At 39.8% G+C, this 114,966-nt stretch overlaps 3 protein-coding genes, 1 long non-coding RNA gene and 7 gene segments (V, D, J or C); 7 read left to right on the top strand and 4 right to left on the bottom strand.

Moving 5' to 3' along the window:
* Positions 1 to 19,879: 19,879 nt before the first annotated feature.
* On the bottom strand, positions 19,880 to 24,159 carry LOC118562042 (zinc transporter SLC39A7-like). Its single transcript, XM_036134338.1, has 7 exons — positions 24,129 to 24,159; positions 23,387 to 23,524; positions 23,001 to 23,078; positions 22,788 to 22,910; positions 22,236 to 22,349; positions 20,508 to 20,704; positions 19,880 to 20,137 (listed from the first exon to the last, which is right to left on the bottom strand). The coding sequence occupies exons 1-7, from the start codon at positions 24,157 to 24,159 to the stop codon at positions 19,895 to 19,897; spliced, it is 924 nt and encodes a 307-aa protein (XP_035990231.1). The 3' UTR covers positions 19,880 to 19,894.
* A 6,328-nt stretch (positions 24,160 to 30,487) lies between these two features.
* On the top strand, positions 30,488 to 34,838 carry LOC105922146 (major histocompatibility complex class I-related gene protein). Its single transcript, XM_036134363.1, has 6 exons — positions 30,488 to 30,763; positions 31,668 to 31,946; positions 32,032 to 32,334; positions 33,782 to 33,889; positions 33,998 to 34,015; positions 34,115 to 34,838. Exons 2-6 carry the CDS (start codon positions 31,688 to 31,690, stop codon positions 34,123 to 34,125), a joined length of 699 nt encoding a protein of 232 aa, XP_035990256.1. The 5' UTR covers positions 30,488 to 30,763; positions 31,668 to 31,687; the 3' UTR covers positions 34,126 to 34,838.
* Positions 34,839 to 45,619: 10,781 nt separating this feature from the next.
* On the top strand, positions 45,620 to 46,212 carry LOC118562081. Its single transcript, XR_004930457.1, has 3 exons — positions 45,620 to 45,661; positions 45,743 to 45,831; positions 46,007 to 46,212. It is a non-coding gene; the product is annotated as an uncharacterized LOC118562081 (long non-coding RNA).
* A 22,662-nt stretch (positions 46,213 to 68,874) lies between these two features.
* Positions 68,875 to 73,901, top strand: LOC105922905 (major histocompatibility complex class I-related gene protein-like). Its single transcript, XM_036134362.1, has 7 exons — positions 68,875 to 68,987; positions 71,091 to 71,357; positions 72,094 to 72,372; positions 72,458 to 72,760; positions 73,310 to 73,408; positions 73,513 to 73,530; positions 73,621 to 73,901. The coding sequence occupies exons 1-7, from the start codon at positions 68,936 to 68,938 to the stop codon at positions 73,629 to 73,631; spliced, it is 1,029 nt and encodes a 342-aa protein (XP_035990255.1). The 5' UTR covers positions 68,875 to 68,935; the 3' UTR covers positions 73,632 to 73,901.
* Positions 73,902 to 87,011: 13,110 nt separating this feature from the next.
* LOC118562069 lies at positions 87,012 to 88,507 on the top strand. The segment is given in 2 exon segments: positions 87,012 to 87,070; positions 88,042 to 88,507. A coding segment is annotated over 1 exon segment (255 nt).
* A 1,552-nt stretch (positions 88,508 to 90,059) lies between these two features.
* Positions 90,060 to 94,673, bottom strand: LOC118562041. The segment is given in 4 exon segments: positions 90,060 to 90,379; positions 90,487 to 90,523; positions 94,254 to 94,402; positions 94,554 to 94,673. Coding segments are annotated over 4 exon segments (558 nt in total).
* On the top strand, positions 92,577 to 93,958 carry LOC118562070. The segment is given in 2 exon segments: positions 92,577 to 92,612; positions 93,499 to 93,958. A coding segment is annotated over 1 exon segment (255 nt).
* A 3,534-nt stretch (positions 94,674 to 98,207) lies between the features above and the next one.
* LOC105922797 lies at positions 98,208 to 98,698 on the bottom strand. The segment is given in 2 exon segments: positions 98,208 to 98,539; positions 98,647 to 98,698. Coding segments are annotated over 2 exon segments (384 nt in total).
* Positions 98,699 to 100,191: 1,493 nt separating this feature from the next.
* Positions 100,192 to 101,500, top strand: LOC118562076 (the record flags this gene model as incomplete). The annotated part of the segment is given in 2 exon segments: positions 100,192 to 100,225; positions 101,096 to 101,500. Coding segments are annotated over 2 exon segments (360 nt in total), but the record flags the coding sequence as incomplete, so codon positions are not given.
* Positions 101,501 to 105,339: 3,839 nt separating this feature from the next.
* On the bottom strand, positions 105,340 to 105,830 carry LOC118562040. The segment is given in 2 exon segments: positions 105,340 to 105,671; positions 105,779 to 105,830. Coding segments are annotated over 2 exon segments (384 nt in total).
* Positions 105,831 to 110,778: 4,948 nt separating this feature from the next.
* Positions 110,779 to 111,941, top strand: LOC118562064. The segment is given in 2 exon segments: positions 110,779 to 110,805; positions 111,551 to 111,941. A coding segment is annotated over 1 exon segment (297 nt).
* The last annotated feature ends 3,025 nt before the right edge of the window (positions 111,942 to 114,966 follow it).

The raw sequence follows: 114,966 nt of genomic DNA, 5'->3' as shown, positions 1-114,966 counted from the left end.
AAAACGATGACAGGAACAAATAAACAATACTATCACAGCCAGGGGAAGCCAGGTACAAAGGCAGGACGAAGCATCGGCGTATGGCGTGCATCTTACAGGCTGCCAATGCAAACCAGTGGCAGAGTGCTGAGGAGATCAGCTGGACCCCAATGATGATGGCTACAATTCTTGTTTCCTGGCTTGGAATAGAGGTCACAACATCCCAGTCCATTTTGGCCAGAGGGACGTAGACACCAAGCACACAGGCGGTCACCACAATCCTCAGTAAGCTGGAGAGGATGTGTAGCATGTTCTGACACTTTGTCAAGTCTTCAAACAGATTTTGAGGAAGTTGGACTTGCTTCTCACACAGATTACCCTAAAGTAGTTCTCCCACCAGTTGAAAGACACCAAGAAGGATCCAAAGACAGCAAGACCCACCCAGGTGGCTGTCTTCACGTTTGTAGGGTCTTTAAGAACATACAGGATAAGGAAAAGACTGTAACCAACAAAAATAACCAGAAGGCAATGATGGAAGGTAGCAGGAAGACATTTAGCTTTTTGGCAGCACACTGAGAAACCGCTTGTAGGAATGCAGAGAGGACAGCTACACTATTCAGGATTGTCAGGTTGGTCACAATGTCCAAGTGAGGCATTGCAACAATGGTGTGAGAACTGCCAACCCCCCAGAAACTATGAACTCGAAGAAAAAAACCTGAAAAACAAAGATAAAACAACATTAACAAAATATCACAGATACAAAGAAATATATGTCATAATTTAAGATTTAAACATAAGTAAGAGATAAGAAACTATGGAAAAATATTAGCTTGTGTCTTACCAGGGCTGCAGATGCTTTTTTTGGCTGCTTGGATGATTTATAACATGCTTTCCAGATGCTTTTGAACAGAAGAAGGACACTTGGTGCAATAAGTGAGCAGCCAATACACAGCAGTGTGACGGGTTTCTGCTCTGCTCGGAGGGTCTTTGTACCTTCATGAGACAAGGTGATGAGGAGAAGGAACGAAGCCTGGAAAACAAAACATGATCTGCCCCGTTTTAGCCACTATATACCATACCATGCCATCTTTATTTATAAAGCGCTTAAAAACAGCCAACAGCTGAAACAAAGTGCTGTACATTGCAACAAGCTAAAACACATCCATTAAAAGATAAATAAATAAAATAGAATGAAAAGAATAAAAAGATTATGCCTGGAAGTATTTAAAAGAAACAATAAAACCATTTAAAATGGATGATTCCTTAGTTACATTTATTGTATCGACAATGGAATCAAGTAGTGTAGGATAATAATATCAGAAAGTCATGAATGAAAGTTATAAAAAGGAGCTAACCTTGCTGCATATTGCCAATCCAAACACAATGATAGCTACAACAAACAAAGCTATGATCTTCAAAAGCTTTAGCAGCTTCCACGTGTGTGCTCGTCTTCAATGACAGGAACCTCCCGGCAGGTGTCCCACGGCCTCCCTGGTAGATACAAGATGTTACATTTTGATAAAGGATACCAGCTAAACAACTTTTTGTATCTAAAACTCAAATATGCTGATGATATCAGTTGTGAACAACAGTTACCCCCCCCCCCCCTTCCAATGGCTCTATTGACACAAAAATGTGTTTTCTGTTTTGTTAAAGATTCATCACAAAAAAACAAATGACAGAATTAAAACTATTTTTCAGACTGGCGGGAGGGGAAATCTCTCCAAGTAACATAAAAACGGTAAAGACAGTTATCATAAATAATTGATTGCCAGTTGTTGCGGCCAAGGGTTCGCACGGCCGTTGTTAAATAGGTTTAGGGGAAAATAACTTGTTTAAAGGGCTAGTTTGGTATTGCATAGTATTTTCCCTTTAGTAAAATAATTTATTTGAAATGAGAAAACCAATTTGTATTTATGCAGTTTATCTTTGTTTGTCTCACATCTAAAAATTTAAGTGTGACAAAAAAGACAAAAATAATCTGTTAAAAGGGCAAATATTGTTTCACGGCACGATAGACAAAAAAATGAAAGACAAGTTTTTATGAGTTACTTACTTGATATCTTCACTTCTCTCCGCGTTCTCCATCGTAGCCACCGCTGAGGGATGCTCTCTGTTTGCTCTTCTGTCTTCTCCTTCATCCATCAACCCTTTATCAGCACATGTATGACTCATGAGTTTGTTTAAGCTCCACCTGCAATAAATACCTCAGAGAATTGGTCACAGGTTTAACAAGTTCTGCTGAGGTGAATTCACAACAATAAACGCTTATTTTTTGAATACTTCTCTTTTGTTCTTCTGTTTTTACTCAGAACCTTGCAACACTTTCTTGCTCAAATGTACATTCTGAATGTGCAGTTTAACAACAGACTGCCTAAGTCAAAGTCTAAATCAAATTAGCAACCTCTCTCACACACAAAAATGGCTGTTTTAAATAAACGTAATAGTGATTTTATAATAATTTGGTCAGTAAACATTATATTATATTGCAGATAATTATGCTATATCCTTATTTTTTTATGAAGAAAAGTGTATTCTGGAATTTTACATTAACATAACACAAAAAGATTATACTCTTGACGATGATTGTTGAAACTAGTAATGCTGTATTTTTCACAAACTTTGTGACAACTAAATATTTTTTTGTAGATAAGATCCCTGCTATTATAGACTCCAATTTGATTTAATAGTTGCTTCTTCCATGAACTCAGCTTATTCTGTTTCTTTTGAGATGTTTGAACCTTTTTCTCTCGGTTGATCTATCTGATGTTATTTATAAGTTAATATCCTCTAATTGCCCATTTACTTGGCTTTACCATATTTGCTTAAATATACTTTGGTGTGATTGGGCCTTATTTATTAGGAATTGTAAATTTCCTTGTTGTCCACAGGATGTGTCCCAGGCTTTTCTTGAACATGCTGCTGTCCAGCCATTGCTTAAAAAAGGCAAACCTTGATCCTGAAATCTCGACAAATTATAGGCCAATCTCTAAATTGCCTTTTTGTCTGGACCTGCTGAAAAAGTTCGTTTTTGAGCAATTTCAAATTCATTTGGAATATAAGCTGGAAACAGACAAATTTCAATTTGGTTTTAAACAAGTCACAGCAGTGCTGAAACGGCACTTTGAAGAATTTTTTAATAATCTTCTGTTTAACCGTTGACTCTGGCGGCTCCTTTGTATTAGTGCTTTTAGATTCAACAGCGGCATTGACCACTGTAAATCATAAAACCTTGCTTTCACACCTTGAGAACCATATTGCATCAAAGGTACTGCCTTACAGTGGTTAGTAAATCAATATCCGGAAGGCCGCTCCTTTTCTGTGCACTTCTTGGTCCCTACTCCTCTGATGTTGCCTCACTCAGTTGTGAAGTGCATGCAGGGTTCTATCTTGGGGCCCTTTACTATTTTCTTTTGTATTTGCTGCCACTTGAGTCAATATTTAGAAAGCATAACATCTACATTTATTATTTGCAGATGATCTGCAAATTTATTTGCCTGTAAATCAGGAAATTTGCAAAATCTGTTTGAATGTCTTACGGAAGTGAAGGACTGGAAGTCACACAATTGTCTCTGGTGCTAAATGACTTAAAACTGAAAGAGTTGTGTTTGGAAATCCATTTGATGTCCACTACCTTGAGCAAGTTGAGTAGCTACTGAAACAAGTCTGCCAGAAACCTGGTCTGGTCTTGACAGCTCTTTTAAATTTGATAAACAAATAAGCGAAGTTGTATATCTAGCTTTTTCCAGTTGCGTTTAGTAAAGTGCAGCCTTATCTACCTCATGCTGCTCTATATGTCGTTTGGACTAGGGCAACTATTTGTATTGTTGGCTCAATCAGGCCTCCATTCATCACCTTCAGGGTGTTCAGAACGCTGCAGCTCAATTTACTTACAAGCACGAAAAAGCGAAAGCATATAACTCTTGTATTGGCTTCACAGCACTGGTTTCCAGTCAGCTATAGGATTCGTTTTAACATTTTGTTATTGATTTGTAAATGTTTGAATGGGTTAGATCCCCCTCAATATTCCCAAGCTTTTGTCGGTCATGTTCCAACTCGTTTCAACAGATCAGGAAATCAAACTGACTTTGTTTGTTGCCAAGATCACGGCTGAAAACTACAGGGGACCGAGCATTTGCTGTGGCTGCGCAGAGGACTCAAACTGTCTTCTTTAAGTATTAGAACAGCCGAGTCGCTTTTTTCATGTTTAAGTCTTTGTTAGAAACGGCCTGTTTGCACTGGCTTTTAACTTAAGATTAGCAGATTACTTTATCATTCTTTTATATATATATTTTTAATTTCTTTTAGTATTTAGTAAAGTTTTTAGTATTTAGTAAAGTTTTTAGTATTTTCAATATTTGAACTTTTAACCATAACTTATTATGGTTAACTGTTCTCATTTTGTGTTGTGTATTTTTTATTTTGTATGTATATACAGTACATATTTATATGTTTTGTTGTCGCTGTGTGCAGCACTTTGGACAGAGGTATCTGTATTAAATATGCTATATAAATAAAGTTGACCTTGACATTGACATTATTGTGAGTTTTTTTATGTTTTTTCTAGGTGGGTCATATATAGTCCTAAAATTCAAATGTATAGGATATTCACTTTCTCTGTTATTAGAGATTATTAATGTACAAAGCATTTTGAGAAAGACAAGATCTGCAAAAGGAGTTGACTCCTTGTGGGATAGTATTTTTTGATGACAGCATTCTGAGAAAAATACCGGTCGTCTGCTCACTATCTTTGAGTTTCAAAGTCTTTCTCTTTGTAGAACAGCGACGTGCTGGCTGCCACGAAACAATCGCAAACAGCCGTGGGTCAGTCTGCAGACTTTCTTATTGTTAGTTCTACAGAAAAGTGTGTTCTCTAGTGCCAATCCTTATTGTAACAAAGATGAACAATTGCAAAAGTGATTTTTCTTGTTCTCGTGACACAACAGACTAAAAGCTTTCTTAGAAACAAACCAGAAACCTTGCATGACGTGGAGCTCTGTTAATTACTGTACATTAACCCATCATCGAGACAGTGGCTCATAAATGTTGTTTTCTGACTGCCATATCCGCAGGGTTTTGTGTGTGTGTGTGTGTGTGTGTGTGTGTGTGTGTGCATTACTACCCTTGATTGAAGGGTGCGGCTGCCAGGTGAGTACGCACAGCTGCAGCTCATTTGGCCACATAGGAGAAGCATTAAGAGGCGTTGGTTTCCTCAGGGCAGATGCCAGATAGTTCTCTCTCATAACGCGGTAACCAGGTCACAGTTTTGCTTGTATAATAGTTGCTGTCAGGTTCCTTTTGCTGACCTCCTTTGTTCTCCTTCAGGCAGGAGCTATCCTCCAGTCCATAGTCCTCCCTCTGGTTCATACTTTCTTTGCCTCCTCGCTCTCTGAACCCCACTGATGAACTACCTCTGAAGAATCTCCGTATTGCTCCTCTGGTCACTCCTCCCTAGACCCGCTGCCTGGTCCTCTCCACACACTAGACCATCCTTCATCGACCTGCCTGTTCACCCTCCAATGATCCACCTCTTTATCATCGTTCTTCGAAGTAGGTGTTATGGTCACCGACCTCTAGGCGTTCTCTTCCTGAGAGAGCTCTCTCTCTGGGTTTCAGTTCTGCCTGGCTGCCACAGGTGCAATGTGTTGGAGCTCATCAGCCACTCCATAAAGCGCTTCACACCAGGGATTGCCAGATCCCTTTTCTTTTTTCTCTGGGCCTTGATCTGAAGTGATCTTGTCTGTGAGCTGACTGTTTGTAAGGAACCTTAAATGGTTTCGCTGTGAGCATTTTGTAAACAATCAAATATCTAACTAAAGTTGTGTTTCTTTTCACAGTGGAAGCTGGTAGGGGTTCTCTGCCTCTTGTTTGGTAACTGTTTTCTCCTGTTTTGTGGATAGCCAGGGAGTTTAGGTTGTGTGCTTTCTTTTCAATTATCCCATAGCAAGTGTTTTCTTTTTATTTTATAATTAGAAGAGGGGGTTGTTTGTTGTTTTGGCCATGGAGACCCTGAAGCTTAAAGCTTCCCTGTGTTTGCTGTCCTGTGACTGAAGTTTTATCTGAACTCTCAATAAACTATATTTTACTACTGACACCAACTGTTTAGTACTACTGCTTTTCTTTTTGTTACACCTGGTGCCAGAATTTCTCCTTTGTGGTCTTGGGAAGGGGTCGTAACATAAATGGGGGTTCGTCCGGGAGACATTTTTTTACATGGCACAGTTTAATTTGGTGGAGTTTTTGGGTAATCCTACTGTACAACAATTTGATGTGTGTAGAAAAGATGAGTTATATGAAATTGCTTTATATTTTGGTATCCATGTGTCTAAGTCTTTGCTTAAAAGTGAACTGAAATCTCTTGTCTTTAGTAGCTTGTGTGGGAGATTATTTAACTATTAAACCTTAAGAAAGACGACTCGAGAGAAACCGTTCCTTTGTCATTGTCAACGAGAATTCCCTTTTATTACAACTTGGACGTACTAATGGGTACAAGCAGAGAATTCTAAGGTAGAATACCATGAACAGGCCTTTTATGGCCCAAAAAATGTGTGTGTGTTGTAACAACAGTCTGTGTGTCTCCATTATTGTGTATTACAATATACTGACGTCCAGCCTCTTGGCAGGCTGGACTAAACTTCTGGGAAGTGTTTATCTCAAAAAGTACAAAAACAGGTCTATTAATTCTGCTATTTTACATCTCGGAACATTACATTTAAACAAAGTAACTGCCTCTTTCCAGATGTTTCCTCTCTTGCTGAGAGCCAGGTCAGAATGATCTTAATGATGTTTATCAAACTTCTACACATCCTCCCTTGGCACGTTAAAACGTAACACATCCAAGAGACCTCTACATTAAAATCTGACTCCACACTGACCAAGTCTAGCTGTAATAATAACAAACATGTAAACAATGTAATTGCTTACACAACCAATGGATAACATACTAATGTAATCAAGGTGTCTACACAAGTGCTGATTTTAATGACATATAAGTGCAGATTACAAACAGTAGCATATTTCCAATAATATATATAGAGAGAGACTGAAAGAGGGAGAGAGAAACACAGAGAGAGAGAGAGAGAAAAGGACTAAGAGAGACAGAGAGAGAGAGAAAGTATGCAAAACAGTCATTGCTTTCACATTAACATCAAGCCAATGAATATGGAAGCAAAAACCCCCCGATATTTGGCACTTATTTATGTGTTTTCCTCAGGGAAAAATTCTTCCATGGACCTCTATTCCCTCCGAGCATCCGCCTTTCACGGTCACCTGACTGACGGCATCAATTGGAAATCAGCCATGCTACTCGCAATTACATTCAGCACTTGTCATTCAAAAAGAGTACATAAGCATAATACAATAACATAACATCATAAAATGTAACGTATACAAACAACATATCAATACATGGATTATATATATATGCAGATTATCTTGCTAACAATACTAATACGCACGGTTAAAAAAAAACAAATGTTAGAATATAATGTTATGAAAATCTAAATAACCGGCCGCCTGTGCTACCTTATCTATTAAAGCTTCACCGTATTGTATTTTATTTATTTATTCTTTGATTGAGTAACTTAAACAAGGTTAGTAGGGTTAGTCATCTTCAGTTTGTGTGCTTGGTTCGAATGATGCCTTTGACACGTAGCAAAACAAAAAGAGTCTCCTCCTTTCCATTTGGCATGACTCTGTAGCATACGCATGAGTCCATGGACATGTCCAGGTGGCTGGGGATCAGCCCTTCGGATGGCTGCTGTCTGATGTCATCCATCTGTACATCGTACAACACAACACACAAACAAAAAGACTACAGTTGGCGTTATCACCAAAATTATTCCTGTTTTCGCAGCAAATGCTCCCCATTCCCCTAAAATTTCTTCCAGACTTTTCCACGACCAATTGTTTCTACCAGCATTCTCTTTTACTTCTTCTCTAAGTTTCATACATTTAACCATTGCTGCCCTAAACAAACCTTTAGGAGCTGTATTAATGGGAATATATGTACAGCATTGATTACCAAACATGTGACAAACACCTCCCTTACTTGCTAAAAGCTAATCTAAGGCTTGTCTGTTTTGCATTACCATTCTACTTGTTTCATGTAATTGATCTCCCAGTGCCATGAATCCTTCTACCTTCTACTGGCTCCACATGTATCCTAATTTGATCCTTAAACATTTGAACTATAGCAGTTAAGTCCTTGTTTCTTATTCGTTCTAAATCACCATTTCCTGATACTACATTGGGGTGTTCTAAATTCTTCATTGTTAAGTCATATTTGTAATTGTCCTTGGGATCCCTGTGGGATTCTAATTTTATTTCTACCTCAAAACCATCATCCTTTATGTACAGAATAAGTGAGCACTGGTTTATCCCATACTCTATATTCCTGTTTGACACTTTTTCCACACAATTTTCGATCATTGTAATAAATGTTCACCTCAAACTCTGTATCTAATTATGTACGAAAATTACGGTTACCGTTGCTTTCCATTTGAATTCAGCATGGCTGCACTGGCTTTATCATGTCAACACGATCTATCGTGTTGACATGATGAGGGACCGGATTGTGACCAATCGGTGATTTTATGCCTTTACGAACATTGTTTTCTGCACATATTTCACATTGGCTCAAGATTTCATCCACCATTGCTTGCATGTAAGGTGACCAATAACCTTGCCTTTTCAACTTCTCCATCACTTTACCTCTACCACAGTGATCCAACCCATGGGCTTCTGAGATCAACATTGTCAACAATGCTACTGGTCCAACTAAATGTCCACTTTGTGATCTCCACAAACCACTTTCACTCATTGTCGCACCTCTCTGCGCCCAGAGAGCGTGCTCAGTTGCATGTGCCTCCTGCTGCATCAGAATGATGTCTTCTGGTGTCACCATTGGTTCCAAGGTGACCACTGGTGCCAAGATAGCCACCTGGCACTTAGATGCAAGTTTTGCTGCTGCATCTGCGGCATTGTTCCCCATAATGATTAAATCATTACCTTTACGATGGGCGTTGCATTTAATTATTGCCAGCCTTGATGGCAGCATCATTGATGTAATCAGTTCTTTCAACTGTTCTTGATGTAGTACTGGACTGCTGTCTGCTCTTTTGAAACCTCTTTGTTTCCAAACAGCAGCAAACAGATAACACACACCATGAGCATAAGCCGAGTCTGTGCATATGTTTGCTACTTTTCCTTTTGCTAGTTTGCACGCTTCTGTCAATGCTTTTAGTTCTGCCTTTTGAGCTGAGCACGGTTGCTCACATTTTTCTGCTTTGACTGTTACAAAATTGTCTCCTACTTGTTCTACCACGGCATAACCTGCGTGATTTCCAAGATGATCTCTGAAACATGACCCGTCAACAAAATGAGTGACATTCATTATCGGAGTCTAAATCGGGTCTTAGTCTTGTGTATTTCATTGTTTCTGCAAGACACTCATGTGGTTCTCCTTCACAGTCCAGAGGTACCATGTCAGCAGGGTTGTTCGTTGTACACCTTTGCACAGTTACGTCTGGATATGTTAAAAGTGGCATGTACTGTAAACATCTTGCCTGAGTCATTACAAACTTCCCTTGATTTATCAGTTCTGTGATTTTGTGGTGGGTCCGTATTATTACTGGGTAACCCATTGTTAAGGTTGATGCTTTTTCATAAGCGTAGTAGACTGCTGCTAGACCTTGGTAACACGGTGGCCAGCCTTGGGCCACATTGTCTAGTTTAGTGCTGTAATAAGCAATTGCTTGCTTTCGTTGTCCTACACAGGTTTCTTGCATTAGTACAGCTGACACGTACATGTTTTTCCTGTTGGCTACATAAAGGTAAAATTATTTGTCGTAGTCTGGCAATGCCAAAGTTGGTGCCACTTGCATTTAATGTTTTAGTGTTTCAAAAGCTATTTTAGCTTCAGTTGTCCATTTTAGCACTGCTTTCAACGACTGGTTTCCTGTTTCTTAAATGAGTTCTCTAAGCGGTGCTGTTTTTTCCGCATAGTTTTCAATCCAGTCTGCATTGAAACCTGTCATTCCCAAAAATGTCATAATTTCACCGACTGTCCATGGACTTGGAGCTTTGCTGACACCTTCCAGTTGAGAAGGTGAAATGCCAACTATTCCTAGTAATATTTGTCTTCCTATGTACCTGTGGCTGACAATACTGCAGTTTTTGTTTGGAGACCTTGTGTCCTCCCTCTGCTAATCTTTGTAGAGCTTTGATTGAGTCTTGATGACAGTCATTTAGTGTGTTTCCACAGATTAACAAATCATCCACATACTGTAACACAGTTCCGGTTAAATCGAGTTCTTCCAAATAATTTTTTAACACCTGATTAAATATGCGCGGGCTGAGTTTAAACCCTTTGGCAATCGGGTATAACTGAGTTTTTTTACCTCTGTAGGTAAATGTGAATAAATGTTGTGACTCTTCCGCTAGCGGAATGCTGAAAAATGCTAAACAGAGATCAATCACGGTGAAAAAACGAGCTTCAGTTGGTATTGACTTTAAAAGAGTGTTTGGATTTGGCACGTACAATTCTGCTTTTACTATTATCTTGTTTATTTTTCTTCAGTCATGAACAGTATTTGTTTTTGTCTGCTTTCAGAACTGGAAAAATTGGAGTGTCACATTGACCTCTCTACTTCCACCAGCACGCCTGCTTGCATCAATCCGTCAGTGGTTTTCTGAATGCCTTGTTCTGCTTCCGGTTTTAATGGGTATTGCTGGCGAAAAGGAAACCGTGCATTTGGTTTTATTTGAACTGAGACTGGCTCTGCAGATTTTACTAAGCCTACATCTGTGTCATGTTTAGACCATAAGTGCTCAGAGACATGTTTTAGCATGTTCTGCATTAATGGTTGATCTTCAGAGGAACCATCTTCCTCAGACTGATCTTTAAGATCAACAGGCACTGTCACAACTTGTGGTTTCGCTGTCATTGTCACTTCACATAGGATCTTGATCATTGTTCCATTACATGATTGTGAAATTAATGGGTTATCTGTTTCTTCCCATGTTGTTTCAGTTGCAAGTTTCATCATTGGTCCCAGATCTTTTGCATGAAATCCTTTATTTACAAAGAATGTAATGTGTGGTGCTGATTCTGGAACATTGTACCACTCTGAAATGAAATCATTTTGTTTCACATTTAAAGCTGCACCTTGGTTTCCAATAACAATGCATTGTGTTTCAAGATTAACAGTTCTGTTTTTTGTAGAACTGTCCCATTTTTCTTCAGACTCCATGCTCTTTGAATTGTCATAGAACATGGTGCAGTGGTAATCTAGAAAAGGTTTCCGGGCTTCTGGAATTTCAGCTTTAATGTACCGGCCCCAGTTAGTGACTACATCTTCAACTGGGCCTGAAATGTCTCCTAGCCAATAAACATTAGCTTCATGTGTTTGCATGTACATTTGAAGATCCAGACCTGTTTTATCAACATACAAACCCTGAGGAGAACACCAAATTTTTTATTTCATCCTGCACAATGCATCTCTTTCCAACAGGTTAATTGGTGTTTGGTCAGAGACAAGAATTGGTATTTTTATCTCATCATTATCAGTTGCCATACAGTTGTCGTACAGGAGCTGTCATTTGTATTAACTGTCTTATTCCCGAGAACCCTACTGTTGAAATGAATTTATCAGACATGGGGAGGTGCTTTGCATAATTTGGACTTACACACGTGAAAGCTGCTCCTGTATCGACCAGCATCGGTGTTTTTTTTTCTTCAATTAGAATTTTTAATATAGGTTAATTTTCAGTTCCGTCGCTTACGATCGGGCACTGGTTCTCCCCTGTAAGGTTCTCTGGGCCCCCCTAGTAACCAAAATTTGGTGGGTTTAAAGGACGTCTTGTCGGACCTGGACGGAACCGGCCACGTGATTGCCTTCGGTAGGTGCTGTTGCCTCTTGGGCAATGCTCGGCACGATGTCCAAGTTCATTGCATTTCCAACCTGCTCCCATTATTCCAGGTGCGCCGGGCCTGCCTCTGTTAGTCCAGGCGGGACCTCTTTGCTGTCGTCCACGAGGCCCATATGGCTGTGATTTAAATGCTTGAGGATAAACATTCACCATGAATTGTTGCAGCTGGGTTGGTTGAGGAGCCAGAAAACTACTTTGTGGGTGATTTGTTACATCAGGTACAGGTTCTGAAAAACCTTGGGGTGGTGACACATGTTCTGTCGCTTTAATCATTGTGGATTGAGTCTTGGCTTTGTTTTTTCCTGACAGTTCTCCAAGCTGCATTTGTGCCAGTTTTCTTTGAATGTTTTTATCTTGTTCTGCAATCTTCATCTCCTCCCTTCTATGTTTTTCAACTGCATGTATCCCATGATCACGGAACTCTCTGTGAGGCATTGACGTCAGAGCCACCACATCCTCGAGCCTGCTTCTCACTGGACCAGGCATTGCTTCAACAATGGAGTTCTGGAACAGAGTTCACAGGGCTCTTATCAATTCCCTCTTCAGTTTCCTGCTTCCATCTTTTCATCTGGCTTGCAAGTGGCTGGGTTTTCTGTGGCATCAATGGGATTCACCTTCAAGGCTTTCATGTCAATTTTCGTTGGAAATTCCTTTCGCAGCGCTTCCCACAGTGCTGTGCAAAATAAATTTAATCCGATTCCATCCGCTCTCTGTTGGAGCATCCACGCAAAGCGTTCCTTTAAGACGTTTTCCATAGTATGTGTTCCCATGCACTGTGCAAAAACAGCCCTTAGATCACCAAATGCCAACATTTTCCCCACATTTAACTCTTCAAACACCTTTATCCACTTGCTGGCACCCTCGTTAATGTCTGGCAATTTTGCGACCATTCCAACCAAGTCTTGGCTTGTCCATGGAACGTAGTTCACTAAATTCCCTTTTACGAGTATTGGTATTTGTTTATTATCTGTGTATCGATCAGGTGAATGTATGTTCGGTCTGTATCTTAAATTAAAATCACTTCTCCTTTCAGTAGTGGCTTGTGTTCCTGCTCCAGGGTTTTTTACTGCCTGTTGTTCTGCTATAAGTGGATTTTCTACTAAGAGCTTGCTGGGATTTCCTGGTGCAATATTTTGTCTCATGGCTTCCTCTTCGATTTCCTGTTCCAACTCTTTAATTATGGTAGGGTCAATTTCTCTTTTCAAATCTATCCCTTCGTGATCTAGGTTTACCCAAAATGAATCACTCTTTTGCTTCCCAGTGTAGTCGGCATAACACTCAATTCCACCCATAGATTTCAAAGTCAACGACTTTCAAAACCAAACCAAAAACAGCAAGCCTCCCTCTCCCATCAGTCCTCACAATTTACCAAGCCATGCTTCCTGTAATAACTATTTAGATCTCCTCCTTAAGGTCATCTACTCATGAGCCAAGAAGAAAAATCCAACTTTATTGCTGTATAATTAAATATTTCATAAGTTAGTTCTTCAGTTGTTTGTTGTGGTTGCTTGGCTATACAGTAGATTTTATTAACAAACACCAAGACATTGAACGAGATATTAAATTGTTCTTTTTATGACAATGGAGTAATCATTCAAACTACAACTGCACAGACTTTTAAACATATGTGTTTTTGTGGATTTTTCTCTTGCTTACCCAAGGGGAACATTCTGTGCATAAACTGAAACAATGGATATAATAATGGAAATCTCTTTTAAAAAGAAAACAAAGCGGGAAAAGTGAGTTTTTCTTTATATACAGTTCAATAAATCAGAATATTAGTCAGAAGTTAATTTGTTTCAGTAACTCAACTCCTTAAGTGAAACACATTATATAGATTAAAACAGATTGATGATGTTTTAAAGCCTTTATTTTGGTTAGCTATGGTTGTTTTCACCTCCAGCTAATCAAAACATAGCATTTAATATTAGTATATTGCATCAGAGCTAGAAAAAAATCAAAATCTTTCAGGCAGAAATATGTTTAAAGCTCTTTTTTTCAAAAAGGTTATTTTAATCTGAGAAACGAGCCTCTTAGAAATGCATATTCTAATTTATTGAATATGACTAACATCACATTTATTTAACACAATACAACTGCAAGCCCTGCTGACGTCCATAGATGCACAGTACATAACTGCAGCGGCTATTATCAAAGAAGGGGAGCAGCAGGTATAGCCAGTTGTTGCCTCAATTCTGTACAACCCCTGAGGCGCAAACTGTGTCTACATGTAACATGGGAATGACAATAAAGACGACTTGTGAAGATTCACAAAAACAAAAGACAAACATGTTCTCCTCCACTGGACTTTAGGGGTGGAGCGCACAGGCCAGAAAAACAAAGACACCTAAAAAACGAGGGAGAACCCAGTGTGTGAATTGTATGTGTTATTAAAGCTGTGATCATTCCACACTGACTATGACAAAATTTCAAAGTGGAAAAACATGAAAGGTTCCCCTAATTTTCATGTCTTCATTTCATTGCAAACAACTACTTAACAGCCGGATCTGCATAATACATACATTTGTAATTGAAATTATGTAATGAACGGAACTGAACGGGAGGACTCAGTATTCAGGCTAACAAGCAGAGGCTTCAGGTTCAGATGCTTTATTGCTCTCAGACAAGCAAGACAGGGACAAGCAGGCTCTATGGTCAAAATGGCAGTCCAAAAACCGGTACACAAAAAGCAGTCCAAAACAGGCAGAGGTACAGACAGGGCTAAAGCAAGCTCGGATAACCCTGGGACAGAATCAGGTCGGTAAAACGGTAAATCAATCAGACAGGGCAGGAAAAACAGGTTCAGGGATCAGGCAGGCTCAGAATCAAAAGGCACTTGGGTTTGCATCTACAGGTCAATCAGAAAAGGAACGCTGGAACAAAACTCACCGTGGGCTCGTAAATGATCTGGCGGAGAACTAAAGACTGAGGCAGAACATATAGTGGAGTGCACAGGTGAAATGGAGTGAAAACTAATTACAGGAAAACAGCTGGAACTAATCAGAGGCAGGGAAGTGACTGACAGAGAACTGAACTGAAAGCTTGCAGAACCCTGACAGATAATATAAAACAAAGAACAAAATCAAACCACAACAAAACTCAAACTATTCCATAATCCAAAACTAAGACGAACCTAAAATCATGACAAATTATCCATCATCACTGAGTTAAGATTTAAATATTGTGTTTAAAATGTTATGGACTTATCTCTCAAATTTGTCATTATGAACATGTTTTGCATTAAAAGATAATCTATGCTTTTCTTTTAACTTTTGCAATCCTTTGTGTGTCTTATACTTAGAAAATGAACTATTGTGCTGCAAATCGGCATGTCATACATTTGATAACATTATTGTGGATCTGACAAATTATTTTGTTTAAAATAAGACAAAAAATCTTTTTATTTTACATGATACAGCAAGAAAATCCCTTATGAGTAGTGCAGCCTATTGGGCTCCATTCACTGAGTGCTCTTAATCATTTTACTTTCAGTTTAAAAAGGCAACAGATGAATGTGAACCTGCACAGAAAAATGAGTCGAGGCAATGGCACACATCTTTTAAACACTGACTCATCATACAGCATCTCAGAAAGTGGTCAATTGCACTCAGGACCGTCACTGTTTACTGATTTGTAGTCAATCATCTCTTTTTTTAAAATATTTTTAACATCGTATATATATTTTTTTAGGTAAATTCTTTACTTTTTTCAGTAACATATTAATATCAGGATTCAGAAACCCAAGACCGCTTTAAATACTTAAGCAGTTTAAATCGTACATCTCTAAACTGAAGGTGGTTGTGCACCAACTACAGAGACCATCAGATGACACACGGGACAGGGATTCCTTACTGTTCAGATTCTTCAAAGGAAGTCATAACTTCAGGATTCTCAACTTCCCTCTCAGATCTATGATTTGAAACTTAGATCATGGAACATTGACAGGTCTGATGCTTAAGTAAACACGTTTTAACTACCTGGATACAATTACATGATTACATTAGTCCAGTCTTCCATCTCCTGTTTCTGCCTCCTCGATCATCAGTGTGTTCACAAAAATGGCCCCAGGTGCCTTAAAGAACGGCTTGTTTAAAACCCAGCACAGCATGTTCAACAGCTTCATGACGACTGCTAATCCCAGGGATCAAAGTAACTTCAGAGAGACGGAGCCTTCTGCACAGCCGCACCCCGCCTGTGGCACGCTCTCCCAGCACACCTCAGGGCGCCTTTGAATAAAAGGACTAGACCGCAGTGCTTAGAAATATTTTTAAATGAACTATTGTAATCAATATTGATTTATTAATCTATTTTAATTCGTTTTAATAACAATTGCAGCACTTTTACATGGGTAAACTGATTTAAAGCACACCATGAATAAAATGAATTACTGTTTGTTATGATATTTGTCTAGCATGAACCCGGACACAGCACGCACACACAGAGCTAGTTCCTAGGAGTGAGTTTTATTGAATGGTGTGGAAGATGGATGATGATGAACCCAGAGTCTTTCAACAGACGGAGGTGTAGGGTGCAGAAGCTGGCCGGCAGGAGGCGTGTGGGGAGACTGACCGGGAGGAACTCTGGAGCCGAAGACTTGAGACCAGAACGGAGCATCTGAGCTGAAGACTTGGAGACCAGAACATCAGAGCCGTGGACTTGAGAGTAGAACATCTGAGCCGTGGACTTGAGACCAGAACATCTGAGCCGTAGACTTGAGACCAGAACTTCTGAGCCATGGACTGGAGGCCGGAACAGCTCACCAGGAGATGGGAACAGGAGTGGGAACAGAGCTGAGCTGGATCTAGGCTGAGACTGGAACAAAACAAAGTTGACGGAAAGTCTATAGGCTGACTGTAACAAAAAACAAAGTTGAAGGAAGTCTTCAGGCTGACTGTAACAAAAAACTGAGCTGACAAGGATTCTGTCAGAGACTGAGCGGGAGTGAACGCTATGGACCGGCGACGAGAACTTCTTCTTCTTCTTCTTCTTCTTTTCTATTATGGAGGATCACAAGAAACTTTAAGGTGCATACCGCCACCTACTGTACATGAGTGTGTAGTAGCGTTACTTCACATCTATTAGATTCTATTTTTTAATTTTGTATTCTTAAGATAAATAAACAATGCTTTCCTTAATTTATGAATATCTGGTATGTTTCCTTCATTTCCTAATATACCTTTAAGATTCCATTCATGCCCTATACTTCTAACTATTCTCTTTAATTCTTCCCTTTCAAGTTTATATGACTTACAGTTCATCAGTATGTGTTCTACATTTTCTTTTTCTCCACATCTCTCACATTTATCACTATTTTTCCTTCCTATTAAATAAAGCATGTCATTTAAGTAGGTATGACCTATTCTTAATCTACTAATTATTATTTCTTCTCTTCTGTTTCTTTCATTAATGCTTCGAATTTGAACTGACTTTTGCACTTCATATAATCTTCTTCCTTTCTTATCTTCATTCCATATTTTTTGCCATTCCTCCATTTCTTTACTTTTAATAAGTGATTTCCCTTCCCCTTTCCCAAAAGGAATTGAAATTGTTATTTCCCCCTCCAAAGCCCTTTTAGCTAATGTATCTGCCTTTTCATTGCCTTTTACACCTTCATGTGCTGGTACCCAACAAAACCAAACATCTATGCCACCCCTATATAATCTAAATAAAATATTATGAATTTCTAATATCAAATCTTTTCTATTATTTCCTTCTCCCTTAATACTTTCCACTACTGCTTTAGAATCTGTGCACACCACCACCCTGATTGGTCGAATCTCCTCCACCCATGGCAAGCTTAATATAACTGCCACCATTTCTGCTGTAAAAACCGACAATTGATCTGATATTGTTTTATAAATAAATTTTTTAAACTCTGGAACATATATTCCTATTCCCACATATCCTTTTAAATTCTTAGAACCATCTGTATATATTTTAAGGTAATTATTATATGTAGTTCTTAAATAAATATCAGTTTTTATCCCTATTTCATTTAAATTCCAATCATTTTTCATTGTATTAATTTGCAAATCTACATTAACCTCTGGTATTAGCCATGGAGGAATAACGCTAATTGGGTTAAATTGAGCTATTTCCTTGTCTTCTAATCCATACTTTTTAATCCATTTCCTAACCATCCATCCAAATCCATTACTTTGGAACTTCACATATTCCCAACAATTTTGTATAATAGTTGAATTCACATGATTATCTATATTACTTTTAATTTTCATCCAATATGCTAAAGCTAATTTAATTCTTCTCATTTCCAGTGAAGTTTCCCCATTTTCAATTAGGAGAGCATTAATAGGTGTTTTTATTGCTCCTGTACATATACGTAAAGCTCTACACTGTATTCTTTCTATTTTTTGTAATGATGTTTTAGCTGCTGCTCCATATATAATACTGCCATAATCTATTATTGCTCTCATGAGAGCCCTGTATATGCTTAATAATGACTGTTTATCTGCCCCCCAATTATTTCCAGCCACAGCCTTTAACAGATTAATAACTTTTTTACACTTGGTTTCTAAGTTATCTATATGTGTTTTCCATGAGTAAGAACTGTCCAACCATAAACCGGCGACGAGAACAGAATGAGGTGAGTCTTATAAAGAGGTGAACACAGGTGGCAACAGATCAGGGGTAATTGCTGCCTGACAGGTGACGGGAATGAAAACTAATTAGTGTCCAGAGGAGTGACTAAAGCTGAGCAAGGGAGAGCTAAGTGAACTACAAAATAACAAAGAAGTAGTGATGGTGAGATGAAGCCTCATGAGGCATTGAACCACTTGAGCCAACTGGTTCGAGAAAGGGTTCATTTCTTGATGCTTCATGTGCACACGGAACCACCTACTGGCGAGGTGTATAATCACAGCCAGCTGTATCTTAACATGTGTGATGCATTGGTTTTTTGTCTATTATGGCTCTTGGGAATGACTTCACAAAAGGTGTAGGACAAAATCATTTGTCTACATAAATTATGTATACACATATGTGTATAATAAAATATTGTTTGAATGTATTCTCTGTGTGTAATTATTCCCAAAATAGTAGTGTCATGTGATATAGCATGTTGTGTAATAATGTTTTTCCGTGACTCTAGAAAAATGGCATGGGCTTTATCAGGCAGAGGACAGTGAAAGTGCTTGTGGAACAAGGGAGGGGGTAGTGAATAGGCTAATGCTTGTGTAACTTGGATGATTTCATGCATTATTATTGAGAAACAACAATTTCTCCACAGTTTTTGGTTTCAAACGATTTCTCTTTTTTGACACTACTTCTCCAGCCTTTGGGCTTAGGCGTCGGTGAAGTCACTTCTCGCTTCAAAGTATCCATGTATTTTTGCCTGTTTTTTCCCTGTCATTCCCTATATGTACGCGAGAAAGCAACAATAAAAAACCGCGTGTTAACATCAAATAAACATGCGTAGCATATCAAGTTATTTATTTTTTTATTTATTTTTTTGGAATGTTGCCGAGGCGGTAGCGTGAGTTTGGCGAGGCGGCTGCCGAAAACACTGCTGTGGGGTTTCTAAAGCTGTCAAACCCACTGAGCTATATCTCAGTGGTCAAACCCCGCACCGAAATCTGAACCACTTCCCGAAGCAGTCAGGTGGTACAGCCGGGCAGCGAGGCTTCGGACGTCATCGTTTTCGGCTCCTCCCCTAAATGAAGCAAGCTTCGATACGTGCTTTACGGAAACGCCCCCTCCATTACTCGACACACGCCTCGAAGCCTCGGCACATAACGTAACATCACTACAAAGAAGCCAGACAAAACTTAAACCATGACACTGTTATGACAGAAATTCTGCTAAACATTATGCATTTGATTTTTGCATTTATTGAGGAGCAGATAAGACAAAACGATGGACCTTTATTTGGGGACATCCAGCCAAGTTCATCTCAGGAGAACAAGTTACTGAAAAATATTTATTTCAGCACAAAGCACAGTGTGACCACATCAACATAAGCAACATTTCATTTTTGTGTGGAATGTAAAACTCCGAACAGCAGCGCCAGGATCTCCATGAGGGATTGGCCGAAACTGGAGCGGCCGGCCAGCAGCTCAGGGAGCACCGTCACGGTGGCGATGTAAACGAACCCACCAGCTGTGAAGGGGAGGATCCAGGCGGTGGCCGTGGCGCCCACGCCTTCGGCCATCAGGGAGCACGCCGTCCCGGCCAGAGCTCCCACTGCGGTCAGCAGCTGTAGACACATGGCCTGGTGCACAGAGGGGAACAGCGGCAACTCAGTCTCATTATTGCCTTCATTTCTGTTTTTCTCGTTTAAAGGGAACATTCTAATTATTATAGGCCATTAATCAATTATTAGAAAAAAGCAACTTTGTGATTTTAGAAAACAACTTTTCTACTGCTGGTTCTACGAAAGCAGAAACATCTGCTGTATTAATGCAAAATCTAATTGTGGACAAGACAGATTCAATGGATTTTTGAATAATTTCCACTACTTTTATAGTGATTACAATGTGTCCATAATCTCCCATTTTAGTGCCCATTTTAAGACAAATGGATTTAATGATGCTTGAGGTCACTGTTTTGTATCATAAACATCAATATAAAAATATTTGTACCTTCTTTTTAGTGCAGCCAGACTGAACAAGGATGGCAAAGTCCCCGATCTCATGTGGAACCTCGTGGAGCAGGATTGTCAGGGTGGTGACGGCGCCCACGGCTGGGCTGACGAGGAATGAGGCACCGATTGCCAGGCCATCGGTGAAATTATGCGTGAAGTCAGCCGCTAGGTTCAGATAACCGGACACCTTGATTTCTGCTTCCATGGAGACAAATAAATGGTTATCACAGAGAAGTAAGAATATTATTTAGTGAGGTCTTTTTGCTACATACATGTGCTAAAAAGTGAAGTGTAGGGTATGGATTGTGGGGTCAGGTCACAAATCTGTCATAAATGAGCGCGCTACACGAGGAAAATAAAAGTTTAGGAAAACCACAAAGCTATCCAATAATACAATTATAGTCTAGATAAAACTTCCTCCTTTCATGCTTTTAGACTAATTCATTTGCAGCGCTCAAACACTGGCTGTCTTCTTCGGTAGCTGAGCACATACCATCACATGACCGCCACAATTATCATGATTATTATTATCAATCATGTCCTGACAGGTTCTGTCAAGTGAACTGTTACAGTCACACCTCCAGAGAACACGTGCAATAATTTTTTACTTTCTATAAGACTAAGCAACAGTTGGCCTACATTTTGTTAGAAAACTATATCTCAACAGAATCAATATTTTTAATATACATATAATAAATATATGAATTAGAGCTTTGTCTTACCAAACATGGTCCATATTGTTATCACAAATAGCTAAAACGACTATTTTGCTGATAAGTTCTAGTTTATGAAGATAAGCCAAAAAGGCTCAGGATGAACTAAAGCTAGAATATCTGTTCAGGACATTTAAAGCTGGATTTAGAGACATCGCCGACTTTTCCTTCCCACTTTCTATTCCAAACAGAACAATTTACAAGCAAACTTTTAAATAAGAGCCTTTTAAGTATATTTGCAGGCATTGTCTGTCCCAAGTGTTAACGTTTCTCTATCATCTGTTCTTGTGAAATAGCCTGAAAATGCTGCACACAAGCTTCTAAATAGTGGCGCTCAGTGGACCAACTCTCCTAATGCAAAGGAGTTCAGACCAGTTTGCATCCATGAGGTGAGCTGCTAGCATTATCGTTGCTAGCAGAAGTCCAATGACCGCATGTGAGAGTAACATGTGGCGCTTTCTATAGTAGGCTTTGCTTCGTTGCTTTCTGGTTTGTCTTTTAACGTCTCTATTTTGGACACTACTTCTTAGCTTTCAGGTAAATAATTAGCGGAGTCTTCTCCCCCAATCACTAGCTGGACTGAGCAAATGGTTGTATACCGTAATACAGAAATTAACCGTTGCTATAACTTATTTTATTGTGTCAAAGTGAAGAAATAACAGCAATATTTAACAAGATAATTTTAACAGCCTTGTATATAACAATTCATTTCTTTTCATTCAAAATCATCTTACCAATTATTAGGTAATTGCTAAATGTAATCTTTAAACAGCTTTACTGTAATCAAAGAGATGGATGAGGCTGTTTTAGCTTCGACACCTTAGCAGTTTTTGCTCAAATTATTTTTGTTTTTTTCTTAACTATAAACTTAATTTGTACCTCAGGGGTGCAAACAAATAATCTAAGTAGAACTTTTTAAGTGATTCCTGAACCAGCAGGGAGCCTGGCAGGCAAAGTGGCAGTGATAGGGATAAACCAAGGAAATTTAGGGATTTACCCAAAAGGTTACTCACCTGTGCCCTTCTTCTCTTCCGTCATTCGCACCTTTGCATCTTTGTTCTTTTTCTTCTCTTTTGTCTTCTTTTCCTCTTCCCCCTCTCCATCACTGTCCTTTTCTTTAGGAGCAGCTAAAAGTGTGACATCGAGAAAAAAATCAATTTAGCTCACAAAGGTGATCCTAAAAATCAATTGTCCTAAATGATGTAATCAGCTGCAGTCTGGCATCTTCTGCTCAAATTGCATTTTGGAAGCAGATCTAAACACACTTTGCAACACTGCTGCTTCATGTGTATAAAGCAAATCTGAAAGTGGCTACGAGTAGAGAGCATTTATTTATTTCTTCCTCTCCACAGTTACTCATGGCTTGTACTTGTATAGCACTTTAACTAGTCTTGACGATCTCCAAAGCGCTTCACACTACAGTTCAGTCATACGCAAACTACTACAGAAAAGAAGAAAATGGTGTAGAAACCATCAGTAGCAGAGGAATATTAGAAGGTAATCCTAAATATTCATCAAAAGAACCCATCTGTAAACTGTTCTGTTCAGAAAAATGTCCCTCCTACCGTGAGAGTGGCTGTGGGAATGCCCTCCCTTCAGCAGACGCACAAATTTTTCAACAACCAGGAAGGCGATGATCCCCCCGAGAACCCACAGACCAACGGACATCATGTGACCGTGGGCGGCTCCTGTGCAAGTTCGAGATCACAAGTGGCAGATATCAGCTTATCGCTGAATTTATTGTCGAACGATTTGGTAAAAAGAGATCCTAGGGTTACCATGGGAGTGGCCGTGGTCATGTGACTCTTCACTTGCAGAGTGTCCATCATCTCCATCTTCATGATGGGAATGAGGCTCTATGCAGAACACAACGATATAAAGACACAGGCATTAAAAAATGAGAAATTCAAACGGCGGATTCAGCAGCTGTACTCAGTAAAATACAGGATTTTTTTAAACCAAACAGTTTGTAAAACAAGCTCCTTTTATATTGAGCTAAACAGCAAAAACATTTCAACTCATTGCTTGTGCTAGTGTGTTGAGAAAAATAACCTAAAATGTTGCGCATTATCCGTCTTTCTGGATATGTGAACTATGTAAATGAAACTGCAGTTGTGGAATCTATAACAATTAATTTAAATGAAGCAAAAAAATAACAACCTACCGAGAGCGTGCGGTATGAGGTGCAGGAAGGCATCACCCAGCAGTCCACCAGACGCGAAACTCAGCAGCACCTTGAGCAGGTTCTGGTGCTGGTCGCTGTTGGACTGGACTGGGATCAGGAAAAGGATGAGGAATGGAGCTGCAGGGAAGAAAACAATGTCAGTAAGACGATCCTCAGAAAGGCGACATGAGGAGGAGGTGGTTGGGTTTGTAAAGTGGAACTGATCGGGGTCAAAGATATTGACCCACACTGATACAGGAGCTTATAGAGCCTTTAGTTCCAAAATCTGTGCAAATATTTGGATTTCATGTTGTTTCCTGTCAAGTAATCCGTACTGTGAAGATCTCTTGATCTCGTCTGTGTGGGGATGACCTGGTTTTTCAGCAGGACAACGCTACATATGCCCGACTGACCAAGACTCTCCAGCAGAAAAAAAAAAAAAAAAAAGAAAAAAAAAGGGAATCCTTTCTTTCGATCAAAACTCAAAGGAAGGAAAAGTGGTGAAGGCCATGGCTCGTCAGCCCGTCAGGAGCTTAAGGCAGCCTGTGTGGTCCATGTGGCTTGGTCCACAGGGAGAGCTGCTGCAGCTCAAACAGCAGAAGACGTTCAAGCTGCTTCTGGGTGAAAAGTGACCAACAGCTCTGTGCATATAGAGCTGCATGGTGTGGTATCTCAACTACAACATAAACACTTTGAAGTTATGTTAATTACACTTGAGTGGTGAGATGGGCTCAGCGTTTACTGGTTGTTGCGGCTTCCCTCTGGGAGTTCATGTACTAGTATTCAGCCACCATCATAACTCATTTTAACTATCTTTAAAACAACGTAACTGGTTCTCTGGATTCAAAGAAACCCCACCCACTCGTTAAGAATCTCTGCATATTTTTCTCACGTCCCCAAAACGTAGAATACCTTCCAACTCAGCTGAAGGAATAAACGTCAGGGTGTCCACATGAAAGAATACACCGAAAAAAGCACAAGATTTTAGTTCAGCACCTGAAACAGAGGCACTCTGTGGAGCTAAAGGCAGCTAACCCTAACCCACCCTAACCTCACTACGCTGGTTCCCACCTCACGGAAACCAGCGTAGGGCTGGGCCAAAATCTCAGATTTAATTACACCAAATCTGATTGATCCCCCCCCACCCCCCACCCCTCATTTTCATTTCCCAAAAATAAATTCTAGAAATGATTTTAAATACTTGCTTTTATGTCAAGCATTTGGTCTGAAATTTGACCTGAATTCAAAGTGAAATTACATACAAGCTGTGAAAATATGCTTGTAAAACAAAATGGACGCCAGGCTGTTGTAAACAATGAAAATAAAACAAAATGTTTACAGTTAGGGGCATTACACAAAGAGGTAAGAACAGGCTTCACTTTGATAGTGTAACTTCAAACTAGCTTAAAAAAAAACATAAGCAAATGAGTAAATTAAAGTGCCTTGTATTATGGTTTAAAAAAAAAAAAAAAAAAAAAAAGCTCGGCTGCTGCAGTGTGCAATAGACCTTTGGAACATTTGAACACTAAAGAAATAGCATTTTGGCTAGCCGCTAAAACATGTGGGGATATAAATGTATCAATTGTTTATCATGGATAAAAAGGTCAAAAAACATTTTGACAATATATTTTCCTAAACATATATTCAGCATTGCAAGCTCTTCTCGCCATGGAAGCCCAATGAGTGCATTGGGAAAATAAAATCCAGAATTTTCAAAGATTAACCAACAATAAACCAAGAAGTTAATTAAGAATAAAAGTTAAGTTTATTTTGGCCTTATGTTAGAAACAGGGCAGTGTGGTCCAACTACTCTGTCCTCCAGACAGAGACGGATAGAGAGCTGTGGACGTGGAGGGGTATTACACACTTTGGAAGAATATTTAATGCGCCTTATAATTGGACATAACAGCAATATTAATATCAGAAATCGATATGGGCCCAAATTTTCATATTGGTGCATCCCTATTTTCAACTCTATAAATTCCAATGATATTTGCCCTCTGCACCTAACCCATCTCTCAGGGGCCAGTGGGCTGCCACTGTGGAGTGGCCAGGGAGCCTCCTGGGGCTGAAAGTCTCGCTCAGGGACCCATAGTGACAGAGTGGGGAACTCGAACTTAGAAACTTGCAGCTTTCACAGGATGGAAACACCCTGATCAAACCAATCACCACCACTCCCCCTGTTGTTGATGCTGTGGCATGTTAAAACAAAATGTACACTTTCAAGTTATGCTAATTACAGTTCTTAAGGGTTATTGCACCTTTGTTCTAGACGTTCATATATTAGCAACATTCAGCCACCATCAAAGCACATTTTAACAATCTTTAAGAAACGTAACTGGTTCTCTGGAGTCATAGAAACCCCACCCAATCGTTAAAAAGCTCTGCATATTTTTCACGCATCCCCAAAAAAGGGAACGCACTCAAACTCAGCTGAAGGAGTAAACATCAGGGTGATGCATAAAAAAAAGAGAATAGCAGTCACTTTAGTGAGAGGGATATAGGTTGCATAAAGTTACGACCATATCCCTCGATTAATGTTTTGGAATTGGAAAATATTGACCAATGTAAGGGTTTAAAACACGTTGACAAAGCAAAACTGTGATGGCTGAAAAACTGAGTCAGGGAATCTTCCAGAAGAAGAATGGCAATAGAAATTCAAGCTGGTTCTGGGAAAAAAGTGAATCTCCACAGATTATCCCATAATGTTTGGGACCTGCTACAAGGTAGAAAGGCTTCAGGAATAGGCCTGTCACGATAACAATAATAATAAAAAAGGACGATTCAAAAAAATGAATGCCATAAATCATGACCTTCTTCAAATAATATGATAATGGCATAATAAAGCAAGCATATCCTCTCAAAATGCAGGTTCAAATAGATCAAGAGGTTGGCTGCAGTCCTTTGGCTTAAATGCAAAAAACCTCACACACTGTAGAGTTTGTCTTCAGCTTTGACACCAATTTAATTTTCCTCTGGCTCTCCCTCACGAGTCTCTCGTCTTATCTTTGAGCATGTGACTACCTGGCAAGATTTAACGGAAACGAGAAGGAAGGGGTGAGTAGACAGCAATGCACCGAAACCTATATTATCCAGTCTCAGAGAGAGAAGAGGGAAACACAAGGAAGGGGGGGGAGGGGGGGGGGGGGAAACAGGCACGCATACATACCCAAATTAACAAGCTTATTTAAACTAATAATGATTTATTATTTATGCCTATTCAGGAATGGTTTGAGGAGCACATCCGACTACTGGGTGTTGACTCTGCCTACAAATCCCTCCTGATCTCGATTCAGTCGAGCAAATGTGACATATGTTGAATAAACAAGTCAAATCCACAGGTGTCCAGCTTCTAATCCTGCAGAAATCTAAATATTCCCTGCAGTCTTGGTGCCACGTTCTGATATAGACCTCCATGTATGGATAGCACAGTTTGCTTAGCAGGAAAAAGGTGAATATAATGCACGTGTTCATAATGTTATGCCTAATTGGTGTACAGGGAATATGACCATTATGGCGATTTTATGTTTAAGCTTTAAAACGGTCATGACTGCAGTATTCAGAGATCTTTAACAAGACTTTTCTTAGTAGTATAATAACGGCACAGTGGTTTTATATAGGCGTATGCAAAAATCCCTTTGCATTAACTGTTTACGTTGAACAACGATATCTTGAACCCGGTGTAGCAAGCTCTGTGCTGAGATTGTTTATTTGCTGTGGGACTAAAACGGATAATCTCTTTGATTCCCTAAGAGGAGAAACAACTTTCATCTCAGAGTAAACAGTAAAATCCGACCATCAAACAACAACGACCACCGGTTTCTACGAGCTGTTTACTCGAGCTAGCTAGCCAGCTAATAGGGCTTGGGCGTTGTGACGTATTACTTTCCGTGGCCCCCATATTGAATGCCTCCGCCCCCGCTACTCAGACTACTGCCTATGACTACCGCGTACTGTACTCCCTCTCTCAGCCGTGTTTTAATTTGATTAATTTTACCTTAACTTGATTTCAACCATGGTAAACCGTTGCTGTATTGTGGGCTGTAACAGCGCAACACATGATCGGCATGGGAAAAACATAGAAAATGGGTTAACTTTACGCCGCTTTCCTGCCTGGAGGCGCAACCACGGAGAACAAGTGTCAGCGATAAAAAGAGTCGTCGGCTCGCTTGGATCGCGGCTTTAAGACTACCGATCATAACTTTCCACAGTATCCCGATGTCAATGAGAGTGTGTTCCCTGCATTTTCATTCTGGTAAGTTAAAGATGCACGGTTTTATTTTATAGCCTACATTGTTTCTTTCCTTCAACCGCGACACCACATACATGCACATAAATACTAAAACGGCAGCGGGAAAAGGCTCAAATACGTGAGAAACCCGGAGGGTTTAGGGAGGGTTGGCAGTTAACGTTACTAACTAAACCTTTGAAACACATAGCAGCTAGTTAAAAGTACATTACATGCGTGAGTGGTTGTTAGCACTAACGGTTAGCATGTGCCAGAGCCCGTCTGAGCACAGCTTACCTTTGTACGAATTACTGTGTTCCCACTGTTTGCTGGCTTTATGATCTGCAGCTCCTGAACCCATCCATTCGTAAACTGCACATGAGACTCCAAGGACTTGTAACTTTGGAACTGTTCTGAAGTATAGGCGCTCACACCACAAACAAGGTAGCCGAAGACGTCTGATATGCACAACAGTGGCAACAAGTCGTTGTCGGCGCTCCATAATAATGCTGATTTTGTCAACATACCGGTCCCTGGTTTCTCTATTTAATGTGTCCCGGTAAATTTCAGATCCTTTTCGGGATTTTAACATATTTTTTCTATCTATTCTTTCTCAACTCTACTTCTACGTCTCTTCGTTCAACAACGTTATGTCAGAGGTATTTTAACGTTGCGTTGCCATCAACATGGCCGCCACGTCCCACAATGCAACGCGGATCCCAAGCCTTATACCCAGTGAATGTGCTAGCTCCATGCAGCAACTTAGCATCGTTACAAAATGCAAAATGCAATTAAAAAAAAAAACAGTCGGTTCAATCTTACCGAGTGGTTTCTGATATGCCGTCTTGTTTTGCCACTAGATAACGCAGAGTCCTGAGAAGGAAAAGTGCTGATAATCACGTCTGCGGTGATGCTGCTTGTCAGACGTGGCATTTGCTCAACCAAACTCGTCGAAATCTCGCGAGTACACGTCCTACTCGGAGTATTTCAAGTTTTGGTTTATGCTCATTCCGCACCAGGTAATAAATATATGTCTGACGAGAAAACCGCTTTACAACAATTTATTTAACAACACCTCTGATTACGGTTTTCCGTCTAAATATGCAACACTTTACCTGAAGCACACAAAGGAAAGACGAGGACTCAAAAGAAATATCGCGAGATAAAAAAAAGGGTTCCGCTCAGGAGCATCCTGGAGGAGGTTGGAGTTACGTCCGGCTGCTGCACACGCAATAAACCTTTGCGACAACATTTGAGCACGCAAAGAAATAGCATTTAGACTATGCGCTAAAACATGTGGGGATATAAATGTATGAATTTTTTTAGTGTATATAAAAAAGGTCAAACGTCGTATTAGTCCAGTTGCAGATAAATTTCAGTATTGTCTTTGTAGTGGTTATGGGTGCTACCTAGGCAAGATAGCATACAAGTCGCTGGTAAAAACGCAGAATTTGTTTTTTGTGTGAATTCTGTATCGTAACAACTCTAAGCACTTAGATGAAAAACATCAACCAGGTGGATTTTGAAGACGGAGGGGTGTGTTATATATTAAAGCTGTGAATTGATTAAGTCATACAATTAATTGGGGTGAAGGGTGGTCATTGTGCAGGGTCAAATTTGTTGAGATTTGTGTCTCATCTCCTTTAACCCTAAAATTGAGGTTTGTAACTCACGTCATTAACTCATAGTGTGATTAGGTAGAACATTTTGTATCTTCCATAAGTGTCAATTCCAAGATAGGGGCATGCAGATTTTGGCATTGCAATGTAGGGCCAAAATATGGCTCCACCATCCAGGGATGGTTTCCTTAGATAGGAAAGTTTTTGACCAATCTGTCTGTATGATTTGATTAAATTTGACTTAATGTGCCTTGAGATGACATGTGTTGTGATTTCACCCATTCGTTTTTTTTTTTTTTTTTCGTTTTTAATGAAAAAACTGACCCAGGTATTGGAACACAATTAAGTTATTGGGTAGGCTATATACCCTAATCAGCTTAAAAACTGCTAAACGATAGGATAATACGAAACAATGAGGGGAATAGGTTTATATGTGAGAAGGATTTAAAGATTGAGTCCTGATCTAAAGCCAAGATTTTGAAAACAGTTATAAAAACGTTAAAGCTCCACATAAAATATATGTAAATAAAATAAATAAATACATTTTAGGAGTAGTAGCGTATGCAAAATCAACCTTAAGTGTCCTACCCAGTGTAAAGAGTTACTGAACCCCGTTTTATTACTCTTAAGGGCTAACATTAATTTCTCCATTTGATGAGACTACATTGATTAGTGTCATGCTGTCTGTGGATGTGCTTCAGCCTTGCAGCTTAAGCTGTGCATCAATTCTGGCAACAGGACGTGCTACAGCAGATTTTTAGACACTTTGAGGCACATGTTTCTAAAATCATATTTTAATTTTTATCACGTTAAACAATATGTTTAATTTCTAATTCTACAAAAAGTAGTGACACATTAATGGTTAACAGTGATATTTTTTTTGTAACAATGAAGTACCCGTGTTCCTAAACAAGTAAATGCAAAATCTTTTTAGTAGATATAAAGTGTTTTACTACTTAATGCATTTTAGCTACTTAATGCAGTATAGCTGACCCTGAATAAGAACCTGCATTTACATCTTGTGCTTCCAAAGGTGTCATTTATTCCTCTCAGCCAATGATATAAATATAATGTGAACTGTGTTTGATGTATGTAATAACAGACCATTACTTGCTATAACGACACACACACAAAAAAAAAACAAGCCAGAATATTGCACCATGTGAAGAATCATTTTTTGTGGATCAGTAGAGTGTAAAAATGCATTCCTCATTGTGAATGAGGTTACGGCATCACCTTTTCTGTGATATTCTTTCCTTTTAGTGAAACATTCCCTGAGATATTTCCTTACTGCTACCTATGGAGTCCCAGACTTTCCAGAGTTCATCGGCGCTGCTACAGTGGATGAAGTTCAGGTGGGCTACTGTGACAGCAACATCAAGACGGCCAAGACCAGACAAGACTGGATAAGGAGACTGATGGAAAAGGATCCCTAACACCTGAAGTGGTATTCCCAGAAGTGTCTTGGAAGTCAGCATATCTTCAGAGCAAACATTGATAACTTTAAGCAACGCTTAAACCTGACTCAAGGTAATGTGTGTTATAATTGTCACCTCCTTTGGGTCCTCTTCTGCTGTATCTAGGAGTCATCATGAATTTAGATTTGTCACATTAAATTTAATTTTTACGGTAGGAAAAGTCTGCAGACTCTATATAAATATTACTTTTAGTTAATCTTATTAAACTTAGTAAATATTACTCTTAGTCGTGTGACTGTTGTGATAGCCTCTATCTCTCAAGCTTCGTTAGGATGATGGAAAATGTAGAAAAGTTACACCTCACAGTTTCCATTAACTTAGCTAAAAATGTGAAACCTTTTATAACATTAATATAAACTGAGGAGTAATAGAAATTGCATAGAAGTACAGTAAGATATAGATGACAAAGAGTATTCCTAAGTTATCATTATCCTTTATTAATCTTTTTTCCATTGGATTTAAGCTGGAATTATTATCTACATTTGATAATTTCATTTAAAAATAGTTATAGGTTTAACTTGTATTTTTCCAACACATGATACCTAAATGGCTTTTGGAGGCCAAGCTTCAAATTGAAAATAAAACAGTATCTTTTGACTTTCGGTTATTGCTTTGAGATATTTATGACTGTCTCAATAGAAGACATAATTTATCTACATAATACTTCTTGTTCTTTGATTTTACACAATCAATTCTTGCACATTTTTGCTATTGTTTTTTAAAGCAATATGTTTTTATTGTAATTTTAATGTTCCTTTCTTGAAAAAGTTCAGTCTGATTTTCTCAATTTAATTTCACTTTAAAATGACAGTTTCATTTATGTGACACACTGAAGCTATCTTGAGTCTCACACGTTTTTGTCTCAAATGCACATTTGTCTTATTTAGACATAACATGCAGCTGTATGGATAAAAACTGTGTTTCTATTTTTTTTTTCAATTGTTCTTGTATTTTAGGTCCCTACATTTTACAGAGAATGAATGGCTGTGAGTGGGATGATGAGACTGGGGAAATTAAAGGGTTTAATCAGTATGGGTTTAATGGTGAGGACTTCTTAGCCGTGGACCTGAACACACTGACATGGACTGCTCCTAAATCGCAAGCTGTCATCACAAAACGTATGTGGGATGCCGAGAAAGCTAGATTAGAACATAATAAAAACTACTACATCTACAAATGTCCCGACTGGTTAAAAAAATATGTCCATCATGGGAGGAGCTATCTGCAGAGGACAGGTATTTGACACTATATTTATTACCTCTAAAACCTGAATCAGCAGGAATGGTACAGATCATATTTAAGAGTATTTTCTCTCTGCAGAAAGCCCGTCTGTATCTCTGCTCCAGAAGACTCCCTCCTCTGTGGTTATCTGCCACGCTACAGGTTTCTACCCTGACAGAGCTGAAATATTCTGGAGGAAAGACGGAGAGGAGATTCACGAGGGTGTGGAAAAAGGAGAGATCCTCATGAACAATGATGGGACCTTCCAGATGAGTGCTGAACTCAACATTTCATCCATCCAGCCTGCAGACTGGAGGAGATATGACTGTGTGTTTCATCTTTCTGATGCTGAAGATGACATAATAGTCACACTGGATAAATCTGTGATCCGTACAAACTGGGGTAAGATGCACCTCTGTGATGGCTCCACTAATTTAGGAGAGCAAACTGAAATTATTAAGCCACATATGTTCCCTTAAAGAGCACATTACTTCTTGGTAAATTTGTGCATATTTGAACAAGGCATTTTAAAACAACTTTTAGCACATACACTGCAGAGGAAGAAAAGGGACCCCATGTCCAGGCGTAAGTTACATGTCCCCCATCAACGGGCTCTTTTAGAGCATTGCAACCAAAGACATATTACAAACTCAACGTCAGTAAATAAGAAATATATTAAGAATGTTGTCTCTTTTCTACAGAGCCCTAGAGGGGTCATCGCAAAATGTTTTGCATGTTGAGAGAATGTGTGCTCGTTTTACTACATTGTGCGGTCGTTTTACTAAATTGTGCGCTCGTTTTACTAAGTTGTGCTCTCGTTTAACTATATTGTGCACTCGTTTTACTAAATTGTGTGCACAATTTACTATATAGTGCACTCGTTTTACTAAATTGTGTGCACAATTTACTATATTGTGCTCTCTCGTTTTACTATAGTGTGAGCTCATTTTACTAAATTGAGCTCTCATTTTAAGCATAGTAAAATGAGGGCACAATTTATTAAACGAGTGCACTATTTACTCAAAGGAGCACACGATTTCCTAAAACGAGGGCACAATTTAGTGAACATGGTTATAGAACATTGTGTGCACGATCTACTTAAACGTGGCCACAATATGTAAAACGTGCACTCAATATTGTCTTGACACATGTAAACATGAGCACGTTTTAGTATATTCGAGATCTCTATCTACCAAAACGCACCCACGAATAGTTAAAACGTGTGCTCGAATAAATTGTGTGCACAAAAAGGCTATAGTCAACAATCCAGGAGATAGTGGAAACTGGTCGAATAGCTTAGATTTCCATTTCGTAGCCTTTGAGATGGATGGTCAGGATATACCATGGTTTGGGCATGGCGTATAAGGAAATATTGAGAACTCTAGCCACCTAGCATGGGATAATTATGAGTTTAAGCACATTAAAAAGGATGCTGAGGGCGAACTGTCTCCGCCGTCGTGTGTATGATGATTTAGGTCATATTAAGGAAAACGTGCTCACGTTTTATTAATTCGAGGACTCAATTAAAAGAAAACGTGCTCACGTTTTATTAATTTGAGGGCTCAATTGAAGGAAACGTGCTCACAAATTATCACGACCTGAAAAAAAATATCACTTAAAGTGCGCTCCCCGGGCTCTGTACTTTTCTGCCAATATAGTAAATTTACAGGTAGATGTTAGTGTGAGGTTTGCCTTTTTTTTTTTTTTAAAGTCCTTCATCACATGACATTTTAAGGCAGTAAGATCTTTTTTACTCTATGTTTTCAAACAAGATTACGCCTTCTTGAATTTATTGAACAAAACAGCTTAATTTCCTAACTGTTTGGCCCATGTTATTGGACCTTCTCAGCGTCTTCTCCAAAGATTCCTGTTGCTGTTGTTGCCGGAGGTGTTGCAGCATTTCTTCTTCTGGGAGTTGCCGTAATTGTTGGCGTCTTCTGGTTGAGGAAATATAATGGTGAGGAAACAATGTATTTTCTAAATGCCATAATTTGAAATGAATGTTAGAGATTTATTAGCTGATAGTTCACTATTTCATTTATGGTGTTTATTCTTTACATTCCAGGATTCCAGCAAGTTGATGGTAATTATTCCCCTTTTAAGTCGTTTTCTGGTAATAGGGGTTTGGTATTATATTTACAGTAACAGGCAAAAGTTCACATTTTGCTGTTTGTCTTGACAGGAGAAGAATAAAAGACAATATTTGACTGGGTGGAGAGTCAATAAATTCACACTTCAAACTTCCAATGGACACAGATCCATAGAGGGCTAATGCTGCATGAAGGATTGTTGTTGTACCATTAAGTTGTGTCCAGCAGTAAAAATTAACAAAATACGGCAAACAGACTAGACTATATGTAAGCTTTACTTGGTGCAACCTTTTTTGTTAGATCACTCTTAATGAGAGGAGCTCTGAATAGACATTTGCTGAAGCCTCCAGGATCAGCTGGTTTATTGATCTTAGGGCTGGACTTATTATAAATTTCCAGTGACTTCGTTGTAGAGTGAAATTTATCTTTATAAGATTTACTTACGTACACAATGTGTTATATCAAATACATTCATTTTTATTATAAGATGTTAATACTTTTTTGGTTTTCACCTTTTCTTCTGTCTTTTTTTTCTGTAAATCTGTTGTGTAGTAAACAGTAGAAAGACGTTTTCTACCTATGAAACAAAGAGGAAGAAGTCACAATAAGTTGTAACAGTTGAACTGATTAACTTGACAGTGGAAAGAAACAACTGTAATTGTCTTTTTTAAGTACATGAAAAAATTGATATTATTTTATTATTATTGAATAAAAAAAGTTGTTGATAATTACAAAGATTTGTTTGAATTTTGGCATCTTTGAGGATAAAGGCGAAAACAACTGTCATGTAAGCAGCAATAACAAAACTAATAAAACTTGAGAATATTTGCAATCAGCGTAATGGTAACTAACCTCTGTGTACCTTTTTAAAAGATTTTAAAATGACCTCAATTTAAATAAAACTCTTATATTGATGATTCTTTGCATTTTAACTAACAAGCATGACACGAAACATCAAATAAAAAACACTTGCTTGTGTTGCAATTCCAAGTTCTATTAATCTGAAGATATCATTACATTTTGACATATTTCTATAATTGTCATTTATAAGCAGCTTTAGCTGCTTCTATTTTTACACATTTGACACATTTCTTTTAATCTAATTAAAATGTTTAATTGAGAAGATAAATCCAAAAGCTACTAAGGAGCTAGTACACAATGAATATTTTAAAATGATTACTAATATGCTGCATTTGCAGCCTCTAAAAGAAAGTATTTGATTTTTACTTTTCTTGCTTTCAAATGTACGTTTCAGCAACTGTCCACTAGAGGGAAACAGAAACCATACATTATATTACCTGTTTGGTTCTTTTGCCATTGCTCACGTTCAAAAATTACTAAAACGTTTTTGAACTTTTAGGTCAACTTGAAGCTATGTGAAGCAAAGAAAGAGTTTTGCATTGCTCCAACAGCTACACGATTTAAACAATGTGTAGCTGTTATCTGATTGAAGATTTGTTTATTTCCGCCAACAAAATCCACACCAAAGCAGTTTTGAACATTTGCTGTTTTTCACGTGTATTTGCAAACGCATACCATTTTCTCCCAGGGTAAGTATGAAAGGGTTGTTTATAGTTAATTCCCGTCATGTTACATCTGCACCAACACAGAGAGCCTAAAACCTGCAGCCAGCGAGTCTGTTGATGCAATAGTCATAAATCCAGATGAAAGAAATATTAGGCTTTCACTATTAAATCAAACTCCACTGTCCCGCTTTCACTTTCTCTCAGTCCCCGCCTTCTAACCGTGTGATTAAAACATGCGCTCCTATTGGTCAAATGACCACCCGGTCATGACGCTCTCGTTTCTCCAGGAGTATGGCACCCAGTTTAACATAAATTCGGTTTCGTCAGACTATCCGTAATTACATTCCAGATATCTTAAAATGCATTTTGACTGGACAAAACTACAATTTGACTATCCAGAATGGTAATTTAAGATATCTTTATTTACATTCTGACTAGGAAGAATAATAATTCAAGATATCTTCAATTACATTTTGACTAGTCAAAATTCCTTTCAAGATATCTCACATTACGTCACCTGATTCGTCACTGAACAACATTCAAAAAATAAATAAATAAATAAAATAAAAATAATAATAATAAATAACTTGATATGCTTGCATGTTTATTTGACGTTAACATGTGGTTCTTTGTTGTTGCTTTCGCGCGCGCATATAGTGAATGGCAGGGCAAAAACACATGAAGTTCTCGCCGTAAAGCAAGACCGACTCTCGCGGTCTTGCACGAGACTTCTGAGCCTGTGGGTGCGGGCCGAGGGCTCTTGCAATTGCAAGTACGGTATTTCCCCCACAGACCACCAGGGCGGCCGAGAAAACCTTTGTTCGACCTGAAATGACTCATTTAATCTTCCAAAACGGTATGGAACACATTAATTAACTGAAAAATGTTGCATAGTATGCCTTTAAGATATCTGAAATAAGACATTGCATGTAAGCCCCTGTCCAAATAATTGCCTGAACATTCAATGGCGCTGGCAGTTTTCGACAAAACTTTAAGAAATTGCCACAATATAGAAAGAGCTTTTTCAGTATGGGATATGCGGAGAGCGCGAAAATAGTATACTTGAAAAATGCTTAAGAAATTTGCAAAGAGTTTCTGATTTACTTGCTGCCGACACACACAATGCACTGAAAAACGGCTTAGGGAAGCTGAAAGCGCTACTATCGACTCATGTCCAAGCTGGAAATAAGGAATATTCCTCAGTTCAGTTAATAACCAGATGCAGTTTTTATACTGTGGTAAAGCTATCTGCCTCTTCGGAAATTATGGTAAAGCCAGCTAGCTCTTGATTTTGACATGCTAGACGGCACAAGGCATTACAGCACCCACTATGGCAAGCCATTTTAACATAAATTCGGTTGTCCCGCCCTTACATTCGAGATATCTCAAATTGTTTTATGACTAGACGTTTTAGCGATTTAAGATATCTCTAATTGAATTTTGACTAGTCAAAATACCTATTCGAGATATCTCTAATTACATTCTGACTAGTCGAAAAGACATCAGATTTACCATCATTCCCGACAAAATAGGCTAATTTAAATAATAATAATAATATAATAAAAATAAATAATTTAGGACATATATGTATATGCGTGTGTGTATATATATATATATATATATATATATATATATATATATATATATATATAGATAGATAGATAGATAGATAGATAAGTGTGTGTGTACATGTATATATTTGTGTATAAATGTGTTTGTGTTTATAGTAATAAAAAATTATAACAATGTATGAGTGTTTTGCAACAGACATCCTATCAGAATATTCTATTACTTTTAACCCCACTAAGAATATTTAAATGCACCAAACCATTTGTTAAAACAGCTATAGTTTTAAAGTTTTCAGCAAAAGAAACAAACAAAAAAACAACAACATGGAAATTAGTTCAATATTCAGCGAGTGGGTCAGGTGTCCACAGGGGTGCATGATTTTATTTGAATAAAATATTAACAGCTACGATATTTTCACTTGCAGGCAATAAAGAACGTTTAATATAATGAAATTACTCTCGTCTTTAGCTGGGAAGTGACAGGTAAATCAGAAATTGATATAACATATTGCATCTCAAACTGCCCCGCCATCTCTCCTTTTCTGTCGTGTGGTTCACGTCATCATCTGGAACAACTTGTTAAAAAACAGCCAGGACAGTTGTCTCCTCTAATGGCAGCTTTGCTGTGTAGAGACACATACTGTAACTAAGTATCATATCACATATGATACCATATCATATCACATTCCCCTTCTGGGACAAAGGCGCTGAAACTGGGCCTTCAGCATCCCAATGATCTTCTCAACCGTGGCTCGTGCTCTGCTCTAATAATGGTGCTGCTGCCCAGGCTCAGGCTCAGGGGTCAGGAGATATGACTAGCAGGATACAGTTTACATTTCATCTGCAATAGGGGAGCAGAGATTTCTGTTGTAGCATATATATTTTTTTTTTCAGTTCTTGATCGACGGCAATAAAGCATTTAGGAGGTAAAATTGATTGAATCTTATAGTGCATTGATTAATTACTGTTGGCAGACAGCAGGAACAAGCAGAAATGGTCAGATATTCAGTAAAAGCGGGGTTTTAAAAACAGTCCCCCATATACTCTGGTAGTGATCTCATCAGTAGTGTTCATGCAGCATCCTCTGGTGGTTGCACCTTGTAACTGTTGGGGCAATAAAATCACATTCACTGCGTTAAGATAGAGCTGTGTGATTCCAATCACTGCTATACTGAGCTAGAACTACCATAATAGCCCAGGCCTCCAGTCCAGGGTTCTTCTGGTTCAAAAATTCTTATTTTCCTGGTTCTCTGCTGGTTGGTGCTGTTCTATTTTCCTGTTTATTTTTAGCTCCCTGGTGTTCACCCTTTGCTCATCAGTTCATCAGGAAATCAGTATAAATGATTCTAGAGAAATTCTCATTTGCTGCCATTTGAGCTCATTATGTGTTACAAGTCCTAAGTAATATTTTGTACCAGCCATTGTAACCACCTGAAAGAATCCACCGATCATAATTCAGGTTGATCACTAATAATCTGTACCCCCTTATATTCCAGCAGATTGCCGTCAAAAGATCTATAATTTTTCATTGAGCAAAACCTTTACAGCTGAACCTTTATTAGTTTTTCTTTGCAGACTAAAAGGGTTTAACCCAAATATTACACTTTTATCCCATATTTTATTTGTATTCTTGATTCACTTTGGTGCCCTGCAAAATGAACTTACATATCTCCTCACGTTTAACTATTTTGTGTGTTGTCTCCATTTTTAATATTGCTAATTTTAGTATCTTCTACTTCTACTACTACCCAAATTTACACATTGTGGGACAATAAAGGAATAAAGTACTTTTTACTTTCTTCAGTTGTACAGCCTAGGACAGACAGAATATGTAATGTTAAAGGTATACTATGCAACCGGGGTTGATTTTCCAGCGAGGCTCCCTCCAGAGGGCCAAAGTAAAAGTGCACTGTCATAAAGATGCTCAGCTGTTCTGGATTCTCCGTCAAGCCAGGCGCGGTTGTTTGGAGCTTAGCAGACAGGCGAACGCAACGAAAAGTCGAAAAAACGGCAGTACAAACAATGACTAACACAGTGAAGGTATGAACATCAAGCTTCCCGCAGCGCTATCTTGGCGAGGCCACCGCCTTCGCCAAGCCGTGGCCGCCGCCTCGCCAGTTTTATTATTATTATTATTTTATTTTTTTTATGTTTGCGAGACGCTACCGCCACCGCCTCGCCAAGCCGCGTCTCGCCAACATAAAAAAAAAAAAAATAAATAATAATAATAATAATAATAAAACTCGATATGCTTGCATGTTTATTTGACGTTAACACGCGGTTCTTTGTTGTTGCTTTCGCGCGTGCATATAGTGAATGGCAGGGCAAAAACACATGGAGTTCTCGCCGTAAAGCGAGACTTCTGTGTGTGCGAGCCGTGAGCTCTTGCAATTGCAAGTGCGGTATTTCCCCCACAGACCCCCAGGGCGGCCGAGAAAACCTTTGTTCGACCTGAAATGACTCATTTAATCATCCAAAACGGTATGGAACACATTAATTAACTGAAAAATGTTGCATAGTATGCCTTTAAATTGCCTAAAGACCTTTCTTTAAGACGTTTATTGATTTTTTTTCCGTTTAACTAGAAAACATAAGGAGATATCTATTTACCTCACTCCTGCAATACCTCCATCTTGCACCTCAGAAACATCGGCAAACTCTGTCACACACTCACTCATGCAGATGCAGAAAAAGCTTGTCCACGCGTTTGTCTCCTCCAGGCTGGACTACTGCAATGCGCTCCTCATCGGGATCCCTGAGAAAAGCCTTCAGAAGCTGCAGTCCATACAAAACAGCGCTGCTCAGATCCTGATGAGGATGCGCAAACATGACCACATCACCCCCATACTCAAGTCACTTCACTGTCTTCCTGTCCCACTCAGGATTGAGTAGAAGGTCTCCTTCCTTACCAGTACATCCATGATGATGCCCCACCATACCTCAAGGAATTTCTAACCCCACAGACCTCAACACGCACCCTCAGATCTACCTCAACATGTCTGCTGAAACCACCAAGGACGAAGCTCCGTACAATGGGAGATCGGGCTTTTTGCTCAGCTGCTCCCAGGCTGTGGAATGTTCTCCCTGACCACCTGAGGACCCCACAGACAGTAGAGGCTTTTAAACATGGCCTTAAAACACATTTTTTAGGAGAGCTTTTTATTGAACTCTTGCCGTTTTACTTATTTTCTTTGTTTATTTGATATTTTCTTCATCCAGTGCAACTTCCCCTGAGAGTGAGAAGTTGCACTGGATTTTATCTGAGTGTGTTGATCTAAAGTGTAGGCTCTTCCTCATGCCCTTTCTACTGATTTTCCTCCTGTGCAAACTCCAAGCTTATGTTAAAGGCATACTATGCAACATTTTTCAGTTATTAATGTGTTCCATACCGTTTTGGATGATTAAATGAGTCATTTCAGGTCGAACAAAGGTTTTCTCGGCCGCCCTGGGGGTCTGTGGGGGAAATACCACACATGCAATTGCAAGAGCTCACGGCCCGCACACACAGAAGTCTCGCTTTACGGCGAGAACTCCATGTGTTTTTGCCCTGCGAGACGCTACCGCGACGGCTGCGGCGAGGCGGCGGCAGCGGTCGCGGCTTGGCGATAAAATAATAATAATAATAATAATAAAACTGGCGAAGGCGGCGGCCTCGCCAAGATAGCGCTGCGGGAAGCTTGATGTTCATACCTTCATTGTTTGTACTGCCGTTTTTTCGACTTTTCGTTGCGTTCGCCTGTCTGCTAAGCTCAAAACAACCGCACCTGGCTTGACGGAGAATCCAGAACAGCTGAGCATCTTTATGACAGTGCACTTTTACTTTCGCCCTCTGGGGGGAGCCTCGCTGGAAAATCAACCCCGGTTGCATAGTATACCTTTAACATTACATATTCTGTCTGTCCTAGGCTGTACAACTGAAGAAAGTAAAAAGTACTTTATTCCTTTATTGTCCCACAATGGGTAAATTTGGGTAGTAGTAGAAGTAGAAGATACTAAAATTAGCAATATTAAAAATGGAGACAACACACAAAATAGTTAAACGTGAGGAGATATGTAAGTTCATTTTGCAGGGCACCAAAGTGAATCAAGAATACAAATAAAATATGGGATAAAAGTGTAATATTTGGGTTAAACCCTTTTAGTCTGCAACCGCGCCTGGCTTGACGGAGAACCAGAACAGCTGAGCATCTTTACGACAGCGCACTTTTACTTTCACCCTCTGGGGGGAGCCTCGCTGGAAAATCAACCCCGGTTGCATAGTATACCTTTAAGCTTGCTCTTCCGTTCCCTTTTTAATGGTTGCCTCCTCATCCCAGTCCTGAACCAGCCTTTCAAAGACGTCTCCTTGATTTTCTGGGAATGCCGTTTGTGCCATAAACCATGTAGATCCGTCACCATGACCAGTCAGTCCAAGCCTCCAGCAACTTCTCTACCCTCCAACATTTGAGACACCACTCTGGAATGCATCTCCAAGGCTCCATGTTAGAAACATTCAGACCAGCAACCCCAGATCTTGTTCTGTTCCTCCTGGTTCCCACCACTAACCCCACCACCACAGTAAGTCTACTGCCAACTGCCTTCATCTCCTGGTGCACAATTAATTTACTCACCTTTTACCTCTCCTTCACAATTATCCACTGTGCAAGTCAGAAAATTGGCTAAAACCATGACAAAAGCCACGAAAAGCAAATGACAGTTGTTCAACTAGCTGGCATCCACTGCATTTATTTATAATCCTACTTTGAGTTTTTAAAACTCTGCTTAAACGTAATTCAATTTTTAATGATTTGCTTTTTTTAGGAGAAGAGTTGTTTTACTGGCGTCACAAAGGAACTGCCAAAAGCCTCAAAACAGAAGTGGTCTGCGGAGCTGAAAATGCAAATAAAATCTTCAAGGATTTTCACTGCAGCTCTACTGGGGCCCATTGTGGCCAAACTAAAACCAGAGAAGCGATTTCTCAAAGATACTACTGGCCTGGCATGTCAGTCGACATCAATAAATGGGTATGTATGCTGTAACAAGACAAGTAGAGGACCTGATAATTTAGCTCAGACACCAAAATAGGTTTAAAAGGTTTTTTTCAAGCAAAAAGCAATGAAAGGCTGGAAACTGGCTGGAGCGCACTCAGGAACCCCTGTAACAGAGAGTAAGGTTAGCTGCTTCAGTCATCTCTGTGGAATGTGGTGAACACAGAATAAAAGCCACTAACATTGTCAGTATCCGGTAGATGATGCTGGATACAATGAATGGGTCCACGGGCTGCACTTGCTTGGTGCTTATGTGGGAAGTACAAACAACAGGCTTTGCTCATACTAGCTTTAGGCTGTGTAGCAGTGAACAGGCAGTCCGAGAAGCACCCTAGAGTCACTAACACTATTTAGGGGTGACAGGTATTGCTACATGGAGCTAATAAGGAAAGCAGAGGATTGAGTAACACAGCACACATGACCAATACAAACATAGCGAGCTGTAGCATTACAGTAAGCATTACATACACAAAATAGAACTATCGGTACAAAATTTAATAAAACTTAATATTTTATTCCAGTTATTTCTTCCTTTATTTTACATCACATGGTTTACCTTTGAGTTTTGTTCTTCATTACATAACATTCTGTATTCTAGGTCTCCCAGTGCTTAGACTGTCAAGCCAGTACTCCATGTCTCAAGCAACCATCAGAGTTTACACCGATAAAGGTTTGTCCATTAATATTGCCCTTGTTCATGAAGGTGTACAAACTTAATCCCAAAAAGACACCTAAAGTGCAGTTTAAGAGACTTATTTTTATTTAAAAGAGAAATTGTTTTGAAAGTTTCCCAAATGAAGCTCTGTGTGAGAGAGATGGTATGTGTTTTTGTATTGAAAATTTATTGTGTTGTTCTAGGTTTCTCAGCCATTTGAACTGGTCGGGATGGACTTAATTGGGAAACTATCAACCACAGCTAAAGGGAACCAGTACATCTGTGTGATGGTTGACTACTTCACCAAGTGGTCAGAGGCTTACCCATTAAAAACAAAGTCTGCCAAGGAGGTCACTGAGTGTATCCTCAACTTTTTTTATCGCTTTGGAGCCCCCAAGAGGATACTTACTGACCAGAGGAGCAAATTTGTTAATTCTGTAAGTACCTTTGTCCTATTAAGGAAGTAGTAAATCAACCCATCTATCTATCTATCTATCTATCTATCTATCTATCTATCTATCTATCTATCTATCTATATATATATATATATATATATATATATATATATATATATATATATATATATATATATATATATACACACACTTTTAAATTGACACCTTTAATGTATTTTGGACTGTATACCATGTGGTTACTTTTTATTTAAAAAAGTCCTTTAACACTCCAGATTAACAAAAACGTGTGTGACATCCTGGGGATTGAAAGGAGCCTCTGCTCTCCTTACCACCCTCAAACTAATGGGCTGGTTGAAAGGATGAATGGCACAATTCAGAGGTGAGTCATTTGTTTTCTTTTCTGCTCCCAAACCATCAAATAATTATCTACTACAATTTCGTGCAGATTGACTTGTAAAAAGATCTAGCATATGAGAAACTGATTCTGATACTAAATCATTAAAAAACTCCTCGATCCTAGAGCCTTGAGTAAAGTGATTGGAGGTCATCCAGAAAAATGGGATGACTTTCTGGATCTGGTCATGTTTGGTCTGCGAACAAAAAAACAGATGACCACAAAGTACTCCCCTTACTACATAATGTAATTGAGAGAGGCTCGATATCCCTCAGAAATTCCCCAGGAGATTGAGGTATTGATATTGTGTTTATTGATTGGCTATTTAGGGTTTAATGTGTATCATAACAGTGTGAAATGTTCTGGAAGAGCAGGCTGGCTCCTTCAACTTTCTAAATGTATTATTAACAGAAAATTATAACACATAAAAATAACACAGTGTTAATCCAAAGCTTTCTGTTACTTTCTCAAGATTGACAGCAGCATAGAGGATGTAGTGGCATCTGAGGAGTTAGCGCAGGATATAAAGGAACAGACACTACTCTTTGAGAAAGTCCGGAAACATCTTGACGAGGGACATGAAAAAACCAAAAGGAAAAATAAGTCTGACAGCAAACAAGTTTTCAAAGTTGGGGAGAAAGTATGGAGACAAAATTTCAGAAGCCAACAAAGAAAAGGGGGGAAGCTGGATAGAAATTACATTGGCCCATAGGTCATCACAGCAATAAAAGGAAAAAGTGCTGATCTGCGAGATGAGAAAGGGAATGTATTTAGCAAAATTAGTACAGATCAGCTCAAGTTGGTTGTTGAGAGCACACCCAGGGTGCCTCACAATGATCCACAAGCAAGATATACTGTCCCTGCAGCTCCACCACAGCCTACGAAGGCCTGTTTGGAGCCAGCAGCAGAAGTACTAACATCAAGTCCAGTGACTACACCACAGCCTACGAAGGCCTGTTCGGAGCCAGCAGCAGAAGTACTAACACCAAGTCCAGTGACTACACCACAGCCTACGAAGGCCTGTTCGGAGCCAGCAGCAGAAGTACTAACACCAAGTCCAGTGACTACACCACAGCCTACGAAGGCTTGTTCAGAGCCAGCAGCAGAAGTACTAACACCAAGTCCAGTGACTACACCACAGCCTACGAAGGCTTGTTCGGAGCAAACATACACAACGGCTGTTGTTGAGAAATGTAAGAATGTTTTTGCCTCTGATTTATAAAAATACCTATATCTAATCATGTTGTACACGTAATTCTCATCAGCTACCATAATCATGCATTTAGGTATGCCTTTGTTTTGCAGGGAAAATGTGTGTGTTGTGGCACAACAGTTTGTTGCTTGAGTAGCAGCTGCATCCTTTATTGACAGTTGTGTTTCTTTATATTTTCGATAGATGTCCAGGAAGCATGGGAAGGAAATGTTTCTCATGTTCTCCTATCAAAAATCGGGCCATATAAATTATATTATTGGGACATTTCTCAAATTGGGCCAAAGTGAGGTGCATTGTACTCCTCATAACTTTATTTTTTTTTGTTAGCTACATAACTAAATGCATTTTGCTAAATCTATGCAAATTTCCTTGACAGTCTATTAATGCATATATGGATCTATTAGTGCGTGGGCACAATTGCACCAGCAGTGAAAAAGCTGCTCTGATAGACTCCTTTGCAATGACTGCTATTTGGAGTGGAAAATCCCCAAGGCTCAAGGTCTGTATAACCTAATAACATATTTTGGACATACTCACAAATGCAGAGTAATTTTACTTCATTCATGATCTTTCTATATTAAGTTAATGATTTAAGTTTTTGAAATGCAAGGAATAACCTGTTAGAAATAAGAATGTAAGTAAAAACTGTCTTGAGCAAATACTTTTTTCAATTCAAGGGTTTTCTTTATTTTAATTTTTTGAGTTTTATTCTTTTAACAGCTGAATTTGTAAAACCATGTTTTTTTATTTTTTTTAATGTTTTATGTTTTTCAGATAAAACCTATGGAGCATGAAGTTTTACTGGGGATTATAAATGACCACCACCACTGGAAATTAGCAGTAAATGCCACTTTAGACACAAACAACAACACAGATACCTGTAATAGTATTGTTTATTTTAATTAATTCTTGCTTTTAAAGGTCATTTATCCCCATGGAAAGAGATCCCTGCTCCTGGATCCACTGGGGGAGTCCAAAAGAGACATCAAACAATGTTTGGAAACAACAAGGTAAGGAAAACCACCCCACACGGAGGCACGCATGCATCATTCATTAATTCATTCATTCATTCATTCATTCATCCATCCATCCATCCATCCATCCATCCATCCATCCATCCATCCATCCATCCATCCATCCATCCATCCACAGACAGATAGAATGTTTTATTGTATCTTTTTGTAGGGCATTCATGAGAAATAAAGGATGCAAAGTCTCCAGATGGACATGTGGCACTGTTCAGCATCCGATACAGACAGACAGCACTTCATGTGGTGTGTTTGTATTGAAAGTATGTGCTTTCCCCCCTAATCATCATTATATGCATTGGCTAATTTGAATTTGTATATATTGAAAATTTTAAATTTTGTATGTGTTATCTTGGAATGTCAGTTTGCAGAAAAACTCCTTAGACGAGAGGAAATGGTTTTGCAAACAAACCCCACTGCCATTAATGAACTTAGAAGGGAAATTGCTGTCAAACTTCTTCTACGGACAGGTAATTTATATGCTACAAAGAAATGTGTGATACTAGCATGATATTTAAATTTTTTGTACATCTTTGTTATTCAATAGCTTTCAGAGCTCTTACATTAGTTTGTAAAACACCAGAGCTCATGAAAATTATGAATTCTTTAAATAATTTCTAGTCGCACGTGTCAAAGAACAAAATGAAGTATTTATGTATACACATAGAAAGTATTGAGCCATCCTAAAACATTATCGACAAAGAAAAACAACAACTTTTGAAACAGTAGGAACACATCACGGTAAACATTGCATGTATACATGCATCATACTTTTTCAAAAGAAAAATAAATATTATGCCAATTTTCCAAATATTACCAATCACCAAAAATTATGTTATATTATATCACAGATCTATAGATTAACTATGCATTCTTTGTTTTGTTTTCACGATTAACAGATAACCTTTCGGACATTTGTTGTTACTGTGGGGAAGAGGAACATGAAAACGATTTTAACTGGGTAAAACCATAAACTAATGTAATCTTACAATAAACAATTTGGAAATTTTTTGGTAAACTTTGATCTGTGGTTGTGATGTTTTAAGGATTTTCCAAACATGTGTAAGCACCACGCATGTTGAAAGTGTTTTACATGTACTTTTTATCCCCCAGATACAGTGAGACGTTTGTCTTCGCTGGTTTCACCAGTTGTGCATGCAAAACCCACCACCTGAGAAGGCCTTTGTTTGTCCTGCTTGTGTTTATTAGAAACATGTTCAGTAGTTCTGACTATTTTGTATATAGTTTATATGAATAAATAAACACTACAGTTGTTGAAACTTTGAGAATTTTTTTAGCATTTCATGGAGATGCCGTTATAACTCACATAGTTTAACATTTCTTGGTGCTCTGTAAGCAGTTAATACATTTTTGGCCGACTGAGGAAGGCTTGATGCCACCTTTGCTACAGTACTACGTCAAAAAAAACATTGGTACATTTCTAAATGTTTGACCTGTAAACACTGAATACATGTTCTGGCAGGCTGGATCTGATATTTTTTGTATCCCTTGTAAATTCTTTATTAAAAGAGCTAACAAGTTCAAATTTTCTGCAGTTGTTGGTGATTATAAGAGATGTTTATGTGTCAAAACTCAAGAATGTGGAAAACTCTTAGTCCATTTTGGAAGGGGATACATATTCTGGCAGGCTGGACCCCGATATTTTTTGTATCCCCCTGTAAATTCTTCATTTAAAGAGCTAACAGCTTCAAATTTTCTGCAGTTGTTGGTGATTATAAGAGATGTTTATGTGTCAAAACTCAAGAATGTGGAAAACTTTTAGTCCATTTTGGAAGGGGATACATATTCTGGCAGACTGGACCCCGATATTTTTTGTATCCCCTTGTAAATTCTTAATTTAAAGAGCTAACAGCTTCAAATTTTCTGCAGTTTTTGGTGATTATAAGAGATGTTTATGTGTCAAAACTCAAGAATGTGGAAAACTCTTAGTCCATTTTGGAAGGGGATACATATTCTGGCAGGCTGGACCCCGATATTTTTTGTATCCCCCTGTAACTTCTTCATTTAATGAGCTAACAAGTTCAAATTTTCTGCAGTTGTTGGTGAATATAAGAGATGTTTATGTGTCAAAACTCAAGAATGTGGAAAACTCTTAGTCCATTTTGGACGGGGATACATATTCTGGCAGGCTGGGCGGGTTCTCTTCCGGCGGCGCCCCTTGCGGCAGCAGCCGAACACAGCTCTGTACCAACTCGCGGACTTTTTGCATAAAAATGCCGCCAAACTCGCTGGAAACCACTCATCTACCCAGCCGATCAGTACTTGACCGCGAGCGCCTGTTGGAGTTACGATCAAGTTGTGTTTTTGGACTTTTAAATACCACGCTCGACTGCTTACGTGACTGTGGCGTCCTACGGAGACCAGCCCCGGAGGCCTGTGAAGCGGCGGCCTCGACGAGCAGCTCATGCCGGAGGAGAGCGACGCGGAAGCGGTGTAGCCGGCCGAAGAAGCGCGGGTGCCGAGGAGGCTTAGCAGCGAGGCTAAAGGCTAACCCATTCAGACCGCCGCTACCATCCATCTGGCTTTCCAACGTTCGCTCACTGGACAACAAAATGGACCATTTACAACTCGAGCTCTCTGCAAAGAGAGAGCTCAGGGACTGCTGCGCTCTCATTCTGACCGAAACATGGCTTTCATCATCAATCCCAGACAACGCCGTTAGCCTGGAGGGGCTAGCTACTTTCCGCGCCGACAGACAGACAGAACTCTGCGGTAAGTCCCGAGGAGGCGGACTCTGCGTTTACACCAATAACACCTGGTGTAAAAATGCTAGATTAGTCACAAGTCTCTGCTCTCCGGACATTGAGCTTATGATTATTAGCTGCAGACCTTTTTATCTGCCTAGAGAGTTCACTGTTGTTATCATCGCAGCGGTTTATGTTCCTCCCAGCGCTAATACTAAAGATGCTATGGGTGTTCTCTATCGGACTATCTCTGAGCTGCAATCTGCACACACAGAGGGTGTTTTCATCATTGCTGGGGATTTTAACCAGGCAAATATGAAAACTGTTCTCCCTCATTTTTACCAACACGTGGATTTTGCAACTCGGGGAGAGAACACTCTTAAAGGAGCATTCAGGGCAGCCCCCCGCCCCCACCTGGGCTCTTCAGATCACCTTTCCGTGATGCTATTCCCAGCATACAGGCCCCTGCTGATCAGAGCAAAACCAACAGCGAGGCAGGTGAGGGTGTGGACTGAGGGAGCAATGGAGGCGCTCCAGGACTGTTTTGAGTGCTCTGACTGGAACATGTTCAAAGCTGCTGCAACTTATAAGGACAAGATCAACATTGATGAGTACGCCATGACTGTGTCAGCCTACATCAACAAATGCATTGAGGACGTCAGCACCACCAAGACCATCATCACCCGAGCCAACCAACGACCCTGGATTACTGCGGAGGTCCGTCAAGCGCTAAAAGCACGGAACTCAGCCTTCAAGTCTGGTGACAAGGAGGCATTGAGGACAGCGAGAGCCAACCTGAACCGTGCCATCAGGCTAGCAAAGCGGAACCACAGTCAGAAAATCCAGGAGCTTTTCCATGACGCCAGCAACACCAGGAGCATGTGGAAAGGAATCCGGGCGATCACTGAATACAACACGCCCTCCCCCCCGGTGGGTGAAGTTGATGCTGACTTCCTCAATGGACTAAATAACTTCTTTGGGAGGTTTGAGGCACTAAACAGCACTCCAGCAGTGAAAGCTGTTCCCCATCAGGAAGAGGAGGTCCTCTGCCTTGACACCGCCGACGTGTGGAAGACTCTAAGGAGAGTCAACCCGCGGAAGGCCCCAGGCCCCGACAACATACCTGGGCGGGTGCTCAAGGAGTGTGCAGGTCAGCTGGCTGGTGTCCTCACAGACATTTTTAACACCTCGCTGGACCAAGCCACAGTGCCAGCATGCTTCAAGTCTGCCTCCATCATTCCGGTGCCAAAGAAACCTCAAGTCACCTGTTTCAACGACTATCGGTCTGTTGCACTGACTCCCATCATGATGAAGTGCTTTGAAAGGTTGGTAAAGGAACACATCGTCTCCAGTCTCCCATCAACACTCGACCCGTTCCAGTTTGCCTACCGACGGAACCACTCCACTGAGGATGCCATCTCCTCTGCTCTTCACCTGAGCTTGGCACACCTGGAGGAGAAGAACACGCACGTGCGGATGCTGTTACTGGACTTCAGTTCAGCGTTCAACACCATCATCCCACAACATCTGGTGGGAAAACTGGAGCATCTGGGCTTCGGCACACCCCTACGAAACTGGCTGCTAGACTTCCTCACCAACAGACCTCAGTCAGTCCGGGTCGGACAGAACACCTCTGATGTCATCACCCTCAGCACGGGCTCCCCTCAGGGCTGCGTCCTGAGCCCCCTGCTGTTCACCCTGATGACACACGACTGCGTCCCCAGGTTCACCACCAATCACATCGTGAAGTTTGCAGACGACACAACGGGGGTGGGCCTGATCAGAGACGACAACGACCAGGACTACAGAGAGGAGGTGGAGCAGCTGGTGGGCTGGTGCAGAGACAACAGCCTGATCCTGAACGTGGAGAAGACGAAGGAGATCATCGTTGACTTCAGGAAGAACCAGCCTCACCATGCTCCACTGCTCATCAACAACTCAGCGGTGGAGGTGGTCAGCAGCACCAAGTTCCCTGGGGTGCACATCACGGACAACCTCACCTGGACTGTGAACACCACGTCACTGGTGAAGAGGGCACAGAAGCGACTGTACTTCCTGCGGAGGATGAGGAGAGCCCGCCTGCCCCCGCCCATCCTCACGAATTCTACAGAAGCACCATAGAGAGTATTCTGACCAGCTGTCTCTCTGTGTGGTGTGGAGGCTGCAGTGCCTCCAACTGGAAGAACGTGAGGAGAGTGGTGAGGACAGCAGAAGGGATCATCGGGGCTCCTCTTCCCTCCATTAAAGACATTTCATCGCAGCGCTGTGTGTCTCGAGCCCGTAACATCATCAGGGACCCCTCACACCCCCACCATAGACTATTCTCCCTGCTGCCCTCTGGAAAGAGGTTCCGCAGCATCCGCTGCAGGTCCACTAGGTTCTGCAAAAGCTTTTTCCCTGCTGCTATCAGACTGTTGAACTGCTGAACTGATAAAGTATAAAAGTGTACCACACTAGATCCGCTGATTTGCACATTTGCACATTTGCACATTGTATCGTATCCTGCAAAATTTATGCTGCACCTTAACCGGAAACGTACTGCAAAACTGTGTACAATGCAACTGTCTACTTTTAAATCACTGCTGCACCCTACTGCATATTTGTCTACATTTGGTTTACATTGTTTACATTTCAACTGCCTACTGTTCACTGCTGCACTTTATCCGGAAGTAAATTGAAATTTATCCTGTAAGTGACTGCGATTGATCACTGCACTTTATCCTGTACTGTAATTCACTGCAAGGTATCCTGTAGAGTTACTGCAATATTTCTGAGCTGTGTGAAAACGAAATTTCGTTCTGTATGCACTCTGTGTATACAAAATGACAATAAAGAAAGTCTAAGTCTAAGTCTAAGATATTTTTTGTATCCCCTTGTAAATTCTTCATTTAAAGAGCTAACAGCTTCAAAGTTTCTGCAGTTGTTGGTGATTATAAGAGATGTTTATGTGTCAAAACTCAAGAATGTGGAAAACTCTTAGTCCATTTTGGAAGGGGATACATATTCTGGCAGGCTGGACCCCGATATTTTTTGTATCCCCCTGTAACTTCTTCATTTAAAGAGCTAACAAGTTCAAATTTTCTGCAGTTGTTGGTGATTATAAGAGATGTTTATGTGTCAAAACTCAAGAATGTGGAAAACTCTTAGTCCATTTTGGAAGGGGATACATATTCTGGCAGGCTGGACCTCGATATTTTTTGTATCCCCTTGTAAATTCTTCATTTAAAGAGCTAACAGCTTTTATATATATATATATATATATATATATATATATATATATATATATATATATATATATATATATATATATATATATATGCTGTACATATATATATATTTTTATGTACATACAGAAGACCCTATTCCTCAACGCAACCTGAGGTTGCATGTCTTTCTCTCTCACATACCCCCTTTCCTGTGAGCCTGCTTTTAAAAAATAGCCACTAGTGCCTCAAAAACCCAGTAAAAAAATGCAAGGATAAATACTCACATCCTAAAGATAGCAGTGTAAATTTAAATATGAAACCACTGTCGCTTCATGCATGCTCAGTATGAGGGATTGCTGCAAAGCCATCAACAATGCAGACGACTGTCCACTGTGGCTCTACGCTCTTTCAGGAGGAGTGAATGCTGCTTGGAGAGACTTGATGCAACCTGCTGGGTTTCCTTAGAGAGGAAACTTTCAGACCAAACTGTCTGGTCAGCACTTATAACAATGGGCTGCAGTGCTTGAAATCAATAAAACGTTTAATGTGAAGTCCAAATATTTTTAAACACCCTATTTAATAAAATTGAAATGTAATAAAAAAAATTAAACTCCTCATATATTGTTGTATTTTTTTAAAAAGCGACATCTTTTTTTCTTAATATGGCTCTTGATTGAATTAAAATATCATTAGATCTGATAATTTTGGTAGTAACTTTTTTCTGTGTTCATTTGATCACACTTGGAATCAGCTTTATATGATCCATTCATGCGGGTCTCAAAAATACAAATAAACGAACAAGTAGACAGCTGTGATGGACTCGGGAAGGTGGGTTTTTAGTTTAAGCAGACAGACAATGCGACAATCTAATGACATAAAGCTAATATTTTCTTGACACATCTGGAGATGACCACAGAGCCGTTTACTTTCTCAGAGCGTGTTATACAAAATGATCAGTCTAGTTTTAAGCGATATATCAATCCCTTACGATCGCACTAACAAGTGTTACATTTTCAATTTTAACGGGACTATTCCTATATTTCGTTAAGAGAAATAAAACATCTTGATTTTCACGCCGAATTGGCTGGAAATGAGGCGGAGTTGACTGTATACGTTCAGCAAGCTGAATGCGCGCTCCCGACGCAGGGGATACACATTCTGGCGGGGATAACTAGTTTGGCACGACACCGGGCAGCTCGCTGCCGGCTCTGCCATCTCTGCTTCTTCCACAGGTGTTCGGGGTTGACTGTTGGGCGGAGCGCGCACACCTGCGGGCAGTTGAGCAGCACCAGGCCCCGCTATAAGAACTGCGCTCGAACAGCGGGAGGATGCCAGAGTGTTACCGTTGTGGTATGACCAATCGGCCACGGCTTTTCGCCTACTTACCTTTTCCGCAGACTAAGACAGTCCTCTGTGTCTCCTAGGTTCACTCCCTGAGCTCTGACGTCTCCTCTCGTGCTCCTGCGAGTTCTCCCGTGCTCCCGTGATCCCTCTCGTGCTCCACTGGTTTCCCTCTGAGTCGGCTTCTCCGGACCCAAGGTACCCCTCTGACGATCTTCTGGTTCCTCCCGCTGTTCTGATCCCTTGGATTCCCCCGGTGCTGCTCGGACCCACTCCTGCCCCAGCTTTCCACGGACACCCGTCTCCTCCACCGTGTGCTAGGCTGAGACCGCACTGCCCCCTCCCCGGTCAGGTTCCCAGCGCTTCATGGTAAGCTTACGCTCCTAGCAGATTTCCGCCGGCTCTCTTCCGTGGACTAACCGTTTGTTCTCCTCCGTAGTGTGTTCCGGTTCCCTGGTCCCCGTTTGTGTGCCCCAGCGTCTGCTGTGGCAGATTAGCTCTCGTCCTCCCCGTTGTTCCTTGAGAATAAAACCCGTGAAATCTAATCTGTCTCACCGAGTGTATTCTGCATGTGGGCCAAACATTTAAAAGCAAACATGACACTTATTACATATATGCAGCTTAAGCGAAAATTCAGACTGAAGAAACTCTATTGCCTACCTCCATCAATCAGGGACTCATCCGCCTCCGACACAAGCCAATCAGCTTTGAACTGCTCCTCCTCGAAGCCAATCAGCATCCTGGGTTCATCTTAAAAAGAACTCCACATCCTCGTCTCGGCCTTCTCGTCAGCGAGTATGCGGCGGCTGCGCCGTGTCCGGTTTGGACTCTGATGACCGGTTTCAAGAGACAATAACTTATCCTGAAATCCTCCTGCCATAGGAATACCGTCTAGCCGCAAATCTTCCTTTCCTACCTCTGTTTTCGTCAGCTCCGATTCCTGGTGCAATGAACTCGCAAGCGACGCAGACGCTTCCCAACTCTGCCTAAGTTCCGGTCAGCTTCGCTTCATAGCGCGCCGGGGTCTTTCTCAAACTGATCCCGCAGTCCCGTGGGGCTGGCTCTTGGTTCGCGGATCCGCCGACTCATCCGGGACCTCCTCTGTTTTTCATCGGCTTTGCAGCGCCACCTTGCCGCTCGTCCCGGTCGCAACTTTTCAGCCGGATCTACCCTCTCATTCACTCGCTAATGCGTTCGGAGCCAGCTCAGGTAATATGTATTCACCCATGTTCGTCCTCTATTCAGGCGAACGTGTTTCCTTTTACTGTTTGTTTTCGTTTTCTTCTTCTTCTGGTGTTGCCGGTAGCCACCGGGCTTGTGGTGGCATTGCTGCCACCTACTGGTTGGAGTATGAAGTGCATTTTAAATTCAGCAATTGATACCAATCGTTATTAAACCGCTGCAACTCTGGTGCAATTTGGCATCCGCTTGGACTGGTCTGTATTGGGTTCAGACTTCTCATTCATGCTGACCAGGCCACTTCTGTCACTCTTGTCACTTCAATGTTTTGCCAATCGATTCTTCAGGTGTTGTAAAATTATACATGTTAAAGTTATTTAAGGTTTTGTTCGTAGGTATTATCTGAATGTCAGCTGGGACCCTACGTCCGGATGGCTGTGGGGATGGTTTGAGTATTGGGCGATCTTTATCAGCAACTTGCTCATGTATTTAGGGATTGTCTATTTCTTCTTTTAGGTTCAAGAATTCATTCAAGATGAATATCCGGAGAGCATCACTGAAGGTGCTGTTGTCTGGGTGATACTATATTCAATTACGGATCCTCTGTGCAGGCGTGAGGCTAACTAAAGCTACTAAGCAATGAGATCATCAGTTAGCAGGATGCAGTGCAGAATCTGAATTAAATTATTAAATTCATCCAGACGACATGGAATAAACTAAATAAGCTAATCGATTCATAACAGCATTTGGTATGCGTTTGGCATTCTACGCATTTATGAGCTAAGCAAACATTATCGATTATCAATTCAATTCAATTCAATTTTATTTATATAGCGCCAAATCATGAAACATGTCATCTCAAGGCACTTTACAAAGTCAAGTTCAATCCTATTATACAGATTGGGTCAGATTATACAGATTGGTCAAAAATTTCCTATATAAGGAAACCAGTTGATTGCATCAAAGTCCCGACAAGCAGCATTCACTCCTGGGGAACCGTAGAGCCACAGGAAGAGTCATCTGCATTGTACATGGCTTTGCTGCAATCCCTCATACTGAGCAAGCATGAAGCGACAGTGGGAAGAAAAACCACCCATTAACGGGAAAAAAAACCTCCGGCAGAACCGGGCTCAGTATGAACGGTCATCTGCCTCGACCGACTGGGGTTACAGAAGACAGAACAGAGACACAACAAGAGAAACAAAAAAGCACAGAAGCACACATTGATCTAGTAATCTGTTCTACATTAGATGGTAGTAGCAGGTGAGCCGTCTTCTCTGGATGATGTCACAGTTAACAGAACGCCAGACCAGGTGTACCTACTATGAAGAGAAAAGAGAGAGAACAGAAAGTTAAAGCAGAAATGACAACACATAATGCATAATTGAAGAACAGTAGAACTCAATATAGTGAGAAAATTAGATCCTGATATACTCCAGTAACCTAAGCCTATAGCAGTAAAACTATATGTCTTAAGAAGTGTTACCCGTGTTTAATGGTCCTTCATTTTCTGGATGTTTTCTTCTTATAGATATTCTTTTCACTATTCCCAGTTGTTTTCTCAAACTAAACCTGTCAGCCTGCATTGAGTTCTACGTATTGATCTTAACTTAGTTCCATAATGGCTTTTGCCTGCAGACAAGCTCTCGAATTCTCGAGATATCAGTTCATATCAGTTATTTCTGAGCGTCGGCTGCTCTCCTCGCTCGGTCACCTCAATCTCGCAGGTGCATCATTTTAAGAGTCACGTTTTTATTTCCAGGCAGCTTGAGCTCACTAATTTCGTTTCCTTCCCTCCTTGAACAGGATACTCTGGTTAAGAGTTGCCGTTCTGAACTTTCCTTCTGGTCTGGCTTGCTTCTTGTCCGGATTTGAAATACACTTTCTATAATGTCTTTTTGTCTGTAGATGCGTTAAATTTTACGGATGTGCATCCGGAAGTTTTGGAGGATTCTAAATACAGTTGGTTTGCAGATTCGTGAAATTGTCAAAGAAATCGTTAATCTTGTGGCCTTTTTCATCTAGAGTTATTTCAGCATTCAGGATGTGAGCTGCGCAACAGCAGACGCTTGTGGAGCCCAATCGTAGGTGATGGCTATCATCAGCATGCCTCACATATCTGCTCTTGCTTTTCATTCATCTTAGCCGCCTAATGCTCATCTTAAAGGTAATCTAACTACGAATACTGGTGGTGGATTCAAATCTCATTCAAGTCTCATTAAGCCCGCGTCCTGTCCTGTTCATTCCCTCTTGGTCACTCATTCATTTATGTGCATCATCCCTAAGCATCATCTGTTATTTATCCTGTCATCCAGGCGTCCCGCCATGCAGTTGTCCTGTTATTCTGTTCATTCTTTCATGGTCATTCATTTATTCATGTTCCCTGCCATGTTCCCCACTACGTTCCCTGCATACTCCTTGCATGCTTCCTGCATGCTCCCAGTGTGCTCCCTGTGTGTTCCCTGCCATGCTCCCTGCCATGCGGCCTTCCCTGCCATACTCTTTGCCATGTTTCCTTCTATGCTCCTTGCCATGTGTTTACTTCTATGCTCCTTGCCATGTGTTTACTTCTATGCTCCTTGCCATGTGTTTACTTCTATGCTCCTTGCCATGTTTACTTCTATGCTCCTTGCCATGTGTTTCCTTCTATGTTCCTTGCCGTGTTTCCTTCTACGCTCCCTGCAACGCCCTCCTCCCTGCCATGCGGCCTGCCCTGCCATGTGTTTCCTGCCATGCGGCCTGCCCTGCCATGTGTTTCCTTCCATGTGGCCTGCCCTGCCATGTGTTTCCTTCTATGCTCCTTGCCATGTGTTTCCTTCTATGCTCCCTGCCATGTGTTTCCTTCTATGCTCCTTGCCATGTGTTTCCTTCTATGCTCCTTGCCATGTGTTTCCTTCTATGCTCCTTGCCATGTGTTTCCTTCTATGCTCCTTGCCATGTTTCCTTCTACGCTCCTTGCCATGTTTCCTTCTACGCTCCCTGCAACGCCCTCCTCCCTGCTATGTGGCCTGCCCTGCCATGTGTTTCCTGTCATGCGGCCTGCCCTGCCATGTGTTTCCTGTCATGCGGCCTGCCCTGCCATGTGTTTCCTGTCATGCGGCCTGCCCTGCCATGTGTTTCCTTCCATGCTCCTTGCCATGTGTTTCCTTCCATGCTCCTTGCCATGTGTTTCCTTCCATGCTCCTTGCCATGTTTCCTTCTATGCTCCTTGCCATGTTTCCTTCTATGCTCCTTGCCATGTTTCCTTCTACGCTCCCTGCAACGCCCTCCTCCCTGCTATGTGGCCTGCCCTGCCATGTGTTTCCTTCCATGCTCCTTGCCATGTGTTTCCTTCCATGCTCCTTGCCATGTGTTTCTTTCTATGCTCCTTGCCATGTGTTTCTTTCTATGCTCCTTGCCATGTGTTTCTTTCTATGCTCCTTGCCATGTGTTTCTTTCTATGCTCCTTGCCATATGTTTCTTTCTATGCTCCCTGCAACGCCCTCTTCCCTGCCATGCTCCCTGCCATGCTCCCTGTGTGTTCCCTGCCATGCTCCCTGCGTTCTCTGCCATGCTCCCTGCGTTCTCTGCCATGCCCCCTGTGTTCTCTGCCATGCCCCCTGCGTTCTCTGCCATGCCCCCTGCGTTCTCTGCCATGCCCCCTGCATTCTCTACCATGCCCCCTGCGTTCTCTGCCATGCTCCCTGTGGTTCCCTGCGTTCTCTATGACATGCTCCCTGTGGTTCGCTGCCATGTCCCCTGCATGCTGCCCGCCTTGCTCCCTGCCATGATCATTCATTCATCACGTGCATCAGCCCGAAACTGACCATTCACCTCACCTTCCACCTCTCCATCAACCTCACCTCATCTTTCCATTCATCTTGTTTAAATTTTGGTAAGCCTTTGCGACAATGGCCCTCTTTGCTAAGCTTTCACATCTTTTCTCCTTCATTACTCATCCTTCTCCTTCTCTCTGCCTTTTGAACTTTCTGACGCTCTGGCCTGGACCTCGGCATTTTTGGGGGGATAATTTCCCTTTTCTCATACATCTGCTTATCTACGTTAAAGTATAAATCACTGTTTATGTTCCTGCCGAGGTCCGAGCGCCAAGTTTAAACTATCGTATCAATAAATTTATCTAATCGCTTTTCTCTTTGTGAGTCTTTAGTTTGAATGATGCTAAAGGCGGAAATACAACTGAAGAACTCTTGCTTACTTCCATTCAATCAGAGGCTTGTTTGCCTCCAATGGAGCAATCGCTAAAAGCCACACCTCTTCGAAGCCCAATCATCATCCAGCGTTCACCTTAAACAGCAACTCCAAATCATCTCTCGGCCTGCTTTTGGCAAGTGCAAGAACCATTGCGCTAATGTCGTATTTCGCTTCAGACATTCCCCTTTGCAAGCCTTTCAGTTCCAAGTATCATCCTGAGACTGACAATCTCTATTCATGCACCCTACTATACACCTCACCTCATCTCCCCATTCATCTCGCTCAACTTTGGTAGGCCTTCGCGGCAACCGGCCCTGTTTGACGCACCGGCCTCGACCTCGGCAATTTTTTGGGGGAAATATCCCTATTCTCATACGCCTGCTTATGCATATTGAAGTATAATTCAGCGTGAATTTTTCCTGCCGAGGTCTGAGCGCCAAACTCTTAAAATATTGTATCAATAAAATTCTTCTAATTGCCTTTTCTTTCTGTGTGAGTTTTTCAGATTGAAATGCAGCTTAAGCGAAAATTCAGACTGAAGAAACTCTATTGCCTACCTCCATCAATCAGGGACTCATCCGCCTCCGACACAAGCCAATCAGCTTTGAACTGCTCCTCCTCGAAGCCAATCAGCATCCTGGGTTCATCTTAAAAAGAACTCCACATCCTCGTCTCGGCCTTCTAGGCAGACAGCGGTGGCTGCGCCGTGTCCGGTTTGGACTCTGTTGACCGGTTTCAACCCACCTCCATCCCCTTCTCCACCATCGTAGCAAGCTTCGCCTGGCTTTCCTACGGTCCTCCTTCGACCTCGTCCCCATCAGAGTGTAATTCCTCCTGGACTCTTATGAAATTCCCAGTCACTCCTTAAAACGGTCTGGCAGAAGACCGCCATGCTGAGCCTGGTTCTGCCAGAGGTTTCTTCCCAAAGGGGAGTTTTTCCTCTCCACAGTCGCTTCATGCTTGCTCATCATGGACAGTTCATGCAAACCTGTGTTTATCAAGTTGGACATCTAGCTCAAACAATTCAGCATATGGACTGAACAAACTTTATGTATCTCCACTCCACCACCAGTTTCAGACCTGGGGGGAAATATCCCTATTCTCATACGCCTGCTTATGCATATTGAAGTATAATTCAGCGTGAATTTTTCCTGCCGAGGTCTGAGCGCCAAACTCTTAAAATATTGTATCAATAAAATTCTTCTAATTGCCTTTTCTTTCTGTGTGAGTTTTTCAGATTGAAATTTTGAATGTACTTTTTAAAATATTTTTAGACTGAAAGCTTGAGACTTCCTCCACATTGTTTGCCTTTTTTGTTTGTTTTGTTGTGCTCCTCACAACTTCCTGAATTTGGATATTTTATTTGAATCCATCCATCCATTTTCTTACACGCTCATCCCTATTGGATTCGCGTGGGGTGCTGGTGCCTATGTCCAGCTGTCAGTGGGTGAGAGGTGTGGTACCCCCTGGACAGGTCACCAGTCTATCGCAGGGCAACACAGAGACATACAGGACAAACAAACATTCACACACACACACACACCTAAGGAGATGATTTTGGACTGTGGGCGGAAGCCCGGAGAGAACCCATGCATGCACAGGGAGAACATGCAAACTCCATGCAGAATTTAGACATTGTCTAAACTAGATGATTCAATACATCTTCCCATTATGAAATGGGAGGCGGATTTATCAGTCAGCTTTGAACAAATGTCCCCAGAGATACCGTGTGGGGCTTTGGTGAGGTGAGGGTGAGGTGTGGTAGACACTGTGTCTCCAGGTTCATGGCGTAGGCTCTGGTTGGCTCGCCCGATCTCTGAGTGGATGGGCTTGTGGGTCCTTGGGGCTGAGATCTGTGTGGGGGGTTAGAAAGAAAGAAATGTTTATCAGTCATTGTAATTGTACATTTCAACGGAATTTACTTTCTGCATTAAGCCCATCCCTTAGGAAATAGTGGGCAGCTATTAAAGTGGCACGCAGTTGGGGAGCAATCTGGAACTAATGGTCTTGCTCAGGGACCCACAGTGTCGGTCTTCTCCTTCTCAGAGTGCAAGTGCAGTTCTCTACCACTAGGCCATCTGGGTTGGAGCTGGAGTATGGTACGTTAGCTTTGGGGTCTTGGCTCTCTGAGATCCGCGTCTCCATGCCCCCAAATTATGCATTAAAAGAAGTTTTATTTCAACAAGGATCACCAACAACTGGTTTATGAATTACTGGATTAGAGATTAGCTGCAGTGTGTGTTTATGAATATATGTGTTCTTGTGGGGAAGTTTGAATCGCTTTCTCTTTTCTTACAAAGCACAGTCTTTATTATTCTGTATGGAACCTCAAGAAGCAGTTGCTGGTGGATGTGAAACACAGATGGACATCATACTTTTGGCTTTAGGTGTACCTAAAGGTGCATCATGGTCCCTTGCATCTCTCTTTCTCTTCATCCATGACCATCCAGTGGGATGTGGCGTACCAGATGCACATCAGGGAACGCAATGGGTGTAATGGGTCCTCTTCTCTTCTTTTCTTCATACTCCCTAGCAATTGTGGAACTGCTATGACCTTTCTTACGCTCCAGATTCTTGCCACTTCTGCACAAGCTTTCTGCGATATACGACTTGAATGTATAAAGCTTCATCTGTTCCTTTTCTGTCATCCCATTGGTGTTGCAGTCTCTCTTGTAGAGCAGCCAGGCAGTCACGATCATCATGTCAATAAATGGAACATCAGCCGGTGATACCACTTCTTCAACCACTTACCACTTATTTTATTGCGGTACAGTGCAATGAGAGACTCCAGCAGGTCCATCCCACCCATATTCTTATTGTACTCTCTCACCACAGCAGAACAGGGGACTTTGATTATTTTCTTTTGCTTGCCATCCCACCTATCAACCTCGGTGACTGGGTGTGCTCCATTGAAATTATTGAGAAGACTGACTGAACGCATGCAAGGATGTTTCTCCAACCATGGCCGTCTTCACTTCAAAAGATCCACGTCCAGCTCTCTTGAACTAAGCGTCACACATCAAGTTCACACCTGGTAATCTGTTGCTACAAACAGTATCAGTACAGTGAATTCCCTGCTGAGCAAGTGTGAGTATGAGAAGGACACGCATGAAGTCGTCAAAGAACACCTTGTAGTTTTGCTGCTTGGGAATTGGCTGGGCCAGGTGGAGGACAACGTTGCCACTTGCTCCTACATCTGCCAGTTCAGGGGGTTGCACAACTCCACCTGTGTAGATCTCAAAATTGTGTGGGACACCATCAGAACTAACCAAGACAAGCATCTTGTAGCCCTTTTTCTTTAGTTTTGATGGCAGGTATTGTTTCAGTCTATTTTCTGTGAGTAATAGTAGATAGTACAGCAAAAAAAATGGATTTTGGTGATGATTATGCATCTCTACACTTCTCCATCCATGATCATTGCATTTTCCTCAATTACCTTCTTTATCATGATTTTTTGTGCCTAAATTAAAATATTTCCAGCAAAAACCCATAGCTTGTCTTGTTCCCCTATCCATTACGAAATAAACACAATAACCTTTATCTTTCCGGAAAAACAAAGTGCTGATTGCGGAGTAAATCGCAGGGGTAAATCTCTGACTCCAACAGGACCTGGCAGGATGCCCAGACACGCAGAGACACACAAAGAAGGCCAATCTGACCAATGGCCATCGGTGGGCTTTGGTGACATTAAGTATTTGCACCTTTTTTGAGGTACTTACCAGTACATAATTTGGACCAAACTAACAGAGTACTATCACCCGGTGATACTGAACACAACCATGTTAGCGGCTAACGGTTAGCATGTTGCTAACCGGAAGTAGCTCTAGGAAGGTACTACCAACTTCTGCTTGACAGACTTTGTACTTCCTTTAGAGAGAAAGCACAACAAATTTGGGCTATGTCGGATAAAGCATCTCCATGTTAGGAGGTGTCAAACATCCATTTTTAACCCCTTTTTGGCCCTGCTACGTGCTGCAGACATGCTCCACAGACACCAAAATCACATAATCCAGCATTCCACGCTCACTGCGGGGGCTGTGATGAACGTAGGAATATGATATTTGCAAACTCTTACGGGCACGACGGTACGCACCACGAGGCAGTTGCCTTGCTAAATTTCTTCTAAAATTTTCTAGTTCTGATTTGTAATTACCTATTTCTAGAAATTGTTTTCTATTTCCAATGTAGCTTCTAAGCCACTGCCTGCGTCCTCACTAAGACTAAGAAGGTAGAGAACATCACCCCAGTTCTAAAACCCTTACACTGGATTCCTGGATTCCAGAGAATAGACTTTAAAATCCTCCTGGTAGTCTATAAATCCCTGAACGGCTTAGCACCTAAATACATCACAGACTTGTTATCAGTGTATCAACCCTCCAGATCATTAAGGGCGTCTGGCTCCAGCCTACTCTGCAGAACCAGAACCAGACATTGAGAATCAATATTTAGTTCCTATGCACCACTTATCTGGAACAAACTTCAAGAAAACTGTAAAAGTGCTGAAAGCCTGAGTTCCTTTAAATCAAGATTAAAAACACATTTGTTTAGGATTGCCTTCGACTGTCCTAGTTAAACTGTTTTACGAAACATCATTAGTTTTTCTTTGTTATTTACTAATGTTTAACATAATATTCTTCCTTACATATCTTCCTAGTAGTAATTAATTTATCTTTATAGATTTTAAATTTTTGCTCTTCTTCAAAAGTTCTGTGCTTTGTAAATTGTTTAGATCACTATTTTTCTCACGTGCCTATTGTAATCCTTTGGTAATTCATGGCTTGTCCTTGTATTTTTGACTGTTTTTAAAAAGTACAGTTGAACAGTTTTTACTTTATATTGCTTTAATATATATATATATATATATATATATATATATATATATATATATATATATATATATATATATATATATATACAGTTTTTGTAATGATTTTTGTGGACCCTAAAATTTACCGTTTGCCTCACTTGCAGGCGGTCATCAATGCTGACTGGCTTCAGTGTGACGTGAACGAATCAGAGGTGGTATATTCAAATGCTCCTTTTTTGTAGTAGATTCTACTAATGACGACACAGAGAAAGGGGCTCAAACCAAGTCCTCAAAATACAGGGAGCATGTAGCACTATACAAAACCAAAGAAAAGTAACATGCGAGATTTGACATGGCATGAGTGCTCCACCTTGATACAGGAGCGCATAGAATGGACCCGCACCAAGTTCTGAGATGGTTGAGAAAATGATGATCATCCCTAAATGCTCTGTGCTGCAGCACTGCGGCCCCATCCTCCACATTCAGGCGCAATAAGTTTATGAGTTAGTCAGAAGTGTTTAGATGGACACTGATCGGATTATGGATCATAAACCAATTGGAATGCAATTTCATTCTGGTGGCAACAATTTGTTGATTATGGTTTGAGTTTTAATTTGATGGCAAAATATGAGTGAAGGTCCTGTATGAGAGAGAGGGGCAGGGCTTTAAACTAACTTTTCAAGAATCAAGAGTCTTTATTGTTGTGGTGTAGCCATACTGATATTTTGGTGAGACATGCAGTGGTTTGATAAACATAATTAAGGTCATTCTGACCTGGCTCTCAGCAATGGGAGTAAAGACAGGAAACATCTGGAAATAGAGCGATAACATCGTTTAACTGTAGTGTTCCAAGATATGTCAAGTAGTGGAATTAATCGGTCTGTTTTTGTACTTTCAGCTAAACATTTACTAGAAGTAAAGTTCGCCCTGCCAAGAAGCTGGAGGTCACTAGCTTGCAATACACACCAATGGAGACACACAGATTCTTATTGTAACGCACACACATCTGTGACTTATAAAAGAGGCCTGTTCACTGTATTGTTTAGAACTCTTGCTTTACACCCATTTGTACGTGAGAAGTTGAATGGAATAAATGAGTTCTTGTTGGCAAGGCAGCGAAATGATTTCTCCCTGAGTCTTCTTTCTTTTTAAGGTTTAATAGTTAAATAATCTCCCACAGACACAGCATAAAAGGCAGACCCAAATTAAAAATATTGAAAAACTAGACAAACATCCCTAAAGGACACTCAAAAAAATGTTAAACCTCATATTTTCACATTCTGTTTTGTGGATTCTTGACCTTGAGAAAAACAAAGAAATGAAACAAGAATGCTTGTGTTTAGCTGACCATGCAAAAAGTACATACACAGTTGTACATACACTTACAGTTTTCTGGAAGTTTGTTCCAGATCAGTGGAGCATGGGAACTAAATGCTGCTTCTCCGTGTTTAGTTCTGGTTCTGCAGAGCAGGCTGAAGCCAGACAACCTGAGTGGTCTGGATGGTTGATACACTGATAAGATAAGATAAGATAAGATAAGATAAGATAAGATAAGATAAGATAAGATAGTCTTTATTGATCTCACAATGGAGAAATTCACTCGTCACATACAAGAAGGTGCAGAGTAGGGAAGGTGCATTCAGTTATATACAGTGAATCTTCATATATACAATGGATCAGAAAGAATACCAAAAAAAATACAAAAAAAGGAAATAGGAATGGGCATATGATGTCTCATTTACATTCTTAGTGGTCTATATATATATATATATATATATATATATATATATATATAAACATATCTATATACTTAAATATATACCTATATCTATGCGCCTACTTACATACGCACCTACGCGTATGTACATGCATATACATTGTATACATTTGTACATACATACATACATACATACATACATACATACATACATACATACATACATACATACATACATACATACATACATGTGTGCTGACTTATGTTCAGGTGGTGATAGCAGCAGAGGTCAGGATTATTATCAGGATTATCAGGATTATTGCACGGGTTGTAGGACAGTGTATTAAATAGATTATTGCACCTTGGTTATTGCACATTAATTATTACAGTTATGGTCACAGTTGCAGTTACAGTGCAGCATTGTAAAATCTGATAGCAGCAGGGATGAATGACCTGCGGTAGCGCTCCTTTTTACAGACAGGATGTCTAAGTCTTGCACTGAAGGAGCTGCTCAGCTCCTCTACAGTCTGGTGCAGGGGGTGGAAGGTGTTGTCCATGATGGATGTGAACTTGGACAACACCCTCCTCTCAGCTACTTCCTCCACAGAGTCCAGAGTGCAGCCCAGGACAGAAGTGGCCTTCCTCACCAGCTTGTTCAGTCTCTTTCTGTCCCGCTCTGCACTGCCAGGAGCCCAGCAGACGACAGCATAGAGGAGTGCTGAGGCCACCACAGATTCATAGAAGGTCTTAAGCAGAGGCCTGCTCACTCCAAAGGACCTCAGCCTCCTCAGGAGGTGGAGGCGGCTCTGGCCCTTCTTATACAGAGCGTCGGTGTTGTGTGTCCAGTCCAGTTTATTGTTGACGTGAACACCCAGGTATTTGAAACTCTCCACAGTTTCTATGTCCTGCCCCTGGATGTTCACAGGTGAGTGAGGTGGGGGTCTTCTCCTGAAGTCGATCACCATCTCCTTGGTCTTACTGGTGTTTAAACACAGATGGTTCTTCTCACACCAGTCCACAAAGTCCATGATGACCGACCGGTACTCCAGCTGGTTCCCCTCAGACACACAGCCCACAATGGCCGAGTCGTCAGAGAACTTCTGAAGGTGGCAGCTGTCCGTGTTGTAGGTGAAGTCCGAGGTGTAGAGGGTGAAAAGAAATGGAGACAGAACGGTGCCATGGGGGGCCCGGTGCTGCAGAGTGCCACTTCTGACTGACAGCCGTGCAGCAGCACGTACTGAGGGCGGTCTGTGAGGTAGTCCATGGTCCAGTCAGCCAGATGTTTGTCCACCCCAGCGTCCTCCAGCTTCCCCCTCAGCAGCACCGGTCTGATGGTGTTGAAAGCGCTGGAGAAGTCAAAGAACATGACTCTCACAGCGCTCCCGGTGGTCTCCAGGTGGGTGAGCGCCCGCTGCAGCAGGTAGATGATGGCGTCCTCTACTCCGATGTTGGGCTGGTAGGCAAACTGCAGCGGGTCCAGGGTGGGGCTCACCACAGTGCGCAGGTGAGCAAGGATGAGGCGCTCCATGGTCTTCATCAGGTGGGAGGTCAGGGAGACTGGTCTGAAGTCGGCCGGTTCCCTGGCGTGCGGTGTTTTGGGAACCGGTACCACACAGGAGGTCTTCCACAGGGTGGGAGACCTGTCTGTGACATCACAGACAAGTCTGTGATGTATTTAGGTGCTAAGCCATTCAGGGATTTACAAACTAACAGAAGGTTACAATGCCAATACACCTCTTCTACAAAGATAAAGCTCCCTAGTAATTTTATTTCTATACTTACCTGCCTGCTCACTCTCTCTACCTGACAGAGAACTGGAAATCAAACAGAAGTCGTATGATGCCACCATATCGCTTTCTGCTAACCTCAGCCAAAACAGGAATGGAAACTCCCTGACCTCTAAAAATATTAACCAACCCCCTACCTATATTTTACACCAGTTCACTCATTTACATTTTATTTATTCAATTTAAAAAACCTTGATCAACTTACCTACATTCCTTTTTTCTACCCAGCTTCTTCGCAGGAGACAGAAGAGAATCATGTTATTTACAAAATATACATCTTAAAACTGTTCCTTTCACCTGGTGCTGATCAGTCTGTTGAACACAAGCATGAGAAACTATTTTTAGCCTATTATTGTCCAAATGTTTTACCATGTTTGCCATGAGGTTCTCCAACTTTGTGGTTCAATTTAAGGCTGTTTCCTGTTAGTTCATTCCCACTTTTATCTGACGTAGCATAGAACATTTTGCTGAACAAGTTATACAGGCCATGGGACTTTTGTTGTTTTTGCATTTCACAATGTTACTTACCCATAAAAACCGGTTTAACTTGGCTCCATTTCTGGTTCACTGCACTGCCTTAGAAACAAAACCCTGCTTATCTTCACTTCTATTTTTATTTCAGATTGACAATCTCCCCAGATAATTATACAAACCAAAACTATTGAAAGATTATTGTGTGGACACATTGTACTTGGAAATAGCTTGCGTATTTAAAGCTGTCTAAAATAATTGACTGTATTACTTTACTTGTATTTGCAGTGTGTTAAAATACAGTATTCTGAATGTATATTTCTACTATGAGTATTTGTCTTTAAGTGCAATTCTACAGCTAAGTGGTAAATGGCTTGTACTTGTATAGCGGTTCAACTAGTCTGACAACCCCAAACATTCCAGTGCAAAAAAAAAAAAAAAAAAGTTGCATGATACGTTAGACAAAATTGTTTGCATGTAAAAGACAACGACTTTGTAGTTTGTTTAGATAAACCCACATCACCTGAGTGATGTGGGTTTATCTAAACAAATTCTGTAAGATAACTTTTTTACAATAGATATTGATGCATTTACAAAGAAACTGAGACATGCTTAGTGTGACTGACTAATGACCTGTTGATTTGATGAAGAAATAAAACCATCCTAAGTAAATCTCCAACACATCTGAGTTAAATAATCAGGTTATTTGGCAAGACTTAACTGCATGCTGAGGATCTAATTGAGCCATTTGATTCAGCTGTGTTTGGACTAGAGACACATCTGGAAGTTGCAGACCTTGAGGACGAGAATTGAAGACCCCTGGTGTAGTCTTCAAATATTGTTTTAATGGAACAGGTAGAAGAGCCAATAATTCAACTGAGACACACGAGCAGGTTTAAAAGCTTTATTTAACCAAAAGGTGTTAAAGGGCTTAAAACAAGCTGGAGCACACTCAGAAACCACTGTAACAGAGGGTAAGGTTAGTGGCTGTAATCACCTCAGTGGAATGTAGTGAACCCTTAAATAAAACCACTAACCTTCCTGAATCCGACAGGTGACACTGAATCTGATCTGTGGGTCCAAGGGCTCCACTTGCCTGGTATGAGGAAGCAGAGATAACAGGCTTGGCATGTAGCAGCTTGAGCAGGCAGTCCGAAAAACAGTCCAGGGTCATACACGGTGAATTAGAAGCAGGCAGGATTACCAGATGGCAGGTTTTGTCAGAAGGCAGTCCAACACTTAGGTCTGCAGGAGGCATAAACAGGCGGAGGTACTAGTGGGATAGGCAATAAGGCTTGATTGAATAAATGCAGGAAGTTCAGAGGCCAATGAAAGAGTCCGACTGGATCAAGGTAAATAGGCAGAAATCCACAGAACAAACCTGGTCGGGCAAGGAACACTCAATGGTTTATTCACACAAAAAGCTTATAGGAATTTTGCAGCAACATGCAGGGAGCGACAGGCATTTTCAGGGCGAAACGTAGGTGCCCTCACTTTCACCAAACGGGTGGCAACAGGTGTTGGCACCTGTTTGCTGCTTTCCGCCTTTGGAGAGACTACATTGATTAGTGTCACACTGTCTGTGAAGGTGGACACGCCTCTATCCAAAGTTGTTTTAGTTCCTGTTATGTGTGCGGCTGACTTTACCTCAAGTTCTTAAACCGTTTCTCCTCGAACAAAGAATGATCATGAAATATTTTTGCCTTCTGCTTCTCTTTCACGTCACATCTTCAGGTAAGACGGTGTTACATGTTGTTACTTGTTTTCCATCCCAGCGCGACATTCTGATAGTTTTATTTTAAGTCGACAGTGATTGCAGTGAGGGTGAAGTTGAGCAGATGTGTTGATTTGAAGATCAGACCAGCACCAGTGCTGAGATTGTCACATAATTATGATGTACCAAGCTTTCTTCCCCAAAATTATCTTTCTAGCATTATGTTACAACTAAATACATGTTTTTGTAACACTGAAGTCACCGCGTTCTTGAATAAAAGATGAAAAACCTTTTTGGGAGATATAAAGTGTTTTACTACTTCATGAATTTTATGAAAGACAGGAGCCTACAATTAGGTATTGTGCATGAAAATATGCCATTTATTCCTCTCAGCCAATGATATTTTGTTTGATGTATGTAGTAATAGATCACTATTTCATATTCTATAACATCACAATAGACAGACAGAATAGGGTAGTTCACGCGTGACGTCAGCGCTACATCCGGGTCCCGCGGGTAGGCAAAAAACAGTACTGTTCTCGTCTACTACATGACAAAACGGGTGATTTACAGCGTACTTTTAGTTCGTTTATTGTTCTACTTAAATAGCGGCGGAGGGGAGGTGGCGATCGCTAGACGGGCCGGAGAAGCGGCAGCAGCAGCCGCTGTCTGAAGCAGCAGCTGCTGCTTCAGACAGCGGTCTGCTTCAGACAGCGGTCTGTGTCCGACGCCGCTTTCTGCTGTTACACAAACATGTCTGAACATCCATCCATTTTCTGACCCTCTTAATCCCTCATGGCGTCGCGGGGGTTGCTGGAGCCTTTTTCCCGATATAAAATAATTGTAGCCGTCCAGTGGTTTCATGGCTTTCTTGCTCTCTTGTCCGTACTGGCCTGCCGTGTTTATAAAGCAGCTGTGTCGCGGTACGGAACCCTTGGCAGCATTTCACAGACTCGCTCCGTCCCTTCAGGCTTTTGCTGTGTGGATCTGGCAATCTGATACCATCAACCATAAACTTACTCTCAAAACGATCTTGTGATACTGTCGTGGATGTCCTCCAAACGACGTAATGATTTGTGCTAAGTCTTTCAAAAATTCTAAATTCTTGATAAGGCAGTTGAAAAATCTCCAACAGTGGTCCAAAAATTAACAGAGGCAGCTGGGTCTCGGTCCAGTATGGTTTATTGCAGTAATACAAGTCAACCACACATGAGATGTTCACCGGTCAACATCTGACAAAACAAAGAAAGTGGTCTGCTTATATACATTCCCTGGGTCTTGGGGGCTCCTCCCTGAGCCCCTCCTATTTATTACGTATTTTCAGATACTTTTCCACGGATATCTTTCTTGTCTTATTATATACCAGTGGAAACTTCCCGAGGGTGCATATTTTTTTAAAAAACATGGTTACACATTATTACATCCTTCCAGATGGCCCCACCCCATTATGTTAACATCATTTACAAAATGGCTACACATCATTACATCCTTCCAGATGACAACACCTCATTACGTTAACATCATTTGGCCATTCTGGACGGCTGCACATCATCTCCTTTTCCGGACCATCACCATACACATTTTGTTTACATTACAGTATAACTTGATCTTTGGTTCCGATGTTTCCATGGTGCATCATGTACTTCTCCTCCGCCAGGGCCTGTGTGCATCAATTCTCTAACTCTCAACTTGACCTCTGGACTGACACACACACATTTCCCCCAAATACGTGTTAAAGCACACTTTTTATCCGTTATGATAAGAATACATTCATTGTGAGATATGTAAGCACACCCTTTAACTATTGTGACAAAAATACATGCATTGTGAGATATTAATCCACTACAAAATGTTATCTAAAGAAGAAAAATACGTGGAGAACTCGTCGGTTTCTCTGTTTGTGTCCGCCAGTGTGTTCGCCTTTTGCCTACCAGTCCGGCGCGCATGCGCGAAAAACCCGCATCAAAACAATAACAATGAACTACCCTATACTGCAACATGTGAAATTTTTTGGGTGAAGAATAATGGCATACTGGTTTGTGGATCAGTAGAGTGTAAAAATGCATTTCTCATTGAACACGAGGTTACGGCGTCACCTTTTCTGTGCTATTCTTTCCCTTCAGTGAAACATTCCCTAAAATATTTGGTTACTGCAACCTCCGGAGTCCCAGGCTTTCCAGAGTACTTCGCTGCTGCAACAGTGGATGAAGTTCAGGTGGGCTACTGTGACAGCAACATCAAGACAGCCAAGCCCAGACAAGACTGGATAAGGAGACTGATTGAAGAGGATCCTAAACACCTGGAGTGGTATTCTCAGCAGTGTCTTGAAGATCAGCATATATTAAGCGCATACATTGATAACTTTATCCAACGCTTAAACCTGACGCAAGGTAATCTGTTTTATAATTTTCACCTCTTTTATTTTCTCTCTGGTGGTGTATCTAGGAAGCATCATAAATTTAGATTTGTCACATTAAAAGTTATTTTATGGTAGAAAAGGTCCACAGACTTTACATAAATGTTACTCTTGGATATATCTCTCAGCCCAGCTAGGATGAAGGAAGATGCAGAAAATTTACACCTCACAGTTTCCATCACAACATCATAATGAAATATAAACAACCAATATTTTTCCTGAGTCATCATTATCATTTATTCATATTTTCATTGTATTTAATCTAGAGTTAATATCTACATTTCATTATCTATTCCATTGATAATTTTAACTTTAATTTGTATTTTTTCTCACACATGATCCCTGAAGCATTTTTTTGTGGCCAAGCTTCATACTGAAAAGAAAATAGTTTCTTTTGACTTTCACTTATTGCTTTGACTTCTTCATGCTTCATCATGTATCTTCTTAATACTTCTTGTACTTTGATTTTATTCTACTTAATGTTTTAACCAGTATGTTTTTATCCTAATTTTACTGTTAATTTCTTGTAAAATTCAGTCTGATTTTCTAAATAATGTTTCACTTAAAATTTCCTTTTTTCTGTGACACACTGAAGCTATTTTAAGTCACATAAGTTTAGGTCTCAAATGTACATTTGTCTTATTCAGCCATAAAATGTAACTATGGATTAAAACTGTTTCTATTTTTCTTCAATTGTTCTTTTAATTTAGGTCCCTACATTTTGCAGAGAATGAGTGGCTGTGAGTGGGATGATGAGACTGGGGACATTAAAGGGTTTAATCAATATGGGTTTAATGGTGAGGACTTCTTAGCCCTGGACCTAAACACACTGACGTGGATTGCTCCTAAATCGCAAGCTGTCATCATAAAACTCATATGGGATGATGATAAAGCTAGATTAGAATTTAATAAAAACTACTACAACAACGAATGTACTGCCTGGTTAAAGAATTATGTCCAGCATGAGAGGAGTTTTCTACAGAGAAGAGGTATTTGACACTATATTTATTAGCTGCAACACCTGAATCAGCAGGAATGGTCCAGATCATTTTTAAGAGTATTTTCTCTCTGCAGAAAGCCCATCTGTATCTCTGCTCCAGAAGACTCCCTCCTCTGTGGTTACCTGCCACGCTACAGGTTTCTACCCTGACAGAGCTGAAATATTCTGGAGGAAAGACGGAGAGGAGATTCACGAGGGTGTGGAAAAAGGAGAGATCCTGATGAACAATGATGGGACCTTCCAGATGAATGCTGAACTCAACATTTCATCCGTCCAGCCTGGAGGCAGGAGGAGATATGACTGTGTGTTTCATCTCTCTGGTGCTGGAGATGACGTTATAGTCACACTGGATAAATCTGTGATCCGTACAAACTGGGGTAAGAGCACCTCTGTGATGGCTCCATTAATTTAGGAGAGCAAACTGAAATGATTAAGCCACATATGTTCCCTTAAAGAGCACATTATTTCTTGATATATCCATGCACATTTGAAAAAGGCATTTTAAAACCACTTTGTACACTTGCAGTTGTGAGGAAGAAAAGGGACCCCAATATCACATCCAGATATAAGTTACTTGTCCCCATCAACGGGCTCTTTTAGAGCATTGCAGCGGAAGACACATTAGAAAACTCACAGCAGTAAATAAGAATTATACCATGAATGTTGTCTCTTTTCTGCTAATGTTGTCAATTTACAGGTAGATGTTACTGTGAAGTTTGTCCTTTTTTTTCAACAAAATATCCATTGCATGGGAATTTAGGGCAGTAGGACATATTTAACGCCATAATTTACAAGCCTCGAATTTCTTGAGGAACTTTTTTCCATTAAACTAAATTTTTTTGAAACAGCATAAATTAATTCAACTATTTTAGAACTGCACTACTTAATTTCCTAACTGTTTGGCGCATGTTGTTGGACCTTCTCAGCGTCTTCTCCAGAGATTCCTTTTGCTGGAGGTGTTGCAGTATTTCTTCTTCTGGGAGCTGCTGTAATTGTTGCCGTCTTCTGGTGGAGTAAACGTAATGGTGAGGAAACAATTTTCTACAAGACAGACTTTGAAATGAACGCTACAGATTTATTAGCTGATAGTTCCATTCTTCCTTGATGGTGTTTATTCCTTACATTCCAGGATTCAAGCAAGTTGATGGTAACTATTACTCTTTTGTGCAAATGAATGAGAGGTATTGTATTCACTGTAACATGCAAGTGTTCACATTTTTACTATTTGTCTTGACAGGAGAAGATTAAAGGAGAATGTCTAACTGGTTGGAGAGTCAATAAATTCACACTTTCTCAAATACAAAACATGTCTGACTTCAAATTTCTAACGGAAACATAGAGGGTTAATACTGCATAAAATATTGTTGCTGTACCATTAAGCTGAGTCTAGGATCAGCTGGTTTATTAAACTTGGAGCTGGACTTATTATAAATCAGCGATGGCTTTGCTGGAGGCTGAAACTATTCACTCAGTTTTATTTCCATGAATGTGGCTTAAGTGTAAAGCAAGGCAAGGCAAGGCAAATGTATTTATATAGCACAATTCAGTACAGAGACAATACAAAGTGCTTTACATGATTAAAATATAGGAAAATAAAACAGAATAAAAGCAAGTAGGAATAAAATGTAGAAACAAAAAAGAACATTAAAAACAGTAAAACAGTTTAACTAGAACAGTCAAAGGCAATCCTAAACAAACGTGTCTTTAATCTTGATTTAAAAGATTAAAAAGATCTGAACTCAGGCTTTCCGCACTTTTACAGTTTTCTGGGAGTTTTGCTCGAGATAAGTGGAGAATAAGAACTAAATGCTGCTTCTCCATTTCTGGTTCTGGTTCTGCAGAGCAGGCTGGAGCCAGAAGACCTTAGTGGTCTGGAGGGTTGATACACTGGTAAAAAGTGTGTAATGTATTTAGGTGCTAAGCCATTCAGGGATTTATAGACTAACAGAAGGATTTTAAATTATATTCTCTGAGATACAGGGAGCCAGTGGAAGCACTTTAGAAATGGGTTTATGTGCTCTACTTAGTCTTAGTGAGGACGTGGGCAACAACAATAACAACTTTAGTCAATTTAACATTTTTAAGGGTGGCTTTGTTTTCTTTTACAAAAATAATTTATATTCAGATTTTACATAAGTACTTAACATGTTGCCTTAAATACATTATAAGATGAAATGTTTTGTTTTTATTTTCACCCTTTCTGTAAATCTGTTCCATTGTAAAAACCAGAAAGACATTTTCTCCATATTAAACAAATAGGAAGCAGTTACAGTAGGTTGTAAAGTGGAATTGAATAACTAACTTATCTGTGGAAAGAAACAACTGTAATTGTAATTTTTAAAAGTACATGAAAATTGATATAATTATTTAATAAAAGTTATTGATGATTACAAAGGTTTGTTTTGTCATGATTTGTGTTTGGATGAACACGGACACAGCACACACACAGAGAGCTGGTTTAAGAGGGTTTATTGCAGACAGTGAATGATGGACAATGACATGAACCAGAGTCAGTTTACCAGACGGAGATGTAGGATGCAGGAGCTGGCTGACAGGAACGGAGCGGAGAAAGAGTAAAAACAAAAGCAGAACACACTGGGGAACCAAAGAGCGTAGAGAACACTGGAGGCGTACGGAAACACCAGGGAAACAGGGAACATCTAAAACGCCAGGGAAACAGGAACTAGGATAACTCAAGAAAACTAGAACAACCGAGAAACCAGGGGAAGCCAGAACAAAACAGAAACTAAGGAGAGCTAGAACCAGACAAAACTAAGGAGCGGCAGGACCTAATGAGCGCTGGGAGAGCACAGGAACCCCGTAGAGCGCTGGAATCCGTAGAGTGCTAGAACCCCTTAGAGCGTAAGGACTAGAAAACGAGAGAAACTAAAAACAAAGCAAGGAACTAGAGAATGAGACAGAAACTAAAGAACAGAGAAGGAACTTGAGAACAAAGGGAGGAACTAGAGTGCGCTGGGCAGCAACGTCTTAACATGCTGGGCAGCGGCAACTGAAGGAGCCGTCTTTAAACGGTGGGCAGCGTCGGAAGCGGGCATCACGCAGGGTGACCCGGGGACACAGAGCCAGAAGCGGGCGTCGCGGATGGTGACCCCGGCAGACGAATCAGAGGCGGGGCATCGCGGACTGCGTCTCCGGCAGAGCAGAACCAGAGGCGGGTGGCACCCACGGAGACCTCGGGTTGAGGCGATGGCTAAATCTCGCCAGCTCCTGCATCATGCTCTGTGCGTGCTCTGGTTCATCCTTTTGGGCCAGCTCGTACTGTCAGGATTTATCTTTGGATGAACCCGGGCACAGCACGCACACACAGAGCTGGTTTAAGAGAGTTTATTGCAGACAGTGGATGATGGACGATGACATGAACCAGAGTCAGTTTACCGGACGGAGTTGTAGGATGCAGGAGCTGGCTGACTGAAACGGAGCGGAGAAACTGAGCAGGAAACAGAGGAGCTGCGCTGCTGCAGGATCGTGAGTGAAGACCAGAGAATAGGATTACGAGACGAGGAAGCAGAATCCAGCAGCGCAGCAGACAGGTACATACTGATTAGATGAAGACCAAGACGTGAGGACTGTAACGGACAGGCATGGTGTTGTTTTGACTGAATACGAGCCGGCGACCAAGAACAGACTGAGGTGAGCTTATGTAGGGGTGTGAACAGGTGGAACCAGTCATTAGATGATTGCAGCCTGACAGGTGCTTCCAATCAGAGCTGCACAGAGAAAGGAGGAGGCAGGAACTGCTAAGAGTGCAGCCTTCAGGCAGCATCCTGGGATGTTTACATTTTGGCGTCTTTGAGCGTAAAGGTAAAATAAACTGTCATGTCAGAAGCAACAGTAAACTTATATGAATATTTTCAATCATCATAACTGAAACATAATTCAAGATGCTGCATTTTCGCCAACATCATTTTAAACTGTGAAAATAAGAATATTTGAGAAGTTTTCAAAAAAATTTCATAATGACCCCTGTGTACCTTAAAACATTTTAGAATGACCTTAAATTAAATGTGTGATCATCCTGTGCATACCTAGTGGTTTCACTAAGCATGAAAAGAAAGAAGGACAGAAAGAATACTTGCTTTGCAATTCCGATTTTTATTACTCTGAAGAAATCATTTAACTTTGATATATTCCTATAACTGTCATTTATAAGCAACTTTAGCTGCTTCTATTTGTGTTCAGGGGACACATTTCTTTTAATCTAATTAACTATAAAATGTTTAACTGAGAAGAGAGCCCCAAATAGCTAGTAAGGAGCAAAACATATTAAAATGACTAACATGTTGCATTTTTCAATTCAATTCAATTCAATTTTATTTATATAGCGCCAAATCATGAAACATGTCATCTCAAGGCACTTTACAAAGTCATTTGCAGCCTTTAAGAGCATCAAGTATTTGGGGGAAGTGTCACATTTGTGGAAATTTGCTTTTCTTGCTGTTAAAGTGTTTAGAAACTCTCCATTAGAAGAACACAATGATAAATTATGTTACCTGTTTGGCCAACAGTCATCGCTTACGTTTATTAAAAATTAACTAAATGTTTTTGGGACTTTGATTCTTTTTAAATTAAATATTTGTTTGTTTCTTAATGTCATGTCAACTTGAACCTTTGAAGTAAGGAAAAGTTTTTGTATTGCTCTGTAATCATAAAATTATTGAACAAAGATTTGCGTGGAAGAATTTATTTCTCGGTATAACTCAGTTCAAATTTTGAACCGAGTTACGGAAATCTTAAAAACTAATGGCATAATCACTTAAGTTAAATTTAAAATATACTCAATTTCAATTGTGTAGCTGTTATCTGAACTGATATGATTTTTGTAGATATTAACATTTGGTCATTATCAGCTGTATTTACAAATGCTTTAACATTTGCCATCTCTCTTTTCTATCAATGTAAGTTGGAGAGGGTTGTTTAAAAGCTCTGCAAATAATCTCAGTCCTGTTACATCTGCATCAACACAGAGAGCCTAAAACCTGCAGCCAGCGAGTCTGTTGGTGCAACAGTCATAGATCCAGATGAAAGAAATGTTAGGCTTCCACTGTTAATTAAGTCTCTTCATGTTATTAAATCAAACTTCACAGTCCCGCTTTCACTTTCTCTTCAGCCTCCAACTTATAACCAATGACGTGTGACTAAAACATGCGCTCCTATTTGTCAAATAACCACCCAGTCATGACGTCCTCGTTTCTCCAGGAGCAAGAGACGCTCTGCCCTGACGCAGTAGAGGTTTCCTGAAAACAAACTGCATCATTTAAGTTACAAGCAAGAATTTCCCCTAAATTCAGGATGACGTGATGGATGAGCGCCCATCTTACAATCATACTGAGTTTAATGTAGCCACGAAATGTGACCTTTATTTATTTACTTAATAGTGGGTGTTTTGGTTTATTGCGTATTTTCTTTATTATTTTTAATTTTCATGTTTACAAAAGAACCAAATCCACCAATGGTCCGTGTCTTTCAGTCGTACATAAATAACTGGTGTATAGAAAAAGTTATGCAATAGGCACCAGTGTTAGAAGATCAGTTCTAAAATAATGATTAACCCTAACCCATTCCACACTCCCCTGGCCCTCTGTGAAAAAGTAATTGCCCTTAAACAGAACAAGTGTTGCCCTTGGCATCAATATCTCACAACTGTAAATACTAATAAACAATTGCCTTTTACATTTATGTGGAAATCCTTTTGACACACTATTCTTTGCAGAATTGTTTTTCTGCCAGACGTTCCCAGCAAACCCTCACAGTACGTTTGGGCCTGCCAGGTCTGACCGGCTTCCTCCCCCACCATCAGAGCCTGCTCACCACCAGTTAGTGGTCGGTGGAGAGCTCCGCCCCTCTCTTCACCTGAGTGTCCAAGACATGCGGCCGCAGATCAGATGAAACGACAACAAAGTCAATCGTTGAACTACGCACATACGGACACCCTTATGCCTGAACATGGTGTTTGTGATGGACAATCCATGACGAGCACAGAAGTCCAACAACAAAACACCACTCGAGTTCAGATCAGGTGGGCCGTTCCTCCCAACCACGCCCCTCCAGTCATTGCCCACGTGAGCGTTGAAGTCCCCTTGTAAAACGAGGGAGTCCCCAGGAGGGGCACTCGCCAGTAAACCTTCCAAGGACTCCAAAAAGGGTGGGTAATCTGAACTGCCGTTTGATGCATAAGCACAAACAACAGTCAGAATCCGTCCCCCCACACGAATGCGGAATGAGGCCACGCTCTTGTTCACCGGGGAGTACCCCAACGTGCAGGCACCGAGATAAGGGGCAACAAGTATGCCCACCCCAGCTCGGCGCCTCTCACCAGGGGCAACTCCAGAGTGGAAGAATGTCCAGCCCCTCTCAACGTGACTGGTTCCAGAGCCAGAGCGGTGTGTCAAGGTGAGTCCGACTATCTCTAGTCGGAACCTCTCAACCTCGCACACAAGCTCAGGCTCCTTCCCCACCCTCTATTGCCAGCCATTGCACAATGTTGATGTTATATTTCACTTTATTGTATATATTCCCCCCATTTGCCTTAATTTTTCTTTTTGCTTACTTTTTTTTCACATTTAAATGTTTCTGATTAACAAAAAATATAAATAAATTTAATTTAATTAAATAAAGGGGAAAATGCTATCCAAAACAACCTGGTCTTATGTGAGAATATAATTGTGCCCATTTGTAAAATTATAGTCTCTGTTTTTTCAAGAAATTTGAAGCTAGAGTTGATGATTTTTTCCAGAAATTTCCCCAAGTCCCCTTTTGAATAACTGTCCATGTGCGAGACTGTCTTACCTTGCTCTTCTGCTCTTCAGGGGGATCGGGTGGAAAAAATCTCCCAAATCCCCTCTGGTCCTTCCTCCTCTTCTCATAATCATGAACACGGTTCTTTTTGTGACTCTCAGCCATGTTCAAAGTCTACAGTGAGAGCAGTGGAGCTACAATGAACAGCTAACACCAAATCTAACCACTAACCGGATACATAAACACTAGAAGTGCACATGCACGGAAAGTGGAAAGTAACAAGCAGGGTGCAAGCACAATTGCCGTTACCTGAGCGCGTCAGAATGATTGGCATGTGAGACAACCAAAAGATAAAGTGATGCCTCCGATGCTTGAGGGACAGAGGGGGATGAGGGCAGGACCAAAACTCTGACCAATCTCTGCCATTTGGGGACAGCAGAGATTGGTTAGAGTTTTCAAGCCTGCGGCTCTCAAAGAGATCTGATTCTGTATCCTCTTTTTTCTGAATGCACAATGTATTGATTACTGTCAAGATAGCAAAAAGTGTTTCTTGACAGGATTGCCAACTATAGCTTTAATTTAAATCGCCAGGTTGGGGCAGTGGTTAAGTCCAGTTTTTATCAACTTAGGTAGCTGGCAAATGTTAAGCCCATTCATTCTTTCAAAACAAAACAATTAAAACAGCACTTAATTCCTTCATTACAGGTGGACTTTGCATTTTGTATATTAAGAGAAATTGAAAACAGCATTTTGTGTTTACCTACGTTTTCTTAGTTTAATATGAAAATTTGTTGGAATAAGAGCAAAACTAAATGAAGTGGAAAATACTTGTTCAGGAAACTGAAATGATCTAGATTTATCAAGACACTAAAATTGCTTGCTGTTGAAAAACTGTTTAATGTTATTTCTTGAAACTGACACAAGCTGAATAGTAATTTCTTTTACTGGAAAAAAACATATTGTATTGGAACATTGTTTGGGTTTATAGTTTTTTAAACAGCCAATCCAATTTTTTATTATTATTTATGTTCAAAACTTTACCTTTGTTGATCTATTTCATTGTTTAGGTTTAGGCATTAAAAGAAGCTTTTTTCATCTCTCTTTCAGGAGTTCATATTTTACAGAGGCTAGGAGGCTGTGAATGTGATAGTGAGAATGAAGAGGTTTGCAGCTTTTTAAAGCTTTTTAAAGAGACGATTTAAAAGTTTGATCTGAAGCAAAGGACATGGATTCAACTATGACCAGAGGCTTCCTTTCTCAAAGAGTATTTAAAAAAAGCCTTCAATGAAAGAAAAGTCTTGCATCTCAATTTTTGTTTACAGAATTTAGGCTGATCTCTTTAAAACACTTTCTACACTTAAAGTTAAAAAAAAATTGTTAAAACATTTGGGTGCACCATATCTGAGAAATAAACAGCAAGACTCTTAGGCTGAAGCGACAAGAAATGTGAGAAGTTACAAACTCTCCTACTCTACAAAGCCTAGCCCCCTCCCCATGACAATCATTTTCATTTTGCCTGCTGCTTGGAACAGCATAGAGGAAACGCTCTTATCTTCCTCTTACCCATGGGCCCTCATGAAGAGAACGTCTACACTGGAGAGACACGCAACTATGTGCAGGCTAGACACATTTAAGTACAGCCTGCCTTCTTCAACGTTGAAACCTAAGCAGCCAATTGCCACAAAATAGGCTGTCTGTGATCTTTCCTCTTATTTTGCAGGAGAAAAAACTGATCTGAAATTTGCTCCCGCAGCAAACTTTGCAGAGACAACTCACAGGAAGCCTAAGGAAACCCTTCAGATCCCCAAGCTCCACAGTTTGTTAGGCAACAATGAAATAAACCCCTTTCATTTTTACTAAAGGCGCTTTAAGCTTTTAGTTGAACTGTCCGAATACTTGGAAATATATTTTTATTACTCCACCTTGTAACAAATATTGCTGGTGAACCCAATATTCAGCCAGACACAGTTACGTTTCTTTAAAAGGTTTATTATGGGGGCAAAATAGTAGCTTTAACATTTGCAAATGTGTGTGGAGAGTTGTGTGTCTCTATCTCGATTTGTGTGTGTGTGCAGTGAGATTTGAAAATGTGTAAATAAATCTGTAAATGTGTGAAGAGATTTGTGTCTGTACAACAATCTGCAAATGTGTAAAACTACTTGTGTGTGATCCGTTTTGCAAATGTGTAAAAAAAAAATCCACAAATCTGTATTCAGATCGGCAAATGTGTACTGAGGCCCTGTTGGAAAAAATCCAATTTGATCTAAAATGTTTTTGGTTTCAGGTAATACCACTATGTAATATATTTCAAAAGACAGCTTTCCATTTGACTTAAAATGGTAATATGTTTTCAGGAACATATGGAAGTGAGCCACAATAGAGTCAGTTAGCTTTGGTTTTGCTGACAAAGATATAGAGCAAAAATACTGATTAAAAAGATTATTCCAACAACATTGTGAAATACAAGTTTTTGAAGTCAAATTATTGCTGTTGCTCTTACGGCCCCTGGCCTCTTGAGACTGTGCAGGCTTCTATTAATTATGCAGATTCTTCTGCCGGAGAACACCTTCCTGATTGGCTGTCAAGGAGCTGCGACCGCATTGGACCAGTAGAGGACTGCCATGCCAATCAGGCCGCTGATGAGGCCCACCTGCACCATATAAAAGACTATTGGACTCATTCCTTTAGTTGAAAGACAGCTAGTAGGAAGCTACTTGTGAAGTTGTCTTCACATCGCCATTGCTGTTTGTTGCGTTGGGCTTTAAGCTGGTTTTGTTTTGTTTTGGTTGGGGCTTGACTTTATAGGTGTTCATAGCTCGTGTTTGGAAGGTTTTGAGGCTCCCTTTGTGTGTACTTTTATTTTCTCTATTAGTCCTCTTGGGTGGTTTGAGTTATCCTTAATCTGACCCATTGAACCTTATGTATTTTCTTTCGTATTCAGCATACCCAAAATTAGTAGCCCTTTTCTTTGGTGCTATTAATTCTGTTAAAGTATTGTATTTTGATTATTGTAAAACCCTTGCCCTGTAAATAAACCCTTTCACATGTCACTCTGCTTCTCTGGACACAGTTTTATGTTACCTCCTCTGAACCCCTAGACAGAAGGGGCGTAACAGTTGCTATTGAGCTTCTTTACGGTAAAACATTTTGAAGCATGTGTTTAAACTGTACTTATTTTCCTTTTCTTTCCATAGGGCACTATTTTTCTTTTATATTCTTCAAAGTTGATTCTAAAATAGATAAATGCTTTGAGCACAATAGTGCCCAGATTTCTAACACAAACTTTTGTCATATGTAAAAGGATTTTCTCATGTTCAATTTTGAGATCCATGTATTCATCTTTTCAATACACATGTTCTAGTTAGGTTATTATCTGGAGGTAGAGAACTTCCTTTCAAAAGGCTCTTTCAGAGAACTTGTTAAAGGTACTTTTAATGTATGTTCTTCTGTCAGTTGATGTAACATTGCAATATTATGCTATGTTATTGTTCTAAGGAAAAGAATGAGTTGGTTTACTCACAAACCATAACAATTCAATTTGTAATGGGTTTTTACCAAAGATTCATTAAAAGTTTTCATATTGAACATAAGCATAGGCACTTTATTTTTAATCTCATTCGACCATATCATCATTGTCAAACAGTACATAACTTGGGTCTGAGTGTTCAGTAACAGAGAACTATAAGAGTCTTGCTGTTATAAATATAAAAAGTATGTCTTGAATATGAGGAGCAGTGGTGGGGTTTACAGAACATTTGTCATTTAAACATTTTTTGTCCTACATGACAGATTACAGGGCAAATGTGAAGTAAAATTTCTTGGTATTGTCCTAATATATGTAGTAGCATATATTTGCTGTCATGCACAACAAGAATCACACAAAAAACATAACACCGCACCAAAATTCAAAAAGTTATGTACATAATGATGAAACCTATAAGTACATGGGAGTCGATGAAAACAGATGTCTGTTTCTTTTTCCTCCATCTGTATTTCTTTGACTGCTTGTCCTTTATGGGTTGTGCGGTCTGCAGCTGCCTATTTCTGACTGTGTGGGAAAGTGACAGGTTCATTCTGGACAGGCTCACAAGGTCATTTGCTCCACAAACTCTTTTTTTACAAGAAAATATCACACGTGTCACAAGTTTGTGCGTATACACGCTCTTAAAAATAAGCATAACTCAATTGTTTCATCATTTGTGGACGGTGCATGAAGAAAGTTTTCTGTCATCAGAAGGTATGATAGGTATGATAGTTCGAACTGTCTCATTACGTGTGAAGATGTTGGACTGTGCAAGTTTCTGCCGCTTGCTCAGAAACCTGTTTGAGATTATCTTGTTCACCAAAAAGCCGTGAAAGGGTATACATCCTGTAGGCCACTTGGAGCAATTGCATCTCTAATCTTACGAATGATGTTCCATAAGTGAACCACTTTTTAGAGTTCTTCCTGAAAGACAAGAAAATAAACAAGTTCTTAAAGTACATATTCCATATTTAAAAGCATGTATCATATAGTATTTATGTTTTACGTTCAAACATACCTCAGTGATATTTAAACGGGTGAGCAGAATTGGCTGCTTATCCAAGAAATCACCAGTAAAGTAATCTGAATTCTTCCGTTTTTGAAAAAGGTTCATCCAGTACTGTGCATAACGTTTCCTTAAGAAAGCCCACCAGCTGTTGATGTGCTGGGTGTGGGTGCTGGATCCCACAATAAAGCAGTTTTCAGGATAGTTGTCATCAAGATGCAAAAATCTTTGAATGTCTTTCATTGTACCATTCTCTGTCTCCATGTCTATACAAGTTATGGCTGTGGTACCCCCTCTGTTACTGCTGAAACTAAATATCCAGCAGTAACTTTTGGACAGCTACCATCCATGTATTCAGCTTAGAGATGCCGACCTGTAAACACAGCACATCTTGTTTTTTCTAAACAAGATTAGAAAAAAGTTAAGTGTAAAAAACTTTTTTAAGTTTTATATTTTAAACAAAGGTAAAAATAAAAATGAATTTATTCTTTCTAAAAATTGAACACATTACTTCTGCTAAATGTGATAAGCTAGTTTTTAAGTATTTTTAAGTATTTAAATGTTGAGTGTCAGATCAAATGCACAGGCATTGTAAGATGTAAAAGAGAACATTCATGATTTTCTGGCTGTATTTTTAATGTAGCTCTCTTAAACCTGGTCCACCTACCTCAATGTTTTTGTTTATGGGAATTTTAAAAAGTACTTTTACTTAATTACCATCAAAAGGAGAATAGCTGCTGTTTAAAATTGTGATTTTAAGGTTCGATTTGATCAATGTTAAAATTGCTCAAACCTAGACTGCAATGGAACAATGTTGTTGATTAAGATTTGTTTTCTTTTCTGAGTAAGTTCAAAGACATCAGAAAAAACAAATGGAACAACAAATAAACTGAGAACAGTGGTGCCTTGCTGCCAGGTGCTTTTATTGATAAATTCTGATATTAACTTTTGAATTTGCAGCAATGATAATCGATTATCAGTTTTTGCTTTTCCCCTTATTAAAGCATGCCAGTAGTTGACTGGGTTTATTAATGAAGCTGATATAAATAGATGTCCTTCAATGGCTTCTGAATAGTCACATTACAAAGCTCTGTATTCATCACTTTGTTTTGACACAATAAAATATGGATAAATGTAGCTTCATCTAGCCTCACTTTCATTGTGTAGAATACACATACTTTTAATTAGCCTTACGAGTGTTGAATTAAAATTTATTTTAATTTTATTTAATTAAAATACATAAAGGCATAGGTACATTTGCAGTAACAGGCCCTGTTTAGAGTAGTTAAACGGTGTAATTCCCATGCCGCACCACTAATGGCGCTGTGATTTTTGAAGCTCCGCGTCAAATTGCCCAGAAGAAGAAAACGGTGGCTGGTGGAGGACTGTTTCGGCTGCAAACTGTTGTAAATAAACCCACAGCTATAGCTGAAAGTCCCCCTAAGCAACAGTTAAACCTTGTAGTGTGTAAATGGAGAGTACAAAGGCAACGCAAACCTGTTTTCACCGTGTAAACAGAGCCAGAGACTGTACTACAGTGATGCAGGTGTATCCAGAGCATAGTTGTTAACTATAAATAACTGCCGAATTGATCAAATTTCAAGTAGACGACTTGCTTTATATGCATGACTTACCTTGTCAGTTCTCAGAGCAGAAATACATTCCTCTGATAAATGATGACTTCTTAAAAAGAAATAAAGGGTCTCCCTCTGTCTTCATCTTCTCCATGACACTCAAATGTCCCGCGAGCTGATGCCGGGTTATATTGCGTTGTTATGAGGAGAAAATTACCTCGTTTTAGCCAGATAAGTCTCTCATTAATGCTCTACACATTTGCAAATCTTAGTACAGATTTGCAGATCTCAATACAGATTTGTGGATTTTTTTACACATTTGCAAAACAGATTACACACAAGTAGTTTTACACATTTGCAGATTGTTCTACAGACACACAAATCTCACACATTTACAGATTTTTTTTTACACATTTTCAAATCCCACTGCACACACACAAATCGAGATACAGACACACAACTCTCCACACACATTTGCAAATGTTAAAGCTACCATTTTGCCCCATACACGATCCTTCATTGTGTACGAATCGTTGTGAAATTCTTTGTGTCAGTGAAACAGGTCGGATGGCACCTTTAAAGACATTAATGTTCTAATCAGAATGAACTTCATCCAAACTCCATCACAGTTTTGCTGTTATGGAATTAAATTAAACTATTATTTGGAATCCTCTAATATTTTTAATGGCTGGTAAAATTCACCATCTTATTGTACTAACATTTGAAGAAAGTTTGTGAATGATGGCAGTGAAACCTGCTAGGTCAAATCAAAATAATATGTATATAATAATACCTGTATTTTAGTGGCATATAAGATTTACTGGCTTAACCCTAGCAATGTCTTTCTATACATTAGTTTTTAAAGAAAAGGAAATTTGATCAATAGCTAAACCAAGCTGGTAAGGATAAACAACTAAAGTTACACCATAAATATTTCTGCTCTGAGATAGCATGCGGATCACACATATTACTATATGGGAAGCTGATTTAATGCTGGCGTTTCTCCAATGTTGCAGCAATGACGCAATATTAACATTACTTATTTTCATGCTACAGTGTGAAGACGCTTTGTGTGTACGGATTTAGGTCTAATTACCTCAGCATGCCAAAAAGCTTGGAGCCACTTCAATGGATCTGCTTTCTTGTCATATATAATTACTTGACCATGTTGAAGCACTCCATTCAAAGTCCCTACTCTCAGTCTGAGACTGCTGCCTTTCCTCTTCTCTTTCTGCCTGCGTACATCACTGATCCTGATCAACAGTAGACCAGTTTCCACCGGTAACATGTTCACCAGCAATTGTTAACGCGGCTCTCGATTGATCCGGTATGGAGTTCATGTTCTTGACTCACTCGATACTTTGGCAAAAGTTTCATGCTGGACACCCTTCCTGCTGCAACTTTTCATTTATCTGGTCCTCGGTCAAGCACAAATAGGACACAGGACATTGTGCCCCTTTAAGGCAGCATTGCATTGAATTTTTGTTTGCTGGAGTGATATATTAAATTAATTAAGCTAAACTCGTTTCCATGGACAAAGAAATGCAGATATACGCTTTAATATATTGGGCGAGGATACAATTTTTAACATTATTTGTAATTTATATTTTCTGTAAATAAAAGTCTAAATTCTGAGAAATTATGTTTGTTTTACAATTAGGTTTGAAAGATCTGAACATGACACAGGCAACAGATTTTATTTATGAAGTTTGTTTTCATGAAAGCGAGTGAGCCGTGTCTCTACAGTCAGAGGTTTTTGTACGGCGGCTCAATGAGTTTGTATCACTGTGGTGGACTTTTGGTGGAGGAACCAGACTGGAGGTTGGAAGTAAGTCACAGTAAAAAGCTTGTTTTCAGTAATAATTGTCTCTTTAGAGTATTTTACCTTGATAAATGACAATTTGGAAAATTGTGAACATTTTTAACATTAAATTGAGACACAAAGGTTATTTTAAGAACAGAAATCTAATATAAGTTGCAATTCGAGTTTTTTTAGGTTCGGAGAAGAATGAGACTAGAATAGTGATTTTTCAGTCATTGTTCCAGACTTGGTGGTTTAGTTTAGTCTGAAAATATCAGAAATCTGTCTTTCTGCAGTCAAAAGTTTCTGTACAGCAGCTCAATCAGTTTGTATCATTGTGGTGGACTTTTGATGGGGTGGGTAATTGGTATTATTATTATTATTATTATTATTACAGTTCTGTCTCCTGTTGAAAGTGGAAAATTAAATCTTTATTTCCATTATTTTGTCATACTGTCTTTTGAACAAGATTAGAAAAAAATTAAGAGTGTAAAGCAACACTGAAAGTGCAATATCAACAATTTGAAGTTGAATAGTCGCGAGAATAATGCAGTAATCCAAGGTAATATCTTTTGTTCATACTTATTGTAAAGTTACTGATAAAAAGAACACGAGAAAACTGATACTGATTTTATCTGTGAACGGTATGAGTTTCTCGGCAAGGTTTACTAAATAATAAACGGAATTAGGTAAAAATAAGTGCTCTTGCTCTAAAACAAATTACAGTTCCAGTGTCATTTTATATATGAAATATATTGTTTATACATTTCAGTACTGATATATTTTAGTTCAAACTGTATTCTGAGTCTTCCTGAGCTGATATGCATGAACAATTTTGAAAGGGAAGTGAAACAGAGCATGAGCTGAGTGGCTGTTAGAGCAGAAAGACATCTGTCAGAAACTTCTTTATGGAGAAAATCAACTCTAACAGGACAAGAGTTGAAATGACTGTTGTTAGATTCTAGTTCCTGTCCTCTAACCTGATTGGTGTCTCCTAGGTGATGCCCGTCCCACCCTGACAGTGCTGCCCCCCTCCAGTGAGGAGCTGCAGCAGGGGAAGGCCACCCTCATGTGTCTGGCCAACAAGGGCTTCCCCTCAGACTGGAGTCTGTCCTGGACGCTGGACGGCAGCAGCAGCTTCACCTGGGAAGAAAACAAGAGCCGAGTGGTGCTGCAGAAGGACGGCCTCTACAGCTGGAGCAGCACCCTGAGGCTCCCTGCAGACCAGTGGAGGAAGGTGGGCTCTGTGACCTGTGAGGCCTCCAAGGGCTCCCAGCCTGCAGTCACACAGACGCTGACCAGAGACCAGTGTTCCCAGTCCTGAGCTCATTCACTGGGAGTTTGCTGGTCTTTTTCTGCTACGGCTCTGTTTTAACCTTTAATAGTTTCTCTCAGTTTTTCTTCCATATTTGTCCATATGTCCTTTTAAAGCTTGTTGACGGAAATAAAACTAACAAAACAAAATTTTGTTTGACTTCATTACTGTAATACAGATAATTACAGATTATTTAAATGCCTTTGAATATTCTCATCATTTCACAGAGGCCTTTTAGAACATAGATTACAGGATTTCAGTAATTATCACCAATATGCTCTTGTCAAAAGTAATAAAGAACATCATCTTAGTTTGTGAAGTATTTTTCTGTCTATTAAGTAATTTTCTTGATCCATTTTAAATGTCTTAAAATGATTAAAGGACGTTTGCACATGATCCTTTGTTTCTACCAAACAATGTGAATTAACACATTTGTGCCGCTTGTTTTGAATCAAGTTCTACTTCTCTATATGAGTTTTTACCATTTAGAAAATGAGTTTTTTTTTTTACAGGTACAAAAGCTGTTATTTGTTGTTTTGAAAATATTTGTTAGCTATTACAATAAGGTAACCTAATGCCTCACCTCGTGGTAAATTATTTGTCATTGCATATTTGTGTATTGAAAAGGACAAAAGTTTAGGAATAAGATTCAATTCAATTAAAAATACATAAAATATATGATCCACACAGGTGTTTGGATCATATATTTGCAGAGGATATCACAAGGTAAATTTGATGCTTTCAAAAAAATTACATTGAGTCATCAAACTATTTGCAATTAGTACATGATTTGGTGTTGGTTAGACGTAGCTTTCTTTAAAGTAACATCATCTGGCTGCAACATCAACATGGCAAGCAGCTTTTACAAAAACGCAAACTGTGTTCATTGTATTGTAGATTGACATTTTGTGTCTCTAAAATGTTCCCAACTCAAAATTTGCCCTTCGCTTCTTTTATTATTTATCTGGAAACACAAAAATATGTCTAAAGTTAAACAGAGGAAATTCATGCGTATCCATATAATTAGAGTTTGATAACACAGCAAATGCATCACAAAATCAAAAGAACAAATTCTGATCTTCAAGAAAGTCATTGGAGGCAGAAAGATAAAGTCCTTTCACAATTTTCAGCTTGCTGTGCGAAATCCAGTGTGTGTAAATATATATATATATATATATATATATATATATATATATATATATATATATATATATATATATATATATATATATATGTATATATATATATATATATATATATATATATATATATATGTATGTGTGTGTATGTGTGTGTGTGTGTGTGTGTGACTGCTGTTGTACTTGCAGCTGAGCAAAAACATTTTTTTATATAATTTTACTAGTAAAGTTAGAAATTTGATGTAGAGTGAGGAGCTTTTGCTGGTCCTCAGTTTTATTCTTGGCTAGGGGGTAGGGTTAGCACTATGGTCTCAATAAGGTTTAGGTTAGAGGTAGATAAAACTCTGTAAAGGTTAGGATTAGGGCTATGGTCAAGGTTAGGCTATATAAAGATTAGAAAATGAATTGAAGTGTATGGAAGAGAAGGCACAGTCCTCACTATGTACTTGAAACAAGGTTGAGTGTTTGTGTTGTAACTAACTGTCAACTGAAACCTCCATCTGTGACACACGGTTCAGTTTCTGTTCAGTCTGAACAGGGGAGGTTTTTGTACGACTGTTTTTCACTGTGTGAATGAATATGTGCTGCTGATGTAGAATTCACCCATGCAGTAATAAACTGCAGCATCTTCAGCCTGAACTCCACTGATGGTCAGAGTGAAGTCAGAGTTTGATCCACTGCCTGTAAATCGACTTGGAGTCCCTGATGCTGCAGTGCTGGTATAATAAATGAGCAGCTTAGGAGGTTGTCCATCTTTCTGTTGATACCAGGATAAGTAGTTGCCATTAACATTGTGACCTGTCCTACAGCGGATCCTGGCAGATCCTCCCAGATCAGCTGTCACTGCTGCAGGCTGAGTCACTGTGACCTGACCTCTGGACTCTGAGGACACAGAGACAAAAACATAAAGCAGCTTGATGGTTTTGTGGGCTTCATTTCAGAGGGACAGATGTTGATAGAGGAGAGGAGTTTGATCCTCTGGACTTTACCTGTGAAGCAGCAGCAGAGGAGAGTCCAGATGAGGACGCAGATCAAAGTCATGTTTTTGATGAGGAGGATTTCTGTGTCTTCTGTTGTGATGAAGGACAGCTGTCAGTCCTCCAGTGTTCAACTCTCAGGACTATAAACTCTCCCAGAGCACTGGAGCATGGTGCTGCTGATGCAAAGTGCCTCTCTAAGGAAATGCTCTGTAGTGATTCCTGTAGGAACTGGGATCTTTAAGTTGCAGTTTCTCTTTCAGTCAGAATATTCTGTTTCTGTGCAAAAAAACAATTAATGATTTATAGAAAATGTTTTTCGTATTTCTTTTTGAAACTGTTTTGAACAATTTATGAGGCCCAATCTCCACTTTTAACATCTTTCCACTGACTCTTTATATTTCAAATTGTTTCAATATTTAGTTTTTGTGGTAATGTTACTTTACTTTTCTATAAATTCAATTTGCAGATAAATTACATAATTTCAAGAGCATATATCACCACAAAGTTTTCATTTGTTTTAATTGTGTTTTGCAATTCTAGATTTTACTTATTAAACAATTCTTTGGAAACCTCCAATATATTTAAAGGCATTTAAAACTGATAATTTTGTTGTACCAACATTTATGTATTTTTTATGAATGATAAGGATGAAACATACCAAGTCAAATTAAAATCATATGTATGTAATACCTTTACTTTAAAGGCATATAAAGATCCACTGGCTTAGCCCCAGTAATGCCTTTCCACACCTTTTGATTTTATAGAAAAGCAATTTGACCACTGGCTAAAATAAGCAACCGAGAACGAATGAGTAATAATACCCAATAAAAATCAGCTCTGAGATACCACGTAAACTGCACATTCTGTATATGAAACTGCATAATATTGTACACCAGCATTATTCCACTATTACACAAATATAAATGAGTTAATCATTTATGTAGACGCTCTGTGTGCCCTGATGAGGTTTCACTCACCACAGCATGCCAAAAGCCTGCAGCCACACCAATGGATGACTGTCCACCTACTTTCTGATCATCCATGATTATATCACCATGTAGGAGAACTCCATTTAAAGTCTCTACTCTCAGTCACAGTCTTTTGTCTTTCTTCTTCTCCTCCTCTTCTTTCTCTTCTTCCTTGCTGACCAACAGTAGGCCAGTTTCCACCAGCATCAATAGTGGTCATTGTTCACCCTGTTCGCAATCAATCCAGTATGGAGATCATGTTATTGTCTTACAAGGTAAATTTGGTAAAAGTTTTACACCTGATGTCCTTCCTGATGCAACTCTCTGCATTTATCCAGGCTTGTGACCAAACCCTGAATAGGACACAGGACAATCTGCCCCTGTGAGGCTGCATTGCATTGGATAGTAGTTTACCAGAGGGATTTATTAAGTTATTAATCTAAACTCTTTTCCTTAGACTAACAACTGCTTAGTTATAGTAACTTTTTTGAGGAAATAAAGTTATTTATAAATCTATGTGCTGTAAATGAAAGCATCAATTATTATTATTATTACTGCTGCTGCTGCTGCTGCTGTTGTTGTTGTTGTTGTTAATAATAATAATAATAATAATAACATTAATAATAATTCTGACTAGTTTACATCTAGATTTAAAAAATCTTACACAGGAGCAGCTTTATGAAGTTTGTTTTCATGAAAGCGAGTGAGCCGTGTCTCTCTACAGTCAGAGGTTTTTGTACGGCGGCTCAATGAGTTTGTATCACTGTGGTGGACTTTTGGTGGAGGAACCAGACTGGAGTTTGGAAGTAAGTCAAATTTAAAGCTATTCTTTTACAAACAGCATTCTTGTTTTATCAATATTCTTTTTCAAATATTACCTGGAAAAAATTATGTATATTTTCAGTTTCAAACAAACAGAATATTAAGCTAAATAAAGAAGTCATTTTGTGAATGAAAATCTGAAATCTGAATTTGTAGATGAGTAGGAGCTGCTTCAGGTTGAAACATAGACAGATTCTATAGGTGTTTTATCTAAATTGTAGGTTTAGTTCAGTCTAATGTCAGAGAGCCGTGTCTCTCTACAGTCAGAGGTTTTTGTACGGCGGCTCAATGAGTTTGTATCACTGTGGTGGACTTTTGGTGGAGGAACCAGACTGGAGGTTGGAAGTAAGTCAAAGTAAAAGCTTGTTTTCAGTAATAATTGTCTCTTTAGAGTATCTCAATTTAATAAAGGATGAGACTAAATTGTAATAATTTTAGTGGATAATCTGAGGCTGAAGGTTCAGTTTAGTGTGAAAATGTATGAAATCTGTGTCTTTCGGCAGTCAAAAGTTTCTCTACAGCAGCTCAATCAGTTTATATGTCTGTGGAGGACTTTGAGTCGTGGAATCAGCCTCGGTGAATGTTTGGATGTTTTTTAGTTATAGTTCTGTGTCCTGTTGAAAGTAGAAACAATATCTTTGTTTTTATTATTTTCTTATACTGTGTTTTAAATAAGACCATAAAACAGGGGTTAAAGTATAAAGCAACACTGGAAGTAAAATGTCAACAATTTGAAGAGTAATCGTCATGACAATAAAGGTCAGTCGTCCAAGAACGTACATTTTGTTTCTGAGTTATTTGAAGCATAATCTCAAAATATTCATGAAAGACATGAGAGAACTTCTGATATTGATCAGAGCTTCTGAACAGTTTAAATGTATTTGAAATGTTACTAAATGATAAATAGAACCGTATAGAAACATTTATTCCCTGTTTAAAGAAAATGACAACCGATGTTGTTTTGAATATCAGGATAAAACATAATATATTGGTCCTACATTTCAGTACTGATATATTTTAGTTCAAACTGTATTCTGAGTCTTCCTGAGCTGATATGCATGAACAATTTTTAAAGGGAAGTGAAACATAGCGTGAGCTGAGTGGCTGTTAGAGCAGAAAGACATCTGTCAGAAACTTCTTTATGGAGAAAATCAACTCTAACAGGACAAGAGTTGAAATGACTGTTGTTAGATTCTAGTTCCTGTCCTCTAACCTGATTGGTGTCTCCTAGGTGATGCCCGTCCCACCCTGACAGTGCTGCCCCCCTCCAGTGAGGAGCTGCAGCAGGGGAAGGCCACCCTCATGTGTCTGGCCAACAAGGGCTTCCCCTCAGACTGGAGTCTGTCCTGGACGCTGGACGGCAGCAGCAGCTTCACCTGGGAAGAAAACAAGAGCCGAGTGGTGCTGCAGAAGGACGGCCTCTACAGCTGGAGCAGCACCCTGAGGCTCCCTGCAGACCAGTGGAGGAAGGTGGGCTCTGTGACCTGTGAGGCCTCCAAGGGCTCCCAGCCTGCAGTCACACAGACGCTGACCAGAGACCAGTGTTCCCAGTCCTGAGCTCATTCACTGGGAGTTTGCTGGTCTTTTTCTGCTACTGCTCTGTTTTTGCTCTTCAATCGTTTCTCTCAGTTTTTCTTACATAAGTGTTCATCTGTTCTTGTACAACTTGATGATTGAAATAAAACTGACAACTGATAACTGTGGTTTTACTTTATTGCTTTACTAGAACCTTTGTGCTGGACATTTTCAAACAAGGGCATTTAAACAGCTAAGAATATCCTTTTGGTTCTAGTTTAGACAAAGTTTTATGATTTCTGGATCTCACTCATAATACTGATATATGCTCCTGTCAAGCACAAACTGTGTCATCGTAAGTCGAGTTGAATTTACAGCACAGATCAATTATATTTTGCAGAATTAAGTCAGTCAAATTATATCCTGCAGAGATATTAAGGTATTGCAAATAATTAATTAGTATCAGAAATTTAAATCGGCTGTGAAAGTGCATTTCTGAAGGTACCAGTGCAAATCATCATCAACAGCAGCACTGGCTTTACATGTGATGGAGACAGTCTGTCCTGGAACAACAGACTGAGATGCTGGAGTCTGAGTCAGCGTGATTTCTGCTGAGGAACCTAAAATCATGAGACCAAGAGAATTATTAAGATTAGTCCAGATTTAAAAAAAAAAAAAACCACAGCATCCAAATGTAGAAGGATGCTTCCTTTGCTTCTTTTTCGTTTAACTTGTTTACACCCTGAAACATTTTTAAACAGAGATTCTCACCGTGAACCAGGAGTCCCAGGGTGGTCAGCAGTAGAGTCAGTGACATCATCATTGTGCTGCTGGTGTGTCAGTGGCTCTGAAAGGCCTGGACAGCCACTGATCAACACTGACCTCTTAACAGCTGGAAGCAGAGAGGCAGGACACATATGCAAACACACAGAGTCAGTCACAGGGAGCTCAGCTCTACAGCTCATAACGCCTCCTTCTCTCAAACCAATCTATCAGTGGTATGAGTCATTTTAAACTGAACAGTTCAGTCCTCTTTATCCAGCGAAAACAGCTGAAAACATTACTGGTCTTTGTATTTTTATGATTAATTATTATAAAATTTATAATGTTTTAACAGGGTGTAAAACTGAGACAGTATTGGCACCGGACCTGACATTGATATGCAAACCGTCCTACTCATACCTTTTATTAACTCAGTAAAGAAGTTTGTAAATTCATTGCAGGCCTTGTTAGATTGGAGTTTAGCTGCCACAGACACCAGAGGGTTTGTTAACCTGTCGACTGTGTCAATTGAGGTATGAGAATTATTACTTTATTTGTTAATAATCTCACGAAAAATAAATTGTGTTGCGCCGATGCCGTTTTTTGGCCCCGATACCTGGCTGTGCAGTAATGGCCGATACCATCTGTTTGAAATTGATGTGTGTGTGTATATGAAAAACTGTAAAATAATTGCCATCATGGCTTTGTAAAGATGCTACCTTTTTAAAGCAAAAAGACTAATACAAAGTGAATCCAGTAGAACTAGTGAGTGTTGGGATAGAAAAGGCTGCGTTCAAATGACATACAAACATAAAAAAGGTATCGGTGCCCTATTTGCTGATACCGATACCACCATTTTAGTGCTGGATCGGAGCCTCGGCCGATACTGGTATCGGTATCGGCGCAACACCAAAAATAATCTCTTGCATTTTTCAGTTTTAGATTACATCTTTAAAGTCTGTCTTTAAAGATGTCATAGTGAACCTGGAGTCCAGTCTTTCGCCACCTTAGTCAAGCTTTTCGCCACTCACTCTTTTCAAACTTTAATGGTGGAGCACTTATATCTCCACAGTGTTTCCTTCTTTCCCAGAGACAACTGCAAGTTTAATTTAAAGTCCCTGAAACTGTTCTGTTGGCCAAAAAAATAAGCAGCTAGAGTTTAATTCACTTTCTGTTCTTACCAAGCTGTTTAATGTCCAATATATGGCTTAATTCATATTAAAGCCATCTTGTGTATTGAAGAGGAATTGATGCCATAACAATTGTAATATTGTTTAAAGAACTTCCTGTCAGAAACTTAGGATATGTTTTAAGCCTAGAGAGCTAATAGTGTGTTCTATTATACTCGGTAGTCGGCATTCTTGACCTCTGGCTGGAACGGGCCCTAGAGTCGGTATTACGAGTAGGAAAATCAGTATAACCGGATGGTACCCGACATCGGCTTTCATGATGGTTGCTACTCGTAGCAAAATTTAGTAAAACCTTTGTCTGTTTGCAGCAGCTCTCTGTTATTTTTCTAACATTTAGTCAGTTGTACATGTCATACCTCTCAGTCTTCATCAGACTGGATGTTTCAGCTCTGTTTATTTGTAGAAAATACTGCTTAGAGTAGTGTTATTGACTTTGTTAGTGTTTTAACAACATTGTGAGCATCCATGTTTTTTTCCTGCTGTCCGACGGAGGGAAACTGGATCATTTTGTTTGGTAGTTTGTTTGTGAGTAAAATATCTTCACTTAAAATCATATTTAGTTGTTCTTGTATGTAACATGTAAACATATCTCTTTTATTAGTCTTTCTATGTCTTTAAAATCGTTGAAGAGAATCTAAACGTCACAACAACATGGACAGATGAGTAAAATCACAGCAATCAGTTTTGGTTGCTCTGTATTTTCTGCAGATCAACACACATTTATAGTTTGTGAGTAAATTAATTTATATAGCACCACTCACTGTGCTTTACAGTAGAAGATAACAGAATCACACAAGCCAAAAAATAAACAAAAGGAGATATTTGTTTTTAGCTAGCCTTAAAAATAAACCACTGAATCTGCTGATCTCAGTCAGAAGGAGGGTGTTCCAGAGTCTTGGAGCCACAGAAGAGAAAGCTCTGTCTCCCTTGGTCTTCCATTTTGTATGGGGGCAATCTTGATCACTGGCCCTCAGAGCCCTAATGGGGGTGTAGGGATGTAAAGGTTCAGCAAGTTACCCTGGTGGCTGTCCATGCAGAGCTTTCCAAATCAAAACCAGGATCTTGAAAAGTACTCTATATTAAACCAGGAGCCAATGAAGTTTCATAAGAAGTGGAGTCATATTCCAAATTTTGAAGATCATGTCAGAAGCCAAGCTGCAGCATTTTGTACAGACTGCAATCCAGGGATGTTTGGGTAAGACATGTTTAAAGTGCATTGCAATAGTCCATATGACACAAAACAAAAGCATGAATTTTGGAAATCATTTCCTTCTCAGGATGAGAAACAATAGAAATAAGTTTGGAAATGTTTTGCAGATGATAGAAACAAGCCTGAATCAACGGTTATTCCAAGTTTTAAGCGAGAGAGTATACTATTTGTTTTATGATAGAAATCATGTTTTAAGATATAAATCGTGTGACACATGACACACTGTGTTTGTTGTTCTTTTAAGAGACTTGTGCTGAGCTTCTTGTTTCTGCAGAATAAGACAAATTCCAGGATGTTTCCTGTTAAATCTTCTTACATATTTACACTCTGTGTATGCTGTGATTTTTCTCCAGACACCGAGGGAAGTTGGTTAAAAAAAGAAAAGAAAATCTGACTCTAAGGCAACGGTTGAACATTGAGCCACGGCTAGCCCAAACTTCTAGGTGATCAATATAATCTCGCTTTCTCTATCAAACTCTTTTGCTTATATTGAAAATTAGTCCAAAGATATAAAAAAAGGTGATTTATTTGCATGCTTCGTCATGGCGGATTTGGTGTCATTAAAGAACTAAAGAGGTGATAAGTCAATTTGGGTGAAGTTGAGCATGCGTGTTGGTAACACTTCACAATAAGGTACACACTATTTAATTAACTACTGAGAAACGCCTTAGGAACTAATCATGAACTAACTGGTAGTGAACCAGTGCTTAGTGGGTAACACACAGCCCAGCATTATGAGGGGACTACAGTTTAGTTTTGCTTTAATTAGTGAATCAAAGAAGAATGAATCAGGAGCTGATGGGTAGTTACCCGGTACTGATGAACTAAACTTATCACGTTTAATCCTTACATGATTCTTCCTTGTTTTCAGTTCACTCTCATACTGTTACATGAATGTTTTTAGCGTGGTTCATTTATTTATTATGTTGACTGTGATATCCATATAGTGCTGCTCTTGTAAAATCAGTTTTAAACACCTGTGAGGCAGAGGTCATAAAAGTCCAAGGTTTATGTCATTGTTAAGTTACCAAAAGTCTGTCAACTCTAAATATTCACAAAGGTTTTCAAAATGTAGTTAGCATAATATATATTTATAATTTTAAACAGCATCTTCGTATGTTTCTGTAACACAAGTTCACCTGAATTTGAAGTCCATTAATTGTACCTAATCTTTTTTTCTGTTCACTGAACAGAATCACTCTCTGCAGATGCAGTTCAGTTTCTGTTCAGTCTGACTGAGGGAGGTTTTTGTATGACTGTTTTTCACTGTGTGAACACATACTGGCTGTTGATGTAATGAAGACTCTGACAGTAGTAAACTGCAGCATCTTCAGCCTGAACTCCACTGATGGTCAGAGTGAAGTCAGAGTTTGATCCACTGCCTGTAAAACGACTTGGAGTCCCTGATGCTCGAGTGCTGGCAAAATAAATAAGCAGCTTAGGAGTTTGTCCATCTTTCTGTTGATACCAGGCTAAGCGGTGGCCATGAGAATCAACATAAACATTCTGACTGATCCTACAGGTGATCTTGGCAGATCCTCCCAGATCAGCTGTCACTGCTGCAGGCTGAGTCACTGTGACCTGACCTCTGGACTCTGAGGACACAGAGACAAAAACATAAAGCAGCTTGATGGTTTTGTGGGCTTCATTTCAGAGGGACAGATGTTGATAGAGGAGAGGAGTTTGATCCTCTGGACTTTACCTGTGAAGCAGCAGCAGAGGAGAGTCCAGATGAGGACGCAGATCAAAGTCATGTTTTTGATGAGGAGGATTTCTGTGTCTTCTGTTGTGATGAAGGACAGCTGTCAGTCCTCCAGTGTTCAACTCTCAGGACTATAAACTCTCCCAGAGCACTGGAGCATGGTGCTGCTGATGCAAAGTGCCTCTCTATGGAAATGCTCTGTAGTGATTCCTGTAGGAACTGGGATCTTTAAGTTGCAGTTGCTCTTTCAGTCAGAATATTCTGTTTTTGTGCAAAAAACAATTAATGATTTATAGAAAATGTTTTTCGTATTTCTTTTTGAAACTGTTTTGAACGATTTATGAGGCCCAATCTCCACTTTTAACGTCTTTCCACTGACTATATTTCAAATTGTTTCAATATTTAGTTTTTGTGGTAATGTTACTTTACTTTTCTATAAATTCAATTTGCAGATATATTACACAATTTCAAGAGCATATATCACCCCAAAGTTTTAATTTGTTTTAATTGTGTTTTGCAATTCTAGATTTGACTTATTAAACAATTCTTTGGAAACCTCCAATATATTTAAAGGCATATAAAGATCCACTGGCTTAGCCCCAGCAATGCCTTTCCACACCTTTTGATTTTATAGAAAAGCAATTTGACCACTAGCTAAACCAAGCAACCAAGAATGAATGAGTAATAATACCCAATAAAAATCAGCTCTGAGATACCACGTAAATTGCACATTCTGTATATGAAACTGCATAATATTGTACACCAGCATTATTCCACTATTACACAAATATAAATGAGTTAATCATTTATGTAGACGCTCTGTGTGCCCTGATGAGGTTTCACTCACCTTAGCATGCCAAAAGCCTGCAGCCACACCAATGGATGACTGTCCAACCTACTTTCTGATGTTCCCTAATTATATCACCATGTAGGAGAACTCCATTTAATTCCCTACTCTCAGTCACAGTCTGTTGTCTTTCTTCTTCTCCTCCTCTTCTTTATCTTCTTCCTTGCTGACCAACTGTAGGCCAATTTCCACCAGCATCATTAGCGGTCATTGTTCACCCTGTTCGCAATCAATCCAGTATGGAGATCATGTTATTGTCTTACAAGGTAAATCTGGCAAAAGTTTTACACCGGATGTCCTTCCTGATGCAACTCTCTGCATTTATCCAGGCTTGTGACCAAACCCTGAGGCTGCATTGAATTAAATAGTAGTTTACCAGAGGGATTTATTAAGTTATTAATCTAAACTCTTTTCCTTAGACTAACTGCTTAGTTATAATAACTTTTTTAAGGAAATAAAGTTATTTATAATTCTATATGCTGTAAATTAATGCATCAATTATTATTATTGTTATTATTATTATTATTATTATTATTATTATTATTATTATTATTGTGACTAGTTTACATCTAGATTTAAAAGATCTTACACAGGCAGCAGATTTATGAAGTTTGTTTTAACGAAAGCGAGTGAGCCGTGTCTCTCTACAGTCAGAGGTTTTTGTACGGCGGCTCAATGAGTTTGTATCACTGTGGTTGACTTTTGGTGGAGGAACCAGATTGGATGTTGGAAGTAAGTCACAGTAAAAGCTTGTATTCAGTAATAATTGTCTCTTTAGAGTATCTCAATTTGATAAAGGATGAGACTAAATTGTAATAATTTTAGTGGATAATCTGAGGCTGAAGGTTCAGTTTAGTGTGAAAATGTATGAAATCTGTGTCTTTCGGCAGTCAAAAGTTTCTGTTCAGCAGCTCAATCAGTTTTTATGTCTGTGGAGGACTTTGGGTCGTGGAATCAGCCTCGGTGTATGTTTGGATGTTTTTTAGTTATAGTTCTGAAAGTAGGAACGATATCTTTGTTTTTATTATTTTCGTATACTGTGTTTTAAATAAGACCACAAAACAGGGGTTAAAGTATAAAGCAACACTGGAAGTAAAATGTCAACAATTCGAAGACTAGTTGTTAAGACAATAAGGGTCAGTCAGCAAAGAACATACATTTTGTTACCGATTTCTTTTTAAGCATAATCTCAAAGTATTGATGAAAGACATGAGAGAACTTCTGATAATCAGAGCTTCTGAACAGTTTAAATTTGTTTGAAGTTTTACTAAGTGATAAATAGAACTGTATAAAAACATTTATTCCCTGTTTATAGGAAATGATAATGTTATTTTGAATATCAGGATAAAACATAATATATTGGTTCTACATTTCAGTACTGATATATTTTAGTTAAAACTGTATTCTGAGTCTTCCTGAGCGTATATGCATGAACAATTTTGAAAGGGAAGTGAAACAGAGCGTGAGCTGAGTGGCTGTTAGAGCAGAAAGACATCTGTCAGAAACTTCTTTATGGAGAAAATCAACTCTAACAGGACAAGAGTTGAAATGACTGTTGTTAGATTGTAGTTCCTGTCCTCTAACCTGATTGGTGTCTCCTAGGTGATGCCCGTCCCACCCTGACAGTGCTGCCCCCCTCCAGTGAGGAGCTGCAGCAGGGGAAGGCCACCCTCATGTGTCTGGCCAACAAGGGCTTCCCCTCAGACTGGAGTCTGTCCTGGAAGGTGGACGACAGCAGCAGCTTCACCTGGGAAGAAAACAAGAGCCGAGTGGTGCTGCAGAAGGACGGCCTCTACAGCTGGAGCAGCACCCTGAGGCTCCCTGCAGACCAGTGGAGGAAGGTGGGCTCTGTGACCTGTGAGGCCTCCAAGGGCTCCCAGCCTGCAGTCACACAGACGCTGACCAGAGACCAGTGTTCCCAGTCCTGAGCTCATTCACTGGGAGTTTGCTGGTCTTTTTCTGCTACTGCTCTGTTTTTGCTCTTCGATTGTTTATCTCAGTTTTTCTTCCATAAGTGTATATCTGTTCATGTACAACTTGATGATTGAAATAAAACTGACAAAAAAATAATTGTGGTTTTACTTTATTGCTTTACTAGAACCTTTGCGCTGGACATTTTCAAACAAGGGCATTTCAACAGCTTAGAATATCCTTTTGGTTCTAGTTAAGACAAAGTTTTATGATTTCTGGATCTCAGTCATAATACTGATATATGCTACTGTCAAGCACAAACTGTGTCATCGTAAGTCGAGATGAATTTACAGCACAGATCAATTATGTTTTGCAGAATTAACACAGTCAAATTATTTCCTGCAGAGATATTAAGGTATTGAAAATAATTAATTGGTATCAGAACTTTAAATCGGCTGGGACAGTGCATTAATATGTGTATATTTTTATGGGACTTTATTAAATATTTTAATATATGTGGATTTTTACAAAGTCTTTTCTGGGCGGACTGCATAACGGAGCTCACAGGTAAAACACAAGGAAGTGGACTCTGTCTCTACATATATGAAGGCTTGTGTACAGACGTCACAATGATGAAAACAATCATGCATCAATCATCAATCAATCAATCAATCAATCATCCCTTACTCAGAGACATTACTCATTAGCTATAAACCCTTTTATTCCGTGCATGAGTTTTACTGGTTTTTGCCAGTCGCTGTTTACATTCCACCTCAGGCCAGTGTTGATGAAGTGTTACACCTGGCCAACCAAATAACTAATGTGAAACAAAAAAAAATCCAGATTCCCTTATTATTGTCCCTTTTGACTTTAACATAGCAAACCTCAGCCTTTACTTTTCAAAAGGACAGGTATATTACTTTCTACTTTTCACTTCTGGGGGTTGAAATTTAAATCCCCACAGAAGCGGAATGCATTAGACATGGTAACAATATGGTAAATGTTTTTTTATAAATAAAAAACAATAAAAAATACCATATAAACCCTTTTGAAAATGTAGGAGAAGCCTCAGATGTTACAGATCAAGCAATTCTGGACTGAATCAGCTGAAGCATGTTTGTTCCACAAAGGTTTTAGGGGGCAGTGTGCCAAGTAGACCTGTGATCTTGGCACAACTTATCCAAATTGGCCAAAACTGTGCCGAATGTGTTTTTCACCTCAGAAAAGGGAATCTGGTCAGGTCATATAAACATGCTCATTTCCATTGTTGAAAATCCTTCTACATATGATAAAGCATTTGGTAATGACATGTAGCTGTATATCATCAACTGTGTCCAGAACAGTTCATAAAGGGAACTCTTTGTAAAGCACAGAGGTAAGAAAAGTGAAAACGTGGTTCAGGACAGTTCAGACATAGGGGAAAAAGATTAAGTGTTACCTTTCAAAGACACTGAGCTTTTGCCTCTGCTCCAAAGGGTTTGAGAACAGAATCTAACTGAATCTGTGTATATGTAGGTGTTTTTGGCATTTTGAGGGTGACATTTAACCTGTTGTAAAGAACGTGAAAAGACAGAATTACAGGCCTGCTATGTCAGACCTGCACTGACAGGCCTGCTTTGACTTTAATGACAAAGTAAGTAATAAGTAATGTGCAATAACTAATGTGCAATAATCTAATTAATACACTGGGCCACAACCCGTGCAATAGTAGTTCTTCTTCTGCTGCCATAAGCTCCTGAACATAAGTCAGTACACATGTATGTATGTATGTGCAAATGTATACAATGTATATGCACATATATACGTGTAGGTACGTATGTATGTAGGCGCATAGATATATGTATATATTTAAGTATATAGATATGTTTATTTATATATATATATATATATATATATATATATATATATATATATATATATATATATATATATATATATATAGACCACTAAGAATGTAAATAAGACATCATATGCCCATTCCTTTTCCTTTTTTGTATTCTTTTGGTATTCTTTTTGATACATTGTATATATGAAGATTCACTGTATATAACTGAATGCTCCTTCCGTACTCTCCACCTTCTTGTATGAGCCGATGTGACGAATGAATTTCTCCATTGTGAGATCAATAAAGACTATCTTATCTTATCTTATCTTATCTTAAACATATTTTTTAGAATGCAGCCACTGACCTGGACAAACCAACTGACACCAAGACATCTTTGTGATGACATGTATGTGCAGACTAAAACCTTTAGCACATAAAGTGGAATATTTATAAAACCCTGGTACACAGCAAAACTTAAGCAGCTTCGTCAGACCAAATGGAAGAACTTCAGAAGTGGGAACCGAGTCCTCAAAACCTAAACCAGGCCAGAAACACACTGACCAAAGAGATCAAAGCAGCAAAGAACATCAGCCAGCAATCATTCATCATGAAAAGGCCTTGATAAACCTACGATACGAGACCATCCCTCCAACCTAGTGGCACCCAATGACTGAATAACATTCAGTCAGATATGGTTTCTATTGCAGTTTTTTTTTCAGTGCAGCTGTGGATCAGTTCCTCTGCAGCTCTGAGTTTTTGTATGAACGGGATGTTCTCATCATGTTGACAGTAATAAACTCCAGCATCTTCAGCCTGAACTCTGCTGATGGAACCTAAAAACATGAACAGGAACAATGTTTTGATCACCAGAATGAGGGTGAGAGTTAAGGTGATGGTTGGCGTGAATTAATCCTATAGCTGTGGTGTAAATTCTTACATTGTTCCTTTAAGCCAAGCCAATAACAACCCTAACGACTCCCCGTTACAGAGGAGTGGACCAGTTTCGGTCCAATCTGCTGGCTTAATGACTTCAACGACCGCCCATTACTAAGGGGTGGACCTGTTTTGGTTTAATTTGCATGTTATCTAAGCCATTGCAAGGCCTTTGTTTGGGCAGTGGTATAAAGTTTGTTACTCCACATTACTCCAGACCTTTTTGAATTGAGAAAGCTTCCTGGAGAGGAAGCGAAACGTCTTCTACTACGGAAAACAAGTCCAGTTGTTTTGTTTAGAATTCCATAACAGTGGCTCTGACAGAATCTTCAGCCTGAACTTTATTGATGGTCAGAGTGAAGTCAGACTTTGATCTACTGCCTATGAAACCATTTAGAGTCCCTGAAACTCTGCTGTTGGACACATAATGAGCAACTAGAGAGTATATGAGCCAACATCCGGCTCATATACATTTTTTATCATTTCTTTTGAAGCTATATTGTGTTGTGAGGTGAATTGGGGCCAAAACAATTGTTTCACTGTTTAAATAAACTCCAACCAGAACCTTAGGATATGAGTTCAGCCAAGAGAGATAAATCTTCATCAGGTTGTTAACAATGTTTTCTTCCACATGAACTTAAATTCTATTGGCCAAATAATGAGCAGCTAGAGTTTAATTCACTCTCTGTTCAAACAAGATGTTTAATGTCCATTATCTGGCTCAGATAAAGTTTTTAACTTTAGTTTCTGTTAAAGCCATGTTGTGTCTTGACAAGAAATATAGGCTAAAACAATTATATCACTGTTTAAAGAAACTACAATCAGAACCTTAAGATATGTGTTCAGCCATGACAACTAAATCTTCATCTGGTTGTTAATGTTTGCTATAATGCGTACCTAAATGCTGATCAATGCAGGTCAAATGTTATCTTCCACAACAAAGTTTTTCCAAGTAGGCATATATTAAAATATTCAAACCTATGAGTTAACTTCAAAGCTTCCTCAAAATCAGCAATACATTTCAATGTAAACTATTCATGTGAGGAAAAACTATCTCCATAAAATGATTGTTACTCTGTGTGTGTCTGTGATTAATGAGCTGTGTCAGAGTCTGCTGTGACATTCAGCTGCAGTTTCAGTTCAGTCTGACTGAGGGAGGTTTTTGTACGACTGTTTTTCACTGTGTGAACACATACTGGCTGCTAATATAGTGAACACTCTGACAGTAATAAACTGCAGCATCTTCAGCCTGAACTCCACTGATGGTCAGAGTGAAGTCAGAGTTTGATCCACTGCCTGTAAAACGACTTGGAGTCCCTGATGCTCGAGTGCTGGCAAGATAAATGAGCAGCTTAGGAGTTTGTCCATCTTTCTGTTGGTACCAGGCTAAAAGGTGGTAGTTGCTGGAAACATGAACATTCTGACTGGTCCTACAGATGATGGTGGCAGATCCTCCCAGATCAGCTGTCACTGCTGCAGGCTGAGTCACTGTGACCTGACCTCTGGACTCTGAGGACACAGAGACAAAAACATAAAGCAGCTTGATGGTTTTGTGGGCTTCATTTCAGAGGGACAGATGTTGATAGAGGAGAGGAGTTTGATCCTCTGGACTTTACCTGTGAAGCAGCAGCAGAGGAGAGTCCAGATGAGGACGCAGATCAAAGTCATGTTTTTGATGAGGAGGATTTCTGTGTCTTCTGTTGTCATGAAGGACAGCTGTCAGTCCTCCAGTGTTCAACTCTCAGGACTATAAACTCTCCCAGAGCACTGGAGCATGGTGCTGCTGATGCAAAGTGCCTCTCTATGGAAATGCTCTGAATGACTCCAGCAGGGACTTTTGGAAAAAATTACTTTATGAATGCATACAAAGTTTTATAGCATACTAATCAGACATTTCATTGTTTTACTTACTCACAATTGTTCATACTAATTTATAAATAATAAACAATGCACACATTTCAAAATCGACACAAAAAACAGATCTTTCTTACAGGGGTTAGGTTTTGTTCTTGCTTGTTTTTATAATGACTGTGTTTTCACATAAATAATTTTCAAAGTGATTCAGGTCAGGTTCCTTTGAATATTAATGGTTTCAAATTATCTTCACTTAATTTTCATGTTTCTGCATCACCTCCGTCATCCCACACCAATAGAACAAACTCATTAAGACTAGAAAAATATATTTAATCATATTGCAAGGTTAGAAACTGTACCATATGCCTAAAATATAGATTTTTTATCAGCAAATTCTAGTTTGGTAAAATGGTAATCAGTAATTGTGCAGCGCTTTAACTAGTCTGATGGCCCCAAAGCACTTTACCATAAGTCCTTCACACCCTGATGGTGGTGAGCTTTAGGAGTAGCCACAGATGACCTGGGTCAGACTTACAGAGGCAAGGCTGCCATATATCAGTGCCACAAGGGTGGGAGAGGTGTCTTGCCCAAAGACACAATGAATGACATGGTTGGAGTGGGGGATTGAACCAGCAACCCACCAACTGCAGGACAAACTCACTATCTCCTGTTGTATCTAACCACTGTTGGACCTGTTTCTTTATTTAGTGGAAGTATTCTGGTTAAAATAAGGCTAAATTAAAAGTGATAATATATTGTTTGTATGCAGGTTTTTCATATTTTCATTAAATATGAAAAACCTGCTGTCAGGACTGCTGTCAGTCCTCCAGTGTTCAATGACATCAATGTGACGCTGTTCAAGTAAGAAGATTTTACATATTCAGCGTCTTTTTCTATATAATATATATGTCAGGATTCTCTGTGTTGGCTGCTAACTCTACTCCGCAGGTGTGCCTAGTTGGCTGAGGAGGCGTGGTCCACACCTGCAGCTCGTTGCAGGCGGCTTCCTCTGGCTTCTTAAGCAGAGCACTGGCAGATGGAAGACGCCGGAGCCTTAACCAGTCGTGGTACGACGTGGCCTCTGTCCCAACTCTCGGAAACCAGCTTGTGAGTTTTTTGTTGCTCATCTTTTTGAGTAATTTTTGTACCTCTCTGTGCTCCAGATTTTGGTGCTTGGATGCACTCACCTGTCTTGACGCCTCGTCCGAAGAAACAGACCAGCAGACCTGTCGGCTCAGATTTTGCTCTGGCGCTCCCCTCATACTTCCTGGAAATTACCCAGCGAGGGCTGAGATCCCCTTTCCCGGGTTCTGTTGGTTCTGTGCTCACTCTGGTCAATCCATCTGTCAACCGCTGCCGATGAGGTCATCTCGGATTCCTCACCAGCTACATCTGCCGCCCTCAGCCACTAGCCACCTATCTCCATCAGAGTAGTCACATAGAGTTCTCCTGACGCTACTTCTTCCCGGTTAGGTCCGCCCTGCCTAATGGTAAGCAGCGCAACTCTTAGTTGGTTTTTCTGGCTTTCATTATGAAGAACTCACGTGCTCTCTCTCTTACAGTCTCTCCAGCCTTGACGTTCTGACCCAGCCGTGTACCAGTAGTCCGTCCATAAACCTGCTTATTTTTATATATATATATATATATATATATATATATATATATATATATATATATATATATATATATATATATATATATATATATATATATATATATATATATATATATATATATATTCAATTCAATTAATGTATTTAAAATTTGAGAAATAATAAGATATTTATATATTATAAATATGTATATGGTATATATATATATTATAAATATATATATATATATATATATATATATTATATAAAATAATAATAATAATATAAATAATAATATATTTGATCAAATATTTTCATTTTTTAAGTGGATGAGAGAAAGCATGAGCTTTGTAACAGAAGAGTCCAGAGTAAACTGGAAGAACTGGAGAGCTCCAGTACTGAAGGAGCGTTATTATGTTACCACATCACTGCTGGAGAGCAGACCAAAAGTAGATGTAAAAACAACTATTGTTGTAAACTGATTCACTGTGATTCCATTTATTTATCTTATTGACTGATAAAGATTATGTTTCATATATATGTGATATAATTTGTTATAAATATCAAAAATAAGATGATCATGAGATGATGATGATGGAGCTTAAGTCACAGACTGATGTTCGACTTTTCTCCACAAGATTGAAAAAATGGCTCAAAGACAATCAAAAGTGTGAGCACTAAACTGGCTTGTATTGTACAGTTTGTTTTAACTTCTCTTGTTTTTTATGCATTTGTGTGTCGTTACTAACCTCCCTCCCCCTTAATGCTTACCTTTTAAAAGCCTAACCAGGGACGAAGGCTGCAAATTAGCCTATGGCTATAAGCCTTATGTACTTGGACATCGGCCACCTGTTTGGTTGCAATGTTTAATTGTACTGTCCCTGTCAAATAAATCAATAAATAAATAAATAAAATAAAATAAAATGAAGAAAAAGAAATGAAAGATGATGATGATGATGATGATGATGAAGAAGAAACTCCTTTCCACTAAAGGTGTAACTAAATGACACTTGGTGTGACTGTTCATACACCTACTGTCACCACAGACTTCTGTTTTTAGCAGTTGTGATAAATTTTCATTTAATGTGGTGAAGGTTTGATATCTAACATTTGTTTTATTTATGACTGAAAACGCATTGATGTGTGTCTGTGAGAAAAGTTATTTATGTGCATTGAAAGCTTGGATATTGTTTAATATCAATTCCTTCTTAATTGATCTTGAAAAAAAAGCATTTTCCTTTATGTCACTTTGTCTAAACTTTAATTTAGAAATTCTGACTAAAGTATTTAGTCAGAAATATAAGTATTTTTTATGTGTGCATTAAGCATGCATTGTGTTTGCCTATTTGTAGTTCTCTTCAGTTAACATTAAGCGTCATGAGTTCAGATCTGTTCTTTTACTGAGAAAACAGATCTTGGCTGTTGCTATCGTGTCCACTCTGCCCGATGTCAACTACAGCATCTTAAGCCTGAACTTCACTGATGGTCTGACTGAAATCACAGTTTTAACCACTGCCTGTAAAATGACTGCAAGATCCTGAATCTCATCTTTCAGCCAAATAAAGTGGCAGGTTCAGAGCTTCTGTGCCTGTCTGATGTTAAGCAGCTATGTTTCCACCATCCATTTGAAATTAAGGCGTTTACTACAAAATTGAAATAACTTTTCCATTGCAGTCCTGTTGTGTCGACAGGAGATATTGACTCAAACTATGAAGTCACTTTTTCAGTAAACGTCAGTCAGAACCTGAGACGTGTGTTTTGTCAGTAGAGCGGAAAATAGCGGAAAACATGATTTCTTTCAACTGGATCTAAATGTTGACTTTTATTTATTGTCTGTAAGTTAACATGACTGCAATTTACAACAGAAAAAAAAGCTATCAACATTATTGTTGCAAATATATGTAAGGCAAATTTTTTTTATTTAAATGTGGACACTAAACCTTCATTCAGTGCTTGACTTCAGTGAACCGTGACGTTGTCTGCTGTAACTTCCAGCTGCAGTTTCTGTTCAATCTGACTGAGGGAGGTTTTTGTACGACTATTTTTCACTGTGTGTATGAATATGTGCTACTGATGAGGAATTCACCCTGACAGTAATAAACTGCAGCATCTTCAGCCTGAACTCCACTGATGGTCAGAGTGAAGTCAGAGTTTGATCCACTGCCTGTAGAACGACTTGGAGTCCCTGATGCTCGAGTGCTGATAAGATAAAAGAGCAGCTTAGGAGTTTGTCCATCTTTCTGTTGGTACCAGGCTAAGCGTTGGCCATGAGAATCAACATAAACATTCTGACTGGTCCTACAGGGGATCCTGGCAGATCCTCCCAGATCAGCTGTCACTGCTGCAGGCTGAGTCACTGTGACCTGACCTCTGGACTCTGAGGACACAGAGACAAAAACATAAAGCAGCTTGATGGTTTTGTGGGCTTCATTTCAGAGGGACAGATGTTGATAGAGGAGAGGAGTTTGATCCTCTGGACTTTACCTGTGAAGCAGCAACAGAGGAGAGTCCAGATGAGGACGCAGATCAAAGTCATGTTTTTGATGAGGAGGATTTCTGTGTCTTCTGTTGTGATGAAGGACAGCTGTCAGTCCTCCAGTGTTCAACTCTCAGGACTATAAACTCTCCCAGAGCACTGGAGCATGGTGCTGCTGATGCAAAGTGCCTCTCTATGGAAATGCTCTGTAGTGATTCCTGTAGGAGCTGGGATCTGTAAGTTGCAGTTGCTCTTTCAGTCAGAATATTCTGTTTCAGTGCAAAAAACAATTAATGATTCATAGAAGATATTTTTCAAATTACTTTTTGAAACTGTTTCGAACGATTTATGAGGCTCAATCTCCACTTTTAAAATCTTTCCACTGACTCTATATTTCAAATTGTTTCAATATTTAGTGTTTGTGGTAATGTTACTTTACTTAAGTTCAATTTGCTAATAAATTATATTATTATTATTATTATTATTATTATTATTATTATTATTATTATTATTATTATTATTATTATTATTATTATTATCAATAATTATAATGATAATAAGAATAATTCTGACTAGTTTATATCTTGATTTAAAAGATCTTACACAGGCAGCAGATTTATGAAGTTTGTTTTCATTAAGCGAGTGAGCCGTGTCTTTCTACAGTCAGAGATTTTTGTACTGTGGTTCACGTTTGGTGGAGGAACCAGACTGGAAGTTAACTGTAAGTACAACTAACTTAAATTAAATTAACTATCTCTGTAATAACAATTTAAAAAAAATTCAAGGAGGTAGAACACTTCTTTTTGGGTTTAGCTAGTTTATAAGCAAGTTCTGCTTGGTAATAAAAAGTATAAAAAAGAATATACAGAAAACTCTTCATCATACATAAAATGTGTATTTAAAAACTTAGCAGTATAAAGTTTTACTTTATATTTTTTATAAAACATGTGTCACTGTCACTGAATTGTTTGTTTTCTTTTGAAAGTTTTCTTATTTCTTCTTATCATTAACAAGCAGTATGGACTATATGCTGAGCTCAGTTTCACTGTGTGTAATGCAATATTTGTCCCATATATATTTTATCTGATTTTTTGATGAAAGTTTTGGCAAAGAAAATGTCTGAAACATTTTTTTTTTAAATAGCAAATTTATATTACAGACAAGATAAAAAAATTAGTTTTGAAATTAATTTAGTGTTTGTGATTCAGGTAACACTACATATCTCTTAAAAGCAGGAAAAAAATAGGTGGCTTCTGAAGCATAGTACCGATTTTGAAACTGCAACAAGTTTAATGAGGAAACATGAAAATATTTAAAAAGAGATTCAGAGAGTCAGTTTTTATGTGTGGTACTGAAACCTGTCTGTTGATGTGGTTGAGCAGTGATGCATGTGTGTTACCATGGTTACAAAATCCAGACAAAGAAGTAAAACTAGAATATGCTATGTTTTTTTCTTCCCTCTGCAGTGGGTGAACGCCGTCCCACCCTGACAGTGCTGCCCCCCTCCAGTGAGGAGCTGCAGCAGGGGAAGGCCACCCTCATGTGTCTGGCCAACAAGGGCTTCCCCTCAGACTGGAGTCTGTCCTGGACGCTGGACGGCAGCAGCAGCTTCACCTGGGAAGAAAACAAGAGCCGAGTGGTGCTGCAGAAGGACGGCCTCTACAGCTGGAGCAGCACCCTGAGGCTCCCTGCAGACCAGTGGAGGAAGGTGGGCTCTGTGACCTGTGAGGCCTCCAAGGGCTCCCAGCCTGCAGTCACACAGACGCTGACCAGAGACCAGTGTTCCCAGTCCAGATGTCCCTCACTGGGAGTTCTCTTTTTCCGATATTTTTACTGAAGTTACTTTTGCTTTTTGTGTTTTCCTGTCATCTGTCCAATAAAGTTTTTTAGTCAAATGCACAGAAAAAAAAGACATTTTCTGCAATTGAGGATTGTTTCATGCAGATTTTTTTTGTCCGAATGTTTTTCTTGATTTCAAACCTACAAACACCAATTACATGTCTTCGACTTTCCCTTCAGCAGTCAGTGTAAATGGTTTAGGCTGAGGTCTTTTAAACCCCATCTAAAGTTCCACCACTTATCCGTCATCAGGAAAAAAAAAATTTAGTCTGCTCAAATATAAAATGACATTTTAATATACTATGAAAAAAATAGTTTGAAACTCTTTGTATAAAGAAAGCAAAGTACTCCTAACAAACTAGTGTGAATGTTTATGTAGGCTAAAATAATGAGGAAATCAAAATATAAAACAAACCAGCAAACATTTACTTTATAACTGACAGCCGGGGAAAATCCACTTCACTAGCTATCCTAAAATAAATAAATAAATAAAACCTCTAATAGTATTTGTAGAGGTGAAATTTATCTAAAGAATTAATATAGTGGAATCTGGTTTTTATTTTATGGTGAAAGAAGGAATTATGTCAGTATTTAAACACGTGTGTGCAGGTAGAATGATGCATTATTGTCTCACTTTTGGAAACATCTGTGCGTGGAAACTATACATGAATGTTTCCTGATTTTCCATAATAAAAGAGGCTATAAGGTTTTTCACAAATAAATGAACAAGAAGGGGAACAATATTAATGCATCAAATGCTGACTCTGAAGCTCCACAACACGGGATTATCCACGCCTCTCTGCTCCTGGATTAGTGAGTTCCTCACCAACAGTCCCCAGATGTGGAGGAAAGGGAACATCTGGTCCACTCATCCTCAACACAGGAACGTTGCAGGGTTGTGTCCTCAGCCCAGCTCTCTTCACCCTTTTCACCCAGGACTGTTCTTCTCTCCACCCCACAAACACAGTGGTCAAGTTTGCGGACAACATCACTGTAGTGGGTCTCATCTCTAACAATGATGAGTCCCACTACAGGGATAAGGTCAGCAATCTCACACAGTGGTGCTCCAGGAACAACCTGATCCTAAACACCAGTAAGATAGAGGAGGGAGGTAGTGTAGCGTGTGGACAGCATTAGTTTCCTAGGCATTCACATCTCCTCCGACCTCTCCTGAACTTTGAACACCTCCTACCTGGTAAAGAAGGCTCAATAACAGCTCTTTTTCTTCAGGAAACTGAAAAGCTCTGGACTTTCCACTAAAATGCTAAAGAACCTCTATAGAGCTACAATAGAGAGTGTTTTATGCCTCAGCATAACTGTATGGTATGGGAGCTGCACAGTCCAGGAGAGGAAGACCTTAGCACGGGTGGTGAGAACAGTGCAGGGGATTGTGGGATGCCGTCTGCAAAATTTAGACTTTATTTTTGCAGATCTAGTCCAAAGAAGGACCAGCCACATCTCCATTGATCGACCCACCCAGGCAATGCACTGTTTCCCCCTCTCCCACCTGGGCATTGTTTTATAAGCACCGTACTACCTCACTGTCTTTATCTGTGACTGTACTGAAGTCTAGAAAAATGTATCCCTTGTTCATTGCATGTTTTTTGTAATTGTTTGCCTTCATTATTTGCAATGTATGTAATATGAATCAGAGCAGCTAAAGTAGCTCTACAACTCAGGATGTCTCCTTTTCATTCCTGAATCTTTCTTTTTAAATTGTATTCATTTATATAGCGCTTATTCACAAGAAATGTCATCTTAAGACACTTTACAAAGTCAAATTCGATCAAATCCTCCAGGTTGGTCAGAAAGTTCTCTCTAAGGAAACCCAGCAGGTTGCATCAAGTCTCTCCAAGCAGCATTCACTCCTCCTGAAGAAGCGTAGAGCCACAGTGGACAGTCATCTGCATTGTTGATGGCTCTGCAGCAATCCCTCATAATGAGCAAGCATGAAACGACAGTGAAGAGAAAAACTCCCCTTTAACAGGAAGGAAAACCTTCAGCAGAACCAGGCTCAGTGTGAACGCTCATCTGTCTCGACCCACTGGGGGTTAGAGAAGACGGAGCAGAGACACAAAAAGCACAAAAAAGCACACATTTATACAGGAATCCTTTCCATGTTAAGTTTGTCAGGTAGATATTAATCTCCAGCTCTTGCAACATGTCAGGATATTTCCTCCAACCTGATGAGAGAGTAGCACTACAATTAAGCTCTGAGTTTATCACACTGCTGTATAATTTCAATCTGAATGTAATGATCTTGGCACTGGTGCTGGTCTGATCCTGAACTCAGCACACCTGCCCCACTCCACCCTGCATGCAATCATCCTTCAACAGGTCCACCTGTTCTCAACAGTATAAAATCTGCCAACAGGTCTGCCACCAGTGCCTGATTGTCCTCTAGCCATCCCGGTAAGACCAATCCAGCATTCTTTGTACCAAATCATCTGCCTGCCTGCCTGCCTGCCTGCCTGCGTGTTTCCCGACCTGTGTTCTGCCTTCTGTTACTGAGTCTGCCTGATCCTCTTCTGACACTGCCTGCCTGGAATTCGGACACCATTCTGACTCTGATTGCCCTTCTGGAAACCAGATCGGATCTGCCTCTGGACCCCTGTCTCTGCCAAGCCTGGACTGCCTGCCTGTGTGCCCGACCCTTTCTGCCCGTGAGTAACTGAGCCAGCCTAACCCCTGTGTACCTCTGCATCCAGCCTGTTATCGGACCCGGACCGGACCTTACCTTGCCCTTGGATTGCCTCTCTGTACCGCCGCTGGACCTCTGCCCTCTCGGCTCCGACCTCGGACTGCCCTTGGACCACTAATCTGGAAAATCCCCACCGTCACTCGGGCCTCTGCCTCCAACGCCACTCTTCAGTTAAAAGCCGGCACTCTGCATTCCCTATAAACAAGGTTATTGATCTAGCTCTTGCACGGAGAAGTGCAGCTTCCACAGATCACTAACTTGTGTATCTGTCTCCAGGGGTTTCCAGTCTTAGCGCGGGCAGAAGGGCTCCATGTTGCCGTGCTCACGCCTTTAAATAAAACG

This window comes from Fundulus heteroclitus, unplaced genomic scaffold (genome assembly GCF_011125445.2).
Source record: "Fundulus heteroclitus isolate FHET01 unplaced genomic scaffold, MU-UCD_Fhet_4.1 scaffold_80, whole genome shotgun sequence".
NCBI lineage: Eukaryota > Metazoa > Chordata > Actinopteri > Cyprinodontiformes > Fundulidae > Fundulus > Fundulus heteroclitus.
This window is presented reverse-complemented; position numbering and strand designations above follow the sequence as displayed.

What these genes read in the sequence shown, in the direction of transcription:
- LOC118562042 (XM_036134338.1), bottom strand. Translation starts at nt 24,159, where the DNA reads ATGAACTCCCAGAGGGAAGCCGCAACAACCA. An exon ending in TGACCACGGCCACTCCCATG is followed by an intron (nt 22,911 to 23,000) that starts GTAACCCTAGGA and finishes GAACTTGCACAG; the next exon opens with GAGCCGCCCACGGTCACATG. An exon ending in CTGGCTGCACTAAAAAGAAG is followed by an intron (nt 20,138 to 20,507) that starts GTACAAATATTT and finishes TCTGTGCACCAG; the next exon opens with GCCATGTGTCTACAGCTGCT.
- LOC105922905 (XM_036134362.1), top strand. Translation starts at nt 68,936, where the DNA reads ATGATCATGAAATATTTTTGCCTTCTGCTTCTCTTTCACGTCACATCT. An exon ending in CTTTCACGTCACATCTTCAG is followed by an intron (nt 68,988 to 71,090) that starts GTAAGACGGTGT and finishes CTTTCCCTTCAG; the next exon opens with TGAAACATTCCCTAAAATAT. An exon ending in GAGTTTTCTACAGAGAAGAG is followed by an intron (nt 72,373 to 72,457) that starts GTATTTGACACT and finishes TTCTCTCTGCAG; the next exon opens with AAAGCCCATCTGTATCTCTG.
- LOC105922146 (XM_036134363.1), top strand. Translation starts at nt 31,688, where the DNA reads ATGAATGGCTGTGAGTGGGATGATGAGACTGGGGAAATTAAAGGGTTT. An exon ending in GAGCTATCTGCAGAGGACAG is followed by an intron (nt 31,947 to 32,031) that starts GTATTTGACACT and finishes TTCTCTCTGCAG; the next exon opens with AAAGCCCGTCTGTATCTCTG. An exon ending in TGTGATCCGTACAAACTGGG is followed by an intron (nt 32,335 to 33,781) that starts GTAAGATGCACC and finishes GGACCTTCTCAG; the next exon opens with CGTCTTCTCCAAAGATTCCT.